The 144,179-nt window shown below is 49.1% G+C and overlaps 1 protein-coding gene across 1 annotated transcript; it reads right to left on the bottom strand.

The window, feature by feature from the left end:
- Nucleotides 1-50,901: 50,901 nt before the first annotated feature.
- WNT7A (Wnt family member 7A) lies at nt 50,902-115,121 on the bottom strand. The gene is made up of 4 exons (XM_019753572.2): nt 114,734-115,121; nt 109,687-109,913; nt 91,098-91,369; nt 50,902-53,459 (listed from the first exon to the last, which is right to left on the bottom strand). Exons 1-4 carry the CDS (start codon nt 114,802-114,804, stop codon nt 52,980-52,982), a joined length of 1,050 nt encoding a protein of 349 aa, XP_019609131.1. The 5' UTR covers nt 114,805-115,121; the 3' UTR covers nt 50,902-52,979.
- Nucleotides 115,122-144,179: the final 29,058 nt, after the last annotated feature.

The following is a 144,179-nucleotide window of genomic DNA, read 5'->3' as shown; positions in this document are numbered from 1 at the left end:
TTGTAATGATCCTGACAGTTCATTTGAAAATTTTCTGGTGCGTCCAAAGCTAACATGATTGGAGTAAAATTGCAAAAGAATACTCAGCCTTTGGAATCCTGTTCTACAAGTAATTAGTGCAAAATCAAATATTCTTTGAAGATTGGCCTTGGAAAATCAGTCAAAGACTAGGGATTTGGCATCCAGGCTTTTCCCAGGTTAATGTGCAGAGTTAGATGATGCAAGAAATATGTGTGACAAAATCAGAGCCCGTCAAAATTTTGTCCAAGGGAATTTGTGGTGTGGAAAATACGAATTTAAAAAGGTATCTTAGAAAAGCAATGATATTGTTCTCGATATTGGTGTCAACCCACGGTTCAACAGTCCTGTCCATCCTTTCAGCCAAATGTTTTGTGGAATTGCTGTCAACATCTGAGTCACTTTGTCTTTTCCAATATATTAAAAGGGCTCTAAATCCTTTAGGCCTTCAACATGCTGAAGAAATACATATCCCAAATCTTTGCATCTTAAAGAATTTCAGGCGAGCTACTCTCTTTTCGAATAATCTTCAAAGGAGTTCAAACTCAGGACTAAGTACGGTGAACTTGACCAGTGCAATACCCATTGTTGTAACCACTTTAAACCTCACCCAGTAGGAGAACCACATGGTGAGCCAGTTATGCTTTTGGTGCAGAAGCATGGAGGGGGTCCCAGGAGTCTGCCACTTTCCCCAGCACTCTGGTAGTTCCAATGCAGGAGGCCCATGGAGCACACTTTGGGAAACATCTCTTTGCAGCTCCTGTCTATTTTCCTCCAGTGCTAGGTACACCATCGACAGGACGATTTATTACTTTGTGGGTGACTGGAATGAGATGCACACAGACATTTGTGGAATGTCATCAATGGTGTTTTCATGGAGGCTCATCACAGAATGAAAGTATGCACACTAGTCTGGTAATGCTGGCACCAGATTTTATGAAAACCTGGGCATGCCTGTCTTGATGCTTGGAGTTTTAAAGCACATTCTGGTATCTGATAAGGCAAGCCTTCCTCATTAGGCACGTCCTGGCTCTTCTTGCGTAATTGTTTTGTGTTATTTGTTCTTCTTTTAAGTTGATATATAATTCCCATAGGACAAAATTCATCATTGTAAAGTGTACAATTCAGGTTTGTTTAGTACATTCATTTGTGCACCACTATTCCCCACTATCTACTTCCAGAAAATCATCATCCCCAAAATAAATCCTGTATTCTTTAGCAGTTACTTCCCATTGCCCCTTCCTCCAGGCAACCACTATCTACTTTTAATCTCTACAGAGTTATTCTGGATATTTCATATAAGTGGAATTATGCAATATATGGCCTTTGTGACTGGCTTCTTTCACTTAGCATAATGTTTTCAAGGTTCATTCCTGTTAAGCATGTGTAAGCACTTCATTCCTTTTTATGACTAAATAATATTCCATGGTATAGATATATCACACTTTGTTTATCCACTCATCAATTTATGGAAATTTGGGTCATTTCCCCCTGTTGGCTACCATGAATAGTGCTGTGATGAACATCTGTGTACAAGTCTTTGTGTGGACGTAGGTTTTCATTTCTCTCGGATATATACCTAGGACTGGAATTTCTGGGTCGTTTGATAACTTACATTTAATTTTGTGAGGACCCTCCAAACTGCTTTCCACAGCAGCTGCACCATTTTGCATTCCCACTAGTAATATATGAGTTTTATCATTTCTCCACATCCTCTCTAACACTCACTATTATTTTTTAAATTAAAACTGTTTCAATGGGTATGAAGTGGAATTTTATTGTGGTTTTGAGTTACTTTACCTTATGACGAATGATGTTGAGCATCTTTTCATTTTGTGAGTTGTTTTTGAAGCATAAAGGTGTTTAATTTTGATTGATGATGTCCAATTTATCTGTTTTTCTTTTTGGCTGCTTGTACTTTAGGTGTCATTAAGAAGCTGTTGCCTAATCTAAAGTCATGAAAGTTTACACCTGTTTTCTTCTAAGTGTTTCATGGTTTCAACTCACATTTAGATCTTTGATCCATTTTGAGTTACTTTTTGTATATAGCATGAGGTTAGGGTCCAAATGTATTCACTTGCTGTGGTTATCATGTTGTCCAGAGCTATTTGTTGAAAAGACTATTATTTCTCAATTGAATGGTCTTGGCACCCTTGTCAAAATAAGTGGTCATAGATGCATGGGTTTATTTTTAGACTCTCCATTCTTTTCCATTGATCCATATCTCTGTTCTTACGGCAGCACTACACTGTCTTGATTATTGTAGTTTTGCAGTAAGGTTTGAAATCAGGAAGTATGAATCCTCCAGCCTTGTTTTTTATGATTGTTTTGGCTATTCTTAGCCTCTTGCATTTCCGCATAGATTTTGGGATCAGCCTGTAAATTTCTATACACACAGCAGTAGAAATTTTGGTTGGGATTTCCCTGAATTTGTAGATTGAAATGTTGGGAAGTATTGTCATCTTAGGATCACTAAGTCTTCCTACCTATGAATATGGGGTCATTTTCCATTTATTTAGATCTTCTTTCTTTCAGTCAAGTTTTTTAACTTGCAACATATAAGCCTTGCACTTCTTTTGTTAAACTTATTCCTTCCTAAGTATTTTATTCTTTTTGATGCTATTGTAAATTGAATTGTTTTCTTTATTTCCTCTTTGGATTGTTTATTGCTATTGTATAGAAGGACAACCTATTTTTGTACATTGATTTTTGTTTCCATTAATCTTGCTGAACTCATTTATTAGTTCTAATTGGTTTTATTTTGTGGACGGGACACAACTTATCATCATTTTGTCAATGAGACTGTGATAGGAATCAGGTTGTGACTCTACAGACGACTTGGAGTTGAACTGACATCTTTGCAATATTAAAATTTTCTTATCCATTATCTTTCCACTTATTTAGTCCATTCTTAGTGCTTTTCAGTTCAATTTTAATTTTCTGTGTACAAGTCTTGCACATCTATGCTTGGATTTCTTCCTAGGTAGTTTGTATTTTCTTCTTGATATTTCAAATGCGTCTTTAAAAATAATGCTTTGAAAAAAATTTTGTTAGTATATGAAATACAATTGCCTTTCATTTATTGATCTTGTAGTCAGTCACCTTGCTAAACCTTCCCACTGTGTTTAGTAATTTTTCTACATGTTCTTTGAGTTCCTATTAATCAAAGATTAAAATTAGTCCAATTCTAGTCATTTGAGGGCTAAAAGAAGGGAAAGAGCCGAAGCTGATGCCAATTTAAGTAAAATGCTATTTGTTTGCTGATGGTGTCACATCGAAACCCAGTAAGCTGTGCAATGATATGGTCCATTCTACTGAAGCCTTCATCTCTGTTGGTTCTTTCATTCATCACAGGCTTGGATGTAATTTAATGGGTGCAAAGGCTCATCTTTACCATGGGCGGAGATGGAGCCCACAGAGGCATGGACAGGGAGAAGTGAAGTGTTAGTGTCCCTGAGCTTCTGCCTGTTAAAGTTGCAGGGGGACAGTAAATGGTGTTAGGCAGGAAGTTTCATGGTGCAATGTAACAGGGGATTCATTTTCTGCTTGCATTCAAGCAGGACAAGATCCCTCCTCAAAGCTGTTGAAGATGCCTGTCTTCGGTACAGAGATTTCAGGGACCATGGACCACAGACATGGGTGATTCTGAGTGAGAAGCCCTCATCATCCATTCTTCAAGCCAAGACCCAGAACACCTGAATTGGAATCAGGGCCTGGAAGGAGGAAGTGTGTGTGCGGGGGGCAGGGCACTGCCTTGCCTCACTCCAGGACGTAGCATCTACGTGGCATTCCAGAATTACTATTTACTAGGTTCTTACTCTCGGCCCTGCACTATTCTAATACTGTCCTCCAAGAGTTTTTTAATCCTCCCCACAACTCTGCACATTCTTATTACCCCTGTTTGTATGATGAGGAAATAAAAGCTTAGAGAGATGGAAGCTTAGAGAGGGTCAAAGTCACCAGTTGGGAGGTGGCAGAGCAAATGTCCCAGGACCTTGGCTCTGAACTGCTAGGTTATCTGTGCCTTCCCAGCCTGGAACAGAGAACATGGAGCAGTACACGCTCCAGAGAGAAGAAAGAGAGAATTTGTCCATATTCCCTCAGAATCAGGTATTGGCTCTTTTTACTTACCCTTTTTCTTAACGATCCTTTCAATAAGTCACTTTAAATTATATTTAATTTTTTTTTCTTTTTCTTTTTTGCTTAGGCTGTCTTAAAGGAGCTTCTCTGACCTTGGTCAAGATGGTATATATGTGAGGTTAAGGTCAGGGTGGAATTCTTCCCTATCCTTGTAATCCTGTGCAGGGCTTAGCATATGGTAGAGGTTGACAATATTTATTGAAGGATGAATTACCAATTTTCACAGGGAGACTTCTGAGATAAAAGCAGCTCACATTTATTGAAAGTTGACTACTGGTCAGGGACAACTAGTACTTAAAATGCAATAAGCCATTCAATCTTCACCACAACACTGGGAGCCAGGTAAATTATGATTTCCACTGTACAGAGGAGGAGGCCAGGCACAGCAAGGTCCTGTCCTTGCCGGAGTTATCAGCCATAGCAAGTGGGGGCGAGCCAGAATTGAACTTGGACAGTTGGATCCACACCTGACTCTCAGCCTCTACATGTGGGCACATACGGTAGGGCATACAGTATGTTACCTGAATCTTCCTCTTCCTCTTTAACAGGGTCAACCAGCCTCTCCTTTGACATCCCCAGTGAGGGGAGCTCAGCACGTGGCCGCTCTCGCCTCTCCATCGCCCCAACCCCAGGCGCACTGCTCCAGGCCCTTCTCTGCCGCCCTGACCTAAGTGAGCTTCTTTGCGTGGACCCTCTCCAAGTCCTTTATTGTCCGTCCCTCTTGTGATGCTGTTCCCTTGGAAATGTTCATCCATATTTGTCTGGCTAGGAAATCCACTTCAAAATCTGGTGTAGTTCATTGAATTGAAAACATCACTGATTGTAAGATGCACCTTTATCTTATGCACATTTGAGAAAGGAATTTCTGCCAAATAAACTTTGACATAATGTTTTCCTATCACTTGGAATTTTTATTTTGTTCTCATTGTAAGAGTTCTTTAGACATAGAGTTAATCCTGTATTACTCTTGTTCATAAAAACATAAGAGAAATAAGTTGCTTAAGTTACTCCGAAAACTTGTTGACATTCAAAGTCTGGCTGTTTTGAATAATTTTTGATTCGGTTGTTGGTATCTGCTTTTCCACATAGTATTGTCCTCTGTGTCATTAAGACAGTTGAGGTTGCAGCATTTCTAAAAAGAGTGCTCCACTGACTACCTCTGGGGCTTTCCTGCAAATCTCTGACATACATTCTGCAAGTTTTGATGCTGGTGTTTTCTTGCTTGGCATGTGATAGCCAACCATCATGCATGTGTCAGTAACATCTACGTGTGCAGAGCTTCTCTTTTTAGAACTGGTAGAGCATTTGGTGGTTGCTTTGCAAGAAAATATGGTTATTCCTCCTATGCCAAACATTTGCTTTTCTAATGTCACATGTATGCTCTGTTTCCAGGTCTTTTTGCATACACAATAATGTTTCACTTCAGTGCTAAATCATAATGTAATCTTGTTGGAGATATTTTGTAGTGGCAATTAAATGTAACGTGTGTCATTCCAACAATGCACAGACCTTAACAGAGCGATGACAAATGAGCAGCCATGACCAAGCTTGTGTGAGGTAAGCACAGGCAGAAGGGACAGCCTCACCCCAACTGCCCCCTGGTGACCAGGATGGTGAGCTGCTTGCTATTCCTTCTCTCAGAGCTCCCTGAGGGCAGTCGGTCTGCCTCAATCCTCTCTGCACCCCTAGGTCTGGCCCAGGGAAATGCTTTTTCAGTGAACAGATTAAATGAGTAAGACACACTGGTGACAGTGATGGTGTAGAAGGATTCAGGAAAACACTGAAAATCAGATGTAAGAACTCAAGTCACAGAAAGCTGGGGCCGGGTAGTTTAGGGGAAAAGTGCCGACTTTGCCAGAAGTATACACATCACAGCTTCATGTCACAGGAAACAGTTGGTCATGGATGATGGAATGTCAGACCTCAGAGGGTCCTGAGATATCTCGTTCAACCCCCAACAGCTAATTTATGGAGGAGCCAAGACTCAAACCTGAGGGTTCAGCTGTAATGCTGCCCCCCTGCCCCCCCACCCCACCCCCCACCCGCTTGCCTCTTGCCAGGATGGATTGCCTGGGGCAGCACGGAGCTCCCTGACATTTGAGGTTTATAGTCAGAAACAGGAAAGTTGGAAACCAGAACCCTCCACCTTCAGCAGTGGAAAAGCATGGGCAACGAGACGGCCAGCACGTGGAAGGTTTGTCAGCTAACCTAGTCCAACCTGAATGTTTTACAGGTGAGGAAACTGAGGCTCACATATCACTTCCTTTAGAAGTCTCTCCTTCCTCCTCTGAACACCCTGCATGCCCCAAGCCACTTTCCACTTGGCTCTGTGTTACTGGCTTGCCTGTTCTTTTGTCACTTTGTATCAGTTACTTGTGTCTGGATTTATCTCCCTGCCTACATAATAACCTTCAGTAAAGACCCATCTCCTTAGAGTGTCCACATATCTGGGTGGGGGGTTTTAACTATGAACCACTTATATAGTTGTGGGATACTGAAGAGTTATTTACCACATCTGTGCCTCAGTCTCTCCATTTGTGAAACGGAGATGGTATCAATAGTACCTACCGCCAACTCTGATTGAGAAGATTAAATGACATAAGGAATGTGAAAATTCCTAGAAGACTAACTAGCACATGGTAGATCCTTAAAAAAGATCAGGTTCGAGCTGTTATTATCATCATTACTATCCTCATTGAGGCCTTCTCCATAATTTGAAACGTGTTCGCGAGTTAAATGAATTTGTGTCTGTACAGTGGACACTTTCGTTTGTTTCTACAGCACTCACTACCCCTTCTCTGGTGAGTGCCCCATTTAATTTGTGGACTCACTCCTCTCCAGAGGTTAGCCCCCACGGTCCTGAGGGGCTCCACTCTAGCCCATGAGCCCGGCCCATTCCAATCTGTGCATCACTTCCCTAGCCACAGTGGTTGGTTTCAGAATGATCATGTGACTTAGGTTTGGCCAATCAGAAATAACAAGACTCGATTCTAGATTTTTGGGCTGTCTTGCCCCCTGGGACCTAATGCTGGAAAAGTGGAATGTCGACCCCTCTGCAGCATCCCCTTCACCCTAATAGGGGAGTCTTCCTGGGAATAGAGCCAGTGCAGAGGGGGTAGGTCCCATAGAGGAAGTGAGAGAAATCATCAGCGGTGGCATAATTTGACTCCTGTCTTAAGCTTCGCCAAGGTAAACCTATTCTTTGCTTTTTTGATTAGTGAGGGGAAAAAAATCCCCTTATGCTTAAGCCAGCTTGGTTAGGCACCTGAGGGGGTCCTACACAATGGTGATTCCAGCTCATGTGATATGCAAATGCACATGTATTTCTAATGGCATTTTTACAAAGAACATATAATACAGATGTAAAATGCGGTTCAGTCAATGCTGAAATCACAAGAGACGTACCTTTGACTCACTTATATGTACAAAGCCCTGGCTCCACATCCTCCTTCGGGAAACGGGTTACCTGCTTCCTTCCACACCCTCCGCACAGTCCCGGTTACAGCCAGTGCGGGTAGACCAGGCAGCCCTGCTGCTCAAAGAGCAGGTGGAGACCTGCCTGCTCCCAGGCCTCCCACTTCCTCTAATCTCTGCTTTTCTCCCTGCAGCTCAGGAGGGCAGCCTCCCAGGGGGCAGTCCCACCCTCTTTTCTCCTCCAGGTCTCTGCCAGCTGAGTTATCCTCTCTGCCATCTCCCAGACTCCTGGGTCAACACCCCCTCCTTCAGGTGTGCTTGGGGGCTAGGGTGCGACTCTGGGCAGTAAGACAGGTGACAGTCCTTGTTGCTCTGGGGAAAAGTAATTAGCCTGGGTTCCTCAAATCACTTTGAAGATTAAGAAAAGAAAATACACGCATTAGTCCCTTATCAGACGACTATTACCTTGAGGCCTACCTCTCCCTTTACAAGGGCAGAGTCTGTCCCCATTCCACTCCATACCTGTTTTTCTAGAAAATCCAACTTCTGAAACCCAGGCACTTCTGTGGCTGGTGTGAGGAAAGGTGTGTGTGGGTCCTCTCTGGATGGGGCCCTCACTGCTGAAAACTGCTTCCCTATTGCTGCTGGGATCTAGGGCCAGAGTTGGCTTAGGATTCTGAGCCTGGTAACTCCTGGCTGGAGCATAGCCTCTCTGATCCTCTGTATTTCTGCAGAATGAGGACAGTAATGCTTCCCTCAGGTCCTGGAATACAACAGGTGCTCGAGAAACAGAGCTCCAGCCTGTACTGACTGTCTTAGGACAGAGCAGACAGAGCCCGCACGGCCGCCAGGTCAAGGCTGGGCCTGTTGTCTGGTTTGGTTTTGCAGGTACCTCCCCAGGGACCACCCAGCCAGCCTGCCCGCTACAGGGCAGACTCCAGCTCAGAACCACAGAAACAGCTGACAGCTGCCAGGATGCCAGCTTCCTCCCCACAGTCGGAAGGGCCATGCCAGGCCAGGGGTGGGCAGCATAGTGGACTTTTGCCACCACCTCCTCAGACTGGGGTCATGTCCTTGAGATGCACTGGAACGTTCCCCCTGCCCTTTCCTGAAACGGAAACTGAGGCTCAGAGGGGTCCAGTCTCTGGTTAATGGACACCCAGCTGGGCTTCCCATCTTCACACCCCAGCTGGGCTGGGGGAGGGGATGGCTGACAGGCAGGCAGGCGGATGAGGTTTGGCAGAGTGAAGGTCTGTGAGCTTTTATGGGACTTCAAAAGTTTGGTGTGGTTCAACACGAGGTGGGTGACGCTTCCTTCTTGGGGACCCCTCCCTCTCTCAGGTCCTGGCATACCTGCCAGGCAACAGGTGGGCCTCAGAACCAGCTCATTTATGGTTCCAGGTGAGTGATTGTGGGCCCCCCACTAAGGAGTGGAAGGAGGGGGTCTCGGGCTCCAGATGAAAGGCCAGAGGTGCACTCCCATCTCAACTCCTCCCTACCTGGGGCCCCGCACCCAACCGGCTCTATCACCTGGAGCTCTGGGACCTGAGAGCATTGTGGGAAATCAAAGCTTCTCTCTATTCCACTCCCCACACAAGTGCCCACCCTCTCCAACTGGGTCCCCTCTGCCTTGAAAGGTGTATCACAATTGCCTAGTAAGTGCCAGACCTGCAAAAGGCGTGGCAGGGGTTCCTTGATAGAATGGTGGTGTTTGTGGGCTTGGTACAGAGCAGATCCCTCACCTCTCTTAGCCTCAGTTTCCTCTTCTGTAAAATGGATTAAGAATGCCCCCCCCCAACAGGGTTGCTGAGGAGATTAAATGAGATAGAGAAATAGCTGAATCAGGGTGCTCCCATCTTGAGCAAGGCACAGGGAATCAGAGGAGAATGACCTTGGGCACACCAGCCCAAGGACAACAGGACAGCTGTCGTTGGTGTATACCTGCTGACAGATTCTGAGCAGGTCTCTGACCTTGAGAAAGTCTCAGAGTAACATGGGAGATTTATTTACTGAGCATTCACTATGTGCCAGCCCGTTTTAACTCATCTAATGCCCTCTACCACAGCATCCCAGGAGGCTGGTATTTTATGGCCATTCTCAATTTAGGGGTGAAAAGCTGAAGCACAGGGAGGTTGAGTCATAGTCTGAGGACAAAATCCATAGCTAGAAAGCGGCAGATCGAGGAGCCGAACCCAGGCCATCAGGCTCTAAAGCCACTTCTTATAACCACGGGATCATTCAGAGAATGTTGAGGATCTTTATACCACCAAGAAGTATCGGATTGATGTCGTAAAGGAGAAGGGAGAGGGACCGGGGAGACGCCCCGTGGTTCTCCTGCAGCCACAGCTTTCTCCTGTTCATACACCGTCAGCGGCCCCAGTGCCCACAGGACCAACGCGGGGCCCAGGGCCCCGCACCCCGGTGTCCCTCCGCCTCCGCAGCCAGCCTCTCCACGTGCCGCCTGATCTTCCCAAACTCCGCTTCCCCTCCCCCGGCTCTCTCTGCCCAGCCCTTCCCTCCCTTTCCACACGCACAGCCCCTGTCCTCCGACTGCCCAGCTCCCAAGCTGCGAGGGCTCCTCAGTCTAGAGTGAACAGTCACCTGTCCCTCCCCAGGTGGCAAGCTCCTGGCCCTGCCAGCCAGACACAGTCACTCCAGCAAGTTCTAAGAGGTGCCGGTTTTTAATACTGTGATTGTTTTATCACATTTTTGTTTTTTCATGTTAAACCCTTGAATGTTCGGTAGGTATGTGTGTATTATAGAAAATCTGGAAAACAGAAAGCAGAAGGCACACAAAGGCTCCTAGAATCCTGGACCCCGCCCGAAGAGACCCCTGCGGTTAATGTATGTGGGGTTTGGTCAGCAGGCCTTTTCTCTTTTTTCTAGTCATGCATAGTTTCAAAGCATTTTTTAAAACTTCTACAGGCAATGGGAGGTCCCATCGTTTCTTTTCTTATTTTGGGGCCCATTCCCCAGGGGATCTAGCCTAAATTCCTTTTATAGGGTCCATCATGGGCCATTCCTTCCAAAGTGGCGATCCCCTGAGAAGCTGCCACCATGGGTTGCGAAGGTGGGCAAGAAAGAGGGTCTTCATTGGAGTCTGGCCAGAGGGGCCAGGGGCTCTGGGTACCCCATCAAATGAGGCTGGGGGGCACTAAGTAACCCCAACAACCCAGAAGGCCAGCTCCACATGGGCAGGTGTCTGTCTGTCTTGTTCACTCCAGTGTTCCCATGGCGTATAGCAGTGCCTGGCCCAGAGCAGGCACTCATGTTTGTGGAATGAACGAAGGAGTGTCGTGTGTGGTGTGCAGAGGCTGGGCTGTCCTCACAGGGTGAGAGAGGGGAGCCCTGGGGCCAGGATGGGGTGGAGGGGCTTCCTGGCTGGGTCAGGAGCCCATGCCCAGCCACCTGCCCATTAGGCAGAGGAAGTGCAGGAAGTACCCTGTCAGAATGCCTGAAGGCAGCCTTACTTTGGAGCTATTTATCACCTGCAGCAATTCCAGGAATTCGGAGATAGAGGGGCCAAAATCAGAGGATACAGAAGGAGAGGGGTTGGGGGGAGGTGCCCCACCTTTCTCCAAGAAGCGGAGAACCCAGACCCTTGGTGCCTGGGAAGGTGTGAGTGGTGCTGAAGACTCACACTCACAGAGCATTGAGTGGGTGACATTGGCTTTTAGGGATTGCCTGTTGTGTGCCAGGTGCTGTTGTGCCCCTCATGGTGCTAGGTGCTGCTATAATCCCCAAGGTCACACCGCTGAGGACCTGCAGAGCCAGGATTCATGCCCAGCAGTCTGGGGCTAGAACTTGTGCCCTGATGTAGAGTGCTCCTGTGAGAACCCAAGCCGGCTGGGCCCTGCTGTCTGCCCAACACCCTGCATAGCTCCCACCTACTCAGAGGAAGAGCCAGTCCTCACAGTGGCCGCAGGCCCAAGGGAGCCAGTCCTCGATGGCCTCACCTCCTGCTCACCTCACTCCCCAGCTGCAGACTCTGCAGCCTGAGGACCTTGGCACTTCTAGTCCTGAAGCCGGGATGCTCCCCCCTACTTAGCTGCTTCGCTCACTCCCTCGCCTCCAGGTCCCTGCTCGGAAATCACCTCCTCCATGAGGCCTTTGCTGACCACCCTTGTATGACCTGCACCCTCTAGACCTGCTCTGTCTGATGCAGCAGCCACCAGCGTCGTGCGGTGCTGAGCACTTGAAATATGGCAAGTCAGAATCCAGATGTTCTGTGAGTGTCAAATATGCACCAGATTCCCAAGACCCAACACTAAAAATGTCAAATACCTCATTAATAATTTTTAAATATTGATTCCATGTTGCCATGATAATATTTGGATCTGTTGGATTAAATTAAATATATTGTTAATATTAATTTTATTTGATTCTCTTTACTTTTTTCAAAATGGCCCCTCAAAATTTAGGATTCCACGTGCAGCACCTTCACCCTGATCTCCTTTTCTTTCTCGCACTCACCCACCTGCCGCATTTCCAGGTTCATTTGTCTGTCTGCCTATTACCCCCAGGAGGAGGACAGGGATTGGGCTGGTTTCCCACAGAGGGTGGGCTGGCAGGGGAGGAGGGCTGGGGCCCACGAGGGTGGGGAAGGGCACAGAGCACTATGGGAAGAGCGAGATTTGGATTCCAGTCCAAACTCTTTGTCCTTCTGCATCTTACTGTCTGTCATTTCTCCGCCAGAGGTTCGGATGGGCTCCCAAGGTGTCCTGTGAGCTGCAGTGGGTGGGAGAGGCTCCAGAAGCTGTCACTGGGGTGACACACACCTGAGCTGGGCAGCATAAGTGAATGAACTGTACCCTAGATAGGGACCACTTCCTTTAGCGTGGCCCGACGGGAGGTGGTGCAAATGGAGCAGCTGGGCCAAGCTTGGGCAAGAGGTGCCTTCTAGGTTGGGCCTGGGGCCACAGGGGCCTGAGGACACATGAGTGGCCATGGACTGCTCCGTGTCCTTGAGCAGGATCTTAGAGAGCTCCAGTGAAGTGAGGAAAATGGCAGGGCTTGGGCAGTCCAGGGGTGAGTGTGGCCTTTGCCTCAGCTGGTCAGAGAAGGATTCCCAGGGGAAGTGACATTTCCCCTGGGAGGGAAGGCTGCGTGGGGCCTGAGGGCTGCTGTGCACAAGCACGGAGGGCAATGGGGTAGGTAAGGAGGCAGTGAAGCTGGAGCAATGGGGGCCCTGGTGGGAGTGGGCACTGGGCCACAGAGGTTGTGAGGGGCTTACCTGCACTGGAGAGGACTCTGGCCGGCCCTGGGGCTCTGAGCCCATGCTGAATGTGGTGGCCGCTGCTCCATATCTTCTCAGAATGGGACCAGAGGACCCAAGGCATCCCTCCTGAAAGGGTGCTAGGAAGTCAACCAGCCACCACTTCATCTCTGGTACCCCAGGTGTCTGTGCAGCCACAGCATGCACACCTCCCAGCATAAGACACCCACTGTGTCCAGGGCAGCTCGTGGTGGATAAACGTTCTCCTCAGGCTGAGCCGAGTGTGCCTGCCTGTGACCACCCCACACCCTCAATCTGGGTTATATCCTCAGGGACATAAATACACCTGCTCTGAACCTCCTGGAGCATCCAGCCCTGCAGAGACTGGGGACAGTGACAGGGCCCCAGGGGCTGCTCCTCTCCAGGCAGGGCCACCCCGAATTCTTGGCTGTTCCTCCCACCCTCATCTCCAGCCTGGCCTCTTCCCAGGTGACTCCCAACCTGTCTCTGCACCTAGTACCGGGAGATACAGAGGAAGGATGAACTCTTGCCCTGTAAGCCAGATGTGTGTGTCCCTTGCGTTGTCGGTAACTTTGGACATGTGAGGTCCTTATCTCAGCCTCGGTTTCCTCCTTTGGGAAGTGGGTATGAATCACAGAGCAGGGTAACAGTGAGGCCAGGTCCCAGTAATGGCTCATGTGGTGTGTTCCCTTCTTTCCTGGGGAGACAGAATCTGAGTGTGGAGCATGTGCCGCCAAGCAGTTGGGTGAGCAAGCAGGCCTGGCCCATCGCAGGGGTTGGGAGGTGGTTGCTCTGAAATTGTCATCTTCTGCTATGTATTGGGGGACAAGGAGGTGGAGTGGGGGGCAGCTGGAGAGCCAGCAGCGACTTACCACCTCACGTAACTACCAGATAATCTTTTATTTGGTTCCAAATAAAGTGAGAGAGGGACCAGGAGAGCCTGGGAAGGGGGCAGCAAAAAGCTGCTGGGCACCAAGGGTTATGGACCTTCACTGTCACTGTCACAGCGCTGGGGTTTGCTTGGCCACTGCAAGGGATGTCCAGCTGCTCTGGGGAAAGGTGTGAGCCCTGAGAAAGCCAATGGAGTTCCTGCCCTGCTCCTGGGAGAGAGAGAGAGAGAGAGAGAGAGAGAGAGAGAGAGAGAGAGAACACGTGCACATCCAAGTGTGTCTCAGAGGAGGTATGGGGTTTTTGAGGGGCTCCTGGGGTGCTGACAGCAGAATAACTGAGAGGGTGTTCACAGTCCAGACCCCAGACCTACCCAATCCAAAGCCCAGGGCAAAGTCCATGAAACTTCATTTTAAACAATCCTTAGTTTTAACTTCTTGGTACAAGTGACCCAAGGACACATATACATCCTAAAGTTTGAAAATCACTGCTATATTTTGCGTGGAAGTCTTTATTAGTTTGAGTACTTTATAATAGTCAGATTCTTTGGACTGTTTAAAATCTGTAGAATTCTCTAATATTCTGATTTAAGGGAAGGGAGAACATTAAAAATTGTTACAACTTCCGAGTGTTTTTAAAGAAGCATTCAAACTCGAGAGTGCTCAGATGCTTTAGAGCCTTGTCAGTCAGCCGCTCCCTACATATCCTGCAAAACTCCTGCCCGTCCCATGTCGGCCTTACTGCTTTTTTCTTTTTCATTCAGTAAGATACCACTTATCTTTCTGTAAAACTTATTTTGGACTGGCTTTAGACTTACTAAGATAGTACAGAGATTTCTTGTATAGCCTTCACCTGGTTTCCCCTAATGTTGATATTTGGAACAACATAAGTGCAATTACTAAAGCTGGGAAATTATCAAGGATGAAATGCCACTAACCAATCTGAAGACCTTATGTGAATTTTGCCAATTTTCACAGCAATGTCGCTTTTCTGGCCCAGAACCTCACCCAGAACCTGATATTGCCATTAGCTGTCATGTGTCCTTCGTCTCTACCAATTTGGGACAGTTCTTTAGTCTTGTTTTGTCATTTATATTTTGTTTCATATTTTGAAAGAATGCTGCTCAGTTATTTTGTAGAATGTCCTTTAGTTTGGATCTGTCTGGTGTTGCCTCATGATTAGAATGAGGTTATGCATTTTTGGCAAGAATGTCACAGAAGTGCTTCTGTGGACATGTTATCAGGGGGTATGTCAGGTGTTTTTTCACTATCCACCTCTGCTATCATTTATATTTTTATCTAAATTGATCCCCCTTTTATAGCTTACTGCCTGACTTAATTTAGCCATAGAAACACTACTCCAATAAAATACTTAGGAATAAATTTAACCAAGGAAGTAAAAGACCTGTACTCAGAAAATTATAAGACATTAAAGTAGGATTGGAAGAATCAACATAGTTAAAATGTCCATACTGCCTAAAGCAATATACAGATTCAACGCAATCCCTATCAAACTACCAATGGCATTTTTCACAGAACTAAGACAAATAATCCTAAAATTTATATGGAACCATAAAAGACTTAGAGTAGCCATGGCAATCCTGAGAAAGAAGAACAAAACTGTAGGTTTTCCTGATATCAAATTACACTAAAAGGCCATAGTAATCAAAAGAGCATGGTATTGGTATAAAAACACACATAAATCAATGGAACAGAACAGAACTAAATCTACACCTATATGGTCATTTAATCTATGGCAAAGGAAGCAAAAATTTATACTGGGGTAAAGACAGTCTATTCAATAAATGGTGCTGGGCAAACTGGACAGATACATGCAAAAAAATGAAACTGGACCACCTTTTTATGCCGTATACAAGAATAAACTCAAAATGGATTAAAGACCTAAATGTAAGACCCAAAACCATAAAACTCCTAGAAGAAAATATAGGAAATAAACTCTCAGACATTACCCTTAGTAATATATTTACTGATACATCCCCTCGGGCAACGGAAGCAAAAGAAAGAATAATCAAGTGGGACTACATCAAACTAAAAAGCTTTTTTAACAGCAAAGGAAACCATCAACAAAATGAAAAGACATCCTACTGAATGGGAGAAGATATTTGCTAATGATACATCTGACAAGGGGTTAACATCCAAAATTTACAAAAAACTCATACAACTCAACACCAAAAAAACAAGAAATCCAATTCAAAAATGGGCAGAGGACCTGAACAGACATTTCTCTAAAAAGGACGTACAGATGACCAACAGACATGTGAAAAGATGCTCAACGTCACTAATCATCAGAGAAATGCAAATAAAAACCACAATGAGATACCACCTCACACCTGTCAGAATGGCTGTCATCAGTAAATCAACAAAAAAGTGTTGGCGAGGACGTGGAGAAAAGGGAGCCCTCGTGCCCTGTTAGCGGGATTGTGAATTAGTGCAGCCACTATAGAAAACACTACGGAGGTGTCTCAAAAAATTAAAAATAGAACTACCTTATGAACCAGCAATTCCACTCCTGGGTATTTATCCAAAGAAATCCAAAACACTAATTTGAAAAAATATATGCACCCCTATGCTTACTGCAGCACTACTCACAATAGCCAAGACATGAAAACAACTGAAATGCCCATCAATAGATGAATGGAGACAGAAACTGTGGTACATTTATACAATGGAGTATTACTCTTCCATAAAAAGAATGAAATCTTACCATTCGCAACAATGTGCATGGATCTAGAGGACATCATGTTAAGTGAAATAAGTCAGATGAAGAAAGACAAATACCACATGATCTCACTTATATGTGGAATCTAAAGAACAGAATAAATGAACAAATAAAACAGAAATAGACTCATAGACACAGAGAACAAACTGATGGTTGCCAGATGGGAGGGGTGTGCAGGGCTGGGTGAGAAAGGTGAAGGAATTAGGAAGTATAAATTTGTAGTCACAAAATAGTCACAGGGATGTGAAGTGCAGTATGGGGGATATAATCAATAATGTTGTAGAGACTCTGTAGGGTGTCAGATGCGTGGTGGACTTATCGGGAGGATCCCTTCATAGATTACATAAATGCCTAACCGCTGCGCTGTACACCTGAAACTAATATGAAATGATATTGAATGTCAAATATATATATATGTATAGTGCCAAAAAAAGTATACACATTTTAAGAACAGAAAAAAACTGCATTAAAACTGTAATACTCAATATATACCGATAACGAAAGATGAATACAAGTCACGTTTGACTTCTGCAATTACGAGAGGTGCTCAAAGTGGTTTCCATCAGTGCCCAGACACTTCTGATTATGGCAAACTACTGCTTGAGCAACCTTGACCAAACTGTCCACTTGTATACATTTTTCAGCACCCCGGTATATATATGTGTGTGTGTATATATATATACACACATATACATATATATATTCACAAGATGTAAAATACAGCATAGGGAATATAGTCAATGGTATTGTAATATCTCTGTACGATGTCAGAGAGTAGTAGACTTGGGGGATGGGGGTTATCATTTTGTGAGGGGTATAAATGTATAATCATTATCTTGTTTCGTACACTTGAAACTAATGAAAAAAAAAAGAAATGCTGTCCCCCAAATTGTGAGGGGTGTGATGTGCTATAGCTATCAAAAGGAAAATGTTTTTTCTTGTATCACTTAAAATCATCTTGATTACCTTCAAGGCTATGTGAACCACTTTTGATTAAAGTTGCTTTAGATTGTGTAGGATATTTGGAACTGTGCAATGTTGATTGGTTCATTTTATTATTTTGAAAGAGTCATCAGAGCCACCAGAATTGCTCACCTGTTTAATCCCTCTTAGATTCAGTAGCTGAGAACTTTTAGAAGATGAGGTGTGAGTCCCGCATCTCCGCATTCTTTGGCTTTCCAATTGCCCAAAGGGTCGTGGCTTCTTAAGAGTGCAGATTTCTTGGCACCATGAAATCTTGGCGTATTTAGTAGCTTTGGGGAGAGGCCCTGGCCTCTGCCACTTTATGAAGTCCCCACCCACAGAGGAGACCCCCCCCCCCATGCTGAAGTTTCCCTGTCCCTTCAGCGTCCTGCAGAGGTGTTTATTACACCTCAGCTGATATGTAAATTTCCATATAAGAAAAGCAGAGAAATCTGAGAAACTATGGGGCCTGGCTCCTGAAAGTAACCATGAAATGTGACCTCGTGCAGATTATCTGTGGAAGCTGCCATTGTAAGACACAGCGTGACCTTAATACTCACTTCTGAATAAAGACCACGACAACACTGAATTTATACCTACACTGATGCAACTACCCTTTGACCAGCTGAAAGAATGCTATGCCTCTTCTGTAAAACGCAAAAGTCTCCCATGGCACTTAGTTGCTTCTGCTGAGCCACGTGCCCCTTTGATGTCTGTGACTGAAATGCTGAGAGACAGGGTTACCACAGTTGGTGTGCCTTATATCTTGACAGGATGAAAATGGAACAAGGGGGAGAGAAAAACAATGGGTTAATATATACAAGTATGTTCACCTGAAAGCAAGAAAAAGTACGCATAAATTCTACAGTCTTTATTTCTGCACTAGTCATGTGACTTAACTTCCTTCTTCCCCTCCCCATCCCATCTCCCCTTCGCCCTCATCTGAGCTTGGTTCTTAGGCTCCTGGCTGCATTCCGGAGGGGACTCTGCCATTAGTGGTTCTGCCTGTTCTGGGCTGCTGCAGTTTTCTGTTAACCGCAGGATACGGGTGTCCCCGACTGTGCCCCAGAGAATCTTTCAGTCCAGGTGCCAGCACTGTGATTCTGCTGGCAGCACCCCAGGAAGTCCCTCAGAAACTTCTGCTTTAGAGGTCCCAAGCCGCCGTCCTGCTCAGCCCAGTGCAGGGACCAGCTCGACTGGAAGGAGTTGAGAGTGGGGCAGAAGACAGGGCGTTTTCTCACGGGTACTGAGCAGCAGCCCAGCAGACTCCCACCTGCTCCAGGGGTGGGGAATTGAGCTGGCCTCTCTGGGGACTCACATGGGCCTCTTTTATCCCATCCTGCCCCTCAGCCTTGCCCATCTGCCATTCAGGAAGTCAGGCCAATTCTGGGGCTGGAGTGGGTGGGGAGGGCAGACTGGCAGGGCCTGCCAGAGGTGCTCTGTCTCTTGAGGATGAAGGAGGCATGCAGCATGGAGTCGGAAAGGAGCCAGGGCGTGAGCACAGGCTGCGAGCCATGCAGGGGCCCAGGCATGCAGCAACAGGCTGTTGTGGAGACACAAAGCGCCCATTCACTGTCTCCCAGGGCAGTGGCGACTCCCAGGGGAATCCCTAAGCAGCCTGGGGTGAAGGGAAGCCAGTTCTCAGGAGACAGCTCCATGCCGTGTGGCATGGCACCTCGGGGTGTGGTGAGACTCAGGCAACCTCTCTCTCCAGGACTCTCACACAGAACCTGCAGCCTAGGCCCCTGCCCAGGTAACTGCCTGCACTACTCTCAACACCTTAGCTGCGTGTAGTCCGTGACTCTTCACAACCCTATGAGATGGGAACTACTGTGTTTCCCTGAAAATAAGACCTAGCTGGACAATCAGCTCTAATGCGTCTTTTGGAGCAAAAATTAATATAAGACTTGATATTATATTATATTATATTATATTATATTATATTATATTATATTATATTATATTATATTAGACCCGGTCTTATATTATAGTAAAATGAGACCGGGTCTTATATTAATTTTTGCTCCAAAAGACACATTAAAGCTGATTGTCTGGCTGGGTCTTATTTTCAGGGAAACAGGGTATTAGAGATGTAGAAACTGAGGCCCAGAGAATCCAGGGTTTAAACCCGTGAAGTTGGCCTGACCAACCTGCTGTGTTGTCCGCTGTGTGGCCTCCACAGGTTTGGATCTCATGGAGGCATGGGTACTCATGCATCAAGGGCCTGAACCCCAACCCTGAGCTGGAATTTGCTCCCCGGGATCCCATGCAAGCCCTGCTTGCATCCCTCCTCCTCCCAACACCAACACCCACACACATACACATTAGGCAGCCCATTCGTTACCTACCTTGCTCTAGAAGTGAGGATGCTCTTTTGGCAAGGAGCTAGAATCTGCCCTTCTGTGACTTCCCTTACATTCCTTGCTCCTCCCAGGATGGGGTCACCAGCTCATATCCTCCCCTTTTCTGAACATACTCTAGGATGTCCCTGCTTCTCCTCAAGGTAGGACTCAGGTCCTTCCAGGGGGACTCTGCATAGTACAGGACAGAATTGAGGAATCACCTCCCTAATGCTGGGTAGAGATCTTAGTTAATATGATCTGAACTAGGCACATCCTTCTTTAGAGATGCTATCCCATTGTTGATTGCAATTAATTCTCAAGTAGGCCTTAAAATCCTTTTCACCTGACGTAATTATGACTTCCAAGTTTTGAGAATTTTACTTTTGCCTCTTCACAGCCCCATCATGTTCAACGGCATCAGGAGAGCATCTTTGGGGGCTTAGTTCTAATGGCCCCACCACAGCAATAACCGACACCAACACCTCCTTTTCCTACTAGAATCTCGTGAATGTCCCTTAACCGCCACTTTGGTAAACTATGCTTGGAGACACATACTTACCAAAGTCACATGGCCAGAGGGGGCGGAGCTGATGATAAAGCTAGGTCGCACTTTTTAATTGTTTGCTGTGTGCCAGGAATTGGGCTGAGTCTCCGACAACAACCCTCTGAGATGGGTGCTGTTTGATCCCCTCTTTATGGGAGAGGAAGCAGGCACAGGGGGCCTTAGGGGCCTGCTTACGCTGCACAGCCAGTGTGTGGATAAGCTGGGATCGGGCCCCAGCAGACTGGTTTGGGTCCATGTTCTTCACCCCAAAACCGTTCTGTCTCCAGACACCGTGAGGCATAAGTTTTGGCTCCTACAATGACGCTGGGTCAGGCTGGTCCCCTCTGAGACTTGCTTTCCTCACTGTGTTTTGGGGATAGTAGTATCTTCCCCATGCAGTGCTGACAAGGTCCACCCAGCCCTTGGCTGACCTCACAACACAGAGGGAGCACTCATGGAATGAGAGTTTACAATGAAAGAAAAAGAGAAATGTTTAAAAAGCCTTTTTGGATCCTAACTGGAGTTAAACTGCCTCTCAGTTTCCCTCCAGTTCATCCATTCATCCCTTCAACCAATATTTTTCAAACACCTGCCTAAGTCTCCCCCAGCCTACAGGCCTCTGTGGTCTGGATGCTATGACCCATCTTCATCACCTTTCATCGCCTTCATCACCCTCTGGTTACTGTACTCTGGCCACTCTGATCAGCTACTTCCTTGCACTTCCCTGGCACACTCCTGCCCCAGGGCATTTGCACGGCTGTTCTCTTTCCAGGAAAGCTCTTTCCTTGGCTCACTCCCTCATTTCTGAAGACCTTTAATTTCTCAGGGAGAACTTCTATGATTACCATGTCTGAAGTTTCAACACCCTCTTCCATACAACATGTTACATCTCCCTTCCCAGCTTCATTATTTCGTTTTAACCTTTCTTGTGCTCTAGCACACCAAGTGTATTACTCATTTTTGTGGTTGTTGGTATTTGACTATCGACTCCACCGGGCTGGGGTTTTCTCTAATACATTCACGGCGGTAACCTTAGCATCTGGTGAATGCCTTACACATAGATGGTGCTCAGCAAATACTTATGGACTAGACAAGGCTGTGTTCTTGCAGTAATATGTGAGAAGCCATCTCTGTCCTCAAGGAGCTGACATTCTTGTGGGTGACAGTAGATGCTGACACTGGTGACCACTATCTGGGAAGTGGCAAAGTCTCTTGCTGAAGTCAGCCCCAGGCCTCCAAGGCGCCTAAATGTGCCTTGCGTCCCCAGCTGGCAGGGGAAGGGCATTGGAGTTGGGTGAGGGGCAGAACTTAGAAATTTGACGTTAATACCTCGGGACCTAATTCATAAAACATCTAATTACAGGGTGCCAGTGTTTAATTGTAATTTTGGTAATGACCCGCAACTGCATACAAATTATAGGGTAATCACCTCAAACGTGCTTACAGCTGCTGTAAATGCCAGTTAGCCGAATGTGGAGCTCCCCAGCCAGTGTCTCTGGGGCTCAGAAAAGGGCAGAGTATGAGGGACGTCCTCCATGTAGCTTGTAGTGCCACAACGAGGTGACTAGCATGACACTGGGCTGAAAACGCCAGCCACCATGGATTTTTAATACTTCCCTGTGGGGGCAGAGCCCCAGAAAGTAGTTTACAGGCTCTCGGCCTCACATAGACAGGTGCTGGCTCAGGTAGTAAATGGCCATCAATGTGATTGGATGGCCATCAGCTGTGGCTAGTTGGCCGTCAGCTGTAACCAGTGAGCCATTGGCCACTAATATAACTGCTGTGGCTACGCTAGCAGAGAGAGGGAGGAGGAGAGGAGAGAAAAGATGGGGGCTAGCAAGAAGATGGCGGCTGGGCTGGCAAGTGTGGATGGCGGTTTGCGGACAGTGTGGATCCAGCCTCCAGTGAGAGTATAGTGCCGCCAGAGAGAATATAGTGGTATGACTCCCCTACCTATGGCTCCGTGGGTGTTCCTTTTTGGCCTCACCATATCCTGCGTTCTTGTATGGGGAGCGGGAGCAGAGACCTCGCAGGCCGACCCACACGACATTCCCTCTCCATGAAGCATGGACTTCCCAGAAGTTCCAGTTTAAACTGCAGGAAGGGGGACTGCGGTCACACTCAGACTGGATGTGGAAGCGTCTGGGGGTGGAAGAAGAAGTCTGGAGTCCTAGGTGGCTTGGGGCCCAGAGACGAGCCCACAGAGGAACCTGTGTTGGCTTCCTTTGTACTGGTAGGGGCCGGACCAAATTAGAAGTTGGAAACAGGTGGGCGATGTCTTCTATGTGGGCTGCTCTGAAATAATGAATCTAAAGAGCCTCAGGAAGCACAGGTGCCCTCTTGTGACCCTGTTGTCTCCCCTGCAGTCCACTTTCTTTCACTTTCACTTTCACCTTCACACCCAGGCCCTGTGGGCACTGAATGACCTGCCCCTTCCCAGAGGTGGTGCCCCTGGTAAGTGGAATATGGGCTTTGGGGCCTGATACCCAATGGTTGAATTTACACTCTGTTCCTTACCAGCTGAGTGGCCTTGGGCAAAGGAAGGGGTCCTCACTCCCCATGTGTGAGGAAGACTATGCATGTGTATAAAATGCCCAGCTCGCAGGGTTTGCCAACACATTCTCCAGCTGCAAGAGGCAGCGTGGCATCGTGGTTATGAGTGTGGGCTCTGGTGCCAATTGCTCAGGTTCCTATCCCAGCCCTGGAACCTGTGAGCTTTCTGAACTTGCATATGCTGCTTCATCTCTTGAAATCCTCGTTTCTCCATCTGTAAACGGGATAATTGTACAGAATGCTATGTACCTCAGAGAGTTCATGCAATGAGTTTATGAACATGAAGGGCCTGGGCCAGTGCCTGGCCTGTAGTGCTCAGGGCATTTGAGCTGTGAGCGCCTGCCCTGTGCTGGGAGCTGTGGAGAGGGCAGGGGACGGGACAGCCCCAGCTCCTGCACATATGCCCACAAGTCACGTCACACTCCTGCTCCTCTCCTCCTTGAAACTTTCCTTGCGGGTCTGTCTGGAGAACTTTTATTCACCCTCAAAACCCAGCTAGTTCCTCCTCTGTCCAGTCTTTGCCGTCCCCTTTCCTCCTCTCAGGCAGTATCTGCTGGGTGCTGGCTGCTCTTGTGGCACCCAGCTCCGGTAGGTCACTGGCTTTTCTCTGTCTCCAAGTGGGGGTGTTGGGGGTGTTTTGGTGGCCGGCATCATAACCACAGTGGGCATGGCCCTCAGAAGAACTTGCCAAATTTTGGGTGAACTGATCCTATTGAATTAACAAGCAAGGAAGACCCTCAGAGGACTTTTGTGCTTTTTAATTAAAAATTTAAAGAAAATACATGTTGACAAGGAAAAAAGATATAACAGTGATGAAGGACATAGAGTAAAAGTAAATTTTCCTTGTCAACCTCTTGAATTTTCTAGAACGTTCATAGTTTCATTGCATATGTTCTATGCATCTACACACAGTATATATTTCTCTACCAAAGGACCCTCTAAACACTCTTGTCTGCATCTATTTTATTGTGCTTTTTTTTTTTTTTTTTTTTTGCTATTTCCTAATTTCTTGAACATCCTTCTATTTCAGATTCACAAACCTCCCCCATTCGTTTTAGTGGGCCATGGAGTTCCAAGGTGTGGATTGTCATGATTTATTTAGCCGGCCATCTATTTATAGACATTGGGGCTGTTTTGGAGTCTCACCACCCCACCAGCCTGCATGAACTTCTTCGTACACACACCTTGGCATATGTACCTGGTAGTGGTGACGTACTCAGCGGCTGCGAGGTCCCTGACTGGTTGGGCCAGGTCCCCACTGCTGGGCCTTTGGCTGCTTTCAGTCCTTTGGCATGTTTCATGTCTTTTAGCTTCTGAATGCTAAGTCTACATTGCGTTAGAAATAGCTTTGTTTCTGCGGCTTCTGCCATAGGAAACGCCAAAGTTTTGATGGGAAATACCCTGGAGGGTGAGAAGAAGGATAGACAGGTACATCTCTGCCCCTCTATCCCTCATCACCACCAACCAACCGGGCAACTCTGTTATGTCATTTTATATGGAGTTCTTTACTGTAAATGTGGAATTTCTGCGCTAAAGGGCCATGTCCAAAGGCATTCACTTACTCAGGGACCTCCTTCCACGTCCATATTTTAGATCCAGGGGAACTGAGGCCCAGGAGAGGGGCTTCCAGGTGTGAGGGCCTGCTCAAGCTGGGGCAGGCAGTGGGTGACACTTCCTTTTGCAGGGTCGGCCTCCAGCAGGGGCCTTCAGCCCTGTCCCTTGGCCTAATCTCGTTTTCTGCCTTGCTGAACTTCGGACAAGGCTTATTTCTCATCCAATTTTAATGCAAAGGAGGCTGCCAGGCCCGGCTTGTTCTGAGCACAGTGACAGTGGCCGTGAATGGGGATCCCAGTAACTGGGGACAAAAATGTGACAAGGCCCTCCATCACAGCATTGTCCGACAATCAGGACATTATGATTGCTCCTGGAACCCTCTCTGGGAAGGGGTGGGGCCTCCGCCTCGCATGCTAAGCAGGCAGAGGCCAGGCCCGCCTTGGGGCCTTGGGCCACCCAGCATCGCCTGCTCAGTAATTCCATTGTGTCAGGCGCTTGGATCCGAGCAATTCCAAGGGTCCCCAAGCGGCCTCCCTCCCTCCCTCCTTCCCTCTTGCCATCGAGGCCTGTACGTCCAGGGTGTGGGTGCAGGGACCCCCAGGCCCCCATCTTGGGGAGTTCCCTGTCTGGACCTCAGTGGTAATAACAGTAGTGTCGATAATAATCGCCATGAAAGCGAGTATTTCCGAGAGTTTGCCAGGAGGACTGGGCATGCACTCCGTCTAAGGATTCTCATAGCAGCCTTCAGGTGGGGCAGCTTATGGAGCATGCACCATAAGTGAAGGGCCAGGCATGGAGGGGCACACCATGGTGTGGTGGCGTGTCCAGGCATTGGGACACAAGCATGGAGCGCGCTAGCCAGTAGAAACCGAGCACAGCTTTCCGGTAGCCACATTAAAACAATGTAAAAAGAAACAGGTGATACGAACTTTAATAGTATAATTTATGTAGCTCTCCCCAAAATTTCATTTCAGCTTGTAATCTATATTTCAAATAATATTAATGAGACATTTTGAATTTTTCTCCTATTAAGGTTTTAAAATCTGGTGGGTATTAGAAACTCGACCTGTCTCAATCCAAACTCACCACATTGCAAGTGCTCAGGGCCACACGTGGCTGGTGGTTGTCGTGCTAGATGGCACAGCTCTAAAGGGGACCAGTGGGTGTGCTCACACTCTGCCTGGGCTGTTGACCGGCTCTGTGACTCTGGGCAGGCCACTTGTCTCTCTGGGGATCAGTGTTTTCTCTGCACCTCCCTTCATGGCCTGGAGATGGAGAGGAACAAAGTGATGCTGGAGCCCTGGCTCACGGCTGCTCAGATGTAGGCACCCTGGGATCGTGTTGCAGGCACCCTCCTTCAGGGGCCTTGCCCCCAGGCCGGGTTAGGGCATCCCCTTCTCTCTTCATGCACAGCGGAGCCCTCATAGCCTCTGCGCACCAGCCCTGGGGAGTGCTGGGGTGAGGCGTGTGTAATGGCAAGTGGAGGTTGAACTAGACAGGTATCTCCTAGACCAGGGAGGAGTCCCAAGATTGTTTCCTTTGCTAAACCTCCCCATGCTGAACGCATTTTGAAGATATGGAAACAAAGGCCCATCCACCCAAGACACATAAGGAGGGAATGGCTGAGCTGCCCTTTCACCTAACTCTTGTAGAAGCTTAGCTAGGAGAGTCCTTCCTGCTCCAATTTCAAGGATCTATGAGCCTCCTTCACTTACAAATGAAAATGCCACTCCCCAGGGTGAAAACCTGGGGAGAGTAAGCGGCAGGAGCTGTGAACAGGAACTGGAGCTCCCTAAACTCAGCTCTGGCTGGCTCTGTGTGATGAGCAACTTCAGGGAAATCACCTGCCCTCTCACCCGGTCTCCTGACAGGTAAGTCCTGGGTCTCTATATCAAGGACAGGGAGGTCAACATTTGCAAACTAAAGGGCAGTTCCTAGGTCAGGGGTGGGAGGTTAAAGAAAGCAGATGTGGACATAGGTTCTGCTGTCTCCCACGCCCCCCTCCCCAGACCCCATTGATTGAAGGAGGAGGCTCCCTTCCTCACAACCACAGGCTCCCTGCTCTGCCAGCCCCACTTCCCCATGCTCCTTTCCATTTGTGACTGGACAACTTCCAGGGCCGGAGTTGGGACAGGCGGTAATGGACCACAGAATGAGTTATGGAGCCATGAGAGGCGACCTCGGCCGCAATGGAGGCTGGGGTGGGCTGTTGGGCCCCGTGCAGCTAAGCTGTGGCATGTCTCTTGTCCTTCCCCATCATGGCCCATTCTCTTCTGAGCCTCTCTCAAGCCCTCCTAGGTTGGCTTGGCAGCTCCATTTTCCAGAATTGGAGACTGAGACATAGGGGAGGGAAGGGGCTTGTCCAAGGTCACACAGTAAGTGAACTTTAAACTCTGAGGCCCTTCTTTTGGTCCAGAGGTGCCTGAGGACCCTGTCAGCAGCCTGAGCCAGGAGCCCTCCCCCCACCTCCTCCAGTGGAGCAGAAACCACCACTGATTACAAATTGCTCTGTGATTTTTCTCCTGTTACCAGGGTGACAGCAGGCTGAGAATCTTAAGCAGCAGCAGGATACAGCCGAATCTTTCAAAGCCCTGGATGATTTCCCTTCAAGGTTCTTCACCTCCTTTCTCTACCTCCTCATCCTCCCCTCTCCTCTTACCCACCCTTAACACTGTCCCCGCTCTGTCCCTCCATCTGTCCCATCTTCCATCGCTCCCTCTCACTCACCCTCTAGTTGGCATTAGGGATCACCCCTGTTCCCTACTCACCTTTTCCTTGTAACTCTTGCTCACAATTCTCTGGGCCTCAGTTTCCCCATCTGTAGAACATAAATGTAGACCCTCCCATCCCCATATGTCTAAATTCCGCTCACCCTTGGATATCCGATGCCAATACCTCCTTCGACAGGAAGTCTCTTGATTTCCGCAGGCTGAAGCAAACTCAGTCATTCGGTTATGTTTGCATGCATCCATTAACCTGCGCTGTCCAATGTAGCCACCAGCCACTGTGGCTGCTGAGCCCTTGAAATGTGGCTGGAGCCATGTGTTGAAATCATATTTGGGATGTATTGGGTTAAATAACATATATTATTAAAATTAATTGCACCAGTTTCTTTTTTACTTTTTAGAAAATTTTAAATGACCTACATGGCTCACATTACATTTATGTTGGAAGTGGCATTAAACTAACTTTTGTGAGCGTGGAATAGCAATGACAATTGCTATTTGTCTGCGTGAACAAAGCTCGGCAGCTCATTCCTACGAAACCCCATGATGTACTTTCTGTTAGCATTCCTACTTGACAGGGGAGGAGAAAGAGGCTTGGAGAGGGAGCGACCTGCTGGAGAGCGCACTGCTGGGGTGGTGGTAGATGGTCCCCATCTCAGTTGTAGGCTCTAGGAAATAAAGCCGACTGACACTGGTTTAAGGCAAAGACCAGGAGACGGCTGGGGGCTGGGTGGGGGCTGGGTGGGGGTGGGTAGTGCAGCCTCTCCTGCAGGTGTTCAGGTTGGTAGCAATGGCTTGTTGCCACCCAGGTATCCAGAGTGTCAGCTCATGTGAGACCTGAGGGGTTCTCACCAAATTTCCCCCCCTTTCCACTGGGCATATGGCCCTGAAACTCTGTCATCATTACCTCAGCCAGTTGGATTTAACATCCAGGTTCCACCTGCTATTTTGTCCCCAGGTTACATGGAGGTGACCTGGCCCCACATGTGTGCAGCCTCACTGCAGCTTGTACAACACTCTGGTCTGTGAGCACACTTGGGACTTTGTGTCACCTCTGTGGCCAATGCCTGGTCCCTGGGCAGCAAGGTGAGCTAGTGGGCCGATGGGAAGCATGTGCTGTATGGGGCCCAGGCGCTGGCACCCAGCGCTTTGTGAAGACAGTGAGCTGGCTGTTCTGCACCAGCCCCTCCACTCACTCTCAGCCCTGCTCAGTGCTCTGGGGCCTGACCCTGCAGTTACCTCAAGGCCTCCCAGCCCTACAGCTTCTGTTGACCTGAAAGGAGGTCAGAGGGTGAGCAGAGCTCCCTGGCCTCTCCTGCAGGGTGGCAGGTTGGCTGTAGCTGTCCACCAATGCCCGTGGTTCCTGCTGGGCAGCCCACTCCTCCAGCTAGAGCTGCCCTGGCCCCTGGGCAGGTTCCAGGAAAGGCTCTCCGTGGCCCAGTCCTCAGGAGAGGACGGCTCCCCACTGTGGCCAGCCCCTGGGTGCCTTAACGTCCCTTGCCAACCCCGGCTTATGCTTCTGCAACTAGCCCCTTTGTAAGTTACCCATTTGACTATGCTTTCTATTTTCTTCCAGGGCTCCCTGCCTGACTCACCAGACATGTCACTTACTGAAGTTGAGTTTTGGTTTCTGTACAATAGGCGTGATAACAGTAACCACCTTATGAGGGATTGAACAGGTTAAATGAGAGAATTCACCTAGCAGCACGGCAGCTCGCCACTCATGCACAGTAAATGGCTGTGACTTAACCATGCTCTGGGGGAAGGGGGACAGGTAGGGCAGTGGTTAATAGAATGGACTCTGGAACCGGACAGTGTGGGTTCAAATCCCAGCTGTACCATATCACAGCTGTGTGACCTTGGGTATGTTACTCAGGCTCTCTGTGCCTCACTTGTAAAATGGGGATGTTAGTTATTACAACACCTGTCACATGAGGACTAAACACGTGAACTTCCACGCATTACCTAGTGGCCACAGAACCCGCCTGTGTTTGGTAGAAGCTCAGTGTCAGTGGAGACACTGCCGTGGGCCTACAGGTGTTGCCACCATGGGAATTGGCAAATACTACTTCACCCCCACTGCTCTCTCCCCTTGACTTCCTCTTCTGTGTTGTTGACAGTTGGGCAGACGTGTCAAGCGGTCCTGGAGAATGTGTCCATGTTCTCTCCTTTCTCCTGTGCGAGGGTTTTGTGGCCCCGGGAGGGGTGGGGAAAGCCCACAGTGGCACGCCATCCCTGTACCCAGCACCAGCACACCTGTGGTCTCGTGCTTCTCACCCTTTATTCTGGACTGGGCTGGGTCACCGCATCCCTCCTGCTGTGGACGTGCCGAGGGGTCTACAGCTGGGCCAGCAGCTCCACGGGCCTTCCCAGGGCCGGCGCACCCCCCTTGCCTGTCCGGCTGTGTAATTGGAGCTGCAGCCGGTGGAGCTGGTCCCCGTGGCCAGATCGCACAGGTATCAGCTGACCGCCTGTGTCCCGTTTTCCTTCACATGAGGTGCAGTTAACAATGGCTGACAGTCCTCACAGGGGGCCCGGGCCCCCCCAGGGAGAGGCCCCAGGCATGCTATCGGGCCACACGATCTCGCCCCTTAAAAGGCCTGCCCTCCCTGCTGACATATCGCACAAACGGGGCCTTCACTGGCTGCCAGCGACCGTCTGCCGCCCTGGGAGAGCAGCCGGAACCCGGGCCCCCGTGCCAGCCAGGCCTGTTCCGCTCTCTCTCTCCCTCCATGTGAACCTGCTTCTCCATACACCTAACCATTCTTCTCCCCTCGGCCTGGATTACACCCCATGAAAGGCCTTTGTTCCTCAGCCCTGGACGAAACTAGGCCTGGCACGATGAGGGTCTGCCCTGCCTTTGCCAATGTAGCCATCTGCCTGTGGGCAGCCCCTGGGGCCCCTGCCCTGCCCTGGGCAGGACACCAGCTCAAGGCCAGAAAGCAGACTGAGATTGGGGGATGGGGTGAGGGGGTTGCTGCCTGTGCCCCAGGGTGGCCCTAATTTTGTCTGTTTCCTGCCCCAAGAGGCTGGGCGCCTTTGCTTTAGAAATTTATCTGCAGCAGCATGTGGGCGGCCTGGGTTTGTGGTCTCGGGCTGTCTTGCTTTCCTGGGTGAACTGGGGAAGACGCTGGCCCTTGCCGAACCTGCTCTTCCTTATCTGAAAGATGGAGATAATGATACCTACCTCCTGCATTGTTGCCAGGACCATAGTAGGTCCTCAGTTAATGCTGACAAGGTGGGGGCAGCTCTGTCAGAGCTGGAACGAGAGTAGGAACATCAGGGGAGAGAGTTTTTCCCTGAGGGCCGTGAGAAGGACCAGGCTCAGCTCCAAAAACTGGGGTTGAGACCTTTACGATGATACAAGCACGCCTTGTTTCATTGTGCTTCACTGTATTGCGCTTTGCAGAGATTATTTTCTAAGTGAAGGTTTGTGGCCACCCTGTATCCAGAAAGTCTATCAACACCATTTTCCAACAGACTCAAATGATAGCTAACATTTTTTAACAATGAAGTATTTTTAATTGAAGTATGTACTTTTTTAGACACAGTGTTTTTGCACATGTCATAGTCTACAGTATAGTGGAAACATAACTTTTATACGCACCGGGAAAATAAAACAATTAGTGTGACTCACTTTACTGCCATATGCGCTTCATTGTGGGGTCTGGGGCCAAACCTGAGAGTCTCTGAGTGTACCTGTACCAGTCAGAGAAGTGGGGCGGGGGGCTGCAGAGGGCTGACTTCAGACTGGGACACTGGGTCTTTGAGAGGATTCAGCCTGAGCAATGGCCTGGCCCTGAAAAAGGGTCTGAGTCTGTGGCAGAGCCCAGGTCCTGGGCTCACCTCATTGTTGTCTACCCAACACAGTAGCCACTGGCCACAGGTGGCTGTTTATATTAACGAAAAATAAACTTTAACATGTAATTCCTCAGTAGCACTGGCCATATTTCAAGAGCTCAGTGGCCGCATGTGGCCACTGGCTACCACCCTGGGCAGTACAGCTATCAGATGTGTCTATCATCGCAGAAAGTTCTCTTGGAAGCACGGGCTGGTGTGGGACATGCACTACAGAGCAGTACAATGTGCCGGGCTCCGCTCACACTGCCTGCTCTTTGCACACACGCTTCCTAGGCAGGTACTGTGCGCTGGCCTAGAGGGAGGGCATCTGAGCTCTGCTGTCTGCAAGCTCGCAGCAGGCAGTGGAGTGAAGGCTGGGCTGCACATCACAGTAACACAAACCTGGGTGTCTAAGTCCCCAGAGAACTGTGCAGCCAGGGGCGCTGGGGCCTGCTGGAGAAGTCAGCCAATGTGTCGAGCGTGCATGGAAGAGCAGTCACCACGTTTCAGTCTCTTCCTGAAAGTCAAAGGGACATTAACCTCTCGGCAGGGCCCTATGTCCCTGCGTGGCACTCGTGACACAAGTGGGAAATAAAGTCCCGGCACACAGGTTCAAAAAGAGTGAGTAACACAGCTTTATTTGGGAGCCAATGTCCCTCCAGAGGCCAGTGCTCTGGTAAGCACAGAAGGTTATACAGAATAGAGTAGAATTTAATAACGACCCAAGTCCCAGAGTCAACTGAGATGGTGAAAGTCCCTGGTCCGGGAGAGACGACAGGGCCCACGACGGGTAGAGCTTCGGAGAGTCCCGGAGTATCAGAGCATCGCGCTTACACCTCGCAGAGGGTCTTAGTCGGACCTTCCAGTCAGACTGCTCACAGCATTGCTCTGGAGCTCTGCTTTTATCCTCTTTTCCTTGGACGTGTTTACTTGTTAGGTGATAACCAGAAGCTGTTTGCCAGGAGTTGTTTATCTCTTAGGTGATAACCAGAAGCTGTTTTGGTGAGTGTGTTTACCAGTCGATTTTGTTACTCTCAGTTTCACACATAAATATAAACACGGTTACTCTCATGCTCTACACATAAACATGCTTATTTTCACTTCACTCTTATCAGTCTCACATTTACTAGTAAACAACTTGTCATGCAAACCTCAATCCCACAAGAACCTTGTTTATAGTATATTTTATATGCTCTACACACACTGGAGTTTGAATCCCATTTCCGTTTCTCCACCCAGAAATGGGCAAGATGGGCTCACAGTGAGCCCGAGGCCTTCAAGTTCCGAGGTAAGCACCCCTGACTCCCACCACAGGAGTTCTGAGTGGGCCTAAAATGTGCTTCACACTTCCAGGAATGAGGACTTATTACCTCCACTTCAGCAAGACACAACCTAGCCTCCCTGTGGTGGACAGGACAACGGCCTCCCAGCAGGCCCCTGTCCTAATCCCTGGAACTTGACCGTATGTTACCTTATATGTGGCAAAAGGACTTTGGGTGTGGGAGTACATTAAGGATCCTGAGATAGGGAGATGATCCTGGACTGGAGATTATGCAGGTGGGCCTGCTGTCATTATAAAGGTCTTAGAAGTAGAAGGAGGGTGTGATGATGGAAGCAGAGATTGGAGTGATGTGCTTTGAAGAAGGAGGAAGGAAGGGGTCGGGAGCCAAGGAAAACAGGTGGCCACTAGAACCTGAAACAGGCAAGGAAATGGATTCTCCTCTCAGAGGCTCCAAAAGGAACCAGCCCTGTCGACACCTTAGCTCCTGGACACTGATTTCCGGCCTCCAGAACCATAAGAGAATAAATCTGTGTTGTTTTATGCCATAAGTTTGTGATAATTTGTTACAGCAGCAAGAGGAAACTAATACAGTAGCATATTAGTTTACATTACCGGTTTTGGCACTTGAAATAGGTTTGAATCCCAGCTATTACCTTTTCTAACTGGATAATCTTGGGCAAGTGGCTCCATTTCTCTGTGCCCCAGTTTACCGTAGCTGAAAAATGGGGTTTATAATGCTATCTACCTACTGGGGTGTCATATTAAAGGACTTGAGCGAGATCATGCAAGCAGAATATTCAGAAAAGACTCGTTATTGGCAACATTATATTTGGCAACATTAGCATTATCTCTTGAAAGGCAATGTGTGGTCTATCAAACGTGTAGTCCAGAGCCATTCTATCTGGGCTGTAAAATTAGTCCTGCCTCAGTTTCTTTACCTGCAAAGCTATGGTAATAATAGCCCCTGTTATTGCTATAAGGATTAAGTGAAATATTCTGCATAAAGCACTAAGCATAGTGCCTGGTTCCCTCCAGGTAAGTCTTTAGTCAATGCAAACCATTGTCATTGATGTGATTGTACTCCCAGCCCCAGCACTCCATTCTGGCCGAGCTGGGCATGCGCTGCACTGCGCTGTGGAGGGGACAGGTAGGATGGGCCCCAAACTGGCCTGGCCAGGCCTGCCACTCTGCATTTCTGCTTTCTCTGCCCCCGCACCACTCAAGCTGTACAAACAGGGGCCGGGCGCCCAATGAGGACTCCCAAGGAAGACCCTGGGAAAGGTTGTCCTCTGCAGTCCGAGGCTGGAGGAAGTGGCCCTTGTTTGCTTTCCCGCAGCCCCAGGAGCTTCCTTCCCTCTGTGTTTGCTTTGCTTCCCAGCAGCTGCCTGCTGTAGAGGGCTAGCTGCCCGCCCGCTGAAGGACCCAAACCCCAGAGCCCCGGATGCTTCCAGACCAGGAAGGCAGCTTAGAACAATAGCTCAATCCCTGGCCTCAGCTCTCAGAATCAAATCTTGGACTCCTGGCCGTTGAAACTAATTGAAGAGCAATCAAATCCAGCCTTTTCTGTGTGTCCACTGGATGCCAGGCTTCCTTCTCTCAGCTCCAGCATGTTCGCACCCTCCCAGGGGCAAACGAGCCAATGTCATTCTATTGGCGTTTACCAGCCAAGAAACTGAGGAATGGAGCTGGCAGGGAGTGTGCCCACGTTCTCAGCACCCATATGAGTTGGATTTTTATCTCCAAGCTGCCTGCCCTGTGTGGCTGTCCTGGAGTTTAAAAACATAGAATCAGAGGCTCAAAATCACAAGATTTTAAAACATTTAAAATCTTAAATGTTTAAGCATTTTAAAACAGAGTGTAGAATCCAGGACCCCGATGGTAGAAATTCTCAACAGTGTTAGAGGATCTTGTAATAAAACCAGAGATCCTTATGCTCAGGCTTATTATACGTCATTGCCAGGAGACCCTTAAAGGTTCTGTGCTGTCCCCCCGCCCCCAGCCCTGCTGTCCTGCTCTCTTCTCCTATGGATGTACTCCCATGCACACCTCCAGTGTGGGGCTCCCTGCCGTCCCCCCGGCCTGCCCATCCTCCTAGCAGCTTCCCTCCCATCTTCCCTTTCCGACTTGCCTGCATAAATTAGCACCGTCACCTCTGAACATCTGGCCACAAAGAGTGGCACTGATTGTACAAGTCTGTGCATGTCTTGTGTGGACTTCACAGGGCTATCTCAGGGGAGCGTGGGGAGTTGTGTCCTCAAACTGGGTGTCGGGCTGGAGGCTGCTCCCATTCCCCTCCAGGCCCCCAGGAGAGGGGACTCCAGACAGGGGCTGTGAAGGAACCTCATGCAGATCTCAACCAGGATCATCCCCAAAAAAGGTCTGTACGAAAATAAAATCTGCCAGTGGGGTCAAATGCAAGGTTGTCCAGGGCAACCCAGAACTTGTGGTGCGTGGTTGTTTAAAGCCCTTTGAATTACTCTAGCAAAGGAAACCTCCCTCCAGCGTTTATCCAGGGTTGCCCCCTGGGAGAATCAACCCTCTTCCCTGGGGGATCTATCACAGTGTGAAAGCCACCACTGTTTGACCTGCAAACCCCGCCTCTAAGCCAACGTTGGGAGCAAGACTCACACCAGTGCAGAAAGATGGATGTTCAAGCATCTTTGTTACGATGCAGTGTGATAGTGGAAAAATAAGTGGAATCCTTTTCAATGTCCACCAACAGGAGGCTGAGGAAATACATTTGGGTACGCCACGTTATGAAATACTCCATGACTGTTCCAAAGAATGAGGCGGGTCTACTTATGTGCATTGTGAATTTCAGAAAACAACCTTCCAAGCAGGCACAGAGTGGGCTATATATGTATATATGTGTATTCACACAGACAAAGTCTGAGCCTAGTGCTCTCCTCTGGGGAAGGAGGTTTTGGAAGTGACGTGCATATTTTCATCATCTTTTAGTTTAGATCTTCCATATATTTTTTTAAGCTAGAGAGCATGTATTACTTTCGTTATTAAAATATATAAATATATAGAAAATATAAAGAAAGAGAACATCCCGAGGGCCGGCCCGGTGGCTCAGGCAGTTAGAGCTCCGTGCTCCTAACTCTGAAGGCTGCCTGTTCGATTCCCACATGGGCCAGTGGGCTCTCAACCACAAGGTTGCCAGTTCAATTCATCGAGTCCCACAAGGGTTGGTGGGCAGCGCCCTCTGCAACTAAAATTGAACACAGCACCTTGAGCTGAGCTGTCGCTGAGCTCCCGGATGGCTCAGTTGGTTGGAGCGCATACTCTCAACCACAAGGTTGCTGGTTCGACTCCCGCAAGGGATGGTGGGCTGTGCCCCCTGCAACTAGCAACGGCAACTGGACCTGGAGCTGAGCTGTGCCCTCCTCAACTAAGACTGGAAGGACAACTTGAAGCTGAACAGAACCCTCCACAACTAAGATTGAAAGGACAACAACTTGACTTGGAAAAAAGTCCTGGAAGCACACACTGTTCCCCAATAAAGTCCTGTTCCCCTTCCCCAATAAAAATCTTTAAAAAAAAAAAAAAAAGAAAGAAAGAAAGAGAACATCCCTCCTTACACTGAGACAATCTACCTGGAGATAGCACAGAGAGAGAAGCCTGGCTCGCTGAATCTCTGGGTTCTTTCACTGAGACTGGGTCAACCAGTCGCTCTAACTAAGGAGATGGACATGGCCCCACTCCTGCTGCTCTCCTTGGCAATTCCAGTTGCTCTGGTGAAACCTGGCATCTCTGTGACTGGATGCAACTGAGGTTGGCTTCATGCACTCCAGCAGTCTGGAATGGGCGTGTGGCAGGCGTCCCACAGAGGGCGCCGTTCAGTGCTCCTGCCACCTGGGCTCTTCTGTGAAGGGGGCTGTGGGGGAGGAAAGGTGGGCAAGGCCCACTTGCTTCCTCCCCAGGTAGGTCTGGACATGATGCATAGTGGGTCCTGTTCCTGCTTCCCAGAGGAGAAGCAGTCCCAGGAAGCATGGCAGAGATGCGGGAGGGGCTGCGACCTGTAGAAGTGGCTGTGCTCCGAGAAAGTGAGCACAGTAGCCTGGGCCTCTCTGCCTCCACGACCCACGTCTTCTCCTGTGCTGAGTAAGCCTCCATGACTTAGAAACAGGCAGTGGGTGGGGCTCGGGAAAGAAGTGAGGTGGACTGTGCAAACTATTCAGGTAGACTTGAGTTAAAACTGCTCCAGGAACTACTTCAGGTGCTGGGGAAGGCCCCCGGGGTCTGTTCCTGTCCCGACAGGGACTACTCTGTGGTTGCTGTGGACGTGGCATTCCTCGGCTTCCTCCCCTCTAAACACCACTAAACAAAACACGTAGGACATAATGACCAGTATTGGTAGTGGCAGAAGAGAGAGAAAGCTGAGTTCAGGGCAGGAAGCAGCATACAGCCTCATGCTGATATTTGAGGTAGGGCAGTCTGGGTGGGCCTCTATGAGGAAGTGACACCTGAACAGGTACCTGTCTGGAGGGAGGGAGCCCTGTGGAGTCCCCCAGGGTGGGGATGAGCATGGGAGGTCAAACCCAGCCTAGAAGCCCTGACTTCAGCAAGCAAGGCAGCCCTTCAGGACAGGTAGACACCAGCAGAAGTCGGGGCACATGGTCCCTCCAGCCATGGCGAACTATTTGAATTTTATTCCAGTTGTGATGGGAAACCAATGGATGAAGGGACGCTGCAGAAGAATAAATGGGTGAGAATGCAGCACGGTCTGCCTCTGGCAGGGAAGGGGAAGCACAGCCCCTGCAGGAGTCTGGGGAGCCTTGCAGATGTGTGGCCAGTGCAGTCTCCCAAGGAGACCCTCCTGGGGGGCAGGGAGGCGGGCCACATAGGAACATCAGGAAAGGTTTCTCAGGTAGTGGCCCCCGTGGGAAACTGAGCCAAAAGGTGTAAGCAAGCCAGTTACAGGAGAGGAGACACAAAAGGCCCAGAAGTACATGCAGAACGCATTAGGCAAATGCGTTAGGACCAGAGAAGCCCAACGCATCACTTTACGTCTCCATTAGACTGGCAAGAATTGGAAAGCTGGGTACTGCCAAGTGCTGGCATGGACATGGGCATAGAGGACCCCTGGTGCCCTGAGTGGGAACAGCAATTTGTGCTGCCAATCAAGGAAGCCATCTCCCAGGGCTCATGCAAATGAAGTGACACTTACCTGTGACTCAACAATTCTGCTCCTGGATGCCTCTCCCAAGACATTATCACAGATTCCCTAGGCGACATGCAATGCAAGGCCACTAGGAGATGCCCTGCAGGGCTATTTAGGCCAGCGGGCACTGCAGGCACCTGGGTGCCTGCCACTCAGGGAGTGCTCGGGCTGGACGTGTACGGAGCACCTACTACCGGCAGGTGCTGTGCGGTGCACTTGACCTCATTATTTCATTGCCGAAACGATCCCTTATTATGCCCATTGTACGGCTGAGGTGGCTGAGGCTCAGCAGGTGAAGCCCTGGCCCAAGTCACAGAGCCAGGAACTAAAGTCTGTGAGACTCTGCCTCCCCCAAAGTCAGTTGTCCTAGGTGCTTGCAGCTTCCTACTCAGTTCCCCACCAAAGGGGCAACTCCTGCAGAGGTGGTAGCCATGAAGCTGGCGGTAAGTGGTCTTGCAGGATGAGCCCTGGTTATCGTCAGGAGCAGGGGTGTGAGTCCTGGCTTGGCCACTCAGCATCCCTGTGACTTCAGAAAAGTGGCCTCTTTGCTTGGCATCCTCAGTCTTCTCACATGTGAAATGGGCACAATGAGACCCATCTCAGAGGCTTTGGTGAGGTTTCTTATGTCAAGCTCCTGGCACAACAAATGTCTCTTTCTCTTATCTCCATTCCTCAGGTCCGGAGGCGGGGGAGTCTCTCATCATGCACCCCAAATTTAAATAAGGAAGACTTCTCAAGGGAGGGTGTGTCTAATCATGAAAACTGGCTTCTCAAAAGTTAAATCCAGGCAAACTGAGGCCTCATTCCAGCTGTGTGGCCCTCATTAAGTGCGTGTCCCTCTCAGAGCCTCTGTCTCCTGTGTTGTTAAACCAGATGGTCACTCTCTGACCCAAGCAACGCTACTGGGTGGGGGCCAGGAGCTTTTGGTGCTTTTTATGAAGGACAGAGGGACCCCCAAAGGAGTGTGGATGAATCTGCACACTGACATGTTGGGCCCACAGGGCTCCCAGCAGCCACAGTCTGTGTTTGGGAGCCTGACCAACAGACACCCGTCCTCGCGACTGTCTTAGCAGAGATACTTGGACTCGGCCTCACCTGGGCCCAAGGGTAGCAGAGAGGCCAGGCATTGAGCTGCAAGCCTTGCTCAAGCTGGCAGCTGGGATGAGGGTGGCAGGAACCTGAAGAATGACAGAGGTGGAAACAAGGGACACCTCTGGTGTGGCTTCCTGTGAGGAGCCCAGGCTCTGGAGCTAGACTGCCTGGGTTCAAGCACCGATCCTGCTACCTCACAGTTCCTTGGGCAAGTGTCTCACCTTTCTGTACATCCAAGGGGAAAACAGCAGTGCCTCCTCTGGTTTGTTGTGACCATACCATGTGACAATCTAGGGGCACTGATAAGCCACTGTCATTGTTATTGTTGCAGGTCTACCCCTCCCCCCATCTTCCATCTTCCAGTGCAAAGGGGAATGAGCCCTCAGGGTAACCCAGGAACTACAGAATTTGATTTGTCAGGACCATCAGTCAGGAGAGGCTAAGTTATGCCCAAAAGCCCCAAATCCTGGTGGCTTAATACAACAAAAGTTTATTTTCACTCCTGCGACATGTCCAGAGTGGGTGAGCTGTGGCTTTGCTTGTGTCATTGAGTCCGGCTGATGCAGTAGCCACATGAGGCACACTGCCAGTCACTGTGGCAGAGGGGAGGGTGGAAAAGGGAGTTGCTACTGGCTCCCTGTAAAGTGTCCGCCTGGAAGTGAGACGCATCACTTCCCTTTCCACTCAAACTGGCCGATGGCAGTCACATGGCCCCAAAAGGCGAGGAGCACAGGTCTCCTATGTGCCTGGGGGATGCAGCACAGAGTATTTGCAAGCAGTGCCAACGCCTGCCATACCACACAACCTTTATTACTACTATTGTTGTTGCTATTATTTTTTTAAATATGATTTTCAGAGGGATTAAGGAGTCAGCCTCAGACCACAAAGCAGTCACTGGCAGAACAAAAAGCATTTCTTTATTCAACAAGTGTTTATTGAGCAGCTATTATGTGCCAGACACTGTTTTAAGCACTGGCAAAATTATGCAAAATAGAGAGTCAAAAAGATCTGTGTATAAAAAAACTTTTCTTTTTCTGGTGGTGGTGGTAAAACAGACAATAACCAGTCAACATAATAAATAAGTGAATGATTTCATATGTGAGGAGGTGGACAGTAGTGCAAAGGAAGGGAGATCTGAGTCCTGGAAGGAAAAAGACTGAGTTTTAAGCAGGGAGATCAGGCCTCATCAGTGATATTTGAGCAAAGTCTTGAAGGAGGTGAGGGAGTGAACCATCGGGATGCAGAGGCTAAAAATATAATGCTTTTTCTCCCACTTTCAAACCTCTAACTGGACTAATAATCAAATTAACAGAGACAGATTAACAAGAGAAAAACAAATTTTAATATATGCACATGGGTAATTCACATAAGCATGAAAATTCCAAAGGCAGTGAGGCAACATTGGGTACATATGATGTTTTGGACAAAGGAGAAAGGGAGGGGTCTTAGATTTCAAACGTGAGGATGGGTGATTTACAGGGAATTGAGGAAGAGTGGACATACTTGGCAGGAATATTCTTGCTGGGCAACCCAGAAACACTGGGTTACACACAGGGGATGATCTAATGAACAGGGCCTGTGTGACACCCTCCTATCTGCCATGCTCAGTTCAAATTAGGCTGCTAAGGTGAACAACCTAAGATTTTCTTCCTGGAGTGGGTCTTTACCTCTGAATCTTTTAGGAAGGGAAAGGGGAAGGTCAAAGGTTCTTTCTGAGTCTTGCTTCCTAACGATCGATATCCCAAAAGGCAGCATTAGGGTAAAAACACTGCGGTTCCCCTGGGGGCTGTCTGGAGGAAGTGCGTTACAGATAGAGGGAGCAACAAAGGCCCTTTCCATTATTCAATTAACAAACGTTTCTTAGGGCTTTCTCAGGTTGGTCAGGTGCTGAGAGCTTGGCACACAGAGCATAATGCAATAATGCCTAACTCTGAAGACCTCAGAGCCCAGTGGCGAAGAAAGAAAAGGTCTGGCAATCATTCATTCATTCATTCATTCACTCATCTACCCACTAAGCATTTATTTAGAGCCCATTAGAGCACCCTGCCCTGTGTGGTGCTGGGGTCTTGGTGCAGGATCAGATATGGTCCCTGTCTTTGAGGTGCTGCCAGTCTGGTAGGGAACGCAGCCTCTATCCAGTGTGAGAGAAAGAAGCACAGTGGTCAGGGATGCCCGGAGAGGTGCCTGAGCTCAGAGAGCTAGGAGAGCAGGGCCGTAGTCCTGGGGAAGGACAAGGCCTGAGTAGACAGTGATAGTGGGCTGGAGAGGAGAGAGTCAGGTGGTGGACGCAGCAGCGTCTGGTGACTGATTGGATTTGAGGGCGGGGAGGAGAAGGGGGAACCGTGGGTGACTTTGAGTGACTGGTAATTGGGAAGCTTGAGAAGGGGCTGTTTTCTGAGATTAAGAATGTGGGATGCAGAAAAAAGTAAGTCTAGACTTGGCCACATGGAGAGTGAAGTGTTTGGTGGGACTGTGTGCCGCCTAATAGTGGGATCCCGGGCATCGAGCCTGGGTCTGCCCTTGCCTGGCTTCTGGTCTGGGACACACCAGAAGGGCAGCCCTCTCTGAGCCTTATTTTATTACTCGTAACCTGGGAATAAATATTATGTACCTTGCAAAGTTCTGGGGCAGGGCACAGTTAACTGATGTCACCTAAGTACCACCTCGATGGTCCCCAGCCTCAGCTCCTCAGGAGAAAGCAGGGAGCTTTGAGAGGTCCCCAGACCCAGTCTGACCCCCACCCCATGGGGGTCAAGTCAAGGCATCGGCTCTGCAAAGCTTGGGGGGTACTGGCCATATGCAGCCAAGTCGGGGATCACTGTTCCACTGGCGGGGATCCTGTAGGCACTGCAGAGCCCTGCCTCTGGCCACGCAGGCCAGAACATTTCCAAGTGGGGGTCACGCTGCCTTGGGGCTTCTTGAGAAAGGGGCCCTGTGGGGGGACCAAGTTTAATCCATGAATAGGAAAAGAAATGGATTCTCAAAACAGTTCCCACACCCTCATGTAACCAAAGGCTTTATTCTTCCCAAAGGAATTAAAAGTTTTTGCACCAAATCAGAATAAAGTAAAATTACAAAATACAGATAAGCAAAAAGAACACAAAATGCGTAAATTTCCCACTGGTGTAACCGCAGTGTATAGGTTTCCAGGCAAATCCCATGTGAATATATTCATTATATAGGTGTAAATTCACATATCTATATATCTATGTACATATATCTCCAAGTATTTGTAACTGTAATATTTTTATTTCCACCAGAAAGAAAACCAAATTCTTCAACTTCAAGCAGAGCTTACAGACTTGAATTCACACCTGCCTTTACCCTGGTAGACAGGTGACATAACTTTTCTTCTCATCAAAATTATAACCCCCACAACAGATAGTTCATTGTTTAAACAGTCAATTAGTTTTGAAAGATCTGACAATAATATGGAAAATCATCTCTTATGTTTTCCCATGGAGTTACCGTTTCCAGCGCTCTCCACTCCTTTGTGTATATACCTACCTAGGTTTCTCCATCTGGGTCGTTTTACGTCTTCCTTCCGCAAGGGCTTCCTTCAGCATTTCTTGGAGTGTTTGTTTGCTGTTGATGAATTCTTTCAACTTTTGTGTCTGAAAAAGTAATGTTTTTACCTCCCTCTGGCTTCTTTTAGGATTTTTCTCTTTACAACTTGAGCAATTTGATACGATGTGCTTTCGTGTGATTTTCTTCCTGTGTCTTGTGTTTGGGGTTTGTTGAGATTTGGGGTCTATCATTTTTCATGACATTTGGAAAGTTGTCAATAGTTACTTCTTCAAATGTTTTTTTGCTGCCCTCCTCCCCACTTCTCCTTCCCAATCTCCAGCTGCTTGTATGTAAGGCTGCTTGAAGTTGCTTCACAGCTCACAAATACACTTTTCATTTTAAAAAACGATTATTTTTCCTCTGTGCATTTCACGCTGGATAGTTTCTCTAGCTGAGCCTAAGTTTTCTTTTCTTCTGCAGGGTGTGATCTGCTGTTTCCTTGTCTAGCACATTCGTCTCAGACCTCGTAGTCTTCATCTCTACAAGGCCTTCTTCCTGGGCTCCACTTCTCAACTTAATGCTTGAACACGTGGTATCTAGTCACAGTAACTATTTTGCTGTCCTTCTCTGCTAACGCAAGTGTGACAGTTCTGGGTTGGTTGTGATTGGCCGACTTTTCTCTTCACCGTGGGTGTGTTTTCCTGCCCTCTGTGTGCCTGTTCATCTCCCATTGGATGCCAGCCATTCGACTTTTACTTGGTCGGGTACTGGAGGTCTTTGTATTCTTATGAATCTCCTTCAGAGAGGCAGGCAAGTCACCTGGAAGCTGGCTTTGTGGTCTGGTGCGTCTGGGGCAGGGCTTAGTCCAGGGGCACCATTCCTCAGCCCTGAGGCAAGGCCTTCCCGAGCGCTCCACCCACTGCCCTGTGATCTGGGAGGCTTTTCAGTCTGGCTGGCAGGGGCAGGTACTAGTCCCAGTTCTGTGTGACACCAGTGACCTTTCAAATACGCCGATTACCCTGCTGGGGACTCGGGGAGCCCCTGTGAGTCTGCAGGCTTCCCTTTGGGCACTGTCTCCTTGCAGGTGCTCTGTTCTGCAAACGGTGGCTGCTTTGATCTCCATGTACCTATGGAGTTCCCTGGGCCCTGTGCAGCCCCCCTCTTCCCACGGCCCAGCCTAGACACTCACAAGGCAGCAAGCTGGGCAATCACAGAGCTCACCTTGTTTGTTTCCGTATTGCAGGGTTCGTTGCCCTTGGTGGCCTGAAATTCAGTGTCACCCTTTCATCTTATTTTGTCTGTTTTGTTGGTTTGTTCCAGGCAGGAGGGCAAACCGGTCCCTGTGACACATTTGGGCCTGAAGCAGACACCTAGTGATTCTGTGCCCTTCTCAACGGAATCGAATTCAATTCTTTCCTCTTTTCCTTTTCGTACCTTGGCCCCGCTGGCTGCTGTGTGCCCTGGGTCAGACCTCCTGCCATATCCTACGGGAGGCCACATGGAGGTGGTCTCAGGAGCCCCTCAGACCTGCAGAGGCCCCAGCACCTGGGGAGAAGGTGGAGGGGGCGGGGTCTCTCCTGGTGCTGGCGGATGTGCTTGGAGGACATTGGGGAGCCCCAAAGAGCCTCAATGCAGACATCTGGGGGACAACTCTTATCCACCCCACCTTTCATAGATGAGAAAACTGAGGCCCAGAGAGGTAAAGCCCCTCCGGAGGTCACACAACATGAGAGGTCAGGGCACCATTTGAACCCAGGCCTGGTAGACCATTATATTATCAGCTGACATTTGTCCAGTACTGATTCTGTGCCAGGCACTGTTCTAAACATGTTACATGGCTTATGCTTTCCTCCCTGGCATAGCCCTATCAGGCTGGGAGGACTGGCTCAGGCTGAACAGGCAACACTGCTGACGGGTTGGCAGCAGTGGGCATTCTAGAACCTGGGTTTGCGTCCTGCTTCTAGCATTTAAAGCATGTGTGATCTTGGGCCAGTCACTTAAACTCTTGGCCTCACCTGTAACCAGGTATTATAGGTTGAATTGTGTCCCCCTAAATTCGTACGTTGGAGTCCTAACCCCCAGTACCTCAGAATATGACCTTGTTTGGAGATACGATCTTTAAAGAGGAGATCAAGTTAAAATGAGGTCATTAGGGTGATGCTCATCCAATATGTCCTTATGAAAAGGGGAAATTTGAACACAGAGACACCCCCTGAAGGAAGACAGTATGGATTCTCAGGGAGAAGACGACCACCTATGAGCCAATCGGAGATGCGTGGAGTACTTTCTCCCTCACGGCCTCAGGAGGAACCAACCCTGCCGGTGCCTTGGTTTTGGACTTCTAGCCTCCAGAACTGTGAGGAAATACATTTCTGTTGTGTAAGCCGCCCAGTTTGTAGTACTATGTCACAGCCGTCCAAGCCAACTCTTATACTGAAGCTGATAACTATACTTATTTTGTGAGGATTACATGAAAGGATCTGTAAAAGTGCTTAGAAAGGGCTTGGCACACACTAATACTCAATAACAGATGAGGAAGCTGAGGCCCAGAGAGGTTAAGCAACTTGCCCAGGATCACACAGCACACAGTGTCTGAACCCAAATCCTACACCCCCATCGGAACTCCAGTCTCAAGTTCTCTCCTGAGTGCACTTTGCTGGGGCTCCTGACACGTGGTGACTTCTTTGCCTTCAGCGGTGCTTAACTACATGAACTGATCATCTCAGAGGTCACACAAAATATGAAACAGCCGAGAAGAGGGCCTGCTTGGTGGAGAAAGGAACTTACTCAGGGAAGTAATTATGTGTTAAGTCAAAGAGTACCAGTGTGCTCACTGAGTCAGCCCCGCCGTGTCCCTGGTGGATGTGTGGCTCTGGCTGTCTTCCAGTGGCAAGAGCTGCATCAGAGTGTCTGCAATGAGTCTCCTCTCTGCCCCATCCCAGGTGTGCTGGTCGGCCAGTGGGCTGAAGGCTGTTCTGGGCAGAAGACAGATGTTCCTGCAAAGAGGAGGGTCTGGATTTCAGGATGCACAGCCTGATGCTTAATTAAGTGCTAAATGATAGGTGCTGGGAGCTGAGCCTCAGCTTCTTTGTCGGTTGAATGGGTGTCACCGTGACGGGGGAGACCCAGGACCTACAGATGTACAAGCTCCTGTAGCTGAACGGCCACTGCCCAGCAGTGCCCTGCTGGAGGCCAGAGGGTCCGAGGGCGACTCCAGAGAACTCAGTCCTGCCCTGTTACCGGGCAGGTCTGGGATGGGGTGCAGTGGGGTGCTGAGGCAGAAGGAAGAAAGACTATGTTTACATGGGTGGGGTAAGTAGACTGCAGCAGCTCTGGGACAACCTGTCAGAGTAAGCCTGACTAGCTGTGGGGCCCGGGGTGGAGGCTGGGGGGGACAGATGGTGGTTGTGGAGACACCTCCCCAAGTTCTGGATCTGAGGGGAAATGTCACGAGAGAGAAACTGCCCCTGACCGCCACAGAAACTCAGCTGCCCTGCTGCCTCCCCTCTCAGAGAGGTGGAGGTGTTGGACCCAGGTACACAGTGGCTGGGCCATGCTGCCTGGGGCACACGCCTGAGAGGTGAGGGTCGTCAGCTCCCAGAGCTGGCCTGGCACAGTTAGCGTTGCCTGATTTAGCAAATAAAAATATAGGATGCTAGTGCAATTTGAATTTCAGATAAACAAGCTATTCTTAGTATAGTAAAAGTACGTCCCATGCAATGTCCGGTACATACTTGTACCACATTTTTTTGCTGTTGTTGCTTATCTGAAACTCAAATTGAAATGGGCATCTTGTATTTTATCTGGCAACCCTAGGCCTAGGAAGCACAGAGAGGCTGGGTTTGGGGTGGGGGCTGCTCTTAGGTCAGACGGCCTGGATTTCAGTCCTGACTCTGCCACTTCCTGGTCCCACAACCTCGTCAGGTTACCGGAAAACAGCCGTGGTTTCCTCTTCTGCTTCCGCAATACCTACTTCACAAGCCTGGTTTGGGGAGTCCATCCAATGATCCCGCTACAGCCCCTAAAACAGGGCCTGGCACACAGTAAGGACTCAGGATATACTCCCTATTTTTATTATTTACTGACTTTGGATGAGCAGAGGGAGGAACTCTAATCAATCGCTAGCCGTGTGTCTCAGGCAATAGGTCTCAATCACTGGGGCCTCAAGACCCCTTAACATTTAAAAAAAATTATTGCACACACAGAGCTGTTGTATATTTGTATATCTATCAATATTTACAGTAACAGAAATTAAAGCTGAGAAAAATATAAATGTTTATGTATTCATTTATTTAAAATTATAATGAACCCACTATGTTTACATAAATAACACATTTTTAATGAAAAATAGCTTTTTGTTTTGAAACCAATAAAATAAACCTCAGTGAGAAGAGTGGCATTATTTGACTTTGTTCGAATTTCTTTCATGTGGGGCTTAGTAGAAGTCAGCTGGAGTCTCATATCTGCCCCTGCATTCAGGAGCTCAGGAGACCACCCGGCAGCCACTGTAGCCTCATGAAAACTCTGCTGCACACTCGTGGGAGAATGAGTGTGGAAAAGGCACATTTCTTAGTATTACCATGAAAATAGTTTTGCCCTGTTGATCCTCCTGATCCCGAACGAGGTCTGGGCCTGCGCTTTCAGAATCCCTGTCTGAGGCCTGTTTCGGGCAGAGGCCCACAGTCCTGGCGCCCGCTGGCAGTGGGGACTGAATCCCGGCCGTGCAGGGTGCTGTCTCGTCGACACAGTATTCATAGCTGCTGTCTGCTCTTGGCAGCCCTGGGCCTCCACCCTAAGTCACCCTCTGCCCTTTGCAGCGAGAGCGCTGAGGCTCAGAGGGAGGGAGGCCTGGCCCAATCTCTCCACGGTAGCAGGGGGCAGAGCTGTGGTTGGAACCCAGCGTTTGGGGCTGAGAGCGGGCTTTGTGGGGGCACACGGCTCTGTGAGTGAGCAGGACTGGAGCCTCAGGAGCTGCTCTCTCAGGCCTCAGAGGTTGTCTCTCCTCCTCCTCAACTATCTCCAGTCTGGGTGTGGCCTCCCTCCTGAGGGAGGTGGCGCTGGGCCTCCCTCCAACATGTACTTCCTTGACTCTCACCTGCCACCACACACACACACACACACACACACACACGCACACATGCACGCACGCACACTGGGGCCTGCAGGTGCCAGGGACCACAGGTGAATCGTGAAGGTCACACCATGGCCTCCCAGGTGAGACAAGTTACTCAGCCTCTGGGTAGGTGGCATCTTGTGAGTGTGAACCTGGACTCCTTGCAGTGGTCTGTGTATGTCTCCTGGGGCCTTTTGTGGGGGTCTGTCTGGTGCTCTGGCCATAGCGGTTGTGTGTGTCTACACCTCCTTTGTGAGGATGTGGTCCCTCCCTCGGCCATGTGTGGCCCTCTGGGTGCATGAGGGTCCCTCTGTGTCTCTTGCTCTGTGTCCATGTGCAACCATGGGTCTGTGTTTGCGTGCACAAGCGTATGATATGACACTTTCTCTGGGTCAGAGGCAGCTTGCCACCCTAGAGGCTAAGCTGGGGGGTGGCTGCAGAACTCTCCCGTTGTCTCCAACACATTCTTCTGGGGCCAGGAGTGTTGTTGTGGCAACCGACAGCCACCTTGTCAATGGAGCAGATGCGCCAGTGACCACATCAAGGGGGTCTGCTCTCTCTCAGCAGCCCCCACCCAGCCCCTGTCTCTTTTCCCCCAGCTCTCAGTTTCAGACGCCTGCCTGAGCCTGCCGCCCCCCAGCTTGGGGTAGGGGCCTGGTAAGTCGGGAAACAGGCTCCGGCTCTTTAGTCATTCTTATTCAGCAAACATTTATTAACCCTAACTATGTGCTGTGCACTGGGGACCCAGTGGCAACATCGACAGCTGGAGGCCTGCACTCATGGGACTTAATCAACATAGCAACACCCAAACCTCACGTTTCCACGACCCTGAAGTGCTCCAGGCATGATAGTTTGCAATTTATATGTGTTAGCTCATTGAATCACTGTGATAATTCTCTTACTGCCCCCATTTTACACACAGTGAAACACAGGCACAGAAAAGTTAAATTATTTGCCCTAAACCACACAGCCAGTAATAGCAGGGCCAGCTTTGAACACAGGGCATCTGGCTCCAGAGTCAATGCTCTTAACCACTGTAATGTACAGCCTCTAATAAATGAGCAATATCATTCAGATAGTGGTAAAAGAAATGAAAATAGTGGATGAAAGTTGCTGGAAGCAAGGGTGGTTGGAGGTATATATTTAAGTGTATTTGAGTCAAGTCTTATTAACCAGACAATCCAGCTATGCAAAAAATCAGAGGGAACAGCATGTGCAAAGGCCCAGAGGCAGGATGGAGCCTAGCATGTAGGAAAACAGAAGGGAGGTCACTGTGGCTGGAGCCCAGTGAGGGAGGGGCTCTGTGCTATAGCAGACGAACGCCAATCTCAGTGTCTTCCCACAACAGACAGACTTCTTGCCCACGGGTGTTGCTAATCATCAGGTGGCTCCCCTCCAAGTGGCCACTAAGGGATCCAGAGATCTTTCTTCTGTGGCTCCACGACTCACGCCCCACAGCCCCCTGGGTGTCTGTCAAAAGTACAAGATGTACAGGGTGGTGTGAAGATAAGAGAGAGGACATGAAAATTGCTAGAACCTTGCTTGGCACAGAGCAATTACTTCACAAATGGCATCATTGTTACTGCTGTGCAGAAGAGGCAGAGGCCAGGCTGCCAGCATGGCAAGTGCTGGGTCATGGGGGCTGAGGAACTTGGTCTATACTGGTTCAGCCAGAGCTTGGAAGGCTGGCTTGATAGGGCATGAGTGGAGGCAGGGAGACCTGGGAGGAGATGGTGGCATTCTTCTAAGTGAGAAATGATGATGGCCAGAGTAAGTGAGGAAGGTGGGTGGGCTGTGCGATATCCTGGGAAGAAGTGCCAGAGCTTGGGGACCTATCGGATGCATTCAGTAAGGTGGAGGAAGGAGCTGACAATGACGGTCTGTGTCAGGCTTGGATGCCCTGTGTGTTCCATAGGCCTTCCTATCTTCCTAAAGCTTCTGTTAGAGGTGAAGAAGGCTCAGGGCCAAGTGCCACGGGCTGATGTGGGACAGCCTGGACTACAGCCTTTGTTTTCTCACTTCCTGGAGATGGGGTCTTGAAGAAGTCACTTCTCTTCCCTGAGCCTCATCCTCATCTGTAAGTGGGAATGGGAGGCTTCCTAGGGGCTCAGAAAACACATCACAAACATGCTGTGAAGATTGCAGGGAACAGCTCCATTGTAGGTGGCGAAAACGTTACCCAGGACTCTCCTGACCTGAGTCTTGCGGAGGGATTCCCTTGATTGGAAAGGTGTGGGTGGGGGAATGGGAGGACGTGGGGTTCCCCTGGCTGGCTGCCAGGGCACCCGCCTACATGGTTCAGGGCACAGGCCCTTAGCTCTGTGGAACTTGAGCTTGTTCTTAACTTAGGTCCAGAGGGTGTGTCAGTACACATGCACACACACGTGAGAAAACACGTCCATATATCTGAACAAAGTGCCATAGGAACTTTATCCCTCCCAACCCCACCCCTCCACATTATTTTGCTGCCTCAGTGTTGGTGAAAGTCCTTTCTAGGAGGCACAAGTCCTGTTCTTGGTCTTCCCTCTGCTGTGCTTGCTGTGTGGCCTTGCATAAAACTCTATCCCTCTCTGGGCCTCAGTTTTTCTCTAAAACAAGAGATTCTATCAAGTCAGAGGCTGCACACTGGTTGCACAAAGGCCACGTTCAGCTTGCAGTCATGTTTTGCTCCATCCTCATGGTGTTTTGTCAACATAACAAAAATTAAGAGTTCTTCCTTTAAAAACCCGAATGTTCAACCCTTCTTGAGGAATCAGAGGGCCTGGCGATGAGGAGGCCCACGTTCCCATGTGGCTCTAATGGGCTGTGTCGAGCTGCTCGCTTCCCATGGTTGTTACCCACCTGGACACGGAGCTTCCAACACTAGCGTCCTGGACCACCTGGTGTTTTGATTCAGCCTCTTTCAATTTTTGCCGTTTTAATGTCAGTTTTATTGAAAAGCCACCTTAGGATTAGAGCAAAGGCAGGAGGAATATATTTGCCTAACACAGACCCAAATATTTATCACCACAAGCTGTGTTTGAAGGATCTTATCATTATGGAGATAATAGTAATAATCATAGTTAACAATAATATAATATAATAGCACTCATCCATTGCTTTGAAACTCATAGTGCCATACAATCATTCCTGGGAGGACCCTCACAACAGTCCTGGGAGGTAGGTATTTTTATCCCACCTTTATAGATGGAGAAACTGAGGCTGAGCACAGCTGAACTGGGCACCTCAGAGAGAGGGCAGCCCCCGGTTGAGAACTAAGAGTGTGCTAAGGGGCCAGGTGAAAGGTTGCCAACTGGTGTGTCTATTCTTCTCTCAAGTCCAGCTGCCCTCATGCCAGGTCCACTCCTCTTCTGGATAGTAAGGTTGGACATGAGGGTGACTTCTGATATCATGTGTATGTGTTTAACATTAAATGGTCAGCCGAGGAGGCTGGTCAGAACCTCCCCTATTCTCAGGGGCCCTGAGGCCAGGGGCAGGCTTGGGAGCCCTCTTTGTTCATGATAGACACAGTAGGTTTGCCAAGGCAGAGATAGATTGTGACATGGGGGGCATCAAGACACTTCTGTATGTTTTCTCCTCACTCACCCATTCACCCACCCACCCATCCACTCATCCATTCATCTATCCATCCACCCACCCATTTATCTACCCACCTTTCCATCCATCCATCCATCCATCCATCCATCCATCCATCCATCCATCCACCCACCCATCCACTCATTCCTTTACATGCCTACCCATCCTGACAACCAAGAAGAAAAAAATGGTCCAAGGGAAAAAAAATCAACAAACTGTCCAGCCTTTTTATTTGTCCGTGCTGTGATCCAGGCCCACTGCTGACATTGGGTGTCCGGCACAGCCCAGACACTAAGGGGTTCCCAGTGAATGGGGCCTTGGGGCTGTGGTCTCAGAGGTACCTGAGTTTCACCAGTGTCTATGAGCCTAGAGTTCAGATGTGCCATCTCTTGGTGGCTCAACACAATTGCCAAAAGTCTCTGCAATCTGCCTCATACCACAGCTCTTCCCTGCAAACAGAGACCTGGAGATCAGCAGATACACAGACAGACACCCATATGCACACACCACCCCAGATCTCTCAGGCACACAGATGGAGAGAGATACAGAGAGATCTGGATACACAAAGGAACACACAAGACATATACACATCAGCACCCCAGAGGTACTTAAAGGTGCAAAGTCACATAACTACCCGAAGAATCCCTAAAGTCACACACACACACACACACACACACACACACACACACACACGCAGACACAGAACACCCACAGCCTCCTGGAGGAAAGCTTTGCAGGTTGAGAGGCATTGGGTGTAGGTGGACCCAGAACAGAGTCCTCATCCACCTCTCTCTGACAGTCTGCCCTGGGACAGTGACATCTAGGAAGCCCTGCTGGGCCCTGCTGCTGACTGGACCCCTCACTCCTGCTTGGACCCCTCACTCCTGCTTTCCTGCCCTATAACTGAGGACGTACCTCACGCCCCCCGGGGTGGGGGTGGGGTGCCACACAGCAACGGCAGGCTCCCTGAGCTGGACTCTGTAGAGTAGCGCTGACTGAGTCCCCGTGACACTCGCACGATGCTGAGGGCACAGACCTGCTCCGTACATGGCTGCTCACGAGCTCACCACTCAGTGACCTTGCTCCCAAGGCCTGAGCTGAACAGGCGGGGGCTGGGAAGCCAGTTCCTGACCCAGGTAACACTGTTGACATGGCAGCCCAGGTGTCCAGGGGCCGCCTTTCCCACTGGGCCAACAGGACTCCAAGTTCCAGCTGTGTGAGGGTCCTGGCGGTGCCTGACTACACACCCAGGCCTTGCCCCTCCTTATCGCAAAGCAAGTGCCAGAACTAAGAAGAAGCACAGGTCATGGAATGACACAGCCAAACTCAGTATAAATAAAATATTCATATAAAAATAGTCTCTTACAAAATATTCTCTTATCCAGCGGCTCACTTTCCAAAAGATGGAAACTGCTGGGAGTTTTATTATTGTCTTTCCTCTTTCTATGTATTTCAAACTGGATTTTTCTGGTTTGAGTGGGGGAGGACTAAAGGATGGGAAACATATTCTGAAAAATGTCTCCAATTCTGGATCAGCTTAAATTTCTGCATAAATAGCAGCAAACAGAAAACAAAAACAGAAAATAACAGTGTGTGTGTGTGGGGGGCATGTGTGAGATATATATATATATATATATATATATATAGATATATATATGTTATATATATATTATATATATTATATATATATAATATATATAATCTACTCTTGTACTTAGACGTCTAGTGCAGCAAGGGGTACTTGCAAAATCAACTAGTAGAAATACCTGCATAAAGAATAATTATGTACAGTTCTACTTGGCTCCTCGTCCTAGCAACAAAATTATCCTGCAAGGAAAGCAAACAGTCCACTTTGATTGCAGAAAACGGATCCCGATGAGGTGGAAGGATTCTTTTTAATTAAATAAATTAATATTATTTTTATCAGAATAAATTGTTAAATATTGCTATGTGAGGCCCTCGGATACAGGGTTCCTGCTGTCTGAGGCTCTGCTGCAGCCCAGGAGGGCCAGAGTCGGGGCGGTATGTGGGGGAGGGTGGAGCAGCACTGCAGGGGCTAGAACCCTCAGGGCTCTGGAGGGCTCCTTCGCACAGGTGCGCAGGACACCCAGGAGAGTCGCCCCCATCGCGGAAAAGACAACCTCAGCACACCTGCCTGCAGTCCCCTGGGATCTGGGAAGTGACCTGCCTGGGTGACTGCAGCTTGGAAACTGGTCCTCCCCAGTCTAGCTCACAGGTGGAGGCGGTCCCGGACGGACCCAAAGCAGCATGGTGCCGTCGCAGGCTCACTTGCACGTGTACACCTCTGTGCGCTCGCTGCAGGTGTTGCACTTGACATAGCAGCACCAGTGGAACTTGCAGTTGCACTGCCACACGCGGGCATACTGGTGGGTGTTGTAGCCGCGGCCGCAGCACATGAGGTCACAGCCGCTGGCCTGGGGGGCTGTCTTGTTGCAGGCGCGGCCCTGTGTGCCCACGCTGCCCGTCACTGGGTCCTCTTCGCAGTAGTTGGGTGACTTCTCGATGTACACCAGGTCCGTGTCCATGGGCTTGCGGTATGACAGTGGTTTCTTGATCTTCAGGAAGGTGGGCCGCTTGTTGCGGCTGGCACGCACGGGCTCCACGTGAACGGCCTCGTTGTACTTGTCCTTGAGCACGTAGCCCAGCTCCCGGAACTGTGGCAGCGTGGTCCAGCACGTCTTGGTGGTGCACGAGCCCGACACGCCGTGGCACTTACACTCCAGCTTCATGTTCTCCTCCAGGATCTGCGGGGGGCGGGAAAGAGCTCAGCGCAGTCACTGCATGCGCGCGCAGCCCTGGGCCTGGCCCACACCCCCGCCCCACCCAGCGGGCTTTGCTTTTTCCTTTTTGGTGCAGGAAACCCGGGCCTGGATTCGAATCCCTCTCGTGTCTAGCCCTTGTGCTGTGCCTTCCACCCGAGCTAACTTGCCTTCTTTGTCTCCCACTCCTATGCTGCCCTTAGACGGGTTCTCAGATCAACTCAGGCCAGTCCAGACCACACATAGGTTCTCTTTGGCCTGCACAGGTTTAAAATAATTTCCGAACCAACGTTTAAAAACCAGGAGACTTTAACAGGTAGACTTTCATGTTTTATCTTTGGCAAAGGGCATGCGGCAATTCTGGGGTGATAGTCAAATGATTTAATAACTGGTGCAGCTGGGCGCTGACCTCCTGGCATGGAAGCTGCCCACCAATGCCAGCCCAGGAGCCCTGCTGTGTTCTGGCTCCTCACAGTCTCTGCCAGCACTGTCACATGGAGCTGTGCCAGCAGCTGTCTTTTTCACGCTTGGTGTCCTTCAATTTCCCATAGTCCTCACTGCTCCCTATTGCCTCCCTGACCTTAAGCTCTGGTTTTTCAGAGGTCATCTGCTTTCATCACGTAGGACACCTGCCAGACCCTGTGGACATCTAAGTCTGGGAACCATGGCTCTGATTTAAGCTTCCCTGGCAGCTTTCCCTGACTCCCAGGCCAGTGCTATGCCCCTTCTTCTGCGTTCCCAGTACCCCTTGGGCTTCCATCAACACAGCATGAGAGGCAGCATTGTACAAGAGGAAAAAGCACAGATTCTGGACCCTGGGTTTACATGCCAGATTAACGTGAACCTGCTGTGTTCTTGGGCAACTACTTTAGCCCTCTGTGCTGCAGTTTCCCTATACGCAGAATGGGGATAATAATACACAGTAATTAATTATAATCATACAATGAAATACTAGACAACAATGAAAAAGAGTGAACTACTAATACATACAAAAACAGATCTCTGGAATGTAATGTTGAGTGAAAAAAATTAGACACAAAAGAGAACATACTGTATGATTCCACTGATAATAAAGTTCAAGGACAGGCAGAACTAATGACTGGTTTTCATTTACTCTTTTTTCCATATATAGGCAGTGGGCCAGAGATGGCCCATGGGCCATATTTTGCTGACCCCAGCTTTGAAATATCCCAGCAATAAAAGAAGGCAATGTTTACCAAACTCCTCATAGTGTAGGATATTTAAGTTTTTGTTTTAATCTTTTCTTCCCCTCCCTCCCTCTCTTCTTTCTTTGTCTTTCTCTCCTCCTTTCTTTCTGTTTTTCTTTTAAACTATATGTAATATGAAAGCAAGTATATTTGTAACTGAAGGTTCTCTTCCTTCCTCACCATCTTCAACCTGATTTCATCTTAACAGACATTTATTGAGCTCCTAGTACCAGGCACTGGGCGGGGGATGTGTTAGTGAGCATAGTTTCTGAGTCATAGTTCATGAGCATCGTCGTGGTCCTCCATCTGGATTGTCAAATTGCCTTTGCCTATTGTACAGTGAAAGAATAAATGAATGAATGAATAGATGACTGAACATTTATTAATCGCCTGTACACACACTGGGCCCATGCTTTTCTATATGGCATCTTATTTAACTCCATGAGGTTAGTATGATTCCATTTGAGGGGAAAAAGCTGAGGCTCAGCTAACTCCTTGAGCAGGTGGGCTGTTGGGTGAGGCATTCAGAGGCAAGGGTCTTATTGCCGGGGGGTGTGAATCAAGTGCTTGGTGGCTGTCCACTGGCTCTGTGCCCTTGGGTTGTCACACCCCATCTCTGGGCCTCAGTCACCTTCACTGAAACATAGAGTGAAGGCAATTTTATCTTTTCTGACAAAAGTCAGAGTTCTAGAACGGAATCAGACATTCAAAAATAGCCGTTAGTTCTGCCTCTGGGTCTGGGTCTGTGCGGGTGCTGGGGACACAGAGATGACAAGATGAAGTCCCTGTCTCCAAGGATGGGTCTGTGTTCGGGATCCTCTCAGCCCCGAATGCTCTGCTTCCAGGAGGAGATGAGCAGGGCTTGGTCAATATACTCAACAGGAAGGGAGGGACCCTATGTTTCAACCACAGTAGCTGCAATCAAATGAGCCAGTGATTGCTCAAGCATCCAGAATGTTCAGACGGAGATTCTGGTTGGTTGACTGCTCTAGTATCAGCACACCTAGTGTGCTGTCTCTGACGGCACTAAAATCTCAGTCAGCCAGCCCATCGCACCTCAGAAACACCTGCCTAACTCTGCCCCCAACATGCATCACACCTCTGAGCCTTTCTCTTTCCCACGCTTTTTAGGCCAAAGAAGAGAGGTGGGCTAGACATCTGACAGCCAAAAGGGACGTTTGTGTTATCTGGGTGGCTAATCATCAGTACCAGCTGTTAAGTGTGTGTCTGGCATCCTCACATGACCTACACACACTTAACCGCTGGTACTGAGGCACGATGGGCTGGCTGACTGAGATTTTAGTGCCGTCAGAGACTTCCACGCAGAGGTGCTTGGGGGGCTTCCAGAGCGAATGTGACGCTACTGAGCGTTGGCGAGGAGAAGGAGCGCCTGGGACTCACGCTGCCGGTGGTGGTGGAAACAGCAGGGTGAGGAAGCTGAAGATACAGAGACCCATGACCAGAAATTGTACTTCCAAGTGTGTGGCCTGGAGAAACATGTGCGCATGCCCAGGAAGCAGGCTCAAAGGCATTCACAGCAGCAACATTCATCATAGCTCCAAACTGGGCACGGCCCAGACGTCCTTTCATCACTATAGAATGGGTAAACTGAGGCGTGTGTGCTCAACGGGACACTATAGGGCAGTGACACTGAACAGCTACAGCAAGCCACACTCACAGAGCTCGACCTCAGAAATACAGCAGGGAGGGAAAGAAGCAATCAAGATTTCCATAATGATTTCATCTGTATCAAGTTCAATGGTGGGCAAAACTGGATTACATTGTTTAGGGGCACACAGAGGGGGAGAGGACAAAAAGTAGAGATGAGGGGCACAAACAGCGGTTGTTCCTGGGGCAGGACGTGAGAGCTATGATGGTGAGGCTCACCCAGCCGGCTTCCGGGGTTCTGACAATGTTCTCTTTCTTGATATGGGGTGCTTTATAATTATTCTTTAAATCAACATAGATGGTATGTGTGCTTTTTTGCATGTAAGCTATACTGTGCAATTATAAAAATGCAATGGGTACAACGGCCAATAACTTTGTGGAAAGATGCTCAACATTACTACCAACAGGGAAATGCAAATCAAAATCACAATGAGATATCACCTCACACAAACCAGGATGGCTAAAGGAAGAAATTCAGACATAAGTGTTGGTGAGGATGTGGGAAAATGGGAACCCTCACACACTGCTGCTGGGAATGTAAAATGGTGCAGCCTCTGCGGAAAACAGCCCAGCAGTTTCTCAAAGCGTTAAACATAGTTATCATATGACTCAGTGTTATGGTCTGAATGTTTGTGTCCTCCCCTCCAGTCCCACACACCATTAAATTCTTATGTGGAAATCCTAACCTTGAAGGAAGGTGATGATTTTAGTACTTGGAGCCTTGGGAAGTTTCCTAAATCATGAGGGTGGAACCCTCATGGATGGGATTCGAGCCCTTATAAAAAAGGGCTCCAAAGAGACTCCAGCCCCTCCCACCATGGGCAGGCACGGTGAAAGGGCACTGGCTATGAACCAGGAAGAGGGTTGGAGCCAGCACCCAAACACACTAGCACCCTTATCTTGGACTTCTAGCCTCCAGAACTGTGAGAAATAAATTTCTGTTGTTTACATGCTACCCGGTATAGGATGTTATAGCAGCCAGAATAGACCAAGACACCAGCAATTCCACTTCTAGGTGTATACCCAGAGAAATGAAAACATGTGTCCATACAAAAACTAACAAAACAATATTCATAGTAGCATTCTTCATTATAGCTATCAAGTGGAAACAACCCAAATGTCCATCAACTAACGAGCGGATAAAATGTGGTTTATCCATACAATGGAATATTACTCAACCACAAAAAGGAAGAACGTGCTGGTCCATGCGACAACGTGGATGGACCTGGAAAACATTAAGCTAAGTGACAAGCCAGTTGGAAAAGGTCACATATCGTATGATTGCATTTATATGCTATGTCCAGATAGACAAATCTATATATAGAGAAGGAAGATCAGTGGACTGGGAGGAGGTTGGGGACATGGGGAGTGACATCCAAAGGGTACAGGTTTCTTTCTGAGGTAATGAAAACATCTAAAATCGATTGTGGTGGTTGTTGTGCACTTCTGCGAATACTTTTTAAAATGTTGAACTGAACACTTTGAGGGCACTGTATAATATGTGAATTATATCTCAATAAAGTTGCTTTTTAAAACAAAGTCCCCAGAAAGTTTAGAGAAATCCATGGGTTGTATTTGCAAGCATGTAACACCAAATGTTTCCGGTGTGGTGGACCCTGGAAATGAACCCCAGTGCCGAAGGCCGGGCTCCTGGGTTGGGTAGGGGCGTCTGCCACTCCTGCATGCTGCCTCCTGCACACTGCCCCCTCTTCCTCTGTGGTCTCCCATGGCCTGAGGCCGTGGCAGTTTGTGTGGGCCCCTAATCACATGACACCAGCCTGTTAACCCTGCCAACTCTGCATTTTGTGTCAGTGATCACTTTATGTCTACACCAAGCTGCGCGTAAACCGGGCAATAAGCTCTAATGCGTTTTATGGAGCAAAAATTAATATAAGACACGGTATTATATTATATTTATTATATTATATTATATTATATTATACCCAGTCTTATTGTAAAATAAGACCAGGTCATATATTTATTTTTGCTCCAAAAGACGCATTAGAGCTGATGGTCCGGCTGGGTCTTGTTCTCGGGGAACACATGGTCACAGCACTCCTGGCCAGGACTGATCACCCAGAGGGGCATCCCGTTAAACACCACACTTTCTGCTTGAGGCAGGGGACAACAGCAGAAGAAGTGTGTGCAGGACTCACTCTGTTCCCACCCATGAGGCCAGGCTGGCTACCAGCTTCTGAGCTGCCCAGGGGGACTTCCAGGGTTTCCTTTATGCTTGAAGAGTCCGCATTATCATTCAGTATTAGGCAGTTGGAGGGTTTGCAAGCTCTAAATGACATGACTCCATGTACCTTCCCAGTTCCTGGCACACAGCAGATACTCTCAGGAAATGCCCAAAGGCAAATTCATCAACAGGGTGCATTTAAACTATTCCACAAGCGGCATGCCCAGGCCCCAGCTACCACCCTGAGCATTGACCCTACATTGAGGACGGAGGGGAGGTTGGGAGGACGTGGAGAGGGCTTGGAACTGCTGGCATGGATCAACATCAATATCGCAAGTCCCTCTCTGTAGTGTGGGGTCCCAGCTTAAAGACCAGTGACAGAAGATTGCTTGAGGTCTGCCATTTTACTATCCTGTGTTGCAGAAATACCTCAGTGCAAAAGGAAGAAATGAGGAAATAGATCCGTAAGGCTCAGAGCCTGGTGTCTGGTCTTAGCAGGCCCTGAGCACATGCAGTTCCCCTTCCGCCTCTCACCTGGGGTCTGAAAACCACCGAGGGCCTCCGGTGACAGGATAAGGGGGCTGTGGTCCCTTCTTACCTCCAGCTCCACCCACAGCCCCCACTCACTTCCACCTGTCGCTGCTGGTCAGTCAGTGCAGGCCTGGGGACTGGCCTTCACAGGAACTGAGAGGACGAAGTGAGCATCTACTATGTGCTGGCAACATGCAAGGACTGGGTACTCAGCAAAGAAAAGGAGAACAGAACTGCCGCCCTTATAAAGAGCACATTCATTCTATGGGGCAGAGAACAAGTAACTGGTTCAAGTAGTAAAACAAGTGAGAAAAAGAAAGTGGGACAGGATTAGGAGCTGCAGAGTGAGGGAGGGGGTGGGGGAGGCTACAGGACCTTGATGGCAGAGGACAACCTCTCTGAGGAGATGACACTCGAGCAGAGGGCAGAATTCAAAAGGAGGCCAGCACGTGGCAGCGCAAATCTCTCGTTTCATTTCCATTCGAGGAACAGCAGGCCAAGCCTGTGAGGCTGGAGCGTGGTGGCTGGGGCAACAGGTACCGGTGCTGGGGTGGCACGGGGAGGGGGTCCCACCTCACAGGTGCCATGGACCAGGCTGACGGAGTGGGGTATTTTTTCTTATTCAGTTTTTTTTAAAATGGACTTTATTTTTTAAAACATTTTTATATTTACAGAAAAATTGTGACAATAGTGCAGCAAGTTCCCATCACCCTGCATCCAGTTCCCCATGACTAAGCATCTTACATTAGTATGGTAAGTGCTAAAATTAATGAGCTAATATCAATATGGCATTAGTAACCGAAGCCTATACTTTATGCAGATTTTCTTGGTTTATACCTAATGTCTTTTTTCTGCTCCAGGACCCTGTCTAGGCCACACATGACATTTGTTAGCCTGTCTCCTTAGGCTAAGAGATGAGACTTTATGGGGAGCAACAGGAAGGCCAGTGGAGCAGGAGCAGGACTGATGATTCTAAAAAGATCTCATGTTGGTTGTAACAAATGTACCACTTTTGGGCAGGGAGGTTGTGTGTATGTGGGGGAATGGGGTATGTGGGAACTCTGTGCTTTCCGCTCAATTTTGCTATGAACCTAAAACTGCTCTGAAAAACAAAGTCTGTTAGAGAAAAGATTTGGGGAGAAGCTGTATGTAGGACTGTCTCTGGGGTTGAGACTTGGCTGTCTCTGAAGCTGATTGCCTGGGTGCCTTCTCTAGGCCTCAGTTTCCCCATTTTGAACACAAGAGTTTGAACTAGATGATGTCTAAGTCTGCTTCTGACTCTCTCTGAGAATCTTAGCCTTGTATTCATGACCTCTTTAAACTATACAAAGTGTTTTCAGAGCGCTGACAGAACGGGATTTTCCTACACCTCCCATTTCACAGGTGAGGAAATTGAGACTCAGAGAAAGGAAGGAACTTGAAGTCATAGAGTGTGCAGGGTGTCCTCCATACGTCTCTCCAGGCCACTCCCACACTTCTGCCTCCTGCTCCAAGCCCCAGGAGGCTACACTGCAGGGCTGTAGCAATGCGCTTGCTTGTTCTAGGACCCTGGCCATTTACCGGTGGGTGATTGGGCCCAGGCCGTCTGGATTGTGGGGAGGTTTGAATACAGCCATACGAGGACCAGGTGGGTCTGGCCAGCAGAAGGCACTGGAGAGAGCTGAGAGGCAGGAGGAAAGTCCTGGAGTTACTCCTCCTGCTGGCACCACACGATGGTGTGTTCCCCACCAAAGGTCACATCTCCTGCTCACTGGTCCTCTCAGTACTGTCCCCCAGGATTCTGGTGGTCCAGCCTCCTGGGCCTTCAGGCCTCGGGAGTCACAGCCCCTCACTGTTTCCAGCCTCCTGGGCCTTCAGGCCTCAGGAGTGACAGCCCCTCACTGTTTCCAGCCTCCTGGGCCTTCAGGCCTCGGGAGTGACGGCCCCTCACTGTTTCCAGCCTCCTGGGCCTTCAGGCCTCGGGAGTGACGGCCCCTCACTGTTGTAGCGCTGGGTACTGCACCATCCCTTTCTGTTCCTTTAACTTTGTCCTTTGTTTTATTAGCAATCTCTCTTTTAAAACACCTTTCTTGCAATATAAATCACATACCACACAATTCACTGTCTTCAAGTACGCAATTCAATGGTTTTTAGTATATTCCGAGTTGTGTGACCATCACCACCATTTAACTTGAGAACAGTTTCATCCCCTGGAAGAAACCCCACACCCGTTAGGAGTCAGTCCCCATTTCTCTCTCCCTCTCAGTCCCAGGCAACCACTAATCTACCTTCTGTCTTTATTTATTTATCTATGCTAGACATTTCATATAAATGGAATTATACAATATTTACTATGTTTCCTCAAAAATAAGACCTAGCCAGACAATCAGCTCTAATGTGTCTTTTGGAGCAAAAATTAATAGAAGACCCGGTCTTATTTTACTATAACATAAGACCAGGTCTAATAATATAATATAATATAATATAATATAATATAATATAATATAATATAATATAATATAATACCGGGTCTTACATTAATTTTTGCTCCAAAAGACACATTAGAGCTGATTGTCTGGCTAGGTCTTATTTTTGGGGAAACACGGTAAGTGTATCTTTGTGTATCTAGTTTCCTTTACTCAGTGTATTCTGTTCCCAGCTCGTCCATGTTGTAGCATGTATCAGGACTACATTCCTTTTCATGGCTAAATAATGGTCCATTGTATGGATATGTCACAGACTATCCACCCATTCATAAGTTGTTAGACAGCACTCCTTTTAAACTCCTCTTAATTTCCCAGTCTGAGTGTGTCCATTGCATTGAATGCAACCCCCACAGCTACACCCCGTTCCTTTGTGGGAGAGCCCAGCAGTAACCCTATCCTCGAGACTCCCAGTCCTGTGCCATGCTTGGTTCTGCACCTGCTGTTCCTTATCTGGAAGGCCAATCTTTACTGCTGTCACAGATGCTGGCCCAACAATTCCACTACTGAATATGTGCCCTCCGGGGAGGCTCATGCATGTGCGAAATGACAAAGAGCTTCACAGAGGAAGTACCTGAAATATCTAAAGTACATGGAGTACAGCAGAAGGAATAGAGTCAATGGAATTGTAACAGCTACATATAGGATGTCAGAGGGGTAGTAGATTGGGGGTGGGGGGTTTCACTTTGTGAGGGGTGTAAATGTCTAACTAGTACATTGTTTTGCACACCTGAAACTAATATATATATATATATATATATATGAAAAGAAAACACTGTATTAAAATTGTAATACTCAATACATATTGATAACAAAAGATGAAAAAAAAAAGGTCAAAAGGTTCCAAAGCTCCACCAATAGGGACTGGTTATGCAAATGATGGTGCATTTATAAAGTGGAATGTCTTACAGCTGGTAGAGAGAACGAGGCAGCCTGTACTTACTAATGAGGGCCGATCTGCAAGGTACATGGTTAAGAGAAGAAAGCTAGGTGCAGAGCAAGTAGGCAGAGCACGAGCTCATTTGTGTGAAGAAGAAAAAACTTGTGCATGTGTGTTCATAGATCTCTGGAAAATAGGTGAGAAGTTGGTGAGAGTGGCTGCCTCTGGGGCAGGCACCTGGAGTGGACAGGATGACTGGGTAGACAAGAGCCTTACTTTTCATGGGATTGCCTTTCATACCTTTTGAATATTCTACCGTGGCAGAAAAAAAGTCACTTCTTCCACAAAGCCTTCCGTGATTGCCAGGGCAGTCAGTAACTCCCTCAATGGCTTCCATAGCTGTGCTGGGCTTTTGAGTACTTGTTGCCTTGACCCTGTGATAACTGTCTACCGGTCAGCATTCCCCATCAGGCCAACAGCTCTTTGGGGTGAACATGGAGATATACTACCCAGGTCTCCCTTCAAGGGAGGTCCTGCTTCATAGCTACAGGTAGTGGTGTGCTTATAATTCAGCTCTGCCCCTGCCCAAAAAGCCCTGCTTTGTAGTGTGGGATAAATGCTACCACCGTGGCCAATTTTAAGCTACCAATGTATTAGCAATCCCTGAATGTCTAACATTGGGTCTTGCAAGCCCATGGGAGCTGAAGCACAGCATGGACCAGGAGTGAGATCAGCATACATTGTCCAGCTGTCAATCACATCCTTCAGGGTCTGTCCCAGCTGCAGAGAACTGCAGCCTTTTCTGGTGGTTTGCAGCTGGGGACAGAGAGAGGCAGGGGGTGTGAAGCTGTGGCCACCGTGATGTGCAGCATGTGCCCCGGAGGCCCCACCGAGCGTCGCCGGCCAGGGCACAGCTCCACTTCTGCCCAGTTCTCTCCTACGCTTTCCCTTCACTGACCCCTAATGAACAGCTTGGACCTGGAACTCCATCTGAGCCTCTGCTGCTGGAGAACCCCACCTGTGACACCCCTAAAAGGCCGGGGCCAGGACATGCATCTCCATCTCCCCAGCCTCTGGCAAAGACTCGCCTGGCATGGAAAAGGTGCTGACTATGTGCAAGGTGAGAAAAGGACCGAGTGTGTGTTTATTCTTGTGTGGAACATTCTTTCACTTGCGCTCTCATTTTGCATTGAGCACTCACTGTGTGCTGTTGGCATCACCCCTGTTCTGGAGGCCCTGGGAGGAACACGACAGAAGCAGATACTCTCCTTGCCTTCTCGGAGCCTGTAGACCCAAGCCATGGCATTGATAACCTCCAAGTGTAATTATAAATCGGTAAGTGCTGTGAAGGAGTGGACCGGAGGGCAAAGAAAACTTGACTCAGGAGCAGCTGCTCTTGTGCAGCTATAGGCAGCCCCCTCCGAGAGGCCAGCTGGCAGCTAGACAACAGGAAGGCTAAGTTAGGACCGGCCAGACGTGGTGGGATGGCGCAGGCGTGGCTGGGCAGAGTGAGAGGGACGTGGAGCTGGGAGGCGGTGGGGCTGGCGCTCAGGGTAGGAAGCATCTGGATTCTCCATAAGCCCAGGGGTGCCACTGAGGGGTTTTTGTGCAAGGGAGTGATGAGGTCCGACTGACAACTTCAAAGACCATTCCGGATGGAGTGGCAGCTAGGTTAGAGAAAGTTGGATGGAGATCTGGCAGGAAGGTATCCCCATCATCCAGGCCAAAGACGATGGTGGTTCTGACAAAGATGGTGACAGTGGAGGGGAGGGGAGGAGCAACATCAGCAATACTTGGTGGTGAATGAGGGGTGGTGGGTTGCGGGGGGCCAGGTGACTCACAGGCCTTTGATGGCTGCAGAGGCTATGCACCGAGACAAGGAGCGGGAAGCAGGACAAGGCTTGGGAAAGAGGGTGCGTTGTGGGCATAATGTGGACATTTCAAATACAGTGAGTGGCAGGGAAGAATGACATCTGGGAAGCAGAAGCGTGTGTTGGTACCATGGAAATCTGGCTCCGGTCAGCTTGGGTACCCACAGGGGATAGTATGCGTTAAGTCCCAGTCAGGATTCAGTCACTTCCACAGATTGAAACATGTAGTTGAAACCAGCCAGAAGTGGGGTAAACACCTACAGTTTGAAAAAAACTGGTTGCAAAAGCACAAGATGGGAGACACTGAGAAAGAACGACAGCTTTATATGACCACAAGTTCAATATGAACTAAGAGGCTGCCAAAAAGTCAACCATCTGAGACCATATTAACTGATGTCTAGTGCCCACAATGAGGGAGGAGATGTGATTTTTCAAAACTGGGTTATACCCCAGCAGATGGACAGAAACAGAACACGTGCAGAAGACGGAGTGAAGACTGAAGGAGCTGTAGCTGCTCAGTCTAGAGACGGCAGTTTCTGCCCTGGTTATTGCCCCAGGCCTTTACCAGGGCAGGGGGAAGGGGTGGGGGAGGGACTTTGTGTCCAGAGGGCAGGACTGGAACCCTAGTTGCGGGAGTAGTCACAGGGCAGCAGATACCAGTTCATTGAGGGGCCAGCCCTCCCCACCAAGCCACCCAGAGCTAGAGGGGGCTGTGGAGCTGAAGAGCTCTCTGTCCTGGGAGTGTATGAGAGAAACAGATGGGGTCTGCAATGGGGAGTCCTGCACTGGGTGGGGATGGCTGTTCTCACTCTGCTTCTCTGTCCCCCAGCCCAGCCCCAAACCTGTCTGGATAGGCAGGAAGGGTTTTCCACACTGCTGGAGGAAGAAAATCAATCTCTTTCTGACAGGTCACCCGGGAAGTGCCAACAATGTACCAGGTGCTACCCAGAGCTCAGAATTACCCAGGGCGGGGTTCTTAGGTCTGGGAGGGGTGCTGGGGGAACGTGGCTCCAGATAATTCCTTGATCCGAAACACCAAATAGGTGTTATTGACGGTGCCTCCCAGACTCTCGGGCTGCCCAGAGGGTCCAGACGGTGAACTTCCTGGAGGAGGAAAGTGTTCTGAGGGGACAGGGGTCACACAGTGACCTCTCCCATGGTCCATGCCACATGGTGTTCCTGTGACTGGGAGTTTCTGTCACCCTCCACAGCGTTCTGAAGGACATCGAAGTTTTAAAAACCAAAAGCTGTTTCCCAGCATTGAACTCCACTGTGCCCTGTCACCTCCCCTCCCACGCTGCAGCCCCCAGGAAGAACCTGATGTCCCCAACATAGTCCAGGGTTTTCCCACCTCATGGGGACCGGTCATTCCTGCCATGCCCTCCTCCAGGAATGTGGCTCCATTCATCCCCGCATGGCCTGGCCCAGTCCTACCTTCCAAGGGCCTCCGCAAATGCCACCTCTCCCCACAGCCATCCAGTCCTGTCCCTGCCCCAACCAACCCCAGCAGGACTCCCCCAGCCCCATCTATCCTGCTCTGGACACCCTTCCTTTTGCCTTGTTTTACAGAAAGCCCAGCGTGGCCTTTGGAACTCTGCAAACACGACTCTTCCTTGAGGCTTTCCCGAGCCACCGAAACTAAAGCAGCCCCGCTTGCCACCACTCCCGGTTCCCACACTGGTCATCACTTCAAGATCCTGCCCATCATCTCTCTCAGCTCCCAGTGGTCACTGCTAAGGACAGCCTGGTGACTCAGGCCAGCCAGGGCCTATTAGAGTCCTGGGGACCTGGTAGGACTAGTAGATAAGAACTGTTGGTTCTTTCTCTCCACGTACGATGAGGAGAGAATGCAGGGACCACAGCTGTGGACGGGCATCTTGCAACCACGTGGGTCTGAGAATGCAGGTCACTAAGGAAGCAGAGCTGGGGGCAGGGGGGCGGGGCTCAGGGGCGTGTGTAGTGGGTTCCTGGGAATATCGTTTGTGCCATGGATCAAACCGGACCTGATTTTATTACCCCAAGACTATTCAGTTCTAATGAATTCCCTTTGTTTTCAAGTCAGCTTGGGTGGGGTTTCTGCCCCATGCAGCTTAGAACACCTAATTAGCACTGGGCTTCTTTCGCCTGTGCAGTGGAGATGCCTTTTGTAAAGCCAATAGCCAGTGCTTAGTTCATGGGCTTTAAGTCACAGCGCGCAGCAGACTTGGGAGCTGAGAAACTGGTTTGCCTGAGGGCCTTGGGGAGGCCAGGACTTTGAGGGCTGGGCACTGAGGCTCTGGGTTAGCTGGGCATCTGATGCTTCCTTCCCTTTGGTCCTTTCTGCCGTTGGCCACCTGGCTCCTCTGCAGGGAGGGTTCAGTTCTGGACCATTTGCTCCCCAGGTGATGAGCAGTGATCCAGACAATCCGAATGAGTCTTGAAATAGTAGCAGATTGTGACGAAAAGCAGCCTGAAGCAGCAGACAAGCCCAGCATCAGGGCCAGGGAGCCTGAAAACATGGTTCAAATCCTACCTCTAGCCACCAGATGGGTGATGATAGAAATGGCCAAAGGCACAGGAATCTCCATTTTCCCATCACAGCCTACCTGCCTCTGACCAGGGAGGCTGAAAACATGAGGCACTGCCTGATAAAAAGACCTGAGAGAGTGACTTTTCGTTTTTTTATCTTTGGAAATTGTGGTGTGAGATATGATTCCTGGAGCTCAGGCAGCCATCTTATGACCAAAAGGCAAGAGACCCAGGAGCTAAAAAGGTGACAATGGCAGACTGGAAGGATGGAAACAGCCTGGGCCCTTGAAGAGATTGTTGAGCCCTTGAAAGAAACTACATCCATATTTCCGTTTTGCAAGAAAAAGCAATCTCCTACCAATAAAGTCATACGCAGTAGGTATTCTGTCACTTAGAAGCAAACGCGTCTTCAGCAGTTTGCTTCTTCTTGTACAGTAGGAGCAAGTCTTCCTCAGACGAAGCAGTGTGTCACATCACAGGCCCCCTACCTGTGTGACTTTTTCTGCCTCCCTTCAGTGAAAGCTGGGATGAGCCCGCACAGTCTGGGAGGGCCGGGGCCAGGGAGCAGGGTTATGGGGTAGAGCAGCCTGCGGAAGGCCCTGGTTCTGCCTCTCCACGGCTACGTGGCTGCAGGCAAGTCCCTTTCTTTCTCTGGGTCTCAGTTTCCTCCTCCTGTACAATGAAGGGGCCAGAGGGGAATCCCGAAGAGAGAAGATAGGGACACAGAGGGATAAGGAGGGTAAGGGTGAGGAAAGGAACAGCTAGGCTAAAGTCTGCTACGTTCTCCCACGTGTCCCCCAGGGAGGAATCAATTTCAGGGTGGCGCAGTAGCAGCAGACATGAGGAAGTGCCCATTTCCCCCAGAGGTCATTGAGTGTCAAGTGAACCCCACTAAAGAAGTTCTGGCCTTTCATCTTCCTTCCCAGCTCCAGGCCAACTCATCCCAGAAACCCATCCTGTTGTGAACACCCAGCCCAGCTCCTGAAGCTCACCTGTGCTGCTGTTTGCTGGCTCAGAAGGCCCTAAGGTGGCCACCACCATCTTCTCCCAGACCATCTGCTCTGGGTCCCTGCAGCCTCCTCTCGCAAGCATGTCACCATTGGTGCTTTCTCCAGCCACCCTCTCCTCAGCACCTGGTTCCTGAATCTCCTCAGAATAAACCCTGAGTCAGATGGATCACCTGGCAATGGTGGGCACCAGTCCAAGAAAGGCACAGAAAGCAGGTGGCAGATCTGCTGGGCATGGCGTCTTCCTCTTCCTAGGCTGATGTCTGGTTTCCACAGAAGGCCCTACCTAGGTCAGACCCTAGGGAACTTGAGACTGGAGGATGGTCACCAAGTCTGGCTGGCTGCTTCTCCCAGGTCTCCAGGCCTCAGTTATGCCTGTTTCCCATCTCCGCAGCACCTGTCCCCCTTACTGCCCATGTGCTGCACATGGGCCACTTCCTGTGCGGGGCACCACATGGGCCCAACAAGACGGGAGCCCTGCTGCAGTCACGGGTGGCTCCGTGAGAACCGGGGTGCTGGGCAGTCTCTGTGGGCCCCTTCCCTGTCCCCGGAGGCCACCAATGTACACTCCACCCATGGACTCCCTACCCTCAGGCCTCCAGTCAGATCCAGCCAGCAGGAAAACCCCACAGGAGACTGGAGGGCTGGCCAAGAGAGAGGCTAAGACATTCATGCCCAGACTCCCTCTCTGTAGGGCCACATGGCGGCTGCTACCACGTCCCTCACCTACAACCGTGGCTCCTGCCAAGGGACCCTTCCGCAGGCTGCTCTTCTACCCCATAACCCTGCTCCCTGGCCCCAGCCCTCCCAGACTGTGCGGGCTCATCCCAGCTTTCACTGAAGGGAGGCAGAAAAAGTCACACAGGTAGGGGGCCTGTGATGTGACACACTGCTTCGTCTGAGGAAGACTTGCTCCTACTGTACAAGAAGAAGCAAACTGCTGAAGACGCGTTTGCTTCCAAGTGACAGAAGGAATCCCTTGCCACCACCCACACACACTCCTGTTAGCAATCCCTTCATTACATTTTTTTCTGTTATCCCGACTGTGCCGTCTGCCAGACCCTAGATGGGACACGGGGTCGATTACACCTCCTCCGCGAGCCTCCATTTTGTCACCCAGTGGTGGCAGTGTCAGGACTGAATGACTCAAGGCACAGTGTGGGGCCAGGGAGGCTCGTAGGAAATTGAGCTGGGCTATTATGGCTTCTAAATTCTTTACGGTGCTGTGTGAAATGCTTGGGTTGGTCTTGGAGAAGAGCAGGGACAAATTCTCAGAACAGCGCTCCACGCTGACTTTGGGCCCAAGCTGCTCTGTCATAACTTCCCATTTGTCCACCTGTCCCTCTCTCCAGGCTGTGAGCCCCGTGAGGGCAGGAACCAAGCCCAATCCCAATAAAAGCTGCTGGCTGCATCAGCTGTTGTTCAGGTACTTGACATAAAGCAACTCACTGAATTGGCACAGAAATCCCATGAGGCAGATTTATTACTATCATTCCTATTTTACAGATGAGGAAACTGAGGCACCAAGGGGGTCACTGTTAGGAAGTGTTGGAGCTGGCGTTCAAACCAAGGCAGTCTGGCTAGAGCTTGGGATGCAGCTGAACACATGGAAGGTGGAGGGTTGGGATGGCCCCTCAGGCCACAGTTCTCGGGTGGCTTTAGGTAGTCGGCATTGCCGTGCTCACCAGGTCCTTCACCAGGAACAGCACTTGCGCCCCGCTGCCTGGCATGTGGCTGCTGATGCTTTGGCCCAGTTCCTCCGAGGAATAGCCCTGTCATCATGGGAGCCGCCTCCTTACGGCAGCCCCAGCCGGCGACTGGCTGATGCTGGTTACAAAGACTTGGTCTCCCTGCCTTAACAGGGGACAACTCTAAAGGTCCATTCCAGCCCTAGAGCTTCTGATGGGACCAGCTGAAGCCTCTGCTGCTGCTGTTTTACAGGTGTATCTCCCCAGAGCCCTTTGTGGACCCTGCCCAGGTATGAACACATCCGGGGAGGGAGGCGACAGGCTGCAAGCCCAGAGCCTACACGGCCTCTCCTGCTCCTGCTGCTCTCCCTCCTCCTCCTGCTTCTCTACCTGCCCTCCTCCTGCTTGTCAATCCATCATGAGCAGAAAGCTGCATTTCACTCAGCTGCAGCTGTATTCCTCTGGGCAACTCAGATGAAAGAGTGGAAAAGACAGCTTTTTTTTTTTTTTTGTAAACATTTGGAGTATTTTCTTCTTGGTCACATTCTTTAAGTCACACTGGATGCACTGACTTCAAGAAAATATTCCTGTTGCCTCGGGTGGGCTGGCAGGGGGAACGCTGCGTTCCACAGAACAGGGCCACCGGAATGCCACTGGGGTAGCCTTGATGGACGGCCTGGGCCTCGGGAAGAGCAGCGTCCACCCAAACCAGAGAGGAAGTTTCCTGGTCTTCTGAAATTCCGTGTCGGCCAGTTACAGCTGCTCAGACGCCATCCGTGACACCCTGTTGTCCTGGGGTGAGATCCCAGAGGTCGCTGCCTGGCTCTGGAGGCAGGGTACTCCCTCACTTCCAGACTTGTCTCTTTCTAGGTTCCCACTTCCCCTCAGTACACCCATATGCCCTTCACGTAGTCACACACATGCCCAAATACACCCCCATGTGCTATACACACGTTCTCCCCATATGCATGACCCCCACACTTGTCCACACACTCTGTCACATGTGTGCTCACACCCGCTCCCTCATTCACAGTCACACACATGCCCCACATGCTCATACACAAACCCCTGCACACGTTTCCCCTCCCCGCACATGCTCACACACACGTGTATCCTCCCACTGCACACCATTCGCTCCTGCATGACACATGCTCAGACAGCCCTTCATTCACAGTCACACCCTCCTATGCTCACACATGCACACACACACACACACACACACACACACACGAGCTCGCAGTCATACATATGTCCTCACACATGTGGGGAGCCCAGGCAGTGGGGGCCAACAGGTGGGTTCCACAGTGCTTGCTAGCCAGGGGCCCCGGGCCAGGCCGCAGCTTTGCTCACCTGTAAGCTGGGGCTGACACAGCCCTTTTAGGGGGCTGTTGTAGGCACGTAAATACAAAGCCCATTTTAGAAGTGGAACAGACGAGCTCCAGTGGCTGCTCAGGGTGCAGCCTCCGACTCCGGCCTGTCTCCCAAACACGTGCCAGCACCTCCCTTTCATGAACTGACTTACCTGGAGGAAGCTGGGTTGACTAAGGAGCAGGGGCTGCCTCTGATGGGGCCCAGCCTACAGATGGGGTTCAGGTGTGGAAAGTGGCCTGCAGCCTAGAGTGAGGCAGTCACATGACCCAAACGCTAGCATGAGGGGCAGGGAGGCTGGCAGGGGGCAGCTAGAGCTAACAAAGCCACATGCTCCTCCCAACTGCTGGAGCCTCAGTGACTTGGCCTTGGCATTCGTTTGTTCATTCATTCATTCATTCATTCATTCATTCATTTTTCATCATACACTCACTAATCCATCTTTCTACCATATGTTAATTTAATCCCCGCCCTGGGCTAGGCCCTGAGGTTGGTGGCCAGGTAGGCAAAAAAGAGCAAGTCCCCTGCTTTCTTGAAGCTTATGCTCTGGAGGGAAAGGCAGGTATGCATCCAAACGTCACATGAGCATGAGGCCGACACCAACTCCTACCGACAGTGCAGACCTGCCTCTCCTGTGCTCACAGTGGTTCCCCTTCCGCAAGCTGGCTGGAAAGTGTCTTTAAGACAACGGAGGAATCTGCGACAAGGTATTATAAGGCACTGAAGAATTGTTCATGTTGTTCTGAGTAATAACAGACTATTGTTATGTTTTTAAAAATCCTTATTGATGAGAGATGTATACACAACAATTCGTCTGGGATTTGCCCTGAACTGTCCCAGTGCAGCGACTGAGAGGGTGTTCATGTCTGAAGCTGGAGGTTGGGTACAGGGGTTCACACCACTGTTCTCTTCCCATCTACCCCTAGTCATTCTCTGCTGCCACTTTGACCTCACCTCCTATGCCTCTGTTCCCTCCACTCCAGTGGCAATTGTTCCTTCTGTTCCTCTAACATACCAGGCCCGCTTCTGCCTCGGGGCCTTTGCACTGGCTGTCCCTCTGCCTGGGACATTCTTCCCCACTCTCTATATGGCTCCCACCCCCATGTCATTGGGGCCTTTGCTCAAATCTCACCTTTCCACGGACACTATTTTTGACCCCTTCCCTGGTTCATTTTGCTCCTTCACAGACACCAATACCTGACATACTTGTAGTACACATTTCCCTTGTTTGGCTTCTCTTGTTTCCCACTGGAATGCAAACTGCCCAAGGGCAGGCAGTCGGCCTCTCTGCTCCCTGCCGTGTCCCCAGCACCCAGACTGGTGCCTGGAACATAGTTTGCACTCAGAAAACACTTGCTGACTGAATGACTGAGAGCAGCAACAGTGGGATCAACTGCAATGAGGACGTGAGGAAATAGTCCCCTGAGCTGAGAACAGGGCGTTCAGAAGGGCTTGGCGAGACAAAACAGGTGGCAAGAGCAGGCTGTGCCGAGGGAAGAGCATGAGTAGAGGCCCAATGCAGATGGAGCAGGTAACAGTCGAGAGATGGGAAGGAAGCCAGTGGGTCAGGCTGGAGGGCCGGCCGGGCCTCAGGATGGGTCAGAAGGGTGCTTGGCATGTGAGAAGCTCCCTCAGGCAGCCACGTGGAGGACAGACCAGAGGCTTGAGCCAGGACAGAAAGATGTACGATAGAGGCTGGGCCAGGTGGAACTGCAGATGAAGAGCAAGGAAGCAGTAGCAGCCGAGGGATCACTTGGCCATTTTCCAGGGAAAGGCCTGCTTCAGTGACAAATCAGCTACAGACTGGCCAGCCAATGAGGGCTGAGCCGGCGTCCACAGCACCTGACCCGCATGGCCCTGGCCAGCCCTGTGGCACTGCAGAGCCAGAGGACTAGGCAAAGCTGGTCCCTGCTGCCCACAGGCCAGCGCCTGCATCTGGCCAGACCCTCCGTTCCTCTTGACCCAGAGGCCTGGGCTCTCTCAGCGGCACCCTGAAGATGGTGGTCTTTAAAGACATAGGGTACCTACCCACCGGATGGTGCAACAGTCAGGCCAGAAACAAGCGCCCACACAAAACCTGGACATGAATGCTCACAGCAGCACCAGTCACAACAGCTAAAAAGTGAAACAGCCCAAATGTCCATCAACTGATGAATGAATAAACAAACTGTGGCACGTTCGGACAATGGAATATTGGTCAGCCATGAAAGGAAATGAAGTATTGACACACTCTACAACACAGATGAGCCCTGAAAACACTACGCTGAGTGACAGAAGCCAGTCCCGAACGATCACAAGTTGTAGGACCCCACTTACATGAAATGTCTGGACGTGGCAAATCCACAGAGGCAGGAAGCAGATTAGTGGTTCCCTGTGGCTGGGGCAAAAGGGGAGCAGGGAGTGACGCTAATCGGTATGTAATTTCTTTTGGGGTGATGAAAAGTTCTCAAATTGGTTGTGGAGATGGTTGCACAACTCTGAATCCCCTCTGTGGTCACTAATGACAGCTCTTTCTGACCCAGACCATGCCCATGTCTGCCTCTATGGCTGCTCTTTCCTCCGCATGTGACACCTCTGTTCCTGAAAGCAACCCTCACTGGCGCCCCTCTCCATGGTGCCCCCACCAATTCTCCCTCATGTCACACTGATTTACAGCCCTGAGCACTCAGGGCATCTGAGGATGGCTTGCTTGCTTCTCCCCTCCCTGCCTAAATGCCACCTCCAGAAATGCATCTCTCTCCTCTGTCTTGTTCAGGAGGCATGGAAAAGAGGCCGGTCTCAGAGAAGATGCTCAGCAAGCATTTGAGTGAGTGAGTGACTGAGTGAGTGAATGGACGAATGCACGAAGTCACCTTGGCTCAGCAGCCATTTCCTTCACCGCGGGGCCTTACAGAAGAGGCCTTGACTTAGTCCACAGAAGACCAAGGCTGAAGCCCCCAGGGAAGGGATTTGGGACAGAAGGGGATGCTGCAGAGCATAGAGGAAGGACCCAGGAGCCAGGGCATGTTGACAGAACAGCCTCTGTGCCCCTGGCCACCCCCGGATGAAATGCCTGACCCCAGCTAGGCCCTGTCTGGGCGACCAGGTATCAGTGATGCTCTTTGAAGAGTCCACCCCAGAACAGGAGCTCCCTTTGTGTCAGTGTCTGAGAGGGCGGGCTGGCCTGTCCCGAGATTCCATGCTGTCCCACAACCAGCCCATAGGACATGGGCACAGGGACACCTCCACTGAGATAGCTGTTTTCCTGTCCCCGATGAAGTCAGGATTTTTCCAGCCAGGCAACTGGGAAAACACCTTGGGTTATCTCTATCCCAGGGCAGTTTCCAGCTGAGGTGGTGTGGGCCTCTCCCATGGGTGGAGGGGGTGGGCAGGGCTGAGGAATAACCGATTTGTTACTGCTCTGAAGCTACAAGGGGCTGCGGCTGATCTGAGAGCCAGAGCTCAGAGGGACTTGGGTTTTTGTTCCGGGCCTGACACCAGGAGTGCTGTGGCCCCTGATGCTCACCCTCCTAGCCGTCTCTGAGGCTCTGTCAGTGCCTCGCAGGCGGGTCCTGTGCGTCTGGTTGAGGGGGAATGGGTCTGGGAGGGCCTCTGAAACCAGGTCATGCTGAAGGAAATGGAGCCTTTCACAACAGGGGGAAAAGAGCTTTCAATATGCTGACTTGGAGTCCCAGCTGGGCCAGCTTTTAGCTGGGTGACCATTGGAAAAGCACTTAACCTCTCTGAGCCTGGCTCTTCCACAAGAAAACTGGGACTTAGAACGACAACAGAAACCACCTCAGGGCTGCTCGCTGAGGCAAAGTATGTGAGTGCCCATCTCACAGGAGGGAGCTGGAGGAGAGGGTTTCAAGAGGTCGGAGCCTCCATATTTTTTCAGGACTGTTCTCTGCAGAGGGTGCCAACATGCGTGAGACCCAGGGAATGAAACTCTTCCTAGTTGTGCTAGGAGGCAACTCTCAGGTGGAGAGCCTGCAGGGATGGAATGGACCTCCCATAAGAGAGTGAGCTCCCTGTCACCAGAGGTATTCAAGCCAGAGTGAGATCTGCACCATCTGAAACGGGAGCCACCAGCCATATGACAGCTTGAACTGTGGTTCATCTGACCTATGGCTCATCTGAACTGAGATGTGCTGTAAGTGTAAAGCAAATGTCAGATTTGAGACTTACTACAAAAAAAAAACAAACCACACAAAAAAACAGAAAGAACCTAAAATATCTCAGCATTTTCATATTGATTACATATTGAAATGACAATATTTGGGACATATTAGATTAAATAAAATATATTATTAAATTTAATGTTACCCTTTTTTAATTTTTTGATGTGGCCACTAGAAAAATTCAAAAATTTTAAATTTAAATTAAATTAAATTTCTGTGGGACTAAGATGGTCAAAATCCTTGCTGCTCAAAGTGTGGTCCCAGGGCATCCCCTGGGAGCTTGCTGGAAATGCAGATTCTCAGGCCCCATCACAGACCTACAGAATCAGAAGGTGAATTTTCACACATTTCCCAGGTGAGTCATGTGCACATTAAAAAATGAGACAACTTGCAGATGCGTTGGCTGGAGGTCGGTGGGATCCCTGTTTCCGGAGGGAATGGGAGCAAGTGACCTAAAGTCCAGCCCTGAATATGTGAAATATTAGGTAATCGATGCCTTTTCCCCTGAGTCACCCACTCAGTGCATGGTGTCCTTTAAACCAGCTTTCTCTTGACAGGAAGCAAACACGTACTTTCAAGAGAAAAGGGCAGCATAACAAGAAATTAACAATATGGAATGAATACACCATTAGTTGGCATCCTGTAACTTTTTAAAGGGTTGGAAATAATCTCAGGAAACAACAGAAAAATAGATACAAGTGTTAAAAAAAATTTTTTTAACTAACTCCCCCTAAATTCCTCCTTCTTTTTCTCTCAGAAAACTTGGCCCACAGGCATTAAATGGCACTAAATATGGAAATGGTGAGCAAGTAAATCACTCAGAGGTGCCACTTGTTGCCCAGGGCCTCTTTTATGGTTGAGTTGTAAACCATCGAGCACTGGGAGCTGTAATTAAAATGCTGACAGCCTCCCAGCGGTGAACATGCCAGGAGGGAACAGGGCTGGGAAATCCTAAGAGGGGAGCGGGGAGGGTGGTGTCTTTCCAAACACAAATCAGCTGAAGTTCAAAGTCCACCATAGGCTTTCCAGGACACAACCAAACCCACACTCCTCACAGGGTCCAGGAAATTTTCTGTCTCCCCAGTCCCGACTCCCTCCCACCCTAAACACACCCACCTGTCATCTCATCTCCTCTCTTACTCTGCTCACTGAGCCTCTTTGCTCCAGGCTTTTGTATTTGCGGTTCCCTGGATCTCAACCGCTACTCCCCAGACGGCTCACTTCCTCACTTCCTGTTCAGAACTCACCTTCTCAGACTTTTCCTGACCACCTGATATAAATTCCCCCCTCCTGTCATCTGTGCCCCCTCACCCTGATTTAATTTTCCATCATAGCATTTATTAAGCTCTGACAGTAGATATATTTGATTATTTGTTTGTCCTCTGTTTTCCCTCTGGAATTTCAGCTCCATAAAGACAAGTGCTATCTAATCCTAGAGCCTTAAACAATTCCAGACACATACTTTGGTGCTTAATAAACATTTATTGAATGAATGAGTGCATGGATTTCTATCATTTCTTTCAGCTGGTCTGGTGATCTCACTGGGAAAACATCCAACTTACCAGCAGTGAGCTCAGCATTTCATCCATCCATTCAACCATCCATCCATCCAAATACCTATCCATTCATCCATCTCTCCACCCCTTCATCCATCTGTCCATCCATATAACAATTCATCCAACCATTCTTCTAAATACTATCATCTATCTATCCATCTATCTATCTATCTATCTATCTATCTATCTATCTATCTATCACCTATCTATCCTTCCTTCCTTCCAAATATCCATCCATCCATCCATCCATCCATCCATCCATCCATCCACCCACCCACCCACCCACCATCTACCCATCCAAACCAGCCCCCAGATGGTTTGACCATCTATCCTTGTCCCTTATTTATCTCTGATTTCCATGCCTAAAAAAACCAGGGCTGACACTTAGTAGATGTCAGTGAATGTTTGCTAAATGAATTTATTTTTTCTTTCCCCTTATTTACTTGTTCTGTGTTTCCTACTACACTGTGAGCTCCCTGATGGCAGGGACGGTATTTTAGTCATCTGGTGGTCTCTAAAATCTCGCACCTGACACAAAGAAGATATGTTAGAAGTATTTAATGAATGAGTGAGTGAATGAGTGCCCAAAAGAGAGGAAGCATATAGCAAAAGTGTAGACTTTGGAGCAGGACTGTCTGGTTCAGATCATGGCTCTATATTATCGAGTGATGTTGGGGGAGTCAGTGACCCTCTCTGTGCAAAAGTGTCCTCATCTATAAAAGGGAGATAATAGTAGTACTTACTTAAATGGGTTCTTATGAGAATTTTATGAGTTTATACATATATATATATATATATATATATATATATATATATATATATATATATTACATATAATAGCACCTGGAGTAAGAGAAGAGCTGCATAAGTGTTTAAAAATAAAACCCACATTTAAAGCTGGCCCTTAGGAACAAATATTGAAGGTAGACTCCTGAGTTTAAAGGGCAAGAAGAAAGCTTCTGTCTGAGCCTGAGCTGTTCCCACAGGAGGCTTCCTACAGTAAACACTAATTTTCCCAGCCAAACTGGGATCATTTGGCCAACTACGAATATTATGTCTGGTAGTCATTAGTGCTATGTAGAAAAAGGAAACATGGAAGGGGACAGGAAGTGGTGAAGCAGATGGGGGAGGGCTGGCAATTTCAAATAGGGTGGTGAGGAAAGGCCTCCTTAAGAAGGTGATGTTTGGCAAAGACTTGAAGAGGTGAGAAGGCGAATATCTGGAGGGTGAGCACTCCATGCAAAGGGAACAGCATGTACAAAGGCCCTGAGGTAGGGATGTACCCAGTGTGTTTGAAGAACAGTGTAGGTGGCACAGAACAGGTGGAACAGAGTGAGCAAAGGGGAAGTAGAAGGAAATGAGGTCAGAGGGTCATAAGTCATGAAGAGCCTTACTGGCCGGCCATTCATGTGAAGACATCAGTTTCTACTCTGAGTGAGTTGGGAGCCATTGTGAGATTATGGGTGGACGGAGGATGATTATCTTACATTTGAAAAGACTTCAGGGTGCTAATGTGGAAGCAAAGAGACAAGTTAGGAGGCTATTGTATACTACGCCAGGTAGGAGATGACGATGGCTTGGACCACGGCATCAGGAGTGCAGGTTCTTAGAAAGGGGAAGACTCTGGATAGATGTGGTAGGTAGAACCAACATGGTTGACAGAGTCAAGCACAAAGCCTAAGTTTTTGGCCTAGACAACTGGACGATAGAGCTGCTGTTTCCTGAACTGAGTGGTGGGGATGAACTGAGAGGGTGGGGCAAAGCAGGAGCACATTCACATTCGTAGGAGAAAGAGCAGGAGGAGGGTTGGGACAGCAGGGAGCAGGAGGGTGCGGCTGGGTACACCAGGCTTGGATTTTACGGGCCCCTGTGCTTGAGTAGCTGTGGCATGGGGCTGCAAAGAGCAAGGGCAGGGCCCTCTCCTGAGGTGGCTGCTCAGACACGACTGAGATACCCAGATACCTCACCTGTCTTAGAGAGGGGACTACCAACATGGGAATCACACTGGCTTGGTCCTCTTGTGACCCTCTCTGTTCAGTAAAATGAAAATCTCAGTGACCTCTTGCACATCTCCTCCCCAAGTCCTCCTAGCACGCTATGTGGCAGGTACATGAAGAAAACAGAGTTTTAGACCCAGAAAGAACTTTAGGAGTAGAATTTAGGGATTAAAACCTCACATGGCTTTAAAATTCCTACTACTACTACCAATAATAACAGCAATATTCATAATAGTAGCTACTGTTTCCTGAGCACGTACCACGCAGGCAGCAGGGGCTCAGCACTTCCTGGCTTCACTGCACTCGACCTGCACAACAGCTCTGAGAAGCACAAACTGCCATCGGCCTTTCCCCAAGGAGGAAACTGAGGCTTGCAGTAGGGGGACTAATCATGTCATGTGGCAAACAACTTGCAAAGTTGGGTTTCTTATTACAGGTCTTTCCACGGCCATTGCATTCCCATCTCCCCACATGAAACACAAGCCCAGCATCTACTCATGAGTCAAGAGCTCGACGTGGCTAGGTGCTCCCTGACCTGCCTCCACACCCAGGGCTCTCAAAGCCCAGGAGAGCAGTCCCTGCAGAGCCACCTCCCAGCAGACTGAGCAGCACCCAGCCAGAGCTTTAGATGCCGTGCCTGCAAAATGGACACAGTTATACTGCCGCTTGCCACTCGTTTGGAGTAGAGTTATGAGGCTAGGCCATAAAAGTGTTAAAGGAAGGTTTTGTAAATTATAAAATGTTTTTAAAATACTGTTGTTAGAATCATTATTGTTTCAAAATACTACCAATCCTTCCAGGCCTCTCCCAAATACACACACACACACACACACACACACACACGCTATTGTGCTATTGAGGGCTAAGAAGAGGCCGCATAGAGCATGGGTTGCCCGAGGCAGGATGGCTGGGAGGGAATCCTGCTCAGATGTTTTCTACCTGGGTAACCTCAATACACTACTTAACTGCTCTGTGCCTCAGTTTTCCTTATCTGTAAAATGGGAGTAACAAAAATAAGGCCTTCCCTGTAATTTTACTAACAATTGTCACCCCAATAAATTAAAAAAAAAAATAGGGCCTTCCCTGTGAGATCATTTATGGAGAGCACTTGGAATGGGGTGGGCACATGTTGTGTCAGGTCTTGAGAGGGGCACACAGAGCAGCTGAGTGCGTGTCTCATACTGCCCATGCCCCACTGGCCCAGAGCTTGTCCCCCTTCCCCGATATCTTTGGGAGGCCCTGAGATCAGATGAGCCCTGACTCTGCTGCAGCTGCGACTGCTCAGGAGCCTGGGGCACTGCTCAATCACTGCCTGGGTCTCAGCGGCCCATCTGCAGAATGGAGTTAACAAGGAGCCCCACGGTTGTTGGGCCAGTGAAATGGATTAAGCCATGTAGACAGAGTGCTGGGACAGAGCAAGTGCTCACCACTATGAGCAGTGACTAGTATTTGCATCTTAAATGCACACTGCCAGGTGACAATTAAAAGAAGCCCCTTTGTCAGGCAAAGAGTCCTTTCTCAGAACAGAAGAGAACCTGGATTAGCAGCACAAAGAACACACAAGTGTTCAGAATTAGGGAAAGTGACAGCAGCCTCCTCCGCCCACTTCCTCCGCACCCAGCCACGCCCCACTCCTCCCTCCTTCCCTCTAGGACCGGTCCTGCCCCGCCCCTCGCCTGCCTTCCTCACCACCCTTGGCTCCCCTCCCTTCATCCCAGCAGATTTGATAACACCCAGGAGTCCCAGTCCCCCTCCTGAGGACAAAGGCAGCAATTGTCCCTGTGGGCGCCTTTTGACTTGCTCTCACCGTGGTGTAACCGAGCCTGCTCGGCTTTACCTCACTTGGGAGGCCCACCAGGGCCTCCCCACACGCCCCCTCCCCACCTCGGGTTGGTTTCAAATGAGCTACAGGCTGAAGGGCGAGCAGCCACACTGGGAATTCCTTCCAAGAGAAATCAGATGGCCACTATTTGAGACGTTCCCCCTTGCGCCGGCGGGAGGGGGAAGACAGGGAAGTGAAATGATTGGCTCTACCCCTGCCTAGACCTTCCCGGGTCCCCTTACTGATCACACTAAGTTGTGTGCTCTAAGCCTGCGGGCGCTGTCCAACACACCTTACTGCGATGGGAATGGAGCTGTCTAATATGGTAGCCAGGAGCCACCAACACGTGAACTGGGGACCTGAATGAGGAATCTTATGTATGTCATTAATGGAAATAGTGACAGGTGGCCTGTGCCCACTATACTGGACAGCACAGGTAAAAGTCCCCACTCAGCTGAGGGCACCCAGGCTGAGTTCTGGGAACCGCCCAGGAGGATTCTGCAGGGGAAGACGATGTGGCTCCCCAAGCTGCCTTCACCACCGAGCATGCCCAGAAACTCCCTTAAAACAGGAGGTGCCGCAGGTCTCTGCACAGGCATGGGCACTCCAGGCATGCCCTAGTCAGGGCAATTCCTTGCCCAGTGTCACCTTGAAACCACCCCCCGCCCCACAACAGCCCAGATTCCCTTCCTGCTGGGGAGGGGCAACATGCAGAATTCTCCTCTCCATACAGCTGAGTTCCCTCCTGGCCCAGAAGTGTCCTCTCCCAGGCAGATGACAGAAGCCTAAGGACTGTCCCAGGGCCACAGTGACCAGAGTGGGAGAAGCTCACAGTAATCCACAACCCCCAAACTACTAGATATCAGGGCTTTTTTTTGGGGGGGGGGTAGGGGGTGGCTGAGGACTGCAGTCTCTAAGTTCCCCAAAACAGTGGATCTGAGAATCTTAGGATAACATCTTAGAATCATAGCATGTCAGAACTGGGGGTAGGGATAAACTCACTCAAGTCCAGGAATCCCCGGGACCGGTGAGACAGTTCAGTGGTTAAGAGCTGAGTCTGGAGCCAGACTGCTTGGGTTCAGATCCAAGGCGGCACCTGCCACCTGTGGGGGCCTTGGGCAAGTTTCTTAACCTCTCTGTTTCTCCATTTTTCCATTTGCAAAAATGGAGAGAACAGAAAATACTAAGCTTGTTGGACTGTTGTGGGATTAAACTAGTACGTGCATTTCAAGTGCTAATGTCAGAAGCATGTCTTTATTCTTCCAGCAAAAGTATATCTGCCTTCCCTCTTCTCACTTTCTGGTAGCAAGTTCTCTCTCACTGGAGCTAAAACGCGCATCATCCCTCATCCCTCCAGTTCTTGGGTCCCAGTCCTGCCTGCTCCCTCTGCCATTCAGTGACTGAGGCTACCCCACCCCAGGCTGAGCTTCCTGGGTGGGGTGGGGGTGCAGAAGTGGTCTGAGGAGCCCATCTAGAGCAAAGTGGGACCCTGAGGACCAGGCTCCATGACGCTGGGGGCCACAGATGTGTCTCTTCTCCATGGGAAGGTCTGTTCCTGCTCTGCTGCTGCTGCCACCACCATGGATACCTTATCTTGTCCCCTCCCTTCCCGGGCACTATCCACTGATATCTCTGTGGCATCACTGACCAGACCTGGCGGGGCCCTGCCCTTGCTGTGTCATCAGAGAAAACTGGAAAAACCTCAGGCCTTCTGGGCGTTCTCCACCTGGGCCTGGGCCAGCTCCCGTCTGCTGTCTCCTCAGCAGCTCCTGTCCTGGACCTGTCCTGGCTTTTTGCTTTGGTCACGCTTACTATGGCCTAGTCATCCCACAGGATTGTCCCTGATGGACCTCCCAGACCCCACATCAGCCCCTCACCCAGCCCGGCACCAGCTACCTTGGCCAGACACAGGGAGCAGGAAGGAGGCCGGGCTGGGAGCTGTGCCCTGGCGGCGAATCCTGCTCTTCCACTCTCTGGATGCGTGCGGTCTTGCCAAGGGCCCTCTATGTCTGGTGTCAGCCTCTCATCTATTAAATGGGCCCAAGGAAAGAAGAGTTCCTGGTTCTAAAACTGTTCTACAGTTCTCCTGAGCACTGTCCGGAGGCCGTTCTCCTCCAGAGGTTGTAGGGCTGAGGAGAGTCACCAGACTGAGCACATAACAAGACAGAAAAATAAACCTTGGCCTCAGATGTGCACCTTATACAAGAGTTAACTCAAAACGGGTCATGGAACATTGAGGACATTACACTCAGTGAAATAAGGCAGTGACACAGGACCAATACCATGTGATTCTATTTATATGAGACTTAGATGAGGGCCCTGGAGTAGTCAGGTTCATAGAGACAGAAGGTAGAATGGTGAGTGCCAGGGGCTGGAGGAGGGGGAGGAGGGAGTTAGTGTTTGATGGGTACGGAGTTTCAGTTGGGAAGATGAAATGTTCTGGAGATGGATGGTGGTGATGGCTGCACAACAGTAAGAGTTAACTTAATGCCACTGAACTGTGCAATGAAAAATGTTAGAAGGATAAATTTTATGTTGTGTATATTTTACTACAATTAAAAATAAATTTGAATTAATAAATTTTTGAAAGATATAAACCTTTGTTGATTTATAGTTAATTAATTAATTAATTTAAAAACAGATCACAGATTTAAATGTAAAACTACAAAACTTTTAGAAAAAAGTATGGGGGAAAATCTTTGGGAACTAGGGCTGAGCAAAGAGTTTTAGGCAACACCAAAAGCACTATTCATAAAAGGAAATAAACTGGACCTTATCAAAGTTAAAGACTTTTGCTCTGCCAAAACCCCATGAAGGTGGATGAAAAGAGAAGTGATAGACTGGGGGAAAAAATATTTGCAAACTCTATATATGACAAGACTACCACCTAGAACATATAAAGAACTCTCAAAACTCAACAGTAAGAACATAAACAGTCTAATTAGAAAATGGGCATAAGACATTAATAGACACTGCACTGAAGAGGATACACAGATGGCAAAGAAGCAGGTGGAGAAATGTTCAACATCATTAGCCCTTAGGGAAATGCTACTTAAAACCACAGTGAGATACCACACACACCTATCAGAATGGCAAAAAGGAAAAACAGTGACAACACCAAATGCTGGTGAGGATGCAGAGAAACTGGATCATTCCTACATTGCTGGTGGGAATGTAAAATGGCACAGCCACTCTGGGGAATAGTTTAACACTTTCTTACAAAGCTAAATGTAAAACTACTATATGATCCAGAATTTGTACTTTGGGGCATTCCCGGAGAATAACACCAGGAACTTTATGTTCACATCAAAACCTGTACACAAATGTTCATGGCAGCTTTATTTGTGATAGCCAAAAAACTGGACACAACCCAGGTGTCCTTCAACAGGTGAATGGCTAAACAAACTGTGGTCCATCCAGACACGGAGTACCACCCAGTAGTAAGAAGGAAGGAACTAGTGACACCCCCTGCAACATGAATGAATCTCCAGGGAAGTGTGCTGAGTGAAAAAAGCCAATCCCCAAAGGTTACAGACTGTGTGGTTCCATTTATATGACATTTTTGAAATGATAAAATAACAGAAATGGACAACAGATCAGTCCACCAGGGATTAGGAGCGGGGTGAGGGAGGGAAAGCAGGCGATGTGGCTCCACAGAACAGCGCAGAGGCCTTCGTGGCGGAAGCGTTCTGTGTCGTGAGTGTGTGGCATCCTGACTGTGACACTGCACTCGAGTGTTACAAGCTGTTGGGGAAACTGGGCAAAGGGCACACAGCATATTTCCATATTCTCATAACTACATGTCAAGTTACAATATCTCAACATAAGAAGTTTTATTTTAAAGTACAAGAAACCAAGTAAAATTTGAATTTGAGATAAGCAACAAATAATTTTTTAGTATACGTATGTCCCACACGATATTTGGAATATATTTATACTAAAAACTATTTGTTTTATCTCAAATACAAATTTAACTAGAACTACTGTTTTGTTTTGTTTAAATCTGGCAACTGTACTCCTGAGAAATTCCCCAAGGTCAGAGCAAACATTTGTCATTTCATTCATTCACTCAACAAATATGCCAGGCACTGTTCTAGGCACAGAGGGAAGCAGCTGTTAACTCAGCCGTCCCTACCCTTGTGGTGCTGACATTGTAGTGGGAAAAGACAGGCCATGAGCACATAAAGAGCTGTGTAAATAAGATAACTTCACAAGGTGATAAAGCGTCACATAGAAAATAATGCAGGGTAGTAGACAGAGAGAGGTGATGTGGACATAGGGGAGGGGAGTCAGGGAGGGCCTCCCTGAGAAAGGGACATCTAAGCAGAAACATGAAAAAATAGAAGGAGTTTGCTATGCAAAGATTTGAGGGAAGAACATTCCTGACAGCGGAAACAGCATGTGCAAAGGTCCTGAGACAGGAACAAGCTTGGTGGACCCCAGGAGTGTGTGGGTGCAGACAAGGCTGGCGTCCATTGGTCCTAAGTACCCTGCGTCTTCCACCCACACATGTCAGACCTGGAAGACCCTTCTGAGACCACCCTTCCACGGTGGGCATTAGTTTCTCCCACCATGGAAAAAAACCAATGCCCTAAATGGACGACATTTGCCCAAGGATGCCCCTGGTCCAAGTCCCTCAAGTTCTGGCTAAAGGCCTTTCCATCTGGGAAGGTGAGAACACACACCGGCTCCTGGATCTGGGGCAGGAATGGAGGGCACGGTGGCCTGAGGAGGCCTCTTCACAGCCCGGCCTGGTCGGCCAGCTTCAGGCCTGGCAGGGCCTGGCTCCTAGGCCCTCGACGTACCACCACTGACCACTCTATCTGGTGAAATATGCAAGTGGCCCTCAGGACAGTGAAGAGAAGCATAGCTGAGCAAGCCTTATCTGGGCCCCACCCCAGCGGCCTACCTGGGTCCCTGATGGCCCCTGACTCAGGCCTGCCTGTAGCCAGGGCAGGGTGGTAATCCAGCTCCCAGGAGCACCCAGACCAGACGGGGCAGGGCAGGAAGGGACAAGACCGGCACCCTCTGTGAGAAGAGGCTGGGCAGGGCCTCGGAGGTGACTTCTCACTCAGGTGGAATTCCATCCTCCTGAGCTCACCTCCCTGGGAGCAAGCAGCACATTCCAGCAGGGGCCAGCCCTGTCCCAGCTGGGCCCCTATCCCCAAGAAGGGATGGCTGAGGGCCCCTCCCTCCCCTGAGGCCCCCAGAGCTCCCTGCACCCTTTACTCCCAGCGTATATCAAGGCCTTCACAGCGTGGCCCAGGTAATATCATCACGGAGGCTCCAAAAGGCTAGTTCTTGGCTGGGGTTCCAGAACTAGGACATAGCGAAGCTCAAAGCACAGTCTGGGCTTCTCTGCACCCGATGGGGCGTCTGACATGCTCAGGAATGCATCTGAAGGGCCCACTCCTGACTCTCCTCCCACCTCCATGACTGGTCTGCTTTCATAGCCCTCCTGCCCCAGTGCTCCCTTCCCGGAAGCTCTTTGGCTTTCCCACTTGAATCCAACAGCTGGACAATCCTACCAAACACCAGGGCTTCTGTTACCGCCTCCTGCTGGCAGCTGCCAGGAAGTGGCTCTAACCAAGACCTCTCCCCAGTGGCCCCTGAGGCATGCCCACTTGCTGACTGCAGGATCTCCCACCCCATCATCCAAAGCTACCCCAATCATCTCTGCCCAGATAGGTTTCCCCCTGCCCCAGTTCCTGACCCCAGTGAGGGGTGGTGCTCACCCATCCATCCCCAATGCAACCGAAGGCAGGTCCTGTCTATTCTGCTTCCCAAACTGTTGTTTTCCCATCCACCCTAAGGCCTGTGCTGGGTATGGACAGCAGCTGCCTCCCTATGCCCCTTCACTCAGTTCTCCACTCTGTCCCGGAGAGGACAGAGACCTGCCCACTGCACTGCCCAGCCAGAGAGTCCTCAGGAATCTTCACATAGGGGCAAAGTCCCGCTCCTTGGCCCAGCATTCAAAACCCTGCATTTGGCCTGACCCCCTCTTCAGCCTTGTGGTCCATTACCCCCCTCTCCCCAGACACACGGAGCCCGCCCCACCCACAGCCCGACTTCATGCTTTTATAGATTCTGTTACTTCTGTCTGAACTGCCCTCCTTCTTCCCACCTGCCTTATCCACCTGGAGGACTCCTACTCATCCTTCAAAGCCCCGCTAATGGTCCCTTCTTTTTCCCCAAGAGGCCTCCAGACTTCTCTGAGAGGAAACCACGCCGTCCTCTGGGCTCTTTTCTGAGCCTTCTGTGTGGCATTTCCCCCTGGTGTGAGCCCAGAATTGTAATTTTTGTTCCCCTTGTCTGACTCTTTCACTAGACTGAATATTTTGAGGGCAAGAATCATGGTTAGTTCATCTCCTCACTGCCCAGAAGACTGGAAAGAAATTACTCAGAGACGCAAAGATCCTAGCACCTGAAGATTCCAGCCCAACACTTCTGATGCCTCTCTCTCCGTCCCGACCAAAGATGCCATGACTGCAAACCACACGCGTGAGGCTGTGAACCTAATATTCTACAATCCAAGCCTGAGTTATGGCCCTAGAATTCCAACAGGGAAAGGCTGCAATTTCTGTCTCCTCACCTGGTCATTCTTATTGGAGCCTGCAGACCACAGCATTGCGTGAGACGATGAGGGGAAGGCCAGCACAGCCAGCGGCGCCCCCACCGCCTCAGCCCTGCGGCCCACATCCACAGGCCTGCACCTGGCTCTGCCTGGGGCTTGGACCCAGACTGGAGACCTGTGAGGGCAGGATGCTTCCACGGTGTGTATTCTGCCAGCTGAGTTAGTGGGCTGCCCTGGATCCTCTTCATTGGGCCTGCTAACACCTCTGGCCCTTGGGACACGCACCCCTCCCTGACTTCCCCTGCCTCCTCCTTTCTGCACACCAGCTGCCAACAAGCCCCAGAGCCCGTCGTCAGGTTGAGTCTTGTCTCCTCACAGCAGGAGTGAGGGAGCCAGTGATAAACACATCTGTGATCCTTTCCAAGACACTCAGCCAGGAGCGGCTGCTGGCTGGCCCTTTCTCTCCTGTTGGTTCCCCACCTCTGCCGTGCGTGTGTGAGGCCCACAGAAGCCTACCTAGGGGGAGGTTCTGGGGTGGAGAATAAATGGCACATAGCAAGATCCTGGGGCATTTTCCGTGTGTGCCGTCACCTGGCCCTGACCAGCACCTGGGGATCCAGAACAAATCAAGTATCACAGTCCCATTTGACAGATGGGGAAACTGAGACCCCAATTGGGGAACTCAGAGCTGATATACACTAAGCCTTATTTCCCCCAGCCTAGGTGGTTGTCCTTGTTCCTGACCACTTGGATATGTGTCTGGACTCTTCGGATGCCCTGTGGCAGAGAGTGAGGGTCTGGCCACCCCAGGGCTAGGATGGGAGACCAGCTTCCTGCTGTGCTCTGGTTGAGCACTGTAGCCACTGCCCTGGGTGCCCAAGGGCCAGTTGAGACTTTCACTGGACCTCTGTTTGCACTCCCACACCACAAAGGTAGTTGGCCAGGTCTTTCCCTGTATACACTGCAGAGTCCCAAATTCCACATCTTAGCTCTGGAAAACACATAGCGTCAGGTTGGAATGCTGTTCCATCTACAACGATCCTCACAAACCAGAGTGGAAGCAGATGGGTGGAGGGAGAGCCCTTCGGCTAGTTTCCCTGAGCTGGAACGGCCCAGATGGCTCTAGTCCAGACGGCTCCCGCCCTGGTACCGCCCGTGGCCTCACTATGCCTCCCTGGGGTCAGTGTCTGTGACTTCTGCCCCTTCCCTGTTCTAGAACCATCAGTGGCTCCCCAATGACCCCAGGTACTCAGCCATTCACTCTGTACATATATAGATCAACTCTGTATGCCAGCCTGGGGGGTGCAGCTGTGAATGAGATACATGGGGTCTCTGTCCCCCTCAAGTTTATGGTCTGGGGGTGGGGAGAAAGCCCAGGAGCAAGGTGACATCCAAGGAAAGGCTACGAAGGAATTGACAGGGAAGCTTGTCTGAGGAAGGGACTTCTCAGCTGAAACCTGAACTGCAGCCACAGAAAAGTCTGGGGGGAGAAAGCAAGGCCCTCACTCGGCCTGGCAGGTGACTGTGCAGGCTTCCCAGCTGCTGTTACTGCTGTTATCCCATCAGGGATCCACAGATCAGCCAGTCTGGTCCCCTGAACTTGCCCCAAGTCCCACTACCTGCCCACACCAGAGCTGGGTTGCCTTCCCCTCTCTTCCCTTCTTAGGCAAACCTCACTCATCTTTTGGGGTCCACCTCCTCCAGGAAACCCGCTGAGATTGGTCATACGACTCTGACAGTTTCTACAGTCTGCACCACCCAAGAGCTGCCCTGAACAGCAACCACGGCCCTCACGCCGGCTGGAGCTGTGTGGCTTATCAAACCCTCTCCCATTTGATATGCACTGAATCGTTCTTACTCCACACTAGGAATTCTCTTCTTTAGTTCTCCCAGTGGCCCAACCAGGAAGCCACAGGTGAGGAAACTGTGGTTGGAAGAGGGAAGGCAGTTGTTTTCCTTCATCAGCCCCCAGGGAGTGAGAGCTTCAAGGCTAGGAGGGAGGCTGTGATCTGTGACCTGTGTCCTAAGGAGTGATCTGACCACAGAAACCAGGAGGAATGAACAGCTGAGAAGCCCAGAGGGATGTGCTGGCCCCAGGCAGGAGGTCCCAGCCACAGGACTGAACAGGTAGGGCCAGGCAGGGCCTTGCTATTTACCCCTGGACATCACCCTGGGGCAGGCCAGGTGAGCGCTTCTGCCAGTTGGATCCCCATGGCCACCTGGGAGGCTCTGACACACAGGATGTGGCCAGAGGCTGGAGTGGAAGATGGCTGGAGGCGTATTGAGGGCTGGCGGGAGTGCCAGCTTGTCCCCTCCCATTCACCTGCAGGGTGTGCAGGCTACCCCCCAACACCACTTACCAGACAGACTGCCTCCTGCCTGACACATGTTTGCACAACTTGAAATCACACCCACCCTGTGCTGAGACCTAACTGTGTGCCAGGCCCTGTGCTAAGTGCTCTCTTGCCTTGTCTCCTTCCCTCCTCACCTCAGCCCAGAGGACACTCCTGACAGCTCTGCTTCCTTCCTGGGATGGAATGAGTGACCCAGCTGGGATCTGAACCCAGGCAGTCCACTGCCAGCCCACAGGCAAACCTCTGACCACCCTGCCACCAAGCATGTGGTGTGCAAAGAATGTCAGCTGGAGAGCCAGGTACGCTGGCTTCAAACTCTGGCATTGCTTACTAGCTGTGGGGCCCTCAGCACGTTCCTTAACCACTTTGCTTCAGTTTCTTCCCCTGTAAAATGGGCGTGATGCTGCCAGTGATTTTAGGGAAGCTGATGCATCCAGCGCTGGAGGACTGGCTGGCCCACGCACGTGCTCTAGAACAGATCTGTATATCTGTCACCTGACGGGGCCGCTCAGCCCACACTTAGCCAGTAGGTTTGTGTGTTTAAGCCTTTTTCACCTTTTTTATATTTTTAAGAGTTACTAGTGATTATCAGTTTTAAATGCCAACACTTAAAAATGCAGTGATTGTACATAAAAATCTGAGTCTAAAGGGGGTCTGGCCACTGAGGGCTGGCATCCCTGCTGTCACAATGGGCTGGAGCCGAGCTGGGGTCCCCATAGATGGGGTCTGCATTCCTTGGTCGCCTAGTCCCACTGGGCACCCCCATCTGAGGCCCCCAGGGGTGTCAGCACAAGTCCTGTCACTGCAGTGGTCTGTCCCCCACCCAGGCAGCACCGAGCCCTCCCACTCCCTCTGCCCTGGCTCACAATTCTCTGTGGACCTCCAACCCCACATCGAAGCTTGTCCTCTCCCAGCACGTCCTGGGCCTGGGGCTCCAGGGGGGGTTGTGAGTACCTCAGCTTTCAAAGGAACTTCAGAGCCCACTCCCAACCCCAGGGCACCGCCCAGGCACTGCTTGAGCCAGGCAATACTGAGTTGGGTACCCTGAGATGACTGGTCAGGCTGCCTCTGCCAAATACTTCCTGGGATAAAGAGCTTACTCCTTTCTCGGGAACACTCCATGCCTCCGGGCCGAGGCGTGTCCTCACCAGGGCCTGTCTCTTTGTGTGTGACATGCCCACTCCACCCCTCAACCCCATGGCCTTCCTCTGTACTCTGGACCTGCATACCATCTGTTCCGTTCTCCCGGGATGGGGCCCCTTTCGATCCCAGCCATCTCCACTAGAAACATCCTGGAACATCCCTACTCTCTTCTAAGCTGAGCCCAGAATCCAGGAGGATCTGAGGAGGCAATAAAGAGGAGATGGTCACCTCCTTTATTTTGAGCTCTAGATTTGGGTTGAGATGACCAGTGACATGTTGGTGGCCCTGCCCCACCATGATGAATCCTACTGAACTCACCTCAACCCCTGCCCACAATCAGAGTTTTGTACAGATGATTTTGTGGACTTAAGGGGTGGAGTTCACATGCATCCCTCTTCCCATCTTGCTGAGTTATATCCAATTTGTTTTAACAAGGATTCAGTTATTTGATCTCTCTAGTAGCTTACAAGCTTCATGCCACACACAGATCCTGAGCAGAAGCAAACTGACGACAGAGTCAAGAGAATGAGGCGGAGGCTAGTGCCCCGTGGCCCATCACCAGGGACCCCAAAGCAGCCCCTGTGAACAAGCTGTACGATGCATTTCTGTGGGAGCCACCAGCCCCGCCCACCCTGGCTGCCTACCTTTCTGCCGGCTTCGTTGTTGTGTAAGTTCATGAGTGTCCGGGCATTCTGCTTGATCTCCCGGGCGTCCACAAAGACCTTGGCGAAGCCGACACCGTAGCGGATGTCGGCGGAGCAGCCGCCCCACTTCCAGCCCTCGTCCCGGTGGTACTGGCCTTGCTTCTCCTTGTCGCAGCCACAGTCACTCAGGTTGCCCTGGGTACAGGCAGCTGTGATGGCGTGGGCCACCCCGGCAGCAATGATGGCATAGGTGAAGGCAGCCTCCCGGCTCCCTGCAAGGAAAAAAGGGGAAGGACAGGGGTCAGGTCCAGAGCATCCTGGGAGGAGGCCGGGCAGATAGGAAGGGAAGCTGAGCTCGCTGTCACAGCTCCACAAAGACCCTCTGAGCACTCATTCCTTCCCTCCAGGAAAGCTCTGTCTGGGGGTTGTGACGATGCCTGAGCAGCCCTGTCATGCACACACCCACTAGCCTCCAGTCACAACATACCCTTAGGCGGTTGACTGGGCACCAGGTTGCCCAGCCTCCGGCAGCGACCCCTCTGTCCATTACTACCCCTCCCACCACACTCAGCATCGCGGTGTAAACTGTACATGTGCGCAGGGCTCACAGCTTGTGGAACAAGCCACACTGCAGCGTTTCCTGGACACCTACAGTGTGCACAGGCTCTGGAGCCAGCGGCCTGGGCGTCCGTGCCAGGAATATTAGCCAGGGACACCCCCTCCCTGTGCCTCAGTGAGCTCAGCTATAAAATGGGAACTTTGCAGTAGTACTTTTCTCACGGTGACGACAAAGAACAGTAAGACTTTGCCCTATAACAATTGTTTTAAAAGTGTTCTTGTTATCAGGGGAGTGTAGGTATTTCACAACAGAACTAGTGTTTCTTTAAAGTCTGAATCCTGACCTAAGGAGCAATTATACGAATTCTACTCTGGGGAAAAGAAGATCTCAGTGGAAGTTGTATGACTTTCATATTTCTGTGCCATCAAATATAGGTTAAAATATGAATTTTGGAATTCTCTGTTTAAATGGGAACTATTGGCCTCCTTGGCCCTAAATAAAAGGGCTGCTATTTTAAGTTGATTATTTTATTGTAAATTAATCCATCCTAACTTTAAAATGTGGTTGAAATTTTTTCTTATTAAATGTTCAAAAAATAAAAATTAGACGTTAAAGAACAATTTCCCACTCTCAGCTCTGCCTGGCTCCGGGCAGCTGCCCGTCACAGTAGCTCCTGTTCTCTATTGGCCCCTATGATTACTGCTGTGTGTCACCTGCCACTCATAGGTCCGTCTCCTCTTCTTCTTTGTGCTCCTCTCACTAGACTGTGAGCACCTCCCGAGAAGGCTGGGACCTGGCCCCCTTCATGTCTGCATCCGCAGGGCTTGGTCCAACACAGAAGGCAGAGGCTGGGGAAAGGGAGAGTGGTCTGCCCATGGTTATGTGGAAAGGGGCAGGTATAATACACCAACAAGAAGGTGCAGTGGAGAGTCTGGGGAGCTGCTGAGAAGTCGCTTTCCCACAGGTCTTCCGATCTGTTTGAAGATGGCCCAGCCAGATGGTGCTGGGGTAGGAGGGTCCTAAGTAGCCAGGCTGCAGGAGAGCTGCCACCAACACTCAGCCTCTTTGGGCCTCAGTGTCTGCATCTGAAAAATGGGCGGTGAGCAGCATCTACTGTACAGGATGAAGGTGAACCAAGGCACTCTGTGGGAAGCCCTGTGTGCAGCACGAGCCCCAGACGGGTGGTCAGCAAGTACACTCTTGGTGCCAGCGTGGGGTAGGGTGCAGGGAAGGCACCTTGGAGGAGAAGACCCCTGAGCCCAGAGCACACTGAGGAAGCGGAGCTGACCAGACGTGATAGGAGAGAAGTGTTTCAGGATGTTGGAATGGAGATGGCTTACGCAATAGGGGAGGAGGTGGGTGAGGCCACCTCCAAGTGGCTTCGAGCCCCAGGTCACTCTGACCCACACTCAGACACACCCTTCTCCCACCCACCTGTCACCTACCTCGTGGCCTCCCTCATGGGGCTGCTGAGACACAAGCAACCTGCACCTCCTCTCCCCAGCCCCGACTGTCACTCTCCACCTGCAGACACGTAGGCCTGTCCATCTGCTGGACTGCTGGCTTCCGTGTGCCAGGGCCACATTGTGGTGACATTCATGGCATCTCGGTTAGCCCAGGGGCTCAAATGCCAGCTTTACCACACAGCTACCAGGTTCCTGACTCTGCACACATTATCGTATTGTATTGGAAGCCATATGTGTGTAACACGTGCCTGACAGAGGGCCTAGGACAGAGCTGCTTCAATGGAAGTAGCTCCAGGGGGACGTACACACAGGCTTGCCTTCTAGTGTGGCGCTTTGGGAGGCTGGGTAATACCTGCCAATGCTTTCATTATGTGAAATTAAGAAATGATGCATGAGATCCAGCCGTGCTTGGCTGGGCTCTCAGGAAGGCAGGGAACTTTGGGGCCACGTGTTGAAGACAGAACTGACCACCAGCAGCGCAGATAGGGGCAGAATGTGGCCATCTCATGTTGCTGGGCTCTGCAAAATAGGGAGCTTTGGAACAGAGGTCACAAGGGCAAGAGACCAGGCCTCAGGTCCCACTAAGGCAGGACATTTGAAAAGAGCACTTGACGGATAGACTCCCAGGGAGAGGGTGGACTGGAAAAATTCCCCCACCTCCAACAAAGCTGGACAGCGAGCAAGTGGGTCTGACTTAGCCAGAACAGGAGCTGGGAGAGCGAGGGGTGGGCAACCAGGATCTCCTGGGAACTGGAGCCTCATTCCTGCCTCTGCACAGGTTGAAGGCTTACATTTATTCCCCTGCATATTCCAAGGTCTCCCAAGCTAAGGGGGAACACTGGTCCCAGGCCAATGATTTCCCAAAACCTCCGGAGGAGCAAAGATAACCACCCTTCCACCCCCGGGCACCAGCGCAAACTGCTACAGAGTATCAAGTGCACAGATAACAATATACTAGAGGAGACAGCCAACAGTGAGATTAGACCCTCGTGGACCTCAGAGGGAAGAATAATCGGATGGAGAGTGAAAACAGAACAGGGTGGGTGGCGGGGAATCCGTGTTCTACCGCTTTCTAGCTGTGTGACCTCAGCTGAGTCATTAAGCTCTCTGTGTTCAGGTTCCTCCATTATAAAATAGGGATGCTAACCACCAACTTTGTTTAGGACTAGAAAAAAAAATTAACAAAGGTAAAGTATTTACGCAGAGACTGGCATAAGAAAGTGGCTCTAAATACTAGATTTATTACAATGCCTATTGGTGACAATAGTAACAGTTCCTTATAAGAGAACTGTGAGGTAGGGAGTACAAGTCTTCATTTATCTCCATTTACAGTGAGGCCAAGAGAAAGGTCTGGCTTGCCCAGGCCACCCAGCTAACTGGTGGGCTACAGAGCTGAGCTGCAGACTCAGCTTCAGGACACCCCATGCAGACCAAGCACTGTCCCCAGGGAGTCAGTGACTCTAAGAAAGGAGACTGAGCCCCCTTAATCAGACCAAGAATGGAGTATGCAAATTGGGAGGGGAGGGGCCTGGCCTACCATCTGAGACTTGCCTCCCAGGCTCCTCCCTGTGGGTCGGGGCTGCCACTCAACACCCTTCCTGGTAATCTTATGTGCAGCTGCTCTACCACCGAGTGGTGACAGTCCCTGAGGTCTCTCTGAGCCCCATGATTATGCAGATGATGAGGGACAGACGACTAACTAGACACAATGATGATGGCTTCTGTTCCCACGCAAGCCCCCATCAAATCCCCTGAGGTGGGAGGAGGGCAGCTGTACCCCAACACATTTACCTCCCGTGAGTTTGAGATGAATCTCCAGACCAGAGTGAAGTGTCATCATGGGCCATGGCATTCCACGTCCCACCTACCGTGTTTCCCCGAAAATTAGACCTAGCCGGACCATCAGCTCTAATGCAGCTTTTGGAGCAAAAGTGAATACCTCTAGGACCTGGTGGTATGGTATGGTATGTTATGTTATAAGACCCGGTCTTATATTAAAATAAGACTGGGTCCTATATTAATTTTGCTCCAAAAGACGTATTACAGCTGATGGTCCAGCTAGGTCTTATTTTCAGGAAAACACTGTAGCTGGCCCTCACCTCAGCACTTACTGCCCCTGAGAAGTGAAGGCAGTGCCCTAGAGTCCGGGAGACACTGAGGTGCAGTCATTCTGGGCTTCAGAGCTCCCAGGGACCCAGGGACTGGCTGCCAAAGTCTAATGCTTCCAGATGATAAAAGGTCACTGTAGACCCCTGCCGTTGACCTTGACATTGACCTTGCCCACCAACATTAGGCTAGCACTACCCAGTCCAACCTCCCCCCACGACCCAACACTGACCCTGAGGGAACTGCCCTGGGCATCAGGCTGGCTGTGTAACTAATGTCAGGAGGCCTGTTAGCCTCTAAGCCTCTGTTGCTCCCTCTGTGAAATGGGCAGAGCAGCATCTATACATTATGGGACTGGGGCTGAGTGGACTGGATCACAGAATGAAGGGGAGGTGCTGGCTACAGTGCCTCATATGTAGTGAGTGCTCAGTTAATGGCCGCTATTGTTGTTGTTATTATCATTCCTGCTGTGTCCCATGTCACCTGCTCATGCTCCATGATACCTTGGAGGACAGGACAGCCTCATGCTGAGGCAAGTGTATGGAGCTGATCCGACATCTGTATGCCGCCCAAAACAGTTCACAAGGGGACAGGGGCCATGGCTGTCTTGCTCCCCCTGTTTACAACTCCCACCATAATGTGTGAGGGATGAATGAATGAGCAGACCTGAGTTCAATTTCAACCCTACCAGAGCAAGTCACATAACCTCTCAACCTCCACTTCCATAACTCTTAATATTCCTGCCTTATAGGAAAAAGTCAGTGTCACCTGTCACATACCAGTGCTTAAATTAAAAATATAATTATAATGATTAAAATGATTAAATTATAGGCACTGTTGGGAGGTACAGAAAGAGGCTGCCCCTTGCTTTAGTTTTCTCCATAGCCTTCCTGCTAGGTTAGACTTATTTGTTTATCATCGGCTCTGTCCACCACACCCACACCTCCATTGCCCCTCTAGAAAATAATTGCCTTGAAGGCAAGCACTTTGTCATGTTTCCTGTTGTGTCCCCAGGGCCTGGCAAGTAGTGGGCACTCAGTAAATATGAATGAATGAATGCAAGCTCCCAACAGTGGCCAAGAACCATGTGACTTTCATGTGGTGCTTCTGTGCTGGCGCTTTGGAAAGTACGCTCACCTGTTCCTACAGAGAACAACCAGTTGAGGTCAGAGAGGAGCAGTGGTGAACTCTAGCCCTCAGCATGACTTCCCCCAGGGGGTCAGCACAGACTTAGGCAGGCACTTGGGGTTTTGTTTTTGTTTTTCAGTGGGGAGAAGCATGGAAAGAAAGTAACCTTTGTTGAGCACCTATGATGAACCAGACCCACATTTGGCTATCTGTGTGGCATTTCACACCAGCTCCATTGATTAGACACCATTCTTCACAATTTGACAGGTGAGAAAACTGAAGCCCTGGGAATTAATGTGATTCGCTGAGGTGACCCACCTAGAAACTGGCCAGAATGGGATTCTAGGCCCAAGCTGGGCAACATCCTTCCTAAGTCCCACCTACCTCCTTTCCTGGCCCCTTGCTGTGTCTGAAAGCTCACTGTTCCTTTGGCTAAGGCATCGACTCTTATCAAAACGCCTTTATTTCTGTCAAGAGATGCCACTCAGTTATCAGCTCAGACTTGTCAATAAATAATTTATAAGACCCATTCAACTCAGATGAGCTACGCTTTCTAAGCTGAGAACAGGGTTTGATGGCAGAAAGAAGGTGGAAAATGATCCCGTAATCTTAAAATCTCAGACTCTCATGGTGGGAAGCCACACTGAATCCCAGCCATCTATGACTCCTTCACCTACCCCAATGACTAACAACTCCTTCTTCGTCAGTGGGGAAACTGAGGCTCAGAGCTGTGGCTTGCCCAGACAGTCAGGATGCAGACTCAGAGGTCACATGCTGTCAACAGCTCCAGGGGACACCCCCGGACCCTGGTCATGCTCAGTGCTTCAAAAAGGACCCCTTCCTTAGCCTGGGGATGCCCCTCCAGTTGGGTGACTTCCTGAATGCCATCTCATTTGTCTCTGATGAGATATCTGTAAAGATGGTTCTAAGATGTTCAATTGCTGCAGAAATGGGTGAGTGAGATGGATATGCCCAATGGCACATAGTTCACAATAAGCATAACAAAGTCAGAAATTTGCTTACTACTGGCCAGGCTCTGTTCTCAAATCTCAGTATGGATCAATTCAATCCTGCAACAATCCTATGAGGTGTGGACTGTTATTATATCCATTTTACAGATGTGGAAATTGAGGCCTAGAGATGTGATGTAAGCTGCCAAGGGTTCAAACCTGTTTAGCCTGGCTCCAGCATCTGAGCTACTCTTTGCCTCAGGGCCATGATACCCACTCCAGTCCTACAGACCCCGGCCCAGGCTCTTTCCTGAGTCGTCCACGTGGAGCCAGTGAGCAGCGGACACTGCCATTGCTAACCATGCACCCTCCAGGAACCGGCTCACTCCACCTCTGCCCTGACCATCCACCTCTCCCTCCTGCTCACAAGCAGAGGAAGAACCTCCATGAAACCCAGCCCTCCCCTTGGTTGAGCCATGTGCCCTCTTCCTTCACTCTACAGATATTTCCTAAGCACCTACTGTGTGCCAGGCACCATGCTGGGGGCTGGGGAAACTGATAGGAGGGATTTAGACAGGCCTTGCCTTTATGGGGGACAGATGGTGAGGTCAAATCACTCAGTGGCAGCTGAGGACTCTGTAAAACGTAGAACAGGGCAGTGACAAGATCAGGGGGCAAGAGGAGCCAGCCATGAGGCTCTCTGTAGGGGGAGAGAGGGCTCTACGCTCAGGGGCAGCCTGTTTGATGGCCCTGACATGGTGTAGCAGGTGCTGGGAGCAGGTGAGCCAGGAGAAATGGGGAGCTGAAGCTATAGAGGGCAGTGGCAGGCCCTAACAACCCCCACCAAATGTCCCTGGAATCAGAGAATGGACTCGCAGAGCCACAGACATGAAGACCACCTGGAATGACAGGTTCACAGAGGCCAGGAGATTTGCCCAAAGTCTCCAGTGACTCAGAGAGACCAGGGGCATTTGAACCAGGGTCTCCAGCATGGAATCCCATGGAAGCCTCAGCTTCCCCATCTGTAAAATGGGAACTGCCAGGAGGGCCCCTCCATGTTACCATGAAGATTCAGTGAAACCCCCAGGCTTCTAGAAGGTGCCCAGTAAAGCATGGTGTTATCACTGAGATGCAAATGGGGAGCCTGGCTGACGCCCTCCACACATTCCAGCTGTATAACGATCACAGCGGGTACAGAGGAAATACACTAGTGGCCAAGCCTGCCCAAAAGATTCCATTCCACCGCCCTGTGCGGCCACTGTAAATGGTTTGCACCGGAATATTATCTGGGTGTATTTACGGTATCTTACTGGAAACCACAAAGTGCATTGTATTTTTTTTCTTTTTCTATTTAAAGCCAATGGGTCAGAGAGTGAGCAATCTGCAATGACACAAGCTGAAATATATGATGATTTGGAAAACACACAGATGGAAAAAGGCTGCTTTTGCCAGCCTTGTAGCATGGCAGTTCACAGCCCTCCTGCGCTCAGAATGCCACGCTTGGCTGTCTCCATCCAGGGAATCCAGGGGGCCTCTCCATGAACAATTGGAAGAACGGAGGGAGCAGAGAGTATGTGTTTGGGCTGAGCCTGGCTAAGGCAGAAGGCACACAGAGACGGGACCTGTGCAGGCCCCCGCCTCCACCCTTCTCTCCTGTCTCGGTTCCATTCAAGGGTCTCTCTCGCCACCAAGCTGGGCGGAGCACACTGCTGACCTCCTGGCACCTGCTCCCTCCTGTCTCCATACCTCTGCACACTGCATTCCCTCGGCCTGGAAATGCCTTCTCCTCCCATTCTTATTTTGTGTCAAACTGAATTATCAGTCTCTGCCCAAGGCACATGACAGGCCCACACAACACCTGCTAGGGGATCCACGAGCAGTAGCTCTGATTAGATGTATTATTGGTTAACCACACCCGTCAAGACGCACGCAGCTCCAGTGTCCTGCTGAAGGGACTTGGTGATAGTCCCTTCCTCTGCTTGTGGCGAGCACCTTAGCCATCCTTAATTTGTGTGGAATTGAATGATCAATCTCTGCCCACTGTGCTGTGGTGACCTGGACTATTTATCTAGGAAGCCTCAACAGGTGAATGAATGAATGATGGAAGGTGTGAAAGCGTGTGTGTTTGTGTGTGTGTGTGTCTGTGTGTGTCTATTTGTCTACCATATGAAAGCTAGAAAGAAGAGATTGCAACAAAAGACTCATCTTAAAAATAGTGTCAGGAGAGATAAAACCCAGGATGAACTGAGTTTGGCAAAAAATGCAAATGAGACAAAAAGTTCTTTGTTAGCTGTGTTCTAGAGAAGAATAGGGAAAGAAAAGGTCTTTGCTCAGGCAAGATGGCGTCTTGTTAGGAAATGGCAGCGAGAAAGTGGAGCTGGCCACCCCTTGTGTCTGTCTCTCTCATTGGAAAGGTCTTCCAACACATCCCTCCAAGAAGTCATTAGCTCACCAGACGTGTGTTTGTTACATCTACTCTCACAGCCCCAGAAGGTGTTGTGCCATTTGTACAAGGCACATGGATTCCCAGAGGAGGGCTCCTAGGCCCAGTTGGTCACCCCAGGGAGAGAGAGGGGAGCTGCTGAAGTGACTATTCAGGAGGAGAAGTGCTGACAAATGTGCCAGGAGCAGAAGCCCAGAAATGCACCGAAGTTACCCAGTCTGTAGGCAGAGGAGGGTGGGGCCCAGGGCCTGAATCCTAGGCCATCTGTGCCCATCCCTGGAAAAATTCTGGCAGGGAAGTACCAAACAGGAGGTCATGAGTATTTGCAAAAGAATGCAGCTGTCCCCAGAAGCACACGTCAGGAAATCACCATTTCTTTGTTGACAATAATGCTGGAGACATAGCAGATTTCTATATGTGCTAAGAATTTGATTATCTTCCCATGTCCTATCTCTCCCCTGAGACAGGTGAGAAACTCTTCTACCAGTTCCGCTCCCAGGCAACCCATGAGTCGGGAACATAAAACCCTGAGGACTGACGGTCCCCACGTCTCTCTGCAGCTGTCACTCTGCAGCCTTTCGTCCTTCCCTTCCCCACACCCTGCAGTCCAGGGTGCTCCATCTCGGAATCCCTGCCCCCCAGCTGGGTCACACCTGAAAGCTGTTCTTGGCTGCTCCTCCCTGCCACACGCTTCCTCTCCCAGGTGTGGCCAGCCCCTCTCAGGTGACCCCTGCCTTCCATGCTACAGTCCACCTGCTCATCTACTCAGGGCCTCTACGAACCCCCCAGAGCACATTTCAGCCCCAACTTGGCTGTCTGTCCCTGCCAGTGAGTTCCTTGAGGGCAGAGCCTGTGGCCCATTCATCAGCTGTTTGCCACTCAGAAGATTCTAGTAAATATTTGTGGGACAGATAAATGAATAAATGGTGGACACATGGGGTGGGGGACATAGTATGTGATCCCATGAACATTTAATTTATATGAATTCAAGAAAATGAACCAAGGGAAAAAATAGATTAAAATACTGTATATGTGGAAATGTAAATTGGTGCAGCCACTATGGAAAAGAGTATGGGGAGTCCTCAAAAAATTAAAATACAACTACCTTATGATTCAGTAATTCCACTTCTGGGTATTTATGTCAGAAAACAAAATCACTCTCTCAAAGAGATATGTACCCTATGTTCAGTGGAGCAGTATATACAATGGCCAAGACATGGAAACAACCTAAGTGTCCATTGAAGGATGAATGAATGAAGAAATCGTGGTGTATATGTGCAATGGAATATTACTCAGTCATAAAAAAAGAATGAAATCCTGCCATGTGCTACAACATGGATGGACCTAGAGAACATTATGCTAAGTGAAATAAATCAGACAGAGAAAGACAAATACCATATATATCTCACTTATATGTGGACTATAAAAAAGAAAGAAAAGAACTCAAAAAATACTATACGTATGTTTTGGATAGGTACTCCTCATTGTGTATTGTGCATTACTGCATGTCATTATACACATGAGTCCACAGGTATAATGTCTATACTGTACTTGTATAGAAAACCAGGTATTCTGAATTCTGTGCCTGACTTAAGGGACTTTCAAGGGTAACATTGACTAGAATTACATTTCACCATCCACATCGTCAGAAGCTCCAAAGTGCCTCTGCTGTGCCCTTGTGGGAAGATGCTGGATGTGGGTGTGAGTGAATGTACTTTGGAGGATTCCTGGTTAGTACAAAACCCACGCCACGTGCACAGTCAACCTGTGAGGGTCTCCAGAGCAGTGCTCCCTGGTGTGGATGCCTCTGAAGAGCAGCTCCACCAGAAGGTCGCCGAGTCTAAGGTGAGAGCACAGCGGACCCTGCAGCGGAAGCCTGCTCAAACTCCTCTCTCATCTGCAGGACTTGTAAGAACCTTCAGCATGCGTGTGGGGATTCTGGATGTCTTGAGCAGGGAGTACAGTGTTCTGAGTTCTAAATTTATCATCCCAGGAACGCCCCTTCCCTCCCTTTTCCACAGAGAAGCTGGTGGGGATGGGATAGAAGTAGAGACTAGCCTTCTGCTGAGCAGACCCTGGGGACAGTCCTCTGAGTCATGCTGTGGGGGACAGGTCTGCCCTAGGCCTTGACTTAATCAACATTTTTATCCCTTCTGAAGCCAATGCAGAGAGCTAACAGACTGCTGGGCGAAAATGGGTAAATGTGAAAATGTGCAGGAACGAATGTTCAATCTTGTATTTCGAGTCAGAAATGAAAAGCATTTGCTCACACAACAGAGAGGAAAGAGTGTTTCCTGTGTATGAAGTGCCACCCAGACCTGGGAGTCAAAAGGTAAACAAGATTTGGGCCTGGTCCTCACGGGCTCAGAACAACGGTTGGCATATTGGGCAGGGAGGAGCTGGCCTGCCTGGGAATCATGCATTTCTCCATGTGTTTCCTGAGCACCTACTATGTGCCAGGAGTTGGGGGTGTTGGGAGAACATGATAGGCCCGGGCTCTAAGGACTTCCCCGTGGTGAGGAAGAAGATTGCTGTTGGACACACCATTACAAAAGTCAGCGAAGTCACTTGTGCAAGTGGCAAGTATGCACAGACAGCAGCACAGAGGAACCTGCCGGGATGCTGTCTCAGGCCACGTGGCCAAGGAAGGCCTCTGGAGGAGGGGCGATTGAGCAGAGACTGCAGAGTGTGGGCATGGGCCAGTCACCTGCCGTTAGCAGCTTCTGCCTTTCACCCTTCTGCTCTTCCTCCTGTTCCAGAGAGAATTTCGCCAGGCCTGTCGTCACATCCACTGAGCCCATGGTGACCATGCCCTCCTGTGCCAGGCACTGCTTCCTGGTGAAGCTGCCTTCTGGCTCGAGACAGACGATAACAACAGCACAACTATGATTTGTGGAGCATGTGCTGTGTGCCAGGCATGGCTCTGAGTGTCTCACGGGGAATACGTAATCTCCTCCTACACCTATGAGATGGGCACTGACATTACTGCCTTTTGGTCTAAGTCCTTGGCTGGGAAAAGAACTGAGCAGCTGGCTTCAGGGCTGAACCGTTACACATCGCTATGAGCATATACATTGAGAATAGGCCCTGGAGTAGTAAAGTGACACGAAGAAAGCACGGCAAGGTGAGGGGTGAATAGGTACGGGCAGTCTACACTATGTGGGAGTCATGAAGGCGTCTGCAGGGTGGGGTGACATGGGAGCCCAGAAGGGAAGAACAGAAGGAGAGGGAATAGCCAGGGGAAAGGCCCTGAGGTGGGAAAGACTTTTGAATGCTTGAGGGTTGGAAGAAGGCCAGAGAAGCTGGGGTGGAGATGGGGTTGGTAGGCAGGTCACTGAGGCTGTAAGGGGCCTGTCAGTATTTTGTTCCCAGAGCAATAGGAAATCTCAGTAAGGTTTTACACGGGGGCCGCCACGATCAGAGCAACACGGAGAAGATGCTATGCTGGATGGCTGTGTGGGTTGTGGGGCAGGGGTGCATTAGGAGGCTGACTTAGTTGTCTGGGCAATGACTCTCTAAAGATGGAGGTTTGAACCACGATGTGGTGGTGTAGGTCGTGAGAAGTGGACAGGCTGGGGGATAGATTTTGTAGGTAGAGTCCAACAGGTGAGCTTAGATTAGTAATTGAACCAATAGCTTCTCCCCATTCTACTCTCCATCTCCACATTCTGTTGTAACAAGAATAAAATCTAGAGCATGCATCTCCAATTTCTGAAGCTCATCTTCATCTGAGAGGAGCATGCAGGACTCCAGGGAGGGGCAAAGGGACATCCTCTGATGCCAAGGTCTTATACCCTGAAGAACACTGCTGCCATCTGGCAAGGTGGTCCGTGTGACGCCCCCATTCTGCAGATGGCCAGACTGAACTCAGAAAGGTGCAGTACTGCTCAGAGTCACCAGCGAGGTAGGGGTGGGGCTGGGATGGAATCCTGGCTCTGTGACTTTGATGCCAGTGCTCGCTTGGCTGCCCCACAACCCAGCAACAAGACAAGGTTCTCAAGTTCACAGCAGCCTTGAAAATCTCAAACCTGGCAGGCTCACACAAACAGAAGAATCTCCCAGCAACAGTGAACTACCACTGATCTCAGTCCTGCCACAGAACAGCCACGTGACTTTGGTCAGCCTCCACCTTGCTCTGAGCCTGAGACGGAGGCAGACAGGCCTCCTTTCAGGGGTGGACGACACCAAACGAGGAGATATATGAGGGAGAGCTGTCTCAGCCACTGGCCCCTACTGGTCCTCAGTGTAAATGCGAAGGACAGGAGAGGGAAGCCCCTCACAGCCCAGCCTCTCTCACTCTGCTCCCTGCGCCAGGACACGATACCACCACGATGGCCAAAACTGAGGGGAGAACACATAACCTCATGGAAAAATGGGCAAAAGTATGAATGGGCAACTCACAGAAGAGTAAACATGCACAGCCAGTAAATGTAGGAAAAAAATTTGAACTGCATCACTTTTCAGGGCGGTGCCTAAAGATGACAGAGGAAAAGCACTTCACAGTCATCCCCGAGGCAGAAACGAAGACACCTAGGCCACCCATGTGCCGGAGAAGCCGTGTGTCAACACCGCTTCCTGGTGGGAGTGCTGTTTGGCAATCAGGTGACACTCACACCCTGTGACCAGCAATTCCACTCCTCTGTATAGACCCAAGGGAAATGCATGCACAGGGGTGCCGGAGATGTGCGCCAGGACGATGGTGTCGCTGCTAGGGACGGCAGAGGTCAGAGACAACGCGGACCCCGCAACCCAAAGCATGCGTGCACAGACTGGCATCTATTCACTACAGCCAAAGTGCACCAACAACAGCTACCAGGAGCATAAATAAGCCTTATTACCAGTGAGTGAAAAAGTAAATCGCCAAAGATTTCATATAGTGTGAAGCCTTTCTTCATAAAATTAAATTCAAATATTTGACTTCCAAGGAATACATTTATATGATAAATTAAACATAAACAAGCAAAGAATGGGAACCCCAAGAACCAGGAGAGAGAAAGTGTGGCCTGGGAGGGAGAGGCAAGGGGAGCACAAGGGATCCTCACAGGGGTGGGTGTAAATTACCCACCCTCGCTCTATCAGGTGGTAGATTCAAGGGAGGGTTCATTGTACTATTTAAGAAAAGGAAAAACCTGGAGGGGGCTGAAGGCCTTCTTAAGTCCTCAAGGGCCACACTGGGTAGCAATTGATAAAGCTGATAGGGGCCACACACCACGCCCAAATAATCCCTGGCATTTTTTAAGACCCTTGAATAGCCAGCCTGTCATTTCACCTGAGGCTACTCACCCCTACCCCCTGAAGCTGCAGACTCCTCTTCACCACCCGCTTAGCCATCAAACATCCATGTCTTTGTGCCACTGTTCCCTCTGCCTGGGATCCCATTCACTGACCAACATAATTCTTCCCACTCTTCAAGACCCAGGTCAAGGGCCATCTCACTGTCCAGTCCACTCCTCCCACGTTGGAGTCTCACCCCTGAGCCCCCACCACACCCCATAGGCCTTCCCCAGGCTGCAATCTGGTTGCTCATTGTTAGGGATCAAATTGTATCCCCTTCCCCACACAATTCATATGGAACTCAGAATGTGACTATATTTGGATGTTTGACCTTTAAAGGGGTGATTAAGTTAAAATGAGACCATTAGGGTGACCCTAATCCAGCCTAGTGTCCTTTTAAGGAGAGGTGATTAGGACACAGAGATATTCAAGGCACGCGCACAGAGGAAAGACCTTGTGAGGACACAGTAAGAAAGCGACCATCTGCAAGCCAAGGAAATAGACCTCAGAAGAAATCAAACCTGCCAGCACCTTGGTCTTGGACTTGCAGCCTTCAGAACTGTGAGAAGATAAACGTCTGTGTCTAAGCTGCCCAGCCTGTGGTACTTTATTACAGCAGCCTAAGCTCTCTAACAGAGTCGTGAGCAGTCCCTCTCCCATGAGAAATTGTCTGGGTGGGGCTCCCAGGCTTGGCCAACAAAAGCACTGCTGCCCGTGGCCTCTGAGATTGGTTTGGGTGGACACACAACCAAAAGTCAAGCCCTGCTAGCTGATGCAGTCAGAATGAACCTTCCACAGTTGCCGCCAGGGAAAGTCTTTTCTCCTGAGGTGGCTTTAACTGGGCTTCAGTTGCTAGCATCTAAGAGGGCCCTGCCCATGGCCTCCTCCTCAGATCTATGCAATAGAATCTGGAGCACTCAGGAGGGGAGACAGAACCATGCAACAAAGGCAGAATGGTGGGCTGGAGTGGAGGTTGTGGAAGTGGTGCAAGGCGAGTCTTCAGGTCTCACCATAGGACGGAGAACCTATGCCAGGGAATGCAGCCCACCCCATACCAATGCTCCTCTTCCTCCTCAGTCACAGACCCTTAGCTGGTCTCATAGCTGCTCTGAATAAAAGACTATCCTTCCCAGCTTCCCTTGCAGCTAGTATGGTCATGTGACTGAGTTCTAGCCAATGAGATATAAACAGAAGCATGGGGTGGAGCTTCTGGGAAGTCTCTTCAAAGGCAAATGATGTGTCCTGCTGTCCAAGTGTGAATTTGATGGCCAGGGCTCCCAAAGTCAAAGGCTACACTCCTGATCCCTCACGCTACAAAGCAGCCCTTGTTGGCTGGTCATTCCCAGAAAGAAGCAACCCCATGGAGTGAGATCACTGATGAAGAGCCTAGAAAGTCTAAATTTGAGACTTGCTTCTTGGTATCCTTGAGCAGGATACCTATTTATACACGAGGAAACCAAGGCTCAGAAGGGAAGTGACTTCTCAGACTTGTGGGGATGCAGTTCCCGTCTTGACCTCATCTTCCTCTGCTCCCACTACCACCACCTTAGAAGGGTAACTCCTTCCTAAGTGGCCTTTAGGTCTTCGTCTCCATCCTGGCAGCTCACTTCCAAAGTGGATCTCCACTCATGTGTCCACAGCCAATGTCACCTCCTGCCTAGAAAACGGTCCCAGACTCCTAACTCCCACCCTTGCCCCTCTGCAGTTCATTCCATTCTCAGCAGCCAGAGCAATGCTACTAAATCTGAAGTTGGATCCTGTCACTCCCTTGTTTTCCATTCACTGAAGGAAAACCCATCCCCCTGACTTGGCCTCATAGACGTTGCAGTGTCCAGCTCCTGGCTCCTTCTCTGACCCTGAGACTTCCTCTTTCCCCTCTTTTGCTGTTCTCCAGGTACCCCAGCCTCCTCACTGTTTCTCAAAACAACAAATATGTTCCTGCCTCAAGGCCTTTGCACATGCCGTTTCCTTTGCCTGGCATGCTCTTCCCCCAGGTACACCTGGGGCTCACCGCCCTCATCAATCCAAAGGTCTTCCCTGACAACAGTTTGCAGCAGCCACCTCCAGCCACAGTGGGCACACACTAAATATTTGGTGAATGCATGAGTGAATCAATGAATGACATAATGAACGAATGAATTCTGTACCGGGACTCTTCCAGAATTCCTATTTGGTTGAATCATACGATGTTGTCATTTTTGTGGGCCAAAAGTAATTGAATCGTGGCTCTTTTATAAAATGTGACCTTACTTTGGCAGTCACGCCTATGCTCAAAATTCTCCAGTTGCTCCCACCACCTAGAAATCCAGACTGCTCAGATTGACCACACTGTGGTTCCCCTTCTCTTCCAGGCCCCGGTGTCACTGTCCCATGGGTTTTCTAGGACTCCTCTCTTTGTTTGAACCCTCTGAGGCCACCCTGCCTCCCCAAGCCCTCCTCCTGAAGAATACTCCTTGCCTCAGGCCTCTGTTCCCCCCATATATACGTACTGGCAGTGCATCCTGGTGGCATTCCCCCACCTTTGCCTGCCAGGGATCCCTTAGTTGTTCAACTCTGGCTGTCCTGGGGGAGTGAGGGGGTGGTTCTGCTGGACAGCAGAGGCCCTGCACCATGGCCTTCCACTGCACCCCAGCAGGCACTGTCACGGTGCCACCAATGGGCTGGCTGTCCCAAGACCACAAGCTGTGCTGGGAGACCCTGCCACTCACTTCTGTTGACCTTGGGTGGGTCCCTTTTGAGCCTCAATTTCCTCATCATGGAAATAATGCCAGAGCCCAGGCCTGGCACTCAGAAATAGGGAGCGGGATGTGAGCAAGAGAAGGCAGAAAAACCACAGGTGATGACAAGGGAAGGCTCACAATATGGGGATTTCAGTGACCTAAATGAGAGTGCCACCTCGGAGTGTGAGCTGGGCAGTCCCTGTCTCTCTAGGCCTTGGTTCTCCACCTGAAAAGCAAGCCCTGATGTTGGAAAGAGTGGGAAGAAGGGCAGGGGGTGCAAGGCAAAACCTACACCACAAAGATACCAGAAAGGGCGTGCGTGTGGAGAGAGGCCCTGCAGGAGGCGGTCACCACGCCCCCTGCCAGCCTCACCCCAAACCTGGATCCTCAGGGTCCCCTCAGGTCTAAGACAGCGGCTTCAGAAGATGGTGAGAAAACAAGGCTGCTGCAGGACCAAGAGGAAACTGTTCCTCCTTCCAAGAAGAAGGGGGAAGAAACCATTCAAGGGTGAATGTGGCAGGAGAGCTCTGGCCCCACAGAGCTGGCATTCTCCACAGGTGAGAAACAGATGCAGACAGTGCCAAGTGCACGGCTGAGGGGACAGGGCTTCGCGGCCAAGGGGACTTCAGACAGGTGAGCAGGGAGGCTGTGGGACACCTGGACGCTGGGAGGGAGCCACGTGCACCGAGGCTTGGGGTATGGGCTGTGGGAAAGGATCTGAGGTGGAAGAAACTCATGGTGCTGTAGCCCAAGAGCAGGACCCATCGTGCTGTGCTTGGGAAACAGGATGAGGCTGGGTGGGCAAGGGGGAGGGGACGATGGGAGCAGATGGGGGCAGAGGACAGCCGTGCCTGATCCACACTTGGGATTTCATTCTGACCCCAGGGTTTCAAGTAGGGAAATGACATGGTATGACTCCACTTACAAAGGGTGACCCTGCTGCTGGAGGTCTGCAGGAAGGCCAGGAGGCAGCAGGGTGGTGGGGGGCCCGTACATGCTAGCTGTGTGACCCAAGGGGGAGGAAGTGAGGACACGAAGCAGTGACTGGGTTTTAGGTGGATCTTTTCCATTACCATTGGATTTGCTGATGTTGGGGCTGAAGGAGAGAGAGAACTCAGGGGTGCCCTTTGAGCAGGTGAGCAGGCCAGGTGAGACACTCCAGTGTAAAGAAACCTGAGGCTGATCTGACTTTCAGGGCAGTTCACAGCTCAAAGCAAGCCTGCAGAGTTCCTGGCCCCCCAGTCCAGATACACACAAGCACGACACACACCCCAGCCTTCCCCACCCTGATCACAGCCTCCCAGCGACCAACCCCTTCCACCAGACTTTTCTCATAATTGCTTTGAAAACCAAGTGTGTGGCCCGAAACTGTGCATGTCTGTGTATGTGGGCGCATGGATGTCTGAGCAACACACAATTCCTACAAAACCGGTGTTGGAAATTCAAATGCCCATGGTAGCCAGGCAAGGCATACAAGAGTGGATATAGGGTGGGCAATAGGGAGTGGTGGGGACAGTGGCAGTGAAAGAGCTGCCCAGGCTCCACCTAACGGAAGCTGTGTTCTCAGCTCCAGCCCATTATAATTATGTGGGTACATGTGTAAGCCAACTTTTCAAAAGGAGCCAGAAATTCATATTGTTAGGTAAAACAGCTCATTTAAAATTTGGGGCTTCAGTTGAAAAACAACATAAGTGCTGTATCAGCCACTTAACATTTTGGCCACTGGTTTTCAACTTTGCCATAAACCGTCAGGGTGGTCTGGATTCAAACCAGAGAACCAACCCTCATTAGGAGATCTGAATTCAAGTAGAGGCACCTTCAGGTCCCCATGTTGGGGGACACTCCACCATGGGGCAGGAAGGCTGTCCCAGGGGGCTCCTCAGCGTATTCTGGTCTCCCATAGCCTGTCAGACCCTTTCTGCAGTGTCTGGGTGAGCACATACCCACTTTGAGCTCCTTCCCGAAGACGGTGCGCTCCCCCAGCGCTGAGCAGTTCCAGCGGCCATTGCGGAACTGAAACTGACACTCGTCGAGGCCCATTTGTGAGCCTTCTCCTATGGCGATGATGGCGTCCGGCCGGCTCTGGCAGATCGCCCGCTGTCTGGGAGCCAGGCCTGGGATCTTGTTACAGATGATGCTCGCGCCCAGAGCTACCACCGAGGAGAAGCCACTGGAGCAGGGGACACAGAGAGACCGAGCATTAGGCCAGCAAGCTGGTGGCACAGCCTCCAGACCCCGCTGGGTATGCAGCCAGGTCACCTCACCCAGCATCTCCCAGCAGGGGTCTCCCAACTTTTCTGATACTGCACCCCCAACCCCTGCTTATTCATTTGTGATTTTACATTGGTATCTGTGCAGTGTGTATATACAATAGTAATTAGTGAGGCTGGGTTTCCTTTTTAGATCAAAAAAAGATGTTTGTCACAAACATAAATGTTGATGGACTAAGAAAGTTGCCATTGTAGTGATCGTGGGATTTGATTGAGATGAAGTTTAAAATCGTGCAAAATGAACCCTGGTATTGTTTACAATCATCTCTATGTGGTAAAACCACAAAGGCAAGCAAGGGAAACTACGAAGTTTCATGAAGCAGTGATCTTGGAAAGATGGTGGGTGCACAGATGTCCATTAAAAAACAACTGTTCGCACATGTTATAGATACGCTCAGGTATATATGTATGAGTGATTACCCCAAAAAAATCTTTAAAGAGAAATTGTTGATAGGAGTTCTAAGCATTCTCTCCCTGCATGCTGATGGAGTATGTGTATCCCTCTCTGGACACGACTGGCCTAGAGGACACTCACGACTATTCTGGCAAGAGTCACTCACTGCGTAGACACACACTGGACACCTATCAGTTGCCAAGCACTATGATGGGCCCTGTCCTCAAGGAGCTAAACAGCCCTGTTGGGCAGGACTCACCATAACCATTTCGCATATCTGAAAACTGAGGCTCATGGAGATTGAGATGTGGAGGCTAGCAGGTGAGGCAGGCTAGCAGGGGACAATGCACATGTCACAGAGGAACACAGTAGGCCATTTCAGACAGTGATGCATACTATGAAAAGAGTAAAGAAGGCTGCTGCGATGACAACTAGCTGGGTGGTCAAGGAGGGCCTCCCTGAGGAAGTGACAGTGAAGCAGAGACCTGACTGGTCAAGAGCCAACAGTGGAAAGGTCTGGGGAAGAGTATTCTGGGCAGAGGGAACAGAAAATGCAAAGCCCTGGGAAGGGAACCAGCTTGGGGTTGCCAAGGAACAGAAAGAACCCACAGAAGCTGAAGCATAACCAGAGTCTGGGAAGGAGGACAGTCTGGGGAGAGGAGATGGTTCAGGGCTGGAATTGTCTCAGGTGGTCAGGAAGCACTGAAGGGCTGTAAGCACAATACTGACAGGATCCCATTCTCCAGCCTCATGGGAGAGGACTGGGGATATCAGGGCAGGAACAGGGAAGGTGGGCAGGCAAGAGGTGGTGGTGGCTTGGCCTTGGTGGCAGTGATGGGGTAGCTGCAGATGGAGCGGACCAAACTCGCTGATGGACTCATGGAAGGGGTGGGGCTGAGGGGAGAGATGGGGGAGGTACAAGGTAAAGACAGGGTGTCTGGCCTGAGGGTGGAGCCATCTCCTAATATCAAGATAACCCCAAACAGTCTCCCACGGTAACCAGGATGATGCGGGTAGCCGTTCCTTTACACAAAGTTGGCCCACTTGTCAGGAGCTTCCTTTAACCGTCATCAAGAGTACTTTGAAAGAGAAGACCTAACCCCAGATGTCTCACTCTGGTTATAATAATAAGAGCTTCCACTTATCAAGGACCATGGTCAGCCACTGGGCTATGTGCCTCAGGCTTTCCATCCTGGACTCAGGTCTGGGAAATTGTTCTGGAATTGGGATTTTTTTTTAAAAGTGAGGTTCCCTCCCCTGTGTCAACAGCACCAGAGATGAGGTGATGCTATGCCTTTCCAAGCACACAGCTGACCATCCCTGTTCTCTTTCACTCTGTTCCTGCCTCACATCAGCCCTCTTCCTGCCTCAGGCCCTTTGTTCTTGCTGGTCCCTCTTCCTGGAAGCTCTCTCACCCCCTGAGCTTCACATGCTTCTTGTCATCATTCATGCGACCTCAAGGGCTACCTGTCTCCCCACCCCACTCCTGCCAACTTTCCATTACAATCTGTGTTATTTACTTAATACTCTTGATTACTCACGGTCCTCTGAAATATCTTACTGTATGTTTTGTCTTTAATTTGTGTGCTCACTTGCTTATTGCCTTTCTCATTAGAGCTCTTTGAGGGCAGGAAGGCTGTCTACTGGTTCACTAAATGGCTACTGAATGAATGGACTGTAGAGCTTCAAAAATGTCACTTAGAGTGAGCAGCACTGACTGCATCAGTGAACTTCTACAGCAGCCCTTCTATGTACCAAGGCAGTACGGCCTGTAACAAACAGCCCATGAGAACTTTCTAAACAGCCCTGTTGGGCAAGACTCACCATATCCATTTCACATATCTGAAAACTGAGGCTCACAGACATTGACACATGGAGGCTAGCAGGTGATGGATTTGAAACAGGAGCCTGGGGAGAGCTGCTGGTCATTCATCTCAGCCATTAAAAGAGAGTCTAGCATAGAGCTAGAATATTTGAAATGTTTGAGGAACAGATGGCATAGAAAGATTAAGTCAAGTGGATGTTCTGGTCACAAGTCAGGAGGAAACTTTGACCACCTAGCTGACCACCAGGTAACTCCTAAACCAGCAGACAGTATAACGATATATTAGGGTCAAAATTTTATAGGAACAATAGTCTAGCATGTAATAGGTCAGCAGGCCTAGAGTGCCAAGTAAGTTTCCTTCACCTACTAGCTGTGTGACCTAAAGCAAGCTATGTTTCCTCTCTGTACTTCAGTTTTTCCCATCGCTAAAATGAGGATATTGGTAATTACACCTCACCTCATAGGCTTGCTGTGAAAATTAAACGTGTTAAAACATGGAAAGTGCTTAGGAGGCGCTGTTGTTGATATTATTGTTGTTGTTGTTTTTGTTGTTGTTGTTATTGGATCTGATTGTAACAAAGTGCTGGTGCTTGAGTCACTTGAACTATCCAAATAAAATAAGAATGCCACACATGCTCTTACATCAGTCCTGCGCAAGGAGGAACCAGTCACATCTGGAGAACTAGAAGGCCTCTTAGGAATTTTACCCCTCATGCCCATTTTACAGATGGACAACCTGAGGCTCAGGGAGCATTAGGGCCTGGCCCCAAATCGCCCTGCAACTCCTTCCGACCTGGACCTCGCCCCGCCCCAAAGGGCAGCCGCTGGGTCGCAGGCCGGCGCCCTCCCTGGTTCCCTCCCTCTGGGTAGCTGGGCCCCCGCGGGGCCAATGAGGTCTTGGCGCCGGCGGGAGGTCGAGCGGGCGGGGCAGCCCGGGGAGGTTATTTTCTGTTGTTTTCCCTTTCTCTCCCCTCCCGAGTCCCTCCGCCCCGTTTCTAATTAAAAAGGAGATAAAGCCGCAAGCGGCCAGCGCCAATCGGCCCGACAGGCTTCCTGGATGCTGGATGAGCGCAGGGCGGAGAGGGCGCGAGCCAAGGTGAAGATTAAAGCAGGGGAATAAAGAAAAACCATCCAGACACTGACGAATCAATAACACTTAAAACACACCGGCAGGCAGCACGCTAGCCGCGCAGCCGCCTCTCCGCCCGCGGTCGCCTCTCGGCCCGCGGTCGGGGCTGGCGGACCTCCTAGTTCGCTCTGCGCGCACCTGCTTGCTGCTACTGCGGGTCAACGTGCGAAATCCCCGCTCTAGAGACGCGGGGTAGGCAAAGGGGAGGAGTGGCAGTGACAAAACACAAAGGACCTGCCACACACACCCTCTCGCCGCAGCTCCCGCATCCCGCCCCCTCCCCAAGGAGAGCGGTGGGGAGGTTCCCTGCTGCGGGTGGGGGGAGCAGGTTGTATACACCCTGCCAAGGTGGCCCATTAGTGCCAGAACCTCTATCAATCCTTAAAGCCCCCTCACCCCCACCCCTCCTTTCTTCACACGCATTATCTCCTAAGTACAAAGGGTGACTGGTGGTGCAAATGCAACTCCAAGACGCGTCCCGAGTCACCCCCTCCCACCTTCCAGCCAGAGCACCGCCCCAGGCCCCACCTCCGTAGAAACGCAGTGCTGAAGCGGTGAGGGCTGCTCTACCCGCGAGTCGGCGGACTCCGGCGCCCAGTTTTAGGGGGCGTGGTGTCCCGCCTCTCTCGGGCACTGGCTCTGCGAGCTTGTCTCCCTGGGTGTCTCAAACCAGCTCTCGTCCTACCTTTGTGTGTATTTGTTGCGGCTGGTAGGCGCTATCCCCTCGGCCTAGGAAAGGGCTCTGGGAGCCTGAGGGTCCTTGGAAATCGGGTGGTGCCAGGGCTCGGAGGAGCGGTTTGTGCTTTTTGCCAGCGCACGTCCCTCCCTCTGGGTACCTGTTCCCTGTTGCACGGACCGGCCCCGCCTGCCACCCGGGGAATGCCCTGTCTCTCTAGAAGCGGCTGTGCCCGCGCCTCTGTGTACTTAGTTCCTCTCGGGTTCTGGGGGCTAAGCTCCCTGGGAACGGTGTGGTCCCGCCTTCGGGTTCGGTTTTCCTGCTGGACCTGTTGTTCCGATGCCCGGGTCTGAAGGGCTCCTGGGATTAGCTGACCCTTTGCAGCAGCTAGCCCTCTTCTGAGTCCCCCAAGGTGGAGCGTCCCCACGGGCTGTCTCCGGTTCTGGGGACTTCCAGACTCCTACGTTCTCAGGATAGCCGGTCCCCTTGCCCATGCCTCTCGAGCTGTGCGCGGCCCTGGGATGCCCGCCTGCGAGGAGCCTTTGTGCGCCCACCGCTCCCGCATGGTGCCCACCCGGCTTCTCTGAGGGGCCACGGAAGTTGGTGGCCTACGGCGGCTCGCGAACAGCACAACCTTTCCCCGGGCCACGCCAACTTTGCCGGGCCACGCGTGCAGGGGCTGCGAGCGGCCCTTACCCGATCCGGAGGTAGACCATGCCCAGGCTGAGAAAGAGGTGGCCTAGGCAGCGCCGCGCTTTCCGGTTCATAGTCCCCGCTGGCCGCCGGGGTCGCGGGCCGAGCTGTGCTGATCCCGCGGGCCGGCCCCGGTAGGACAATCAACATAGCCCGCCCGGGAGGCGCGGGCCGAGGCGTCCCCAGGGTCGTCTGTCTGTGCGCCCGTCCGCGCGCTAGGTGCCTGAGCCTCGCCGGGAGCGCGGGAGCCAAGGAGCGGGAGGAGGGAGGGAGGAGCGAGCGCCTCGCGGGGCGACGCCGGGCTCCGCGCTAGCTGCTGGTGCAAATGTGCAAGGTGCGGGGAGTGCGGGGGCGCTGTAGCCACCCGCCCCCGCCCCTCCCTCCCTCCCTTCTCCTGTCCCTCCCCCGCCCGCCTCCCCAGAGCGCCCGCCCCGCGCCCCCGCGCCCGCGGGACCCGGCCGCCTGCTCCCGGCGCGCGCTCGCGCCTTGCCCCACGCGCTCCCGCGGCGCCCCCTCCCGGCTCCGGGGCGCGGAACCGAGTGAGGGGACGTGGGAGCCCCCACCCGTCGCTAACGCGCAAGTTTCGGGGAGAGTGGGCGCCCAAGGACTGCCCTCGAGTGGGGGGGAATCAGGTCTCGGCCAAGAACCGCTGCGCCCTGGCCTTGCCTTCCCATCCCCTTCGAGTGGCCGGGCTTGGAACTGGCGGAGGGGTGTTAGGTCGTACCCTGGTTTTGCCTTCCCCCGGCTTCCGAGACCCGCTCTGGAGGACAGCGCCCCCTTCCTTAGGGCTACTGGCAGAGCGGGGATAACCGGCTCAGCAATATTCCTCCCTCACCCGTTCTATTCAAGTGGGGACAGCAGGTGGTTGCCCGGGCGGGGCAGCCACGAATCCGGCTCCTAGCGGACAGTCGGAGTAAGGTTGAGGCCTGGATGCCCCACAAGGATCCAAGACGTGGAGTTGCGGAGCCAGCCAGGAGCGCAGGGTGCAGCGTACCACTCCGCGCGCGCTTACGGCGACACCTGGCGGGCGCACTGGGTGGTGCAGCTCGGCCTCACTCCAGGGGACAGCGCCCTGGCTAACTAGAGGTGCTGAACCCTTCCCATGACATACACCCCAGTCCAGTGACCTTGGGGCAGTTAGACTCAAGTTTTAGCTGAAGAAATTAAGGCTCGGGGACGCGAAAGTGTTTTCTCAAAGTCACCAGCTAGTGAGTGGCAGAGCTAGATTGGAAACAAGGCGTGCCTGACGTTAGTATGCCACCCCCACCCTCCCAGGCCAAGCCTGCCTATCCTTCAGAATTGCTGTTTTAAACCATGCACTCGTTTCCTGAAAACTACCTACCGTTCATGCATTTCATTCACATTCCACAAATGTCTGTGGGGGGCGGCACCATGGTGGGGAACCATGGATACAACAAGGAACAAGAAAGACAAGTGTGCTTCTTTCTCTCTTGGAGCTTGTGAGGCAGACGGTCCAGAAATAAACAAGTACATAATTCCAGACATCCCAGGGGCAAATGAAGATGATTAAAAGAGAGTTATGGGCGAGACAACATTGGGTGCTGGAGGGTTTATTCCAAGTAGGTGACATTCCAGCAGAGATCTGAAGGACACAGGATTTGGGGTGGGGGCTGGCATTTCAGGAAGGGCAGCAGTGAAATGTCCCACAAGGGGACATGGGCCTGTGCTCAAGGAAAAGAAGGAAGGTTGTGGAGGTGGGCGGAAGGAGGTACACAGATCTCAAAGAGCTGTGTCGGCATGTCAGGGAGCTTAGATTTCAGTGAAAAGTTTGGTGGGAAGACATTGGAGAGACAGGAAGAAAGGGTGATTCCTCTGGCTTGGGTGTTTGGTGACAAATCCACTAGCAGATGGCAAAGTGGAGCCAGGTAGACCAGTAAGCAGACCACCCATCAGTCCAGGTATGAGACATTGGTGATTTCGGTTCATGTGGCAGTTTTAAAACATGGCCACAAAATTATTTGACATGCCTCCAGTGCTCTTTCTGTTTGAATCTGGATGGGTTTGTGAGGGCTTCAACCAATCAGGTATGACCGAAGAGATGCTGCAAGACTTCCAAGAGGCAATGCAACTTCTGCCTTGGCTGGAACACTCCTGTTGGATCCCTGAGCCACGCTGGAAGGAGACTGGAGGCTGCCATGCTGTGAGGAAGCTCAGGACCATTTAGAGGTCACAAGTCTTCTAGTTCACAGTCCCAGTTGAGTTCAGCATTGGAGTTACCTGGGTCCAGGTGCCAGACATGTGGGCTAAGGAGTCACCAGATGGTCCCAGCCCTCGATCATCCAGCCATCCCTGCCTTTGAGTCTTCCTAGCTGAGGCACTGTGGACAGTGGCTTTTGCAGTCATCCTTATGTGCCCCATCCAAATTCCTGGGCCCCATAACTGTGAGTATAATGAAATGCTTGTTTTATGCCACTATGTTCGGGGGTCACCTTGTTACACAGCAGTCAAACAGAAACAACTAAAGTAGAAGTGAAGTGCAGAAAAGATGGAGGACGCTGGGCCTAGGGCAAAAGCAGCACTGATAGAACTTGGAATGACCCAGTGGAGAGGTGGAGGGGGAGAAAGAGAAGAGAGGAGTAAACAATGACTCATGCTAGCTGGAGTCCTTGAATGGATGGAGAAGTCACTGAATGATGGGGGGTGGGGTGGGGGTGGTGGTTATGAATTGAAACAGCCAAAGGTATGGGAAGAAAAGTCCCAGCGTCTGTCGTGGCCATGCTCTCCCTCCTGTACTCCTCCTCTTCCCCTCCTGACTCACCCTAATGCAGTCAGCACCGAACCCTCCGCTGTCTACCTACAAAAGCAGTGCTCAAATGCCTACTTTCTTTTCTATATGTATCATCACTCTCTTAGAGCAAAGACTCATTCATGTCACACTCATGACCCGGACATTGGGCAGGTGCTGGGGACACAGCAATGGATCAAATAAATCCAGTGTCTGCTGCCCTGGAGTAACTAGTTTGAAGGCTGATTTAATTATCAAATGCATAGACAGTACTTACTGTGTACCAGGCACTGTCATTAAGAACTTCAGCATATTAACTCACTGAACAGTACTGGGAGGTAGGTGTTACTGTTCTGGTTAATATTATTACCAGCATAATTATCATCATTTTACAGTATGGGGAAAGCAAATCATGAAGGGGTTAAATAAAGTTCCAATCTCCCACAGCCAGTACATGGCAGAGCTGGGATTTTAACCTAGAGAGTTTTGGCTTTGACACCTGCCCTGAACCCCTTGATTATGCTGGCTCTCTAATGGAGAAGAGAGACGTGGGCCACTGCAATAGAAAAGGTGTTAGGCATCGAGCTGGGGGGTGCACAGTGGACTATGGGAACACAGAGAGAGGGGCTCCCTAGCCAGCGTGGGTGGCTCAGGGAAGGTTTCCTGGAGGAGGTGTGTCTAAACCGGGATCTGAAGGAATGAGCTGGTGGTAACCAGGTAGAGGTTTGAAGCTGGAGGAAGCAGGGACCATGAAGGTCTGAAGGGTCTGGAGAACGGAGTGTTACAGGCAGTGGGGGTGGGAGAAGGGTGCAGAGAATGAGCCCAACAGGAAGTCTGGGGAGCTGTTAGGTTGGTGCAAAAGTAATTGCAGTTTTTGTAATTTTTTTTTTTAACCTTTTAAACCACAATTACTTTTGCACCAACCTAATATCTAGGGAATATTAATAAGTTTGGGCTTTATCATAATGGGAAGGAGAGGTGTCACATGATCCAATCTATGTTTCAGAAGGCTCGTGGCAGCTGCTATGGGGCAGAAGAGAGCAGGAGACGAGGGCATGAGGTTAAACTGTTATCTGGGGAGAAAAGGCCCAGCCCGGCCAAGGCTAGTGGCAGTGGCAGGGAGAGAAGTAGCTGGATTTGAAAGCAGAATAGACAGGAGGACAGGCCGCAAGGGCAGGACTCTGTCCTGTGAGACACTGGCTGGTGAGGGCAACATGGAGCTGGATGGGGGAGCAGCCAGTCAGAGGGTGATGAGCTCGGTTTCAGAGGTGCCAAGTCTAAGGTATCTGTAGGGCACTGGAGGGGCAGCCAAAGTGTGCGTGGGGTACTCACGAGGAAGGGTGTGGGCTTTCAAGGTGATGGATCTCCACAGCTAGAAGTGGCAGTCCTTCAGACCCAAGCATGGATGGGACGCTGCAGTAGGCCTAGTTGGGGAGCCCAGGGCAGAGCCCCAGGAACTCAGCATGATCTAAAGAACCAGCTGGGGAAAGGAGCTGCAAGAGGCACCTGAAGCAGACTAGCTAGAACTGCAGGAAGTTACTGCTAGAGCTACTGAAGGAGCAAAGAGTTTGCAGGGTCCAACCTTACAAGGGAGGCAAAGACTGAAAGGGTCCAAATCATCACCTAGCTTCCAAAGGTCTTTACATTCTGGCTCCAAATTCCCCATCCAGCCTCCACTTTTCCCAAATTCCCTGTACACATATCACAACAAATTAGTGGGTTGTCACTAACATTTACAAAATGGAAATAGAGCAGAAAATAACAGAGGGCATGTACATAATAAAGTTCTAATTGTGTGTGTACATATATATCATGTGTATATCATATATATATTAATATATAGTGTGTGTTGTGAGTTGTGATTTTAAAAAATGTTGAGACTTTTTTTTTAACCTTTTTTTATTAGGATTTGTTAGGGTGACTAATGGTCAACAAAAGTACATAGTTTTCAAGTGTACGATTCTATACCACATCATCTACCCATAGCATTATGCGCTCACCACCCAGAGTCAGTGAGAGACTATTTGTTCCACCCTGTTATTCCTTTGAATGTCTTTCCCCCTCTTTTCCACCTGGCAAACTCCTAACTCATCCTTCGAGGCCCACCCACATAGCACTTCATCGGAAAAGCCTTGCCTAACGAACCTTGCTTCTGTGCTAGGCACTTGGTCTCTTCTGGTTCATACATTTAGCAGAACTTTACTGAAGACTGAGGTGTGCCAGACCCTGTGCTGGGTACAGGATACAGCAGAACACACAACAGATGCACCCCCTCCTTTGAGGAAAGCACATTTTAATACATTTCTTCCTTTGTGCTCCATGACCCCTGAGCTGATCCTGGCAAAGCCCTTCCCACCCAAATGGTGTCTGGATTCACGCCTCTCCCTCCTCCGGCACAACATGAGCTCCTGTCCTACGGGACCCTGTGTCCTGCATCTCTGTATCCCAGCACCCAGCATGGATGGAGGACCGTAGCTTGATAAAAAGACCACAGACTTTGGGGTCCAATAAGCCTGGGTCTGAATCCCAGCTCTGCCACTTAAGAGCTGCATGATCCAGGACAGGTTGATTTTTGAAAGTTTTGGGCTATCCCTGGGGCTAACAATTTCCAGGTCACTTCATCTCTCACTCAATTGAGAGCTCCCCGACGGGGCAACTGTCAGATCTGTTCCAAGGCAGGAACCAGGTGTGAATAACTGTTTCATGACTCAGTGGGGCGCACTGCGGTAAGTTCTTCTTTCACAGAGCCATGCTAAGCCAGTCTTCCTTCCCTTTGGCTCGCTCTCAGGAGCCTGAATCTTGGGAGGAGAAGGGCCTGCGACTCAGTAGGGCTGTTCCACTTTCAGTCTCACGAGCCAGGGGCTTTGGCTCCCTCTGCTGAATACAGAAGGAGAAGCGGCTTGGGCCCCAAGGATTGCATTACTAATAATTTGCATTAATAATAATTTGCAACATGCACTCAGCCCTGCTAGTTATCAGAAACTGCTGCAAATGAGAGCTCTAAAACGATTCAGATTTCAGCTCCACTATTTGTCACTTCTGTGACTTTAGGAAAGTTACTTAAATGTCTATTTGCCTCAGTTTCCTCCTGTATAAACCGGCGATAACAGTTTCTATTACTAAGGGTTGTGAGGTTTGGATGCTGCAGGTAAAGAGCTTAGAACGCTACCTGGAAAGAGGTAAGTGCTGTGAATGCATTTGTAACATTAATGGGGAGACCATAGCCACCACTTGGTGTCACTACCCATCAGTAAAGGACATCCCTGCTTAAGACAGTTTCCGTCGATGGATTCCTGGGGCTCAGATTGCAGAGGTTTTTATTGTGGGTTTCTTTTTCTTCATTTGTACTTATAAGAAAACTTCAGCAATGCAAACCAGAGAAAAAGCTTCTGTTACTAAAGTATTTGGAGCTGCTGGGAGCAGCTGGGAGGAGTGGAGATTCCCACAAGCCAGGTTCCCAGTGATTTGCACCTGGGAAGGCAGTTGAAAAAGTGTAGGCTTTTCCAGCATCGGGGAACACTGGGGACATGGGACACAGGCCAGAGGCTCCTGTGTGGAAGCCAAGAGAATGAGATTCTCCTCTCAGCTTTGTCACCACTCTGTATGGCTTTCAGAAAGTCCCTGAAATGTCACTTCTCAGAGCCGCCTTCCAGGCCACTCAACCTACAGTAGCCTAATCTCCAGCCACCTTCTCTCCCTTCACCCATTTTAATCCCTTCAGAGCACTGGCCACTCCAGGGAACCCTGCCTTACTTCTGTGCCACTGTTTCTTTCTTGTCTGTCTCCCTGCACAAGAAGGGGAGCTCCATGGTGTCAGGGGCTGGCACAGTGTCCTTTCCCCATCACACCTAAGCAGCTGTCAGAGAGTGACTTGGTGAGGAGTCTCGGCCAGGGTGGCCAAGAACTGAATAACGAAAACGCACTTTAAGATTCAGTTCTCCCCAAAGCCGTCCCTGGCCAATTCCTCCACCTGGAATATCCATCTCCACAGTCCTGTGCTGACCCGTCACGCTGCCATTGCACTGTGTGTTGGTCTGCCCCCTCGCCTGATGTGAGCACCTCCAGAGGAGCACTTGTGGCTGGGACCCCAGCTGAGGCTCACAGGGTCCCAGGGTAACCAGCCCATGCAAAGCAGAGTTAGGAAGAGGGGGAGTTGGAGAGAAGTTTGCAGAAGCTGTTCAGGAGTTGATAGCAAAAGTCTGTAGACTTCATTCCATAGATGTGGGAAGCTGCTCATGTCATCTGTGTCTGAGAAGGACGGTGACACAGTCCTATGTGGCTTTTCCTAAGGTGAGCCTCCATCATTTTGTGGCTGCCCAGCATTCAGCCCCCTTTTTGTCTTCCCCACATCTCCCCACCCCGGCTAAGAAGGGGGGCCTCCACGCCGATTTCATCCACATGGCCTCTTCTACAGCTCTCCCACTGCTGTGTGTGAGGTCTGCTCACTGCAGGCCGGTGATTCAGGGCTTAGCCCAGGAGAGCCAGGACAGGGATGCTTGAAGCATCCTGACAGGGAGGAGTTGGAACGTGGGCATCAGGGCTGGAAAAGCAGCTTCTTACTCCCTCTGCCAAAGTCCTGTTGACCAGTGGGCTGGGTGGCAAACCCCAAAGGCCTATTTGCAAACTTGGGCAGAGAGTGGAGCAGAAGGGTGTGTCCCACAGACGAGGAGGCTGAATCCCAAAGCAGGTACGAGAAGCTCCCGACACATGGCCAGCTGAGCAGAGTCAGATGTGAAATGCTGTTGAGAGCATTGTGGCAGCACAGCCGTCCTTGAGTTTTGGTTCAGCCACTTGCTGTGTGATTTTAGGAAAGTGATTAACCTCCCTCAGTCTCAGTTACATTGCCTGTAAAATGGGAGTGAGAGCAATAATGCTGCTACTTGGATGACATGCAATCATATATATAAAGCATTTAGCAGAATGTCTGGTGTTACGTCATGTCCTCAGCATATAATAACTATTTGGTGGTGATGATGATAATGAAGATGAAGAAGGTGGTGATGAATGATGTATATTAGAATCCAGCCCTTTACGACCAGAAGGAATCTTAAAGGACTTGCTGGCAGAGGTGGGAGCAACTGCTCTACTTATAAGCAGCTCCCTAGGTGCTGATCATGTCCAGCTTACTGAGCAGAGGCCTTTGGAGACCCTGCGGCACCCCAGTGCTTGCCCAGTGTCCACACACTCTCCGTGCACAAACCCCTCTCAGGAAGGGCAGCTCACTTCATTTTAGGGGAGCCCCTTGCATTGGCAGACAACTGTGGTTGGGACACAGCTCTTCAAATCAGTGTGGTATCAGCTGGTGGACATTAGAGGGATCAGAGAAGAGAAGAGCAGGTCCCCACATTTCTGTGGGCCTTGATTTTTCCAGCTCAGAAATAGAGTCAGGCATGGCAGCTCTACATGAGGATCTCTCCAAAAGCTATTCCTGCAGCACCGTAGTTTTCCAGAGATGGGCTCAAGGCTCCAAGAGTGAAAAATTTTAAATTGTCATGTTTCATTTGCACATGAATCTGATGCCCCCTCTTTGGACTATTGAGATGATAACTTCATAACTGAGGTGTCCCTCCCAGCTGAGCTCCCTGCTTGGGCCTGCCTTTGTGTTTACAGTCGTGAGGTTGCCACCGTCATGATTTGGAGCTTCAGAGAACGCAGAAGGCGAGGCCATGTAGCTGACGCATTGAAGCCCCTTCGCTGTGCGAAGGAAGGGTTAGGAGGTGCTGGAATAGAGGAAAGGCTGGGAGGTTGATTCATCACACCACACAGGTAATTCATGGTGTCAAATTTAAAGGGCTCCTCAGTCAGGTTGCCATTTGGCCTCAGCAAATCAGCATTCTCTGCCGTGCTGTCAATATCATTAAGTTAAAAGTTAGGCTTTGTAATGTTGATTGTAGTTGTCTATTTAATCTAGAACCTGCTGATTTTAGAATTGTATAAGGGCCTAAACTTAGTTTTATGATAGCATGCACTTAAGCAATGGCACAATAAAAATTAGTCAAACCACCCTTTTGTGCACAGGAAGTAGCACATAAACACCTCCCCCTTTCAAGGAGCCTGCATGTTCCTCAAGTATGAGAAACGCCGTCCGTTGATTTTCAAGGGCCTGTGCACTCTAATGGCTATGAGTCCATCAGGTGAATGGGATTTTTTTTACTGAACTTGGAGTTAAGATGAGGCCATTTTACATTAAATAACTTTAGTGTGTGTGTGTGTGTGTGTGTGTGTGTGTGTGCTTGCTGTTTGGTGGCATGAGAACCCACTGGAGGGCTTGTTAACACACAGGGCTGCGCACCCCAGGCTCTGACATAGTATATCTGGGGTGGGGCCTGAGAATGTGCATGTCAAACAAGTCCCCCGCTGGTGCTAATGGTCCAGGACCACATTTAGAGATCCAGAAAATGTTCCACAGTAATACTTTCACCCCAAATAGTGCCGTGCACAGACCCATGTGATGGGAGGCAGGAGTCAGTTTGAGTGGGCCTCTGCCAGACTTACTATGGAAACTTGGATAAGCCTTTCACTCCCTCTGGACTCCATCCTTTGAACAATGAAGAGTTTGGACAAGTCTAGTGACTCATCCTGAAGCCAGCAAGAGACCTGAAGCCTGGTTTGCGTTATGAATCTAGAGCCTGGTTATTTTATGTGCGAGACTTCATGTCCACGCTGGGAGCAGGTGGAAGGGGAGGGAGGTAGCAGCCTTAGCTCCCTGCTTTGGGGAGAAAAGCTGGCAATGACAGAAAGGCACACTCCCATTTCAAATCCCATGTCTGACTGTGTGACTTTGAGCAAGTGACTTATCTGCAAGTCTTCATTTTCTTACCTTTCAAATGGAGGTGCTCACCATCATGTTGCAACGTCGCTGAGAAGTCACTTGTGGGAAGCACCTGGAGGGAGTTAGTGGGAGCTCTTAGATACATCTGGGAGTGGTCCCGCCACACTCGGACTTGCTGATCACCGGCCAGCTGACCGTGAGCTCCTAGTCACCTTGGGAGGAGGGTGCTTATCACAGTTCCACCCCCAAGGTCTTCCTCAGGATGCTCTGTCCCGGGTGATTCATCTTGTGGGCTGGGCCCTTCCTCTCAGGCCTGAAATATCTCCCTCCCTCCACCATTCCTGGGTCAGGCCTGTGACCCCTCACCATGTGACTTCCTCTGGGACTGGCCCTGGAACCCTGCCTGCCTACCAGCCCTTCAGCCCCTGGGTGACCCATTCTGGGCCTGACATATCAGGCAGGACTCAGCTGGGAAGGAGGAAGTCCACACTTGTTGTGCTGGGGAAAAAGTGCGTCCCCACATCCAGTCCCCACCCTGTGCTCAGCCCCACTTCTGTGCTCAGCAGGCTGGGCTTCCACTGCACCTCCTGGCATGGCCTGGCCCGTCCATCACCCAGCTGCCACGTGGTGCTCTGTCCCTCCGGCACACACATTCCCAGGGAGGCTTCTGGGCTAGCGGCTGGGGCAGAAGGTTTGGCCGTCATACCCACCCCCCCGCCACACACACAGACACACACACAAATGTACAGAAGCCACCTTTTTTTCTGGAGCCAAGGACAGCTCTTTGGAGAAGGTAAAGAGATGTGGACACACATCCATCTCCATTGTGGACTTGCTGTGTGATTTGGGGCAAGTGGGTCTACTTCTCTGGATCTTAGTTTCCCTGATTTTAAATAGAAAAACACCTCCAACTCCAGTTGTTGTGAGGATTGAATAAGGTAGACCGATACCTGGGCTCTACCTCCAACCAACGAAATCAGGATCTCTGAGGGGTAGGCCCAGGCATTTGTGCAGCCAGGGATAGAAACCACCAGTATGGAATCACTGCTAAGAGCAAAAGCTTTGGAGTAGACCAACAGGGGTTTGGATTCTGCCTCTGTTGTATGATTACAGAGGCTTGAATGGATTATCAGCCTCTCAGAGCCTCCATTTTGTTGTCTATAAGATGGGGTAATCATACACATTTCTCAGTGTTGTATGAGAATTAAAAGGAGCAATAGATATTAGGTGCTTTGCACATACTGAGCACCGCAAGTGGCACTTTGAACAAATATCTGTAAATGAACAAGTGTAGCTGTTACCGTTTTGGAGATTAAAAATTGATGAAGAAATATCACTTATGAAGATAAAGTGAAGTCTGTCTTTTGACAGACTTAAAATAACTACATTTCCCAGCATCGTTTGCAACTAGGAGTGGCCATGACTCTCTTCTGGCCCATGAGACATAGGTGGAAGTCACTGGGTTTTAGTCCCTTAGGTTTCCCTTCTTTCCTGTTCTCTGGTCACCATTTTGAGAAGGGATGACAGAATGGAAAACAAAAAGGATCAGGGGACGTGCTGGCATGGGTGAGCTGCAATTGCAACCGAGACAGCCCACCTCTGGGCTTTTTTTTTTTTCTTCCCAAGTGAAAGAAAAATAAACTGCTTATGGTTTAGGCCTCTGGCTGGGAATTTTTGTTTCTAGTAGAAGGGAAGCAGATGTCACCGTCCTACTTTCTGTCCGCAGTCCTCAGGCTCCAGATAAATCTAGAACAAGAGGACCAAGCAGCCTGTCATTAATTCCCTCCTCAGACCTCTGGGGCTGGGTTAGGGGCACCACAGGAAACCTGCCCGGCCCTGAATCTGATCCCTTGAGGTAGAGTTAGCCCTGTGTCCTGTCCAGGCTGCTCTGGCCTCCCCAGAAGGTTCCAGAAGAGAGATGACTCCCTTCTTCCCCAGATGCTAACCCCCAAGTCCAAGAGCTCATGGATCCTGAGCACTGTCTCTGGAGTCAGCAAATATAGATCAGAATCTTGCCTCTTGCACTGATACCCCATGGGCAAAGTGTCTTTGAACAAGCCTCATGTTCACATTTGTAAAGTGGGGCTATGCCAGCCAAGTGATAAACCTAAACAAGAAACTCAGAGAGGGAAAAGCCAAGGTAAGAGGATTAGAGGTGAACAATAGTTCAGATAAACCCAGAACTAGGACTAAACACCCAAGGGAAGGGTAATTAAGAGCATCCAAATCTCTAAAGGATTTTTATAAAAATGTATTTGAGCCAAACAGAGAATACACATGGAAGCAAGATCTCGAATGACTGAGAAAAATCCTTCCTAGAAATGACAGTTTGCAGGTTCTTTTATGATTTAAGGAGGGAATTTAAGGAAGATTAAATGAAGGTGGGAGAAAGTAATGTGGGAGTGGATTATAGGATAGTTAACAAGATTATATGCTCCCTTGAGGGTAGTTGTGCCTCAAAAGGGTCTGAAAAAGAAGATTATTATGGCGTTTCAAAGATGTATTAACTTAGATTCCCAAGAACAATGGACAGGGCTTTCTTAAGGCAAAGATAAACCATTTACTAAAGAAGATACAAGGTCTGACAATTAAGATCCCAAATTCATCCTAGAAAAAATGCTACATACCTCATTGCTAAATATCACTACCGTCACCTCTGAAATACTCCCCTTGGGAAGCTATGCATCAATGCCAGCACCTAGTCCACTCTTCAAAGCAATTTTGGAACTCTTTTTCTGGAATGGCCTTCAGAGCTGTCATCGTATTACCCTTGATGTCCTGAATGTCATTAAAGCGTCTCCCTTTCAACATTTCCTTTGTCTTTGGGTAAAGAAAGAAATCACTGAGGGCCAGATCAGGTGAGTAGGGAGGGTGTTCCAATACAGTTATTTGTTTACTGGCTAAAAACTCCCTCACAGACAGTGTCCTGTGAGCTGGTGCATTGTCGTGATGCAAGAGCCATGAATTGTTGGCGAAAAGTTCAGGTCGTCTAACTTTTTCACGCAGCCTTTTCAGCACTTCCAAATAGTAAACTTGGTTAACTGTTTATCCAATTGGTACAAATTCATAATGAATAATCCCTCTGACATAAGAAAAGGTTAGCAACATCGTTCCAACAAGTTCTCGAACTTAATTATCAGACCTCGTGGATGCCTGGGGCATACCCACCATGACCTGCCCAGTTAGGAATTTATGATCAGATCACCCTGTGAGGTTACTTTCCATAGAACCCATTTTTCATTCACAGTGAATTTTATAGACTTTGGCATTATAGGAACAATAGCCCAACAGCAGAATGTTGAGTGTGGGCATGGAAGATAATGTGAGGAACTTTTTTTTTTTTTCATTCTTAATAATAGGGAAAAATAGACCTAAGAGTGAAACATGTAATTTAAGAAAACAAATGCCCCCAACCTCATAAACCTGGGAGGGGGTATTGTAGGAAATAATATCTGTTGTGGTAATAAAACAATAGGTAAAGTTACAACTGCTTTGATTTCACTTAAATTCTTTTCGTTTTGTTAAATTTAAGTATTAATAAACTCCATATATTTTAAAATTTTAAATAAACTCCATGTATTTTAAAATTTAGACTATAGAGTGTGATCCCACTTTACAAAATGGTCTTCCTTTTCCTTTCTTCCTTCCTTTTACCTTCCCTCCCTTCCTCCCCATCAATCCTCTCTCCTTCTTGCCTCCTGCCATATATATGTCTGTATGCCTAGAAAGACATCTGGAACGATGTTGCCTAATATTAACACTGGATTTTTAAGGTACTAGACTTTGCGGCAATTCCCCCACCCATTCATTTCTGCAGCATTTTGGTGTGTAGCTTGAATTCTTTATAAAAGCACTTACTATTTTTATAAAGAAAATAAAAATCACTTTCCAAAAAATTGTAGCACTTATTTTTGTAGGATTTCGTGAGCACTGAGTAAGATGACCAGGAAAGTGCCTGGCATGGTGTGGCAATCAGACTTCTGAGATTGCCCCATGATTTCATGCCCTGTACAGGTAGCTCCTACCTGGACGGTCCTTCCCTCTCCATGTGGCAAACTTATATTCATCCTTCGAAACCTACTCCAATGTGAAGAATTTCCTAACACCTACACATCATTAATCAGATCCTGTCTCTGGACACATACAGTCTGAGCAGGCACAACAGAAAGGGTTGGGATGCCTTCATACCGCAGCAGTGTCCTGGGGCGGCTCAGAAGTTTTTAGTACCGAGGTCACCAGAGACAGCCCAGCTCCTGCTTCCCTTGTCTTCCAGTTTCTCTTATTCCACTATGTCCTTTCAACAACTGTTGTTATTTAAATCAGAAAATTCAGTTTTTGCTGCTTGCCCAGTCTGAAGTTCTAAGCTATTGAAGGTTTAGGAATGAACGGAGGGTCATTATAAGAGGCCGTTATTTCCCCTAACCCCACCTTCTGACGGATGGGGAATGGGACTGACTCTGATGTAACAGGCTGGAGGGCAGGGCCAGAACATAGAGTTCTTGCTGGCCAAGGTGCTGTGCCCACTTCACGTTCAGGAAACTGGGCTCCCTGCGTCTAAGCAACCTGCTGAAAGCCACGCAGCTAGGGAAAGCAGAGGGCCAGGTATTCTACAAGCCGCCCTCCGGTTCGTCCTCTGTGTGCCCCTGGAGGATTTAGGGGCAGTGCATTCATCATCTTGTCACCCAACTAACTGTCCCTTCTGTCCACTCTTGGCTTAGCACACCGAGGCGCTCAACACGCTCCCTAGTCCTCCCACCAGCCCCAGGAAAGTGGGGTTCTCAGCAGCTTTGGTTTGCAGATGGAGAGATGGACTCAGAGGTGAGAGACCTGCCCTAAGCCCATCCAGTTGCAATGTGGGACGCCTGGACGCGATGGCAAGTCCACGATGCTCCAGAACTCAGGTTCCTTCCTCAGCCCCCGCGGCCTCGGTGACGACCAAACCCTGGGCGATCCTGCGGTGTCGTGTGGGACGGACTCCCCCAGAGCGGCCGGGTCGCCGAGGGGTTGGCAGGTCCACAAGTACTTCTTCGGGAACTGAAGAAGGGAGTGAGGCGGGCCAGGTGGAGCCAAGCAGTGCCGGACACAACCCAAGGTGGCGGGAGGCAGGACTGGGGCTTGGCTGGACCAGCAAACGACTCCACCCAGCGAGGAGAAGCCAACGTGTGCGTCCTCGTAGTTCCACCAGCTGAAAGACGCCAAGCAGGTGGGCGGAGGTGGGCTACGAGGGGCGACTGGAGCCGACGGGGCCGCGTGCAGCCGAGTGGGTGGGCGGCCCGAGAGGGCAGGAGCGGCGCCGAGCTGCTGCGCTGAGCTGGTCCAGCCCGCGGAGGAGCCGGTGACAGGAAGGAGGCCGAGAAGGTCGGGCCGGGCCTAGTGGAGGCGATGTCAGTGTGTAGAGGTGAGGCTGCTCTTGAAACCCATCACCTGTGACCCAACCGTTCAAGGACCAACAGAAAGCAGGGCACTATGGTTTCCCGAGCCTGCGAAGTAACCTCAGAGAGAATCTTTTCCTTTGGGGGCCCTGGTTTCCCCATTGGTATTAATAAATTTAAGGTAATGGAGGGAAGCAGAAGACTCTGGTGTGTGCAGCCTTTCTGAAGCTCTCCCACTTGTAAGATAATATAGAGTTTTCATATTTTCTAGTGGGATTAGATGTTACCTCTTTCTTTGGGGTTCCTCGGGTCCCATTAACCTGGCAGAGGGCCTGGGGAATGTCCCTTGAAAGACTGTGTTTCTGGAACTGTAATTGCCCCTTACACGGGCCCGTAAATGGGGTTGAGGACTACCTCACTGGGCCTTTTGTTTGCGTCTGCAAGGGGAGGAGCCTGAGGACTGCCTGTCAGGGCGTGTGAAGCCCAGAGCTTATTCTTTATTCTCACAAAGGCTCTTTGGGGATGGATGCGGTAGGGGATCTTTATTTTGACAGTATTATCATGTAATCTTTTACATAGTAAAATATGCCTCTTTTGATGTTTAATAAAAACTATTATGTACCAGGCACAGTTCTAGATATTGACCTGAACAAGTAAGCAATACTCTCTGCTTATATTCTAGTAGGAGGCGCCTGTTGCAGTGGTCTGGCCCAAGAATTCAGGCAGCAAGCACAGTGTTGGACATGCTGACCCCATGGGCATCTGGTACCTTCTGCCAGCCTCACCCAGTCCATGCCTACAGCTGAACTGTTCTAAAGCACACATCTGGTCACGTCCCTGAAGTGCTCACAGCCCTTCTGTGCCTCTGGGATACGGGCCTCCCAGCCTACTTCTCCAGTTGCAGCTCCCTTCCTTCCCCATATTTTCAGGAACTCTTGACTACTCACCCCTCCCAAAGTATGTCATCTCCTTCATCCTTTGCTCCACATATTTTGTTCTTGTTTAGAAGTGTTGATCTCAATATTAGACACGAGATGGCGCCAGAACTATATTCACAGCTTTCTCTTTCACGGCCAGGGAGTACTGGCTATCTGTAAACTGGCTTGCTTATTAACCTTTTAGAAAGACCCTTACAATTTGTTTTACAAGCAGCCTATATATTTTTAGTACAACTCTCAATGATTTTTATGTATCTAATTAAGGTTCCAGACATCTACCCAGTGTTCCCGTCCATCACCTAGTCCGCAGGCTGCCAGCCACTTGTACTCAGAAACTGCTTCAGGGTCCGAATTCACTCACAGCCTGTTCCTACAGCCTTTGTTCCCTGGATGCTTTAGGGACCTTGGCCAAGGTCTGGGACATTCTCTTCTCGTTTTCAGGCTCTGTTTTTCATAAGCCAGAAACAGAATTCAATCAGAAGGATCTTTCCCTCCAAGTACTATTTGTTTTCCACCCGAGTAGTGTTAGGTACTAATCAGATATTACTTGCATTCGTTTCCCAGCAAAACTTCTTGCACTTCAAATGTGTGAGATTGTAGGCCTCTCCACATGTTCAAAGGGACCACAACATGGATTTTCATCTGGTGTCAAAAAGTAGTCGTGACCTGGGCTTTGCTGCCAGGTCATTAGGGGACATACCATCCTTCTACAGATGAGTTTTCACCAAAGAAAGTCTAATAGAGTGGGGAAAATATAAAGATGATAAAAAGAGTTATTATTTACTTTACCTTTAAAATTTTCTATGTTTTGGTCATGTTGTGTAATGTCCATAATAAATCTCAGTTGTATTCATCAACCTTGTGTTTTGCACAGAGCAAATGGCCAGGAGTCTTCTCGGGTCATCCCATGATCTTCTGGCCCGACCGGAACCACTGCAACTTGAGTAACGTCCCTTGGAGAGTTTTGTTTTTCTCCACCTCTCAGCCTCATTTGTTCATTTCTGAAATTGTTCTCATAATCCCTATTACATGGAGTTGTGAGAATTTAGTAAGATCCTGCATGTGAAAAGGCTGTGAAAGTTGTGGTATTGAGGGCAGGATATACAAGGCTGCTGTTAGAACACTAGCACATTTAGGCAGATTAGAAAAAGGCATTTTTCTCCTGATAGACCCAAACCTGTGCCAGGGTCCATGGCATGGAGAGTGAGCCTGATTGGATTTCTACCCCATTTGCCCTCCTGGCCAGGCATCCAAGGACACAGTCTACACCATGGTGGTGGCAGCCCTGTGGATCAAGTCTAAATTCATGTAGAAGGACCTTGCCTGAGTGCCTCTCCCATGCACATACCCTGTTTGTACCAAACCGAAGCCGTCAGTGCCTTGAAAGTAGAGGAGCATCTCATCCCTCTACACCCTGGCATGTGTGGGTCCCACTGACTTGTATGCCCCCCCCCTTACTCCTGCTGTCTCCTGCTCCTTCATGATGACACACTTTAAGCAAGTCTTTAAGGTTTCCTGATTTGATCACTTCTACCTTTATGGCCCCTCCCCTCCATCTAAGCACACACCCCTGTGCTAGGCTAGCCCTGATGCACTTATCTATTCTGTTCTGTCTCTTCTGCTAGCTTTGGGCAAACATGAAGAGACTGAGACCCAGAGAATGGACTCCCTTGCTTCCCAGGCAAGTCCGTCTTCAGCATGTGAGCTCAGTTAATGCAGCACAGAGTGGTCACTCTGCTCAACGCCAGGGAACATGACTCATTTTCCTGCTGGTGCCTGGCTTGTACCAGCCCAGAGCCCAAGTGCTTTGTCCTGGTATTTGTTGACTGACTTGCTGACTGTGTCTTATAGTTCCTCTCCTGCCCTAGCTGAACCTTGGCCATGGAGACCAAGGAACCATGGAGGTGAATGCTGGAAGGTATGTTGGAGGATAGACAGAGTTTTCCAGGAACAAGAGGAGGGGACCACAGGGATTCTCTTTTACATTTAACTGTTGTCCACACCTGAAATCCATATGTTCCTTATCCTTGTGAAAAGAAAATCATTGTAGATTAGGCTGAAGTTCACCGTGCCGATGTACCCAGTTCAGTCACCCTCACAGAGGCATCTACTGTTCTAAATGGTTCCATCTCTGTGTGTATTTTTCATGTGTTTAGAAGAGTACATGCTAGCTGCAGTGCCAAAGAAGCTCCCAAATATCAGTTGCTAACATAAAAAAGTTTCTTTCTCACTCACTGCACGGTGCTGTGGCTGGGAGGTGACCCTGGGCAGCAAGCCCAGAAGGTGTCTTGGGGTCTGGGCTGGAAGAACTTGTGACGCTGCCCACTCCCTGATCCCTGCTTCCAGCCTCTGAGAGGAGGAATGAGGGGGACATTTTAGGGGCTAGGTTGAAGGCAGCACATGCTACTTCCTTCTGGGAACTGAAATATCCAAAACGGAGTCACCAATATCAGGGGACCCCAAAATGGAGTCAGGAGGTCATGAGGGAAGTCAGGCTTATGCAAGTCCAACCCAGATGAGGTTTGGACTGTTGGATTTTAGTGCTTGCCATAAATGTACATCCTGGAGCTTGGTCCCTCTTGTTTCCATGCCAACACTTATCTCAGAATTTCATCATCTGGACTTGACTAATCCTTTTTGAATTACCCATAACACTACGTTAACTAGCTAATATGAAAGGTTTCCTTTGTTCCAGCTTGTGGTTTTTGCCTTTATAAGCTCTGGCTTTCTTTGTTCTCCTGGAGCACTATTTAGATTCCTACCTGAATCTGTCTCCTGGGCTGCAGCTCCTTTCACTCAAACAAATGCTTTTTATTATTTATTACAGTCTACAATTAATTTTGGTTTACAGTAATGGTGGTAGTGGTAAGATTCAGAGTGACCAACCTCTGATTCTTGCTGTTGCCATCGATTCGCGAAAGTACCTGCAAGAGACCATTGCTCTCTACCGTCTCATCAGGCAGTCCTGCTTTTGGTGATAAATCCTCCTGGATCTGAACCTCATTCCTTAGGCAGTTCTGGACTTTATTTGAGCATTCTTTTTCTTTCTTTCTTTCTTTCTTTCTTTCTTTCTTTCTTTCTTTCTTTCTTTCTTTCTTTCTTTTCTTTTCTTTTCTTTTTCATTTTCTGTCTGCCAGCTTCTGTCTCCTTTTTTTTTCAAGTCAGAGGTTCGGGTTTTGATTTTTCTGTCTCCACTTGTCTACATGGAGTAGCTCAGGAAAGTGACCCTTCAGGCTTTGTCCATACAGCTCTTCAGACCTCATCCATAAAGCTTGGACTCAGTCCACATGGTTCTTCAGACCATGTTCATAAGATTTATGAGGACACTCACGCTAAGGGCACTCATAGGGACACCTTCATCAGATGAGGGCATGTGGGGAACCCATGCTCTAAGCTTTCCCTACTGGTCAGCCACCCTTTTATGATTACCCAGAATGATTAATAGCTAAATTGGTCATCATGGGGAACTTTTGACCTCCCAAAGCTTGGTTTTCTCAAAACTAAATTAGAGAACTACGGCTCTAAAATAAAACAAAGTGAATGGTAAACCTATTCTAAATGGTACCTCGAGGCTTCCAAATGTATTCAGAACTCTAAATTAACCAAATTGAACAAACAATTGAAAGAAGTGAAATGACTTGGGAGGCCTCTCTTCCCCTTCTCCATCTTCTTTGTCTCCAGGGGTATGACAGCCATCTTGTGCTCAGGCCCCCCCTCCAATGCCATCTTCTTCTATCTCCCTCTAGGAAAATCTGCCCCTTTTAAAATTCATTCTGAGTGCTCCAACTTTATTGTGGACACAAGTCCACTTCAAGGGGCACCTTTAAAAGAGAGGATCCCGAAACTCTCAGAGACAATGGAATGCATTCTTTGATGGATTGAGGAAATTGTAGAAGATTAATTAACTTTAAAAACAGTTTTAAAGAAATTCTTACAGCATGCAAAAAATTAACCCATCTGAACAAATAAGCTTAATTTGGTCCATCATCCGGAAACATAATTTGGATCCAATTATTCATTTAAGTTTTGTGCCTGAGACACAAAAGGTAATGGTTATAAAATATAAGCTATGAGATCTCTGTCTCTGTCTGTTTATGTATATCTATATACATATGTTATAGATATGGTAGTTATCTAATTTATCTGCCTCTCTATGGTATGGCCAGGATTAATTTGCAAACTCAAAATTAGGTTGTAAAGGAGCCCTACTCAAGTTGCTTAAAAACAAACAAGCACTTATGTGAATTAAAGAAATATAGTGGAAACTAATCCAACTGCTCTTCAAGTGCACACCATCTAGGATTAAGTAAATAAAATAAATAAAAGCTAGCTTGAGGCTGTTGATTTAATTAAAACAGACATGTCTTTAGAGTATCAGAACTGTAACATAATGCAAACATACCACTGTCATGCTACTTGGGTTTAGTAGTCAAAAAAGCTCATATTATTTTTGATACAAAACTGTTAGCAAAAAATGAAAAATAAGATAATGGTTAATCATGCAAGTCACATTAAATCTTTGGGGAGTAATCAAACTGATTGTTAAAAACAAATGATTTAGCTAGAAGTAAATGGGATACAGCTTTCTGAGTGAATTTTTCAGTAAATAGTTTTCCAAAATCCTTTGGTTACTCAGGTACTTAAAGTCTGCTAAATTAAATGATTAAATAAATTAAACTTTATAGCGAGATCCAACCTGGCGGAGTAAATAAACGCTGTGCTTGCCTCCTCCCATGCACACATTAAAATTACGACTAAATTATAAAACAGTCAACCTGGAAAACCATCTGAAGTCTAGTTGATGACGTTTTATAACTAGGATTATAAAGAAAAATCCACATGAAGACTGGTAAGAAGGGCAGAAACAAAGAACGAGTCGGACCCAATCCTCAATGTGGTGGTTGAGAATCAGGAGAGATATCTCAGCTGCAGAGGAGTGAGGGACCCCAGCCCCACACCATGCTCCCCAGCCCAGAATGCTGGTACCAAGAAGAGGAACCCCACAACATCTGGCTGTGGAAAACAGTGGGGATTCCCACCATCTGGGTTTGACACAACGCTGCAGAAAACCCAGATGCCCCCTTAAAGGGCCCATGCACAGACTCATTTGCTCACAGGCACTCACCCTGGGCTCCAGCGGAGGGACAGTGACTCAGGAGGTGTCAGAGATGTATGGGGAGAAACTGAGTTGTGTGGCTACAGGGCAAGACCTGGAGGGACAGTCACCATTTTCCCTGTGTGGTATCTTTCTCCCATGCAGTCAGCAGACAGGTACCATCTATCCTATGTTAAGCCTTCCCCCCATGCGCATGGCCAAATCTGAATTGGTCTGGTGAACTCTCCTCACTCCACCCTGGTGACTCCCTGGGACCCTGCTCCACACAACTCACCCAACACTAGAGGCACTTTCTCAGGCAGCAGACAGCCCAGCCTGCATTGCCCACTTCCTTGCACAACTATGGGCATTTTGTGGGCCCCAGGTGGGTGGTAACTGACCTCAGTGTACTCTGATACTTTTTTTGAGGAGCTCCAGGCTCAGCGCTGGCACCAAACCAGAATCTACATTAACCTGGTGAACACTACCTGTCCCACTCTGGTGATTTCCTGAGAACCCACTTAACCCAAGTCGTGTACCCCTCAAGGCTTTATCAGCAGTTGAACCTTCAGGGAGCTGGCAGGTGACAGCAGGCCTCAGGGTGTCCAGGCTTTTTGCAGAGCTCCCTCAGGCCTGGTACTGGTGACAGCCACCCTCAGGTCTCAGTGTGGCATCTCTCAAATTCCTCCAGGTTTAGCACAGGCAGCAACCAACCATGGATCACTTGGTATTGCCTACCAGGTAGTCCCTGGCCAATCACAGGCAGTGGCTGACCTTGGCCTGTATCAGAGCCCTTCCCAAGAGGCCCCAGCACCAACATACTTGGTAGCTGACCACAGCAGAGCACCACCCAATTAACCCCACAAGGGGCATACACGGAGGGCTGTTTCAACAGGCACCCAAACCCCTTGGGGCAAATCATGCTCAGTGGAGTAAGCCCCCCCCCCCCACAGTAGCCTATAAGCTATGGTCATGGCAAAACCCCACATCTATTCAACTTGAGGATCAATTCCACCCAGTGAAGTGCCAATAGCAATCAAGGCTCAACTATAAGAGGAGGGCCAACATAAGGGACACACCTGGAGCACCCAGTGCAAGTGTCTAGGAAGACTGCCAGGGCCCACAGCACACCTGCTACTACATGAGGCCACCCGGCCCAGACTGGGAGACACAGCAGCTCTACCTCATACATAGAAACAAACACAGGGAGGCAGCCAAAATGGGGAGACATTCCAAATGAAAGAATAGGAAAAAGCTCCAGGAAAAGAACTAAGAGAAATGGAGGCAAGCAACCTACCAGAGACAGAGTTGAAAGGAATGGTTACAAAAATGCCCAAGGAACTCAGTGAGAACTTCAACAAAGAGATATCAAGCATAAAAAAGGAGGTAGAAACCATAAAAAAGAACCAGTCAGAAGTGAAGGATAGAATAACTGAAATGAAGAATGCACTAAAAGGAATCACCAGCAGACTAGATAAAGCCGAAGGTCGAATCAGCAATTTGGAAGGCAAGGTAACAGAAAACATCCAATTAGAACAGTAAAAAGAAAAAAGAATTAAAAAATTGAGTAGTTTAAGAGACCTCTGGGACAACATCAAGTGTAACAACATTCGCATCATAGAAGTACCAGAAGGGAAAGAGAGAAAGCAAAGGACTGAGAACCTATTTAAAGAAACAGTGATTGAAAACTTCTTTAACCTGGAAAAGGAAATAGATATACAAGCCTAGGAAGCACAGAGTTTCAAACAAGATGAACCCGAACAGGCCCACACCAAGACACATCATAATTAAAATGCCAAAGAGAGAATCCTAAAAGCAGCAACAGAAAGGCAACTAGTAACTTATAAGGGAGCTCCCATAAGACTGTCAGCTGATTTCTCAACAGAAACTTTGCAGGCCAGAAGTGTTTGGCAGGAAACATTGAAAGTGCTGAAAAGCAAGGACGTAAAACCAAGAGTACTCTACCCAGCAAGTCTGTCATTTAAAAATCAAAGGAGAGAAAGGAGCTTCCCAGATAAGAAAAAGCTAAAAAAATTAATCACCATCAAACCAGTATTATAAAAAAAATACTTTTTTAAGGTGAAAAATAAAAAAGATCAAAATATGGATAATAAAATGGCAATAGCTACATATCTATCAACAAACTTTCAATGTAAATGGATTAAATGCTCCAATCAAAAGACATAGGAGGGCTAAATCAATAAGAAAACAGAACTCTTATATATGCTGCCTACAAGAGACTCACTTCATACTGAAAGGCATACACTGACTGAAAGTAAATAGATGGAAAAAGATATTTCATGAATATGGAAATGTAAAAAAAATGTTGAGGTAGCAATACTTATACCAGACAAAATAGAGTTTAAAACAAAGGCTATAACAAGAGACAAAGTAGGACCTAGTAATCCCACTTCTGGGTATTTAGCTGGAGAAACCCAAAATGCTACTTCAAGAGGATGTGTGCATCCATATGTTCATTGCAGCATTGTTTACAGTAGATGTGGAGGCAGCCTGGGTGTCTGTCGATGGAAGAATGGATAAAGAGGAGGTGGTACATATATACAGTAGAATATTGATTCGCCATGGAAGGGAATGGGTTCTTGTCATCTGTGGCAGCATGGATGGACCTGGAGGGTATTGTGCTGAGTGGAGTATGTCAGACAGAGAAAGACCAATGCAATGTGATTTCGCTTACATTTGGAATCTAAAGAACAAAATAAACAAAGCAGAAACAAACTCATAGATACAGGGAACATTTTGATGGTTGCCACATGGGAGGGAAATTGGAGGGGTTGGTGAAAAAAGGGAAGGGATTAAAAAGTACAAATTGATTGTTACAAAGTAGTCATGGGGATGTAGGTTATAGCACAAGGAATATAGTCAATATATAGTAATACCTATGCATGGTATCACATGGGTACTAGATTTATCAGAGTGATAGATGGGAGGGGGTTGGGGGCAGGGTGAAAAAGGTGAAGGGATTAAGAAGTACAAATTGGTAGTTACAAAATAGTCTGGGGATGTAAAGTAAAGCATAGGGAATATAGTCAATAGTATAGTAATAACTATCCATAGTGCCAGGTGGGTACTAGTTAGGGGGATCACTTCTTAGATTATAGAGATGTCTAACCACTATGCAATATGCCTGAAATTAATATAAAATAATATTGAATGTCAACTGTAATTAAAAAATAAAAAAAGGGGAATAGTCAAGGGGAATAAGAGGTCCAAACTTCTTGGCAGAAAACAAGTAAGTCATGTACACCTTAGAAAATATAGTCAATAATGTTGAAATAGCATGTTATGGTGTCAGATGGTTGCATGGTGATAACTTTCTTAGGTGCATAAATGTTGAGTAACTATGATGTATACCTGAAACTAATATAATATTGTTTGGTAGTATACTAGGTCTGACAATTAAGGTTGCGAACTTGCCACCGTGCACTTTCATTGGCAGCACTGTACAAACAGCTCAGTAAGGTTTCATAACCTTGGTATATCAGTGTCTCACAGGTGTGTTGGTGTTGATGTGTGGCGGTGTCTTGCTGAGTGACGTTCATTATTGTTGTTGCGTGTTTTTGTGTGCTGTCGCAAGAACATCTGAGCTTGAATTAGAACAATGAACAAACATCAAATTTCTTGTTAAACTTGGCAAGAGTGGAAATGAAATCAGGGACATGTTATTCCAAGCTTATAGGGATAATGCCATAAAGAAAACAGCAGTGTACAAACAGATTAAATGTTTTTTTTCTGAGGAGAAAAAACGTGTCACTGATGAAGAGAGGTCAGGGCAACCAGTAACGAGAACTGATGGAAACATTGCAAAAATTCATCAAATTTGTGTCAAAATCATTGGCTGACTGTGAGAAGCATAGCAGACCAAGTAAACACTGATAGAAAAACAGTTAGGAAAATCTTGACATGAGATAGGTGTGTACAAAAACGGTCCCAAAAGAGCTCACTGATGAACAAAAGCAAAGGAGAGTCAAAGTTTGCCAAGACCTTTTGGAGAGGCAAGACAATGTTTTGGGCCATGTTCTCACTGGTGATGAAACAATGGGTGTATACCAATACTATCCTGAAACAAAGTGTTAAAGTGCACTATGGGAGTCAGCTAATTCTCCACGACCAAAAAAGTTCCGTCAGTCCAAATCAAGAGTCAAAACAATGTTGCTAACCTTTTCTGATATCAGAGGGATTATTTATTATGAATTTGTAACAACTGGACAAACAGTTAACCAAGTTTACTATTTGGAAGTGCTGAAAAGGCTGCATGAAAAAGTTACACAAAAACGACCTGAAATTTTCACCAACAATTCATGGCTCTTGCATCACCACAATGCACCAGCTCACATGGCACTGTCTGTGAGGGAGTTTTTAGCCAGTAAACAAATAACTGTATTGGAACACCCTCCCTACTCACCTGCTCTGGCCCCAGTGACTTCTTTCTTTACCTGAAGATAAAGGAAATATTGAAAGGAAGACATTTTGATGACATTCAGGACATCAAGGGTAATATGATGACAGCTCTGATGGCCATTCCAGAAAGAGATATCCAAAATTGCTTTGAAGGGTGGACTAGGCACCAGCATAGGTGCATAGCTTCCCAAGGGGAGAACTTTGAAGGTGACCATAGTGATATTCAGCAATGAGGTATGTAGCACTTTTTCTAGGATGAGTTCGCGAACTTAATTGTCAAACTTCATATTTTTAATAAAAACTTTTTAAAAAATATTATAAATAAATATATATATAAATAAATAAAACCTTAAAACAGAGTTTAGATTAGCAGTTGTCCCCTACTGTCCTGGCTTTGGGACAAACAGGCAAGGTGGGAAAGTAGAATAATAAGCTGGAGACCTTGGTGTAACATTTTGCAAGGCTAGAAGGGATTAAGATACCTCAGATTAAGATCCAGACTCTTTTGACAAAACCTGATTTGGATGCTAAAAGGCGAAATCTCTGGGAAGGTGATGAGAATGAAGATAAAGATGTTACGGAGTTTGAAAATGATTGCATGTGGAAAGTAAGATATTTGGTTTGCTGAAAGAAGGCATGCAGAATGGAAATGTATTTTGTAGAAGGAAATAAAAGTAATTTTGTCCTAAGTTAAAATGATGATGCCAGAATAAGAAAGGAAAACATAGGTCAAAAGCTGAAAGTTTCATGAAAGTTGCAAGAGAGTTGTGAAAATAATAAGATTTATGGAAAAGAAATTTTGAAAAAGAAATCTATGTATGGTCAAACTAACTAAGATTAGCATGGATTTAAGTTAATTTTTTTCAATATTGAAAAACACTGATACAGAATTAGAATTTGTTTTTCTCTCCGTGTTAAAAAGGGCAAAGTTTTTCTATACTATTAGAATGTTCTTAATAGTAAAAAAAGTATAAAGGAAAAACAAAGGTTTTATGTTTTATTAAAATTGTTTCCTGTCTCTATATCATCAGGTCTTTTATTACTTAGGTAAACCAAGTCTTCTTAATATTAAAGAGCTAAATTTTCCTTCCAACCATTTAAGTTTTTTTATTTGCCTTTGATGATTAAATGCATATTGTTTCACATTTACTTATGATCCAATTGGTCCAAATGTTTTTTTTAAAATTGATATATTTGACAAAATTCCTAAAATTCAAAAATTAGTCTTTTTCTCAGCCTGAATATAGCATTGGAATTATTCATAAGGATCCCTACAGCATGTCAAAGGACATTTCTCTATATAAAAGAGAGAATATTAAACTAATTAGGTCTATTTGATATGCTAGAATTTTGAGGTTCAGAAAGTGGATTTTAATCCAATTGTCCCTTTCTCAAGCATAAAAATGTATTAATGATGATTTCTTTGTGTTTTCATTGAATATAGAATCATTTCCATGTCAAAGGGTTATAGCCATTGCCATGAAAAAAATACTTCTAGAAAAGATTTTCCTGCTTGGAGAATCCCCACTGAACTTCATAATGATTGAGGAGTCCACTTTATAGGGTAAATTCTACACAATGTATGTGAGACTTGGGCAATATTACAACGTCTTTATTGCGCTTACCATCTCTGATCTTCTGGCTCTATAGGACAGATGAATGGGATAATTAAGACTCAATTGGTAAAACTTGTTGAAGATCTACTCCTTTTGGTAAGCATCAATTGTCTCATTTTGAAGTTAATCCAGATAACCTAGAAGACTAAATCAGAGACTATACAAACCTTTTTTTTTTTTTTCGAATAGTGATGGTAGAGAGCCCCCCAAATTGGCAGGAGATACTTTAAGCAAGGCCCATGTGGGAATGAGAAAATGAGCAAAAATTAGGTCTCAATTGAGTGAGTCTCTGTAACCAGCAGGGTCTATTTTTAAATTTATTTTTCTATTACAGTTGATATATGGTATTATATTAGTTTCAGGTGTACAAAACAGTTAGACATTTGTGTAACTTGAGATCACCCTGATAAGTCTAGTACCAATCTCACACCATACATAGTTATTATAATATTTATATTTCCTATGCTGTCCTTTATATACCTGCAACTATTTTTATAACTCGAAATTTGTAGTTCTTAATCCCTTTCACCTTTTTCACCCATCCTCCAGCTCACCTCTCATCTGATGACCATCAATTTTTTCCCTGTATCTATGAGTTTGTTTGTTTTGTTTGTTCATTTATTTTGTTTTTTAGACTCTATGTATAAGTGAAATCATATAGTATCTGTCTTTCTCTGTCTGTCTCATTTCAGTTAGCCTAATACCCTCTAGGTGTATTACACGTGGCAAGATTTCATTTTTTATGGCTGAGTAATATTCCATTGAATATACATGCCAATCTTTGTCAGTCATTCATCTATCAATGGACACTTCCATACCCTGGCTGTTGTAAAAACTGATGCAGTGCACATAGGGGTCCATATATCTTTTCAAATCAGTGTTATGGATTTCTTTGGGAAAATGCCCAGAAGTGTAATTGCTATATCATAAGGTGGTTCTATTTTTAATATTTTGAGGAATCTCCATACTGTTTTCCATAGTGGTTGCACCAATTTACATTTCCACCAACAGTACATGAAGATTCCCTTACATCCACATCCTCACCAACACTTATTTTTCGTTGATTTATTGATAATAATCATTGTGACAGGTGTGAGATGATACCTAATTATGGTTATTATTTACATTTCCCTGAGGATTAGTGATGTTGAGCATGTTTTCATGTGTCTGTTGGAGAAATCTCTATTCAAGTTCTCTGCCCATTTTTAATTGGATTTTTGGGGGTTTTTTGGATGTTGAGTTGTATGAGTTCTTTATATATTCTGGATATTAAAGGTCTGGAGAGGATTAATCCATTTTGCATTACTTTCTATGGGGAAACCGTGCCTCAGTTTTCGAACATTTCACAACTCCAATGGTCTTCCAGAACAGATTATGTTTGAAAACCGAGGTACCACTGTATCTGCTTATCTGTCTCTTCAATTTTGTGGGTAGTGGTTTACCCTGCGATCTCATTTCTCTAATTTATCCATGAAGAGTTGGTTATTTTCAGTTTGTGTGGCTTTTTTCTTGTGCTGATGGGAGTGATGACTTCCAAAGTCCTTATATAGGACCAGAAACTAGAAGTCTCTAACTTTCCATTTGAAACACGTTTTTCCTGGTTGTAGATTCCAGGTTCATTTTTCTCTTTTAGTACTTTAAAAATGTCTCTTCATTGTGTTCTGGCTTGTATTGTTTCTAATAAGAATTGACTGACTGTCATTCTTATCTTTGTTCCTGTGTAAGTAATTCTTTTGTTTCCACTGGTTTCTTCTAAGACATTTGTTTTATAACTTATTTGCAACAATTTGATTATGATGTATCTTGAAGTAGATTTTCTTCATGTTAATTCTGTTGGGGTAAATTCAAGTTGTTAAATATTTGGTTTAATAGTTTATATCAAATTTGGAAAAATTTCAACCATTATCTCCTTAAGAATTTTTTCTGTCTTCTTTTTCTTGCCTCCCCAATTGAACCTTTGTTAGAGCCTACGATATAGTCCAACAATTTCTTGATAATTTTTTAAAGTCTTTTTTACTTTGTGTACTCTATTTTGTAGAGTTTCTCCTGCTGTATCTTTTGGAATATGTTTCCTACTGTAGTGTCTAATCTGATGTCCATTCTGTTCCATATTTTTTTAATTTCAAATATTGTACTTTTCATCTCCAGAAGTGTGATATTGACCCTTTTAGAGTTTTTTATTTTGACATTCAGGTTTACAGATTTTGGCATACAGAAAAATGGGAAATGTAGCATAGAGTTCCCACATACTGTTCACCCAGCTTCTCCTAAAGTTAACATCTCACACAACGATTGCCTAATTATCAAAACCAAGAAATTAATGATACAATACCTATTTAAAAATCTATAGGCCTTATTCAAATTTCATCAGTTTTTCCAACTAAGCCATTTTTATACTTCAGAATCCAACATACATTGCATTTAGCGGTCAAGTCTCCTTAGTCTTTTCCTTACTCTACTCCGTGATATTTCCTCAGTCTATCTTTGTCTT

The sequence above is a fragment of the Rhinolophus sinicus genome, linkage group LG01 (genome assembly GCF_036562045.2).
Source record: "Rhinolophus sinicus isolate RSC01 linkage group LG01, ASM3656204v1, whole genome shotgun sequence".
In the NCBI taxonomy this organism is placed as follows: domain Eukaryota; kingdom Metazoa; phylum Chordata; class Mammalia; order Chiroptera; family Rhinolophidae; genus Rhinolophus; species Rhinolophus sinicus.
Note: the sequence above shows the minus strand (reverse complement) of the source record. Positions and strands in the feature narration are given on the sequence as shown.

Bases quoted from the DNA above. Each gene is read 5' to 3' on its own strand.
- WNT7A (XM_019753572.2), bottom strand. From the start codon at position 114,804: ATGAACCGGAAAGCGCGGCGCTGCCTAGGCCACCTCTTTCTCAGCCTG. The intron at 109,914-114,733 runs GTAAGGGCCGCT...CCCCTGCTCCAG, and splicing joins ATGGTCTACCTCCGGATCGG to TGGCTTCTCCTCGGTGGTAG. The intron at 53,460-91,097 runs GTAGGCAGCCAG...CGCCCCCCGCAG, and splicing joins ACAACGAAGCCGGCAGAAAG to ATCCTGGAGGAGAACATGAA.